Genomic DNA, 144,179 nt, shown 5'->3' with positions numbered 1-144,179 from the left:
CATTATCATCATGAGCCTGAATCAATCCACTGGTGGATGAAGGCCTCTCTAAGTTGTTTGTATTTCTGTCGGTCATATGAATTGCTATATTTATAAAAATTGCTGATATTATATTTAATCATTCATAATATCGTCATTATCATCATCAATCCACTGCTGGATGAAGGTTACCCTAACCTAATTATACTCTTTTTGGTCATATAAACTGCTATATTTTTTTAAATTTGTGATTTTATATACCTACCCATTTATATCGTCATCAACCTGTATCAATCCACTGCTGGATGAAGGCCTCTTTAAGCTGATTCCACATCTTTTGGTCTTATAAATTTCCATTCTTACCAGAATTGGTCTATTCCTCTCTGATATAATGTATTGCTTTATTATTTATCAAAATTTATTTCGATATGAATGTCCCGCACCGGGAAACTATATTGTTTAAGGTTAATTTTTAATTCAACATTTGATTTTTAAATATTCTATGGCTGCAAAAGCATTTATTTTTAATAGGCAATGAAACAAAATCTTTAAATTAATTTTTTACGCTGCTAACCTTTTTCTATTATATAAATGGGAACCGAAAGAGATTAATATTCACGTTATATTGGATCGCTATTTATACTATTCACATATATTTCTGTATATTCGAATGATTGAGATGTATAATTGTTTTTCATATTTAAATGCACATACCTACACGTATATTGTATTAAAATTAAAATGCCATTGGTAGCAATCGGCGATTGCTAGCTGTTCTGCTAGGCCAAGCAGCCTGAGGTGGTGTCAGACGATATTGTGAAGGCCAGACTCCAGAATATACTACGCATATGAGCACAAATTTATATTGGCAGTGACGACATGCAAATCGTAAAACTGACAAATCAGCGAAATGTCAAACTGTCTGAGGTGAATGAAAATCCATTCCGAAGGGAAAACTATGGCGCCGTCTATACATACTTTACAATTATATTAAAATCCAACACCATGTTATGACGAAATGCTGTCTGCAAGACCTAGCGAGACAGACTAGCGAGAGCCAGCTGGCTCAGCTAGTATATATTAATAATAATTGTCTATTTATAATCTCATTTTTAAAAAAATGTTAACTAGAATTGCTTGAAGGAATACTCATGTAGCTGTCATTTTCTAGCCTTCAATCTTCTGAATGTCTTGAAGAGTATACCTAGCTACACCTTTATAATATATGTATTTCTATTATAGACTTTAGCAATAGGTACCAATGCTTTACAAAGTTAACTTAAAAAATAAATAATAAACGAGTTATACCTACTACCAATCAGTGTGGCTTTTTAAGTGATCCTGCATTAACATGTATTTAATATAAATAAATAAAGATAAAAAGTGTACATACCCATCTGTGTTTTTCATTTTTTGTCAGTTCCGCCCATCCTGTGATCAAAATTTCACTAATCTCCAGTACCTATAATTTTGAATTTTTTTTGTACAAGCAGCCACCTCACATTTTTTTAAATGAATGAAGTGATTTCGCAGTGGACCAAATATTAGTATAATATAATCTTGTACTCTATGCTCAATTTGCCTCATTGAACCGAGCAATCCAACATGACTGACATGATAAATGATTTTGGTGAATGTTTTATAAATGCCAAATTCGTAAACTGTGCAAACTTTATTATTTTTCTCCAAAATATATTGAATGGTTAAAGATCTTGTATTATTTACTTACATATGAGGCGTCTAATTCCAAAAAGCGATAAGTCCACATTTGGTCAAAATCGAGAAAAAAATACGCACGTATTCTTTGTATAATTTTACACAATATGTATCGATCTATAAATTCCAAAACGCGACATAACCCTACGAAAAAAAATATTTTAACTCTCGATTTATTACAAAAAGCGCCAAGTCCGTGTTTCATATTATTTAAAGCTTGGTTGATTTTGCGCGTGTTTAAGTCAGCCAATAAGGGAACGTTCAATGTTGGAAATGGCGTCTCCCATATTGTAGCATCCGGTAAACTCATGACAGTGCCACGGAAATATGTGCCTTATGCGGAGTAAATTAAAAAGTGAGCTACAAATAGCGCTACTTCCAATTTTATTTTGGCTATATTTATTACATTAAAGAGTTTATCGGCTGAAACAAATTGGCATTTGGTTCTAATTTCGACATAGAATACAACGGAAAAAATAATCTCACGTTAAAACAAATAATTGAAGCTTGAAACATAAAAACGTTGTTTCCCGAAAATATTGAATTGTGGACTTGTCGCTTTTTGTAATTAGACGCCTCATATCTTTAATATATTGTCAGCATTCAGAAAGTATATTTTTTCCCATAAATTTAGTCATAAGAACCTTTGGTTCTATACGTTTAACCTGGATACAGCGGTAAACGCATTTTGAAAATAGCCGATATACTAGATTATTTGTTAGTTTGGGTTAGGTTAGGTGATCCTAACAAATAATCCATTATATTGGCTATTTTCACAATGTGTTCGCCGCTGTATACTGGATAACCAACTTGTACCGAACCTTTAAATACACCAGCCTATTCTATACACAAGGCTGGTTTCGGCTAACTAGGGTAGGTTTGTATCAAACTATTAGCACTTATTGTAACAATTACAATAAGTTGATTGTAATTGTTGCAATAAGTGCTATATTTTAACAGCACATCTCTTTGCTGTGATAAAATTTAGAGCGAGAGCGAGAGAAAGTCAGTTTTGACGGAGACGACTTAGGTAACAATTATAATACCTCCATACATAATTGTAATAAATACTATCACTTTAGCGGTCGATAGTCGCCTTGATAAGATATATTATAGAAAGCTATGCAAAGATTTTGGGTTATTCCACCCGCTGTAGGTTATCAAAACATTTTTTAAAATGGAAATATAGTTATAGACCAAATTACAGTTGGTTCTTCAATTAATTCTAACAGTTATCATAATAATTAATGTTCTTACCTAAGTAATACTTACATATCGTCGGTCCCTATTAAAAAAGTCGGATCTGCAAAATGCTATTTTTCAGTACGAGCAATCAAAGATGTTTCATCAAATATCCTTTGTGACCTATTGCTTGCCATAATGAATAGAAATACGGGTTATAGAAACTTTTCTAAACGATAATAAAAACATCCGTCTGTCCGGTGAACATAGCAGCAACTATCAGATCCGACGCATCTTGCTCACCCACGCCCAGCCAACAATGTCGGTTGGTAAGAACCGACATTGTTATTCGGACACTCTCGGTAGATCCGTCATTTTTAACTTGAATATATCGAAATTTTTCAAACAAATAAAAAAAACTGTGATTGTGGTATAAATGTTTAAAGTGTTTAAATAACTTTTATGTAATAATCCGAAAATGACAAAATTTCAGATCCGACGATATCCTAATAGGATCATATGGGTCTCCACAGAGTGGAGGTTTGTATTAACAGATTTTTATTTTTACGAGAAATGGATGTCAGCCACTTGCTCAACCTATTAGGTCCATACTCTGACTCACACACAAACAGATATCCACATCAGTACAAAAGAGTCCGTTGAATATATTAGATATACATAAAATATATAATAATAATGGTAAAATATTTTTTGAAAGGCAACAATTTCTATTGTGGTATATTGTTTATTACAATTTGGTTAATTTTAGATTAAAGAAATTAAAATACAAGTTATCATATTTTATTTTATTACAATGACAAATAAAAACAACATGAGAATGGAATTAAGAGCTATCAGATTTTATAATAATTAATACATATGACATGAAAATTAACCCTTAGAATGCTACGCAACGATATATCGTTGTTTTTGATATTGGCCACAACGATCATCGTTTTGCATTTGATGCCTGAAATGTTAAGTTAATTTTGGAACATACTACTGCTTCAGCGGTATGAAACATTTTTGATATATTTAGTTTTATTGTTGTGTAATATAACTTGATTTATATATGTTTTGTGACTGGGTTGGGTTAGAACTTATAACTATTGTATTTTTTTTCATCGCATCAGCATTTTTATAATAAAAGCATTAATTTCAAATACAAATTTCAGTTTACAATATAAACAAATTTCGTTTTTTATTTGTTTACAGTCAAATTCTGGGTGGAATGACAATTTTTTATTTAACACATTATCATGAGCATTATAAGATGCTGAAAAAATGGCAATTTTCAAAACCCGAAAACCTTATCAAAAACATGAAATATTCAAAAGTTTTTAATTGGAAACGTCAGTTGACTATTTGACTCGAAGAATGCGGACAACACGCGCCGCATCTACCGGATGCGTGACTCACAACACGTCGTCAAACAATGATCAAACAAGCAATGTCAAGACGACTAAAGCTGCGTTCACACATTACATATAACTTACGTTTTATTATTTTTTACTTTATGCTGGAAGTGATGGCGTCTCAATGTAGGCTAATCTTATCTTGCATTCACATTGTTTTCACTCATTTTATTACACTTTTTATTTTTATAGGTTTTGGAACATTATCAATGTAATTATTACATTATATAACACTACTTATGTATTAGAAAAATCAATGAAATTACACCATGTTTATATCCAATTAGCTTTATAAAAGTTATTATTCACACTACTTATATTTATGGAACAACCTAAAACATGGGTCAACACAAAATCCGGGATTTCCGGAACAATCTGGGCAGCAATAAATGGAATCGCAGCGTTTATTGAGAGTATCCAAACAATATTTACACCTTTTTCTTTTTGTTTTTCCCTTTTTCTAATAAAATGGGTAAATGTATTTTACATGGTAGAGTAGAACTCAACGGTGTGGTAGAATGCAACAATTTTTTGATAATGGCTAGCCTAAAATCATATAATGTAGCTTTTTTATCACAAGTTTCTCGGTATAAATAATAAGAATTTAGCAACATTGATTGAAAAATATGTATTCCGAGTTTTTTATACCACCGAAGTGTCTTCCGTTGACATGGATAGTATGCCATCATTTGATCATGGTAGTCGATGCCACCCATAAATTTATTGTACTCCACTATCATTTTTGGTTTTGTAACCCGTTTCCCGAAGCGATTTGTTGTTTCTGTAAGTTCGCCGTCAAATTCTGAAGATCGACACCTCCTACGTATACTATTGTAACTAACAAAATGACGTTTTTCACTTTTTTTCATTTTTCGTATCCATAGTATGTATTACATATGATGCCATTTACAGAATTTCAAAATTTGTATTATAAGTGCGATTTTCAAGCATTGCACATTATTGTATCTCAAATATCTTGAATTTTTTCCGACGTGAAGTATGGTAAAGTATTTAGCAATACTATACGCGGGAAACACACGGAGATCTTGCCGCGTGGGTGTATTGTTACTGCTAATTACAATACTTTACTTCGGACGGGAGGTGACACACCGCTACCAGTGTGAACTTTTGGTTATATTGTATTTTTTGTATGATTTGGTAAATATTAAATACCATAATGAAGAGATCTAGACAATGCCAATGAAAATTGCGCAATATGCCCGCCTCTACAGCACTTTAGTGTCAAGAATACAAAAATTGATAGAAAATCTATGCGTTCACAAAAATGTGTGATTAGGCCAGATGGGACAATTAATAGTACAGCGTATAATATTATAGAAACGGATAATAATAGTAAAACAACAATGGACGAAATAAATTCTACCCAGGGAAACTGTGACTTTAGAATTCAAGGTAAGTTAATATTTTTAATTTTTTTCTCGTACGACAACAAAAAGTATCGTAAGTAATACTTACCATTGTCTTCGTCGTTTCTTTGCTTGTAACTATTATTGTATGTACTCGTAATATTTACCATATTTTACGTCGGAAAAAACTGAAAAAAAATATTGTATCTATCACTTATGGTAATTTACGTCGTGCTTATTTTAGTAAAATAAATTGTATGTAGTACTTATCATATTATACGGCGACATACAATTTTAGTTGCAATAGTATACGTGTGATAACTTTTATAAATTCATGTTTATTTAGTTGTTTTGCTTTTTACAGAGTCACCACTGCCTCCAGGTGCTGATTAAAATATGATAATGGAACTTTTAGATATTATTTGTGACGATGATGAGACTAGTGCCAGCGTTGCTGATACAAACAGACTACATTCTCTCGAAAAGATTAATAGTAAAAGTAATTGGATAAATTATATAGAGCTATTATTGTGAAAAATCACCTGAAGAGGTACTGTTACCATAAGGCATGAGATTTATAATCCTTAAAAAAACCCCCCATTTTTAATGGTTAAGGTTTTGGGTGATCGAAATAATGTGGAAATATGTAGCTAAATTAGCGATAAATGAAAAGCAATGCAGAGTTTTTGCTGAAACTCAGTCGTGGCGAAGTTTTACCATTAAATGTCATCTGACGAAATGAAAATAACATAGAATTGGTACTCGTAAAAGTCTGCAAAAAAAGTTTCTAGCTACATTCTCTATTTGTAACCAATTCGTATGCACAGCTTTGGACAAGGTGGATAATGAAACTTGCGTTTTAATAACTGATCAACGAAGTCAACACAAACATTATAATGTTGTATTAACTTATGATATGAAAATCAGTGTTTCCGACCATGTTAAGTCCATCCAACCGGACGAATCATATTATGTTCGACAGCGATCAAGCAAATTTTACTTGGATGGCGACCTGGATTTTATCCCTCTATTTAAACTATATAATGAATGGTATGAACCCACAATATACACACATAAAGCTCAAACAGAAAGGCAGTATCAATTATTCATAATCAATGAAAATTTTAAATTGTGTTGTGTAACTATGTCCTTAAAAAGGACCAGTGTGACCAATGTCACATTTTCAAAAACTTACAAGTAAGAGTAGCATCCACTGAGCAACTCCCAGTTTATGGCAAGAACCTTGATCGTCAGTTCAAATTATTTGATAAACATGATGTTCAATCATCAAATGGCAGAATGCCCTTCACGGGAATTTGAGTATATTTTATTATAAACGTAAATTATCGGTTTTCAATTTCACTGTTTTTCAATTCACACAAATGGTTGCTACATTTTACATGTAGCAGAAGGCTGAAGGCAAACGAGGTGCAAATGAGGACTCAAGTTGCTTACTTAATTTGTAACCAAATATTGTGCCCAATGAGCAAAAGACTTCAGGTTTTGGTCTAACAAACAGAAATCGCATTAATTATGACTTTAACATGACTGTATGCGGTCCATAAATATAATGTTAATGTAAAGTACACATTTTTGGAATGGGGACATACGCAAAATAAAGAGGACTGCGCTCAAGTCCTGATTGAAAGATGTTCAAAAAACAAACAAATTTTTGCACCTCCAGAACGGTACTGTCTAGTTAGATGGGCAACACAAAGAGAAAACCCGAGGATGTGGTAGGGATCAATCACGTAGACATGTTTGATTTCAGAGCTCTATTAAAATATCATATATTATGGACTAATGCAAATTACTATAAATCACAATGATCCGTTTAAGATTAATTACAAGTGCAACTTGTCTAGCACTGTCTACTCGACCATGGTCGTGAAAAGTAACACCTAGCCCACGCAACGAGAAACTTAATTTTCTTTAATCACAAATATTGCCAATTCCAAAAGCTAAGACAGATGATTTACTGAATATGTGCAACAGTGGAATCATTCCTGGAGTTATATCGAGTTTTTCAGTAATTTCATACATGTCAATACCTAGCACTGAAATTTCACCAGCAGATTCTGAGGAAGATTGATTTTATTATTTGTGAATACGAAAACCTATACCAAATTGTGTTCTCGTAGGATGAAAATAAAATAATATGCCAGTGTAAACAATTTCTTTTTGGTTGTATGTTTTAAATTTTGCATGGTTCTTTTGTCACATCATGAAAATTAATTCCAAACTAAAAATATAGTTGCATAATGATTTTTTTTCAGTTTCACGTATATTTTAACCTGAAGTGCACCCTTCCATCTAATCACCCATTGTTATTCCCTTGTCTGATTTTACTTTGATATTATTGATATATTAATTTACCAAGAATTCGTAAGAACGTTGGTTTGAAGTGATTGTAATTTTTATTTTTTGCTTTTAATTTTATTACAATATTTACATACTTCCTTGAATTGGATTTTTGATTGAAATTGTTTCTTCTCTATTTTTGTCTGAATGTTTAATTTTTATCACGTCATGAAAGACTTAAATTTATTTTATGTTTTATTAAGTAATTTTATTTAGATAGTATTTTTTCCAACCTACCTGTCTGACGACCCATACCATAATTTTTAATTATTGTTATTACCGAATTATGATTTAAAATACGCAAAAAATCCTAGGTAACGAAATGTTTTTAGTATATACAATATATTTCAACAAAACTAGGACGACGTAAATTATGATAAGTATCACATACAACTAAATGCATGTAAGAGGTTCCGCCGTAAACTATTGTATGTGCTTGATACAATATTTCGAACAAATTCTTTTCCGCAGTATAATGTTGTAACATCATTTTCTGATAAACCACAAAAAATATTAGATATCCTTAAATGCAAAACAAATCTATTTATAATTGACAATAGACATCCCAAATTTGATGCAAAACATTCAAAAGGTCGACTTACACCAAGCTTTTGTATCTTTAAACCGCTCTCCTGTAAAGTTGCGATTATGAAGTTACAATACTATACGTAGGAGGTGTCGAGATATTGATAGAACTTCTCTTCTATCCTTCCACTTCGTAATACAGACTCCGTGCTCTGTATATTGACTAATCGATTCTCCCGTTTTTAGTTTTTTATTTGCAACATCTACTGAGTTTCCTTTTCTGTTGCTTCTCAGTGTTCCAGTTACAAACATGTCTTCATTTAGCATAGATTCTGTTAGTTCTACGCTATTATAAAAATTGTCCATGAACAATGAATGACCGTATCCAGTTTTCCCATTCATTAGTTTGAAAACCACTTTGTTTGTATGATTTTTTCCACCCAACTCCTTGTCAGCGGCGCCACCATAAACTATCATTTTCAAAGCCAGGCCTTTCGATTCCGCCAGTATGTATAATTTTATCCCGTATTTGGCCTTTTTACCCTTGATGTATTGACGAATAATCAATCTGCCTCTCCACAACATGAGAGATTCATCAATAGATAAATTTTTTTGAGGTGCATAAATAGTGTCCATTCGTTGGTTGAAAAAATCTATCAGCGGCTTTACTTTATCCAATGTAGAACTATTTTCGACATTCTTATTGAAATGTAATGCACGCATTATCAATAAAAACCTATCTCTAGACATATACTTTGAACACATTTTGAGATTGAACAGCTCATCTGTTTTCCAGTAATCATTTATCCTATTTATGCGGATAGTGCCCATATGAAACAAAAGCCCTAGCCAAACACGGAATTCTTCCACAGTAATATCTTACCAATGAGTTATTCTGCTTTTTTCTACTGCGTAAGCGTTTGACTCACTTATAACTAAATTATAAAAGTCATTTTGAATAATACGTTGAAAATATCTATAGGATCCTTGCTTGGGATGTCAATTTTTACACCCGGTATTTCCAAAAATGGTATATTTTTAGCCGGTTTTCGCGTACTCGACCATTGTGTGGATCCAGAAGTTGATGGTCGTAATAATTCAGGTGTTTCACTGATCTGAAAATCATCCTGTCCCGATGTTGAAGTGTGATCGGGTGGCAACCCTGCCAGTCTAATCACCCCATCATCACTTCCTGAGTCTGTTTCCGATTCACTATGTACCTCAAATTCAAAGTCACTATCATCACCAATGTCAATAGATTCACCGTCACTATCGTCATCTTCAACCCTTGCTCTTTTAGAATTTGAAGGACCATCCATTTTGATAATAAAAAAAAACAGTAGCAGATTATGTATAATGATAGAGTAAAAAAAATGTAAAATGTCCATGTTGTTTATGTTTGTAACGAACCGTAAATAAGTTTATAAAAAAGAGCTCTAAATAATATTACGACCGAGAGTGTGAATGCACCTTTATCTAGATTTTTTATGAAGCCGCGCGAAACGCCCGATTTCGTCGACGAAAGGTGTTGGAATGAACGTATATAAAATGCTACATGTGTATGTGTTCATTTGTAACACGCTGACGAATATTTTTTACCATACAAACCCATACTAACGTCTGACGCGCCGGTCGCGTAATCAGCGCCTTACCAATGTATACGATTATGCACCCGGTGCGTCTTCAGCATTCAACGTGTTAATATTATACATTTGAAACAGTGGGAAAAGTATTTTAGAACAGTGTTTCCCTAAAAATACTAAAGATTATACTAACTTACTTATTTCTAATTTACTAAAGTAAAATACATGGATCGTGACTCCCTGAAGGGACCGTAGATTTTCTATTGAATTAAAGTGGATTTATACTATATAAAAACAATTTCATTTATAAAAAAAATAATGAAATAAAAATCATTTGCAATATTTTAAATGTTCCGATAAGCAAACACCATGAAGACCTTTTTCACAACTCAAGCATATTGTACGCGATCTTTTAACTGGGCCACCATTTTTCCTACTGCAAACAATGCAAACTTTTTCTTTTCGGCCGGGTAATTTCCTAATTCCACTATTTTGTATTATCCCTCGTGTGGGATTGTTTCCAATAGCTGTTAAAAATAAAAACTCGATAGTTCGTTTCGCTCGCACACGTGGTCGTCAGTATGATAGAGCGAGAAAGAGAATTTCAATTAATTTTAAAGGCAGACGAAGTGGGGGATATCTAATAGCCTCATTATCTATTCAAAACGATAAACTAATTACAAAACGTGTTTTCATAATATTCCGATTTCGCAGAATCAATTAGAGTGGTAAGGTGTCTAAAAATAATACAATACTTTAATTTATCAACAATTATTTAAACTGTCCTAATTAGTAATATGTATCTGAAAACATTAAAAAGAAAAATATTTTTTATTTTAAGTCGAAGTTAAACGTACAATTTTAGAAAAATGTTATAAAAATGGCTTAGCCTCTTTACTGTCAATTGCAGGGATTTTGTTATGCTTTGGGAAATGTTTACTCAATTTGTGAAAAATATTTTACTGTTTTCTGCTTATTTTATTGAGACATAGACATTATATAAGATAAAGACATAATAAATTGATAAAACCTTGGTTCAAATAATCTTCCATAAAAGAACAATTTTACCGATATCAACTTTAACCCAAACAATCTTCCATAAAAGAACAATTTTACCGATATCAACTTTAACCCAAACAATAACGACATTTAATACCGGTGAAATAAGATATTTATTACGTAAATATTACCAATTGTATTATAATAAGTTGTAGCACAATTATCTGCCTAATCTAATTAGTACCTAAATCTAAAATATCTTCTTCACTGAGGAACTCTTGTGAGTCATCCACTACTTCTACTTCAATCCACGGTTGTTGTGCCGAAAGCGCAGCAACTGGTCGTTGAAGTGAAGCTGGTTTTGTTACAACTGACCTCACAGGTACTCTTTCGCCAACATATGTGTGTTCATAATTTTCTATGAAACCACTAGACGATTGCGGTGATCTGGATGTTGGGGAGCCGTATCGAGGAAAATCATGATAATATGTATTTGAACGATATGACGCAGGAGATGAACGTTGGATTCCTTGACTTTCAATGTCAGTAATAATTTGTAGAACCTGCATCCTTGCTTTTAATTTTTGAGAATAAGTCATTTTCTGGAATGACGGTACTAGTGATAGTAGGTAATGGGTATCCTCATCCATTCCCTCGTTACTTTTGTTTTCGAGGATGTGCAACAGTTTTTCTTCATACATGTTTTTGGTTTTGTTTCTGTGGACTGTCCGCTCCCCATATCTATTAGGAGTATTTGTAGAAGTAGATGGAGCTACTGTGTTTGGCGATTCGACAAAACTCATTGACGGTGAATTTATTTCCAGCTCATCAGTTGGTTGTGAAACATTGCTAGCAGTACTTCTTTCATGGATGGTCGGTATAAGATAAAGTAGATGGTCAAAAAATTCATACTTCTTACGTTTCTTGACAGCTTGCCCAGACTTGACATCTCTTTGTAAATTAAATTCTTTTTTGAATGCAGTTCTCAAATTCTGCCACCGTTTCTGGATTTTTGTGCCTGGAACAAATTGTCAGATTAGTCAATATTTTTTATCATTAGAATGGTATGGTAGGAGCCCGAGCAATGTTATTCTATAAAAGTCTAATTTTTCAGATATTTGGCTACGGGAAACAGCTTTCAGTCTCTACATTTCGAATATCTACTTGGTGCTACTACTATAAGAGAAATAGTAAGAGATACGTACGACAAATTGTGGAAATGTTTTCAACCTATTTACATGAAAGAGAAAACAACAAGACGATTGGTTGAAAATTGAAAACGGAATTTTGTGATTGCATTATAAAAGCTTGTTGTGTGCTCTATAACTTTGTAAGGTATCATGATGGCAAAAAACTAGAAGACAATGAGAACATTGATCGCAATAATCCTTTTTTGAACATCCCCCCAACGAATCAATGTGCTTCTTTATTACATCAAAATAATCGTACATATTTTGCCGAGTATTTCACGTCACCATACGGATCGGTTTCTTGGCAATATAACTATATATAATATATATAACTATGTACTTCTAAAGATATACTCAGGGCTTTTTTTGTAATGTAACGCGGTGGAACGGCATTTTGGCACCTTCTTTCATGGTATTTTTAACGTTTCAAAAGCAATTACACGATATAGTGTTCACACTTAAAAAGTGTTTTCACAATTTATTTTTTTACAACTTTAGTTGTTTATTTGTATATATTTGTTTGTTTAATTTTTTTATGCGCATGGTGGCATAGGAAAAGTTGCTTTAAATGATATTTGAATATAATTTTCGGTACTGTTCGGTTAAAGCGGATACAGCGGAAAACGCATTTTGAAAATAGCCGATAAACTAGATTATTTGTTAGTTTGGGTTAGTTTAGGTTAGGTTAGGTTGGGCTAGGTTAGGTTAGGTTTGGTTGGGTTAACCTAACAAATAATCCGGTTTATCGGCTATTTTCAAAATGCGTTTTCCGCTGTATCCGCTTTAACCGAACAGTACCTAATTTTCTTTAGTAGGTAAGAAGTGAGTACCGGCACCTTTGTTATTTTTTTTAAAAAAAAAGCCTTGAATATTCTAATAATAACAGCTATTATTTGACGCCAATTTGGCGCCGCCCACAGTTGCGAGAAGAGGTAAAAATCGTCTATTTCTACCTAATCACATTTTTAAAACAATGTTAACTAGAATTGCTTGAAGGAATACTCATGTAGCTCTTATTTTATAGCCTTCAAACTTCTGAATGCCTTGAAGAGTATACCTAGCTACACCTTTATATGTATTTCTATTATAGACTTTAGCAATAGGTACCAATGCTTTACAAAGTTAACTTAACCTTTAGAATACTACGCAACGATGTATCGTTGTTTTTGATATTGGCCACAACGATCGTCGTTTTGCATTTGATGCCTGAAATGTTAAGTTAATTTTGCAACATACTACTGCTTCAGCGGTATGAAACATTTTTGATATATTTAGTTTTATTATTGTGTAATATAACTTGATTTATATATGTTTTGTGACTGGGTAGGGTTAGAACTTATAACTATTGTATTTTTTTTCATCGCATCAGCATTTTTATAATAAAAGCATTAATTTCAAATACAAATTTCAGTTTACAATATAAACAAATTTCGTTTTTTATTTGTTTACAGTCAAATTCTGGGTTGAATGACAATTTTTTATTTAATATTATACATTTGAAACAGTGGGAAAAGTATTTTAGAACAGTGTTTCCCTAAAAATACTAAAGATTATACCAACTTAATTAATACTAACTTACTTATTTCTAATTTACTAAAGTAAAATACACGGATCGTGACTCCCTGAAGGGACCGTAGATTTTCTATTAAATTAAAGTGTATTTATACTATATAAAAACTATTTCATTTATAAAAAAAATAATGAAATAAAAATCATTTGCAATATTTTAAATGTTCCGATAAGCAAACACCATGAAGACCTTTTTCACAACTCAAGCATATTGTACGCGATCTTTTAACGGGGCCACCATTTTTCCTACTGCAAACAATGCAAACTTTTTCTTTTCGGCCGGGTAATTTCCTAATTCCACTATTTTGTATTATCCCTCGTGTGGGATTATGTGCATCCGATAAATAATTTTTTTCTACCATCCAACCTTTTTCAATAGTTTATATGATTTGTGATATGAATTGATATTTTGATAATTTTGGATCACTTGCATTATCTTTATATATTATATAAGAATTCAGATTCATCCTTGATATTACGTTAAACGCGACTTTCTTCCAATATTTTACCGAATTATTTTCTCAATAAGATGTTATGGGGAGCACGTGTCGTTAGCTAATGCAATCGAATGGAATTAAAATAATATTTTGAAGAAACCGATTGTTTCCAATAGCTGTTAAAAATAAAAACTCGATAGTTCGTTTTGCTCGCACACGTGGTTGTCAGTATGATAGAGCGAGAAAGAGAATTTCAATTAATTTTAAAGGCAGACGAAGCGGGGGATATCTAATAGCCTCATTATCTATTCAAAACAATAAACTAATTTCAAAATATTCCGATTTCGCAGAATCAATTAGAGTGGTAAGTGAGATCCCCGGGGTTCCAGCGGCTAGCTCAGGTGTCCATCGAACCCCGGATTCACAAAAAAAAGAATTCAAACGATTGGAGTGTAAATAAAACACAGTCCTTCGTGCTCGTAACGTGATATTGTTTATATTTTACATTTTCTTTAAACGTTTACATATTTTGTTTTAACAATAAGTTTCGCAGGTCCTATCCTATCGGAAAGGGGACGCTTACTAATTACTTTTTTCTTTTTCAAACTTCGCGTACCCACGCCATTCCAGCAAAAAGGACTCTCGTGATTGGCCAAATTTTATCGCGTGATCTTTGATTCGGCGAATCACGAGCCTGACCCTGGCACAGGCGCGTCGAAATTTGGACGTTGCCGACAAGCGCGGCAAAATTTATTATATTTAAATACTTATATTTAGTCTTAAAATTATCGCTTTCATCCATCATCATTTATACTTTTTAAATTAAATTAAATTTATCTTAATTACACCTCCGCCCAATATGTCATTTTCACACACCGGACGAAGGCCCTTACTTATAAATAAAAAATACTTACGTGGTTGAGCAAGGAATCAGATTAGATGTTTTATGAAGCCGTTTCTAGAGGTCAGGGTTACGTTTCGACTTGAGCTACTAAATGATTATTTTACACCGGGAGAAGCCCGCCTGTAACAGGGGTGTATCATAAGGTATCTACAAATAATACAATACTTTAATTTATCGACAATTATTGGTAGCAATCTTCGACCGGATTTTGCACAACATCGTAGCAGCCAAAGGGTTAAAATATAAATAATAAACGAGTTAGACCAATCAGTGTGCCTTTTTAAGTGATCCTGCATTAACATGTATTTAATATACTTAAATAAATAAAGATAAAAAGCGTACATACCCATCTGTGTTTTTTCATTTTGTGTCAGTTCCGCCCATCCCGTGATCAAAATACCACTTATCTCCATCCATTATTTTTGTTTAATGTGACGGTCACTGTATGATTTATTTTTTTTGTCATAAAGCGCGGGTCGCACTTCTACCAATGTAATTAATTTCTCCGAATCAATGTCTTCCATTTTGGGAAGTAATAATCTTGTTGAACTCTGCTAGGGCAAACAAAATAATAGAAGGGTCTAGGTTTAAAACGTGGGTGTAGCTAGGTATATAATAACTATAATGAAAGAAACAGAAAAATGGGACAGCCAGTAAGCACGTGCACGGAACGACGAATAATGAATAATGAAATGATGCCGATGCGCGCCGATGAAGCCGTCATGTGCCATGTGGTTTCGTAGCGGTTCGATATAATAGTATGTGTGCGCTTCATACCATACGTGTCACTTGGTGCGCTTGTGTGAGTGCACTCGGCCGGCGAAGCAATAGTCCATGCGCGCGCTCTCATTTGAAAGCATTGCCAATGGGCCACCGGCCGGTTCGAATGGGTGTCAAATTTTGTGTCTGAACACAGATTTTCAACTCGGCCGTTCGCTCGATCGTCCATGCGCGGGGTTTGCATTGCAATACGATGGTTACAACTCCTCGATTGTTGACCGTACAATAGTAAATCGTTCATGCGCGGTAGGCCTTACCCTCGCATTTGGGGTAAGAGCATCTAGTTAAATTATTTCTCATAATTATTACCAGTCGAAAAATATACCAACCTCAGGATAATATAATATTTTGATTGTTTATGGTGGTAAATTGCTTTAGGGAACAGAAGATATTAAATAAACGATGATGACACTGGGCGACTTTACAGGCAGATTGTAAATTCGCCAACAAGCAGCTCGTAAAGTGCCTCAATGTAATTGACGCATAACCGAAAGGTCAGTGGTTCGAACCCACCCGAGCGCGTTATTTTTTCATGTGAAAAAAATATCTAAAATTATGCCATCAATCAACCATACAGAATTTTAGATATATTATAGATAGAAGAATATATTTTATCGTCTAAGCATGTTTTGATGAATTATATCATTGACATAATATGGATAATATAATGTTAAAATGTTATTTTGCATATTACAAAAGCGGTCCTTCATCCAAGTAGTATCCGTGCGCAATGTCGCTTAACTTCGGTAATCGGACGAGAACCTTCAGCCGCTTCGCTGGTTCGCTGGTGTTACATTTTAATTTTGTGCACAGAATTTATTTTAATGCCAATGTCACGGCGAGAGGTAAAACATATGAATACGTGTATTAAATAAGGCTCTAAGTACCAAAAAGTAGTATAGCCTGTAGTTACAAAATACCGAGTCATTGCAGTAAAATTTCATGAAGCAGACCTTTTGAAAAATGTAGTTTTACAGTGTGAAGCAATCACGGCAGCTTCTATAATTTTAGGTATTAAGAACTCGCAAGTGTCAACACACCATCGTCAGCTATTTTATTTGACCGTTGACCACTGCAGTGCTACTTACACCATTATAAATAAAACACGCCAACGGACTTACAACGTCGACAGGTTTAATTATTTTGCTGTATTTTTTTGATTTGCTTGAGGCACTTAGACTATAGTTGAAGTTATTGGCGTTGGTATGTAGAACATTTTTCTATAAAAATGTCAGTTTTTATTATTTTGGTACTTAGCGCCTTAATTAATACACGTATTCATATGTTAAAAATATGAATAAAAGTTAACATGTATATTTTTTACATTTTAAAAATCTATAGTGCTTAAACAACCTTTATAGTTGAACGTACCTGATTTAATGGCCTGTATTGTGAATCGGAGCAGCCAGGTTGTGGATTCTCATTATTGATTTGGTGGATTGCGTTGTAAACAAATTCCTCTTTGATGACGATTCCCTTATTATCGTTCTCAGGCTTTATATCGATCAGACCGTATTCACGCTTCTGAAATTAATATCATTATTAATAAAATGTAACAGTATCATCATCATAATCACGTGATTTTACACGAGAGACATAAGTACAGGCCCAATCAGTGTTGCCAACCGTAATATAATTATAGTATTTGTACTATAGTTTTGGTCCGCGTACTATGTACGATATAAAACAGGTACCTATAGTATTCACAAAATACTATAATTTTGAATATCGGAAAAAATATGTAAAAAGTATTATAATTTCGACATATGCGTTAAATAAATTGTTGCAAAGTACTATAATTTCGCAATATAAGAAAATAAACATTAATTTTTATATAATATATAGATTGATATAAGTATAGATTAATAAAACTCGTCTTTTCCGTGTTACCAGAAAAGTCACAACACTTAAATTCGACACTAAATAAGAAACAATCACACAGCCTTTCAATATCGAAGTCTTTAATCGTTGAAGAAAATAATACTTACCAACTGTCAATCATCGATACGATGCAATGTCACTCAATAACATGTTGTTTTAATAAAGTATTTTGATATCAGTACATAATGTACCTAGGTGTGTGAATAGATACTTACCTACCTATTTATCTTTACAGTTCTGATTTCGTAAACGAAGGGAAAACCACTGTAGTTATAAACTATTTTTGTTTTTGCCCAGCACCAGAATGGTAATTGTTGTTAATTTAGAAATTGTCAACAAAATTATGAATACAGACGCCTAAACAAATTAGGAATCTACTTACATCCTCGATATTCTCCTGTTTGACTGACACTTCAAATCGACCCTTGCTCTTGGAGTGGTTTATGTCAGTCCATTGGTATGCGTTGCCGCTGATTTCCTCCGGCGATATTTCATCGTTTGGTTCGGTTTTTACTTCCATTGTATGCGATATTTATCATCAAAATTTTTCAACACCTCCAAAACACCACGTGATAAAATAATGACCATTGACTAATATCTATGAAAAGTATTGCCAAGTCAAAATTTTAAATTGCAATAGTTTGTGACAAAAAATTCAGTACCTAGATGTCATAAAATATCAGTGTTTTGAAACATGTAGTTTATAATAACTAATAATATTAAATAATTATAACCAATGATAATAGTAATGTGTATAATGGCGCTCTTGGGTTGAGATAATAATTTGAAAGCTTTCTTTGTCAGTTTAGAAGTGTCACACATCAAAAAAGGTCGTTTATATTATAAAATAATCACCCGGAAAACACTAATATCAGTAATAGATTACTACATGAATTTCGAAAAAAAAATAAAAAATTCCATATATTGGCAAAATATATTAGTAGATCTAGGTAGGTACCTAGGTACTGAAATTTCAGTAGACATGGCAACGCTGTATATTATATTATGTACCTACATCTGGACATCGACCAGAATAATAATTAATTATTTCTCATTGTCTTTGCACTTTGTGAAGAAATCTATATTCTTTCGCAGTTAAAATTATACAATATTGTATATCGAAAAGCCCTGGATTGATGGTTATATGAGTAGCTTGATATCAAAGTAGGCCAAACGCCATTTACAAAAGTTTGCAGGAGACGAACAAACATGTGTGAATTGACCGTTTTCATATACCTAACATACCAGCTTTAAACTCGAAAATCTCTATGAAAACTACCGTGTTTGATACTTTTGGTAGATTTTTTTGAAAAGAGAATCACTTGCACTATAATAATCAAATAAAACATATTACATTTCGTTAAAAATGGCGTTTGGCCTACTTTGATATCAAACTACTCATATTATTATCAATGGATATTTATATTATATAGAAAAGCCTTAAAATAATTTACCTACTAAATTTATGTTAAAAATAAAAATCTGTATCATATTTTTTTTTAATTCAACCCTTTGCACTATACGTATTAAATTTAGAATTTTTATTTAAAAATATTAAACCATTCCACTCCCGGGCAGCGCCGGGTGATACTGCAGTATAATAATAATGGTCCATTTTTTGTTCGTTTAATTATAATACATAATATTATTAGTATAAATCGAGGATAAGACAGAAAGCATTATGTCATAAAAACAAGTTCTGAGATAATCGCAAAAAAGGCATTTTATTCAAGGCGTTCTCCCACGTAGATTTTTTTATGATTTAGAAATATTTTTTCTACATTATAAAGAATAACCTTTTTGGCATACAAAACATAAAATTTGATGTCGATAAGTTGTACCTATGTACCTATATTTAAAAAAGATGTAATTTTAATGTGACTTCTAACTTAATGCATTTTGTCAGTAACTGTTTTATAGATCGCTAACATCAACGTACCTAATAAAATTTAATACTGTGTTATTTGGTATAAATAAATTAAAATAATATTTTTTTGTGAAAATAATAACATTACGAATCTTAGGGGTACATTGGTACGACCGCGTTACAAACGCCCGAGTTCATGAGCAGACACAACAGCCTTTGGTGATTGAAGTTATCACGAAGAGCTGATGCTTTACATAGCTGGGACACGTATTCCGGATGCCGCCAAAGAGTGCGGCACTTCGTACCCTTGTGGCACAGCCTCAAGGGTTCCGTCGCCTTGGCTGACCCTCCCTCACCTTGCAGCGGTGCTACAAGAGCGACCTATGTGCTACAGGTCTGACATGGCGAGAGGCGCAAGAGTTGGCGATGGATCGAGGGAAGTGGCGCCAACTTGTGCTTGCCATATGCCCCAATGTTGGGACGTGACAGGGTGGAAGAAGAAGAAGAATAACATTAATGGTGAACATTATGTATTTCAAATCAGAAAAATATCCAAAATAATACTAAAATCACAAGGTCACGTGATACGATATGATGGTCACGATCTCACCCGTACATCATTATACTCGATTATAATCTCACCGTATCATCCATATTATTGTATTCTGTGTTATCTTGTATCAACCAATAAAATGTCATCTCAACAACCAAACAACGACCATCTATTACTTTAACATTATCATAGCTCCAAAGATATTATTACGTAAGTAGGCGGAGTCAAGAATAAATATTGCTCTATTCGATAAATCACCATCCATCGATAAAGCAAACTGCACCAATCATGAAACATGATCAATTATCTCGGTTTAGTAAATTAATGATTAATTATAAATGTATCTATTTAAGTCAGTGACTGACAAGCCGAATAAGTTAATCATAAAATAAAAATAATTGGGCCCTGCAAGTTATAGATTAAAACCATTTTTTTAGAATGCGCAATTGATATTATTAACCAACTAAGTTTTTATCTGTGCATGACGACCTATCTAAAGTTTTTTTGATCTTTCCATGAAAGTAATAGTTCCACACATTTATTTATTTAGAAAAGAGTATTATATGACATTATAGCGATTGACCAATGCGCCATAAAACATAATACAAATGAATTAATTACAAAAAATAACAACCATTATAACAATAAAGTATTTGCTTATGTAGATATTAAAGTAAAGTGATAAATACAATTATAAATTTAACCATTTAACACGCCCACAAACATGATATAGTTAGGTAATAAAAAATAAATTAACCTTTATTGTGCCATCAAATAAATTAGTCGCACAATACACAGCATCATGAAACATCACATCCGTCCTGCGACGAGTTATTATGAAGACCGTTGAGTTACAAGGGATACTGTCAGTGTATATTTGGATGGTAAAGGAACCCACGAAGAAGTAAAAAGAAACGCTTTAAAAGAGCAATCACTCTTCGGATGGACAAGGATTGCATTGATAGCATACTGACATCAACATAAATGTATTGTTCTTCAGTTGATGTGTTAGTAGTGAAATTATGACGAAATAACTGCAAGGTTTTCCGCCTAGTAGTCAATCCTTTTCTTAGTTTAAAATAACGTTAACTTCCCACAACAAAACCGGTACAAAATCCTCATATTAAGTCCCGCAGTTCACCCTGATCGGTCTGCCAACTCCTCAGAGTGAGCTGTGGATGGTAGAAGTCGACCTAAAAGGGTCATGAATAATTATATGTAAGTAATAACAAAAAGGTATCACATAAGTGTGATTTTTGTAATTTCATAAGTGCCACTCGCATGCTGCGAGTCAATATGTATTTGAATTGTTTCTATAATGTTATTAAATTAAAATCACTGATCAAATTTAAAATGTTATTTCCAGCGTATGGGATTACACCGCGAGCCACACGTTAGCGTGAAATGGAATTACCCTTTGTAACTTGTATAAAATGTTATCATGCATCTTCTTTCTCAAGTAAATGCTGTATAACCCTTTATAATAAACAGAGACAGCGCTGTTCACTCACTTGCATTGTGAAGCCTAGTGAGTAAGAAGGAGAACACTTTTTGACTTTTGATATTCCACGGTTTCGGGGCACCCGAGAACTCCCACATCCTCTGCATCTTGTAATGAATATCTGTATTATTGGAATTGTCTGCTTCTACGTGGTGATGATAGTTTTTCCGGGTTCTTGAGGAGGTCCCGGAGAGGCTGTATGCCTCCAAGGTCAAGTGTTGTAGATTCTGGCTGCTTCTACGTGGTGATGCTATGTGGTCCTTCTTGAAGAGGAGGGCCCGAGGCTGCTCGCCTCCAAGGCAGTGTTGTTGTTTCAATTTGAAGTTAAATTTAAGTCTGGGCACCTGCGATCTCGACAATCCATTCGGACCTCGATCTCGACAATCCATTCGGCCACCGCGTTCGCTTCCTTCTTCTTTGCTTCGCGGCCTCTTCATCTATTTTTCATTCTTCTTGGTTCCTTTGTTGCATAGTGTAGATCCGGATCAGTGTCTGTATCTGGATCCGGATCTGGATTGGTGGTCTGTTTCCGTGATCGGTTATGGTTTTAGGCGGAGATCGTGAACTGAGCTTCGTTGTTAGCATTTGGATGACTTGTTGTGGGGTTTTATCGTCGGCGGTTATGATTTTTCCTTCATGGTTTTCTTTTACTGCCCCCCTGTCGGGGGGTCTTTGCTTGTTCTGTGGGGCTGTCCTGGTCTGTGTTTGTCTGGGTTTGCGTGTCTTGTTCTAGTTCGGTTTTGTATTTGAGTATTTTTCTCTGGACGTGCGTCATGCTTTGATGCATTTGTTGTGTCAGGAGGTCACTCTCTTCAATGCCCATGAGTTTGAAGATTTCCTCTGCCGTTGTTGGCATGTCCTCTGTGTTGTCGATCTCTTCGAGGCTGGATAGTGCCTTTCGGACGCCTTCGAGGTATCTTTTGGCAGCGGTGTCGGTTTTTGAAATATTGCATCTTGACATCAATTTTTCCGTGGCATCTGGGCTTTTCATGTCTGCTGCGAGACTGTCGTCTGATTCCGGGGATGTTAGAGGGTTTCCGGTAGGTGACTTGTATGGAGAGCTTGTCGGTGTGAAAAGGCTCTCGTCGTCTTCGCTGCTTAAGTCGGCCTCCGGGATGTCTGTGGCTATTTCCGGTGTTTCCGGTGTCTTGTCGGTATCATGACGTTGAATGGGCGTGGGTGGCGCATTCGTTGCATCGTCTATGTTGTGATTGTTGATGGTGTCATCGGTGGTTGAGGGCTGAAGTGATGTGGTCTTGGGGCTGTCAGGCGGAAGGGCGTCCGTCTGTGTTTCGTTGTTGGTGGTCTGTGGTGATGCTGGTGGCGCCGGGATGTCGGCGTGCTGTGTTTCCTTGTGCTCGCTGGCTTTGTGTGGTCTGGTTGGTGGGTGCGTATCTGGGAAGACTGGGGTGCTCCGTGTGTGGTCCTGTCTGTGATTTCGCGTGGGGAGCTCGGTCTGCGGGAGGCTGTTCCTTCTCGGCAGTTCGACCTTGATCCTGCGGTTGAGTGCGTGTTGTAGGTTGTATATCAGGCTCCCTCTGTCGTTGTCGAGGAGGCTGACTAGGACAAGAGGCATCGGATGCTGGCTCCTGCCCCGAGTCATCCTCCTGACGTTGATGATCGGGAAGCCTTTGCGGAGGAGGTCGTTGGTGATATCCTCGGTCGTTGGTGATAGAGAACACTCTAAGACGGATTCTCTATAGTCAGATTTCGTACGTGTGAGCGAGACAAATTCACAAACTTAAAACATAACCAATCCCTAGGGGAAATCTTTTGTACCAATTTTTTTAGACGAGGTTGTTGATTTATATAACTTAAATGAAAGAATGAATATTATTTATATTATTAGACTGTATTAATTAAGTATTCTTATAAACTTTATTAACAAATTGTAATGGTTTTAGCGGTAAAGACAAAAATTCATACAACATATCGCCTCACGAGATGAATTGTATGAAGAACTAGGAAGGTCGAAATATTCTATTTCGGATTATTCTAGCTTTCTTAAAAATATCCAATTTACTATCTATTCATCAATTATTCTACCTTTTTTTAAATTTTCTGAGCAAATCCTCATGTATTTACCTCCAACCACATATTTTCTTTCTTGCGAGAAAGAGATAGGAGGTTTTTCCCTCTTTGGCAAAACCCCCTCTCCGAGGTCTCTTTGAACCTCTATAAAGAAGGTCCATTTACCTGGAACACCCAATGTTAAAACTCCAACTTTTATTGCGTGCATTTGTTTGTGCATCGTTAGTGCACGTTTGTGCACGATTTTTTTTCGTTTGTGCACCTATAATAACCGAAAAATTCCAATTTCAAATTGGGTGTTCCAGCTAAACGTTGGGTCACCCAATGTTGAAATTTCAACTTTTTTCGAGTGCATTCGTTTGTGCATCGTTAGTGCACGTTTGTGCACGCGTTTTTTTCGTTTGTGCACGCACATTAAGGGGGTTATTCGCATTTCAATTTGGGTGACCCAGCTAAATGCTGGATACTTGTGTCACTAAACATGTGTTTTTCCTTAAATTTAAATTGTAAACACTTGTGCGTTGGTAGTGAACGTTAGTGCACGATTTTGTTTTGCTTTTTCACCTATATTCAGCGCGCTATTTAATTTTAAAGTTTGTATGCAAAACCTGACTGGGTGGGTTTAAAAAAATATTTTGTAGTGAATTCGCTTGTAGCATAGCTAGTGCGCAATTCTGCATACTTTTTTATTTTTTTTTCTCATATAGTGCGTGAGTTATTCTATATGAAATATTTAATGAACGTTAAGTAGAACCACCCAACAAACTATTTTAACTTTTTATTAGGTCATCAATTTGTCTATTATTGGCTTACGTTTGTGCACGTGCTTTTTTTGTTTTATCGATTATATCGTGAGAGATATTATTTTTTAAAATTTAGTGACTTGATACTTGAACCATTAAATTTGCCTTAAATTTTTTTTGTTTAGTGCATCCGATTAAGTTTATTTATGTAAACTTTTAGCACGATTTTTAAAATTTTTATCTCTTATATTAAGCTAGTAATTAGATTTTGAGTGGCCGTCAAGTTTTAAAACCAAACATTTTTTTTCCACATTTTTTAAATGCACACCTTTGAGTAATTTAATTACATGATTTTTCATGAAGTTTTTATTGTTTTTACATTTAAATTACGCGAAAAATTTGCATTTTTCCATTTTCACTAAGTACCCCGTCAAAATGTCCCGAACAAAAACAACCGCATCCGTTTGGAACATCCAGTCAAAAGAGTCTAGTCAGAATAGCCAACACGGTGTAAGGCTCACTAAATATGTCGGTTTATAATAGACTAGGGTAAGAGGTACAATCGTGGGCCACCCTCCAGTGATGGGCCACTCAGCAGTAAAACACAAAAAATAGGTATTCAAAAACCTAAGTTATGAGTGTTTGAGGCTTTCACGGTTGTTTTTTATCGTAGTATATTCTTGGGTTTTCACCGTGTCTCCTTCTTCCTTCTTTACTCGACGTTTCGGGCTCGTTGCAGAGGCCATTATCAAGAGATATGTTTTATGATGAAATGTAGTGTATGTATGTGAATTCACATACATTCCATTCACATACATACACTACATTTCATCATAAAACATATCTCTTGATAATGGCCTCTGCAACGAGCCCGAAACGTCGAGTAAAGAAGGAAGAAGGAGACACGGTGAAAACCCAAGAATATACTACGATAAGTTATGAGTATTTGTTCCTATATGTGACTCACAACGTCATATACTTTGGTTCTAGTACATTATTTCCTGTATAGGTAGCAGGACTGACCCTATAAGTGACCATTTTGTATACCAAGTCACACGTTTTGCATTTTTTCTGAAAATTGCTTAACTTTTTGTTAAGGAAATAACATACTTTGGAAGGTAAGATCTCTTTAACTATATTACTAATTATACTTTTTATTTAATAATCGTTATGCTGGATATTAAAACATATAATTATGTTAAGTCTACGATAATTTTAAATTAAAATGAAACATCTAGCTGGGTGGCCATTTACTGCACTAAATATATATAGCAGTTGTATGATGGGCCGGGCTGGCCCATGACTGAAAAAATGGTTTTTTACTTTTAGTTAACTTTTTTATGCTAAATACAATATTTATAATGCACTATGGTATCTGCCGTTTTTATTTTTATTTTATTTTAATTTTAGACAGTTGTTGGCCACGTGGCCGATCACTGAATTTGTACTGGCCGATCACTGTATTTAGAAACATTTAACTTCCCATTTCTTTCAGAATATCGAATATAGATGATGCTGTTGCATACTTTTATAAAAATGGGGGATCACTATGTGAAGTTGCAAAAAAAAATCGGAGTGCCACAATACATTGGAAATATTTTCTATCCGAATCTGGTTACTCTGTGAATAGAGTTTCCTATATTATTTATCGAAAGGCATAAGTCACGTCTTATCTACCAAGTTAGTGAGTGAGCTTTGTCTAAAATTTTATTTGAAATACATCTTATAACACTATAATCTTAATGCATCTAGGATTCTTCAGCCTATAGATATAACTGTTTTCCCTCCAGTTAAAGCTGCAAAATATCGCAAAATGCTGTTTTCATCCTTAAAGATTTAACGAATGTAGTGGGCAATTAAACAGAAGAAAAGCTTAAAAATATTCAAAATACTAGCAGAGGTAAACAGATAAAACATTTTTTTACCATACCTACCGATTGCGGAAAAATTTAATCAAATTAAGTCATTATCTGACAACAGCAAGAGCATAGAAAATATAACCCACTTAAATGTATCTAACGTGTCAGTGCCGTCAGAGAATGCAACATGTAAATAGATACTGAACGCATGGAAGAAATAAATGAACATATTATGGTTAATATATCTACAGTTCTAATTCAAACATTATCATGGCCTCAGATACCAAAAATAAACGATAAACATGTTTTACAAAGAGTTCCATTCGCCATCACTTCGCAAAAATATGATATTTAAGATCAAAAAATGGAAAACAAGAAAAGTGCAGAGGAAGATAAAAAGAATAAAGGCAAAAACCACACATTTTAATGAGGCAATTCAAAGTACAGGCAATTAAAAATAATAAAGTTTAAAAAACGGCGGCCAAAATCGTTGTGCGATTTGTGAAATAATAATAAAATATCTTATTAAATTAGAATTTTCAGTGTATAAAGATAGCTTCCATTCAAATTGCGTTCCAAAATCTCAGCAGGTCCATGTCCCAATTGAGATTGATGTTTTATTTAGTGACTCAGGTGATGAAGTATTCAACAGATAGGTCGATAATTTTCTAAGACCTTAGAATACACTCTCTGTCACTCTATCCTCTTTCATTACATCAACGGTGAGATAAAGGAGTATGTTTGTTGATTATATCATAAGATTAGACACGTTGATTCATTATTTTATTGAAAAGTATGCCTTAGTTGTTTAATTTATGCAGAAAAAGACGGGTGGCCCATCACTGTCTGGAAAGTGGCCGATCACTATCTGAGCGTGGCCCATCACTGTACTTTTTGCGATTTTTTTTTCATTTATATTTTTTGTAATAACCATGTTTGGTATTATAAAATATGTACACATATATATCAATATACATGCTTTTTAAACACGAAAAAAAATTGCATTTCAATAAAACCGCGTTAATAAGCTTGTTCTGACCGATCAAAGCAAGCCATTCGCTTAACTGGCCCATCATTGTACCTCTTACCCTACCTCAAAATTGACAATTTGATTATACAAAAGTGTCCAAATTACAAAATCATTCAACTTTCTTAACATTTATCTATTTATTTTTGATTTTGAATGGATCAATGTCAGTTTCATAAGGAAAAATGCAGTAAATTATATAATTATACTTACCTACTGTTTTTTAAAATGATCTGTAATAAAAATAAATACCGTTAAGTTATTAGAATACAACTAGGTATGCATACTTTTGAAAAATGCAATAGGTATGTTTTTATGCAACGATATTTTCTTCAAAAGATAATATTGGAATGACATTTATATTTTTTTTATATAAAGGGGTTAACTTGCAGGCACTTAACTCTTCCTAATAATATTTGCATCTTCTTTTTCTCTGTTTCTCCAGGTGGTGCAACGTATGCTTGTAGTTCTGGTAGGTGTTATGTTAGGAGAGAAGTGTTAGTCACTTCATATTATGCTATTCAGAATCGATATCAAATAAAGTTTTGTAGGTTCTTTAAAAAATTATTGCCTCTGACGGCTTCGACAATTGTTTCACGCAAATGGTTTTCTTTTGAATGTGTGTGTTTATTAGTTCTTAAACAACGTACCTACTTACATATCTGTTTACATTTATATTTAAACTCATCACGATTATTAGTTTTTAAATGACATATTTGTTTAGGTACTACTTTCAAAATAAAATTCATCACACGCAAATGGTTTTTCTCCTGTTTCGTTTTATGAGCGTTAAGATAATTTTGTGCCGAGCCTCCGTATAAGTAGTCAATTTATTTAAAAGGTTTTTCACCCTTTTATATCTTTACATATGCTTGAAGATTACTCCGTCGCGAGCATCCAAATGAACATACATTGCATTTATAAGATTTTTCACGAGTATATTCTATATAATATGTACATATTCATTTCATGTCTTTTAAGACAACAAAGTCGTACGCATTTATATGAATATACATCGAATTTTAAAGGTTTTTCACCAGAATTTGTCATTTGCAAGTTTTTAAGATGACTAAGTTGCGAGCATCTATATGAACATACATTGCATTTATAAGGTTTTTCACCATCCACCAAAAATGGCCGCGCGGCTTAAGCGTTGGCATATTGCGTCAAGGTTCCCTAGTTCCAATCCTCGGTCCGGCAAGTACGCATATTATTTGCGAAAATCTATATGAACATACATTGCATTTATTAGATTTTTCATCGGAATGTGTCATTTTGTGTCTTTTAAAACTTTAATTTGCGAGCATCTATATGAACATAAATCGCATTCATTAGTGTGTTCACCAGTATTGTCATTCCACATGTTTTAATACTACTAGGTTTTTTAAATGACATATTTGATTACATTTCAAAGTCATCACTCATTACACGCAACTGGGTTTTCTCCTGAATGTGTAAGTTTATGAGTTCTTAAACAACGTATTCGATACGATGCTGCCAAAAGTTGGTAAGTTGATAGTTTAGGTATTTTGAGTTTACCACGGATAAGATGTCTATACTTATATACGTTTGCCATATAAAAATATCAAGTTCATCCGATTTTTAAAACATAGTTTCTTTAGCAGCTATTCATTATGCTAAAAATACGTAACTCTTGATCGTTCAATTTACCAACATCAGAAGACTGTAAAGATGTTTACAGTTTTAATTTAGATAAGAATCTAACTAATGAAACGCAGTGGTAAAAAGCTTTGTAATACTATTACCTAACAGTTTTATTATTTTTCAATAGTTGAGCTAAAATAATATAGGACTTCCGAAATAAGTTTGTAAATATTATGGTAAAATGGCATAGAAATTACATTATTTTCAACAGAAGGTATATGGAAGAATTATCAGAAACATATTCAAATAACATGAACTTATTCAATGAAAGAAGAGAACAACCATTTGCGTGTGATGAATGTGATTTCCAATATAATCAAATATGTAATTTAAAAATACCTAGTAAACCTAAAACATATGGAATGGCAATACTGATAAAAACCTTATAAATGCGATGAAAGTTCATATAGATGCTCGCAAATTAGTTGTCTTCTCCTCTCTTCTTGGTTGTATACTCATGGCTGTGGATCTTGACCACTTCTAAATTATGTCATCCTTTGAGCGACCGAAATTTTAAAGCCTTCTCGACCTTCAGCTTCTTGCAGAGCAGAATGAATGGTGCCAGCAATACTCGTAAAAAACATGAAATGACACGTTGTGACGAAGAACCTAAATGTGATCAGTGTACATATAGATGCTCGCTAGTTTAAAAATACATAAGATGACAAAAAAGTGTTCAAAAACCTTATAAATGCAAGATGTGGTTATAAGGATGCTCGCAACCAAGAAACCTTAAAATTTATAAAATAAAACATAACGGGGCACACCCTCATAAATGATCCCATATGGGATCTGGGATTATAAGATCTTATAAGTAATGGACATGTCCGAAAACAATATGTGTCATAATTTGTAGGTATTTAAAGACTACCACGTTGCGAGAATCCATATGAACATACATTGAATTTATAAAATTTTTAATCAGAATGTGTCATTGTATGACTTTTAAAACATTAATTCGCGAGCATCTATATAAACACAAATCGCATTTATGAGGGTGTGTCCCGTTATGTTTTATTTTATAGATTTAAGGTTTCTAGGTTGCGAGCATCTTTATGAACATATATTGCATTTATAAGGTTTTTGAACACTTTTTTGTCATCTTATATATTTTTAAACTAGCGAGCATCTATATGTACACTGATAACATTTAGGTTTTTCGTCACAATGTGTTATTTCATGTTTTTTATACGAAGTATTGCTGGCACCATTCATTCTGCTCTGCGAGAAGCGGAAGGTCGAGACGGCTTAAAAGTCTTGGTCGCTCAAAGGATGACAAAATTTAAAAGTGGTCAAGATCCTCAGCCATGAGTATACAACCAAGAAGAGAGGAGAAAACAACTAATTTGCAAGCATCTATAAGAACATTCATCGCATTTATAACGTTTTTCATTAGAATATGCCTTTGTTTGTCTTCAAAAATATTAATTCGCGAGCATCTATATGTACACAAATCGCATTAATGAGGGTGTCCACCGTTATGTTTCATTTTATAGATTTTAATGTTTCTAGGTTGCGAGCATCTTTATAAACAATAATTGGATTTATAAGGTTTTTCAACACTATTTATTATCACTTTTGTATTTTTAAACTACTATGTTGCGAGCAGCTATATGTGCACTGATTAAATTTAGGTTCTACGAAAGAATTTGTCATATCATGTCTTTTACGATTACTGCGGCCACCATTCATTCTGCTTTGCGAGAAACTGAAGATCGAGAAGGCTTGAAAGTCTTAGTCGCTCAAAGGATAACAAAATTTAACAGTGGTCAAGATCCTCAGCCATGAGTATACAACCAAGAAAGGAATCGAAGACAACTAATTTGCGAGTATCTATATGAACTTTCATCGCATTTATAAGGTTTTTATAAGTATTGCCATTCCACATGTTTTAAGTTTACTAGGTATTTTTAAATTACATATTTGATTATATTGGAAATCACATTCATCACACGCAAATGTTTTTTCTCCTGAATGTGTAAGTTCATAAGTTCTTTCACTGAATAAGTTCATGTTATTTGAATATGTTTCTGATAATTCTTCCATATAGGTACCTTCTGTTAAAAATAATGTAATTTCTATGCCATTTTACCATAATATTTACAAACTTATTTCGGAAGTCCTATATTATTAAATTTTAGCTCAACTATTGAAAAATAATAAAACTGTTAGGTAATAGTATTACAAAGGTTTTACCACTGCGTTTCATTAGTTAGATTGTTATCTAAATTAAAACTGTAAACATCTTTACAGTCTTCTGATGTTGGTAAATTGAACGATCAAGAGTTACGTATTTTTAACATAATGAATAGCTGCTAAAGAAACTATGTTTTAAAAATCGGATGAACTTGATATTTTTATATGGCAAACGTATATAAGTATAGACATCTTATCCGTGGTAAACTCAAAATACCTAAACTATCAACTTACCAACTTTTGGCAGCATCGTATCGAATACGTTGTTTAAGAACTCATAAACTTACACATTCAGGAGAAAACCCAGTTGCGTGTAATGAGTGATGACTTTGAAATGTAATCAAATATGTCATTTAAAAAACCTAGTAGTCTTAAAACATGTGGAATGACAATACTGGTGAACACACTAACGAATGCGATTTATGTTCATATAGATGCTCGCAAATTTAAGTTTTAAAAGACACAAAATGACACATTCCGATGAAAAATCTAATAAATGCAATGTATGTTCATATAGATTTTCGCGAATAATATGCGTACTTGCCGGACCGAGGATTGGAACTAGCGACCCTTGACGCAATATGCCAACGCTTTAACCGCGCGGCCATTTTTGGTGGATGGTGAAAAACCTTATAAATGCAATGTATGTTCATATAGATGCTCGCAACTTAGTCATCTTAAAAACTAACAAATGACAAATTCTGGTGAAAAACCTTTAAAATTCGATGTATATTCATATAAATGCGTACGACTTTGTTGTCTTAAAAGACATGAAATGAATATGTACATATTATATAGAACATACTCGTGCAAAATCTTATAAATGCAATGTATGTTCATTTGGATGCTCGCGACGGAGTAATCTTCAAACATATGTAAAGATACAAAATGGTGAAAAACCTTTTAAATAAATTGACTACTTATACGGAGGCTCGGCACAAAATTATCTTAACGCTCATAAAACGAAACAGGAGAAAAACCATTTGCGTGTGATGAATTTTATTTTGAAAGTAGTACCTAAACAAATATGTCATTTAAAAACTAATAATCGTGATGAGTTTAAATATAAATGTAAACAGATATGTAAGTAGGTACGTTGTTTAAGAACTAATAAACACACACATTCAAAAGAAAACCATTTGCGTGAAACAATTGTCGAAGCCGTCAGAGGCAATAATTTTTTAAAGAACCTACAAAACTTTATTTGATATCGATTCTGAATAGCATAATATGAAGTGACTAACACTTCTCTCCTAACATAACACCTACCAGAACTACAAGCATACGTTGCACCTCCTGGAGAAACAGAGAAAAAGAAGATGCAAATATTATTAGGAAGAGTTAAGTGCCTGCAAGTTAACCCCTTTATATAAAAAAAATATAAATGTCATTCCAATATTATCTTTTGAAGAAAATATCGTTGCATAAAAACATACCTATTGCATTTTTCAAAAGTATGCATACCTAGTTGTATTCTAATAACTTAACGGTATTTATTTTTATTACAGATCATTTTAAAAAACAGTAGGTAAGTATAATTATATAATTTACTGCATTTTTCCTTATGAAACTGACATTGATCCATTCAAAATCAAAAATAAATAGATAAATGTTAAGAAAGTTGAATGATTTTGTAATTTTGACACTTTTGTGTAATCAAATTGTCAATTTTGAGGTAGTCTATTATAAACCGACATATTTAGTGAGCCTTACACCGTTTTAGCTATTTTGAGGAGACTATTTTGACTGGATGTTCCAAACGGATGCGGTCGTTTTTGTTCAGGACATTTTGACGGGGTACTTAGTGAAAATGGAAAAATGCGAATTTTTCGCGAAATTTTAATGGAAAAACAATAAAAACTTCATGAAAAATCATGTAATTAAATTACTCAAAGGTGTGCATTTAAAAAATGTGGGAAAAAAATGTTTGGTTTTAAAACTTGACGGCCACTCAAAATCTAATTACTAGCTTAATATAAGAGATAAAAATTTTAAAAATCGTGCTAAAAGTTAACATAAATTAACCTAATCGGATGCACTAAACAAAAAAAATTTTAGGCAAATTTAATGGTTCAAGTATGAAGTCACTAAATTTTAAAAAATAATATCTCTCACGATATAATCGATAAAACAAAAAAAGCACGTGCACAAACGTAAGCCAATAATAGACAAATTGATGACCTAATAAAAAGTTAAAATAGTTTGTTGGGTGGTTCTACTTAACGTTCATTAAATATTTCATATAGAATAACTCACGCACTATATGAGAAAAAAAATAAAAAAGTATGCAGAATTGCGCACTAGCTATGCTACAAGAGATTTACTTACAAAATATTTTTTTAAACCTACCCAGTCAGGTTTTGCATACAAACTTTAAAATTAAATAGCGCGCCGCTGAATATAGGTGAAAAAGAAAAACAAAATCGTGCACTAACGTTCACTACCAACGCACAACTGTTTACAATTTAAATTTAAGGAAAAACACATGTTTAGTGACACAAGTATCCAGCATTTAGCTGGGTCACCCAAATTGAAATGCGAATAACCCCCTTAATGTGCGTGCACAAACGAAAAAAACGCGTGCACAAACGTGCACTAACGATGCACAAACGAATGCACTCGAAAAAAGTTGAAATTTCAACATTGGGTGACCCAACGTTTAGCTGGAACACCCAATTTAAAATGGGAATTTTTCGGTTATTATATGTGCACAAACGAAAAAAAATCGTGCACAAACGTGCACTAACGATGCACAAACAAATGCATGCAAAAAGAGTTGGAGTTTTAACATTGGGTGTTCCAGGTAAATGGACCTTATAAAAGAGCATAATCTCTTTCATCAAATCAGTGTTGCCAACCGTACTATAATTATAGTATTTGTACTATAATTTTGGTCCGCGTACTATGTACGATATAAAATAGGTATAGTACGCCCAAAATACTATAATTTTGAATATCGTACTATAATTTAATATAAAAGTACTATAATTTTGCATTTGCCTTTTTGCAATCGACTCGTCTTCGAAAATTTGGAAATCTGCGGCCCGCGTCTTCTTTTCTCCTAAAAAAAATGAGCTGACCATGAAAAATAGGGAATCAGCGGCTCGCGGCGAAATATTTTTCCTAAAAAAAACCAGCCGACTATGAAAATTGTGGAACTTGCGGCCCGCGGCTAAATATTTTTCCTAAAAAAAACGAGCCGACTATGAAAAATGGGATCCTGCGGCCCGCGGTGAAATATTTTCCCTAACAAAAAACTAATACATTTTCAACAGATGACAACGCGTACTATATTTTATCCCCAAATACTATAATTTTGGAGGCTCTGTACTATAATTCCACTTTCAAAATATGGCTACACTGCATCAAGTACAATAGTTAGTTCCGTTCGGACCCTACTTACAGCCACGACGTTCTCCGTATCCCGCGAGAGGGTTTCGATAATTTTAGACTACGCACACGCGAACAGTTCTCAGCGGAAATCCCGCTCGTGCTAAATTTGACGTCATATGTACATGACGTCACTTTCACAGTAATACGAAACGCGTACTAAATTTTATAAACGTCAGATCTAAACGAACTCAAAGTATATACGCGAATAATCTTCGAACATAATTAAACGTTTACCGCTCGAACTAAATAGTGTTTTAAGATTTAGTTTTGATAATAACTAAATATAAGAATATTTTATAAATTATAAATATGTATTATTAGATACATATTTATTATAATTATTTAGATTTTATATAAATAATTAAACAAATAAATAATAAGTGTCTACTTTTAATTGACAATCTGAATGTGTAACTTAAAGACTATTATGAAAGAAAACATTTATTAAAAATAAATTAGTATTATAAATACTTTAAATATATACTTTAATAACTTTATATTATGAACAATATTCTGTGCCTTGACCCCTGTAAAGGATTGTGCCATAGACAATAAAAAATTATAAATATTTTAAAAATGAGTTATCAATAATACAGTGCCTTTAGTGGAGCACCATTCTCGAGTGCATCCACTTCCCACTCCAAATCCTCACTGGATGAAACTCCTCTTCAAGACTGAGCTAGTCGAATATCAGGGGACCACTTATTGGTGGATACTTCTGAGGGATTGATAACATCCTACTTCTCATCACGAGGCTTGTTATGGTGGTAACACCCCTGTAGGGGGGGTGACAATACCCTGAAGAAAACGAGTCTAAAAATTCATTTTATTATCATTATCATAAGGAAATAATATGTAAGTCCTAAAGTAGAGGAATCTAAAAATACTATTGTGGACTGGATCCTACTTAATTGCGTGGACGGACCTGTTAGGACTTCGAATAATGCTGGCATATTTAAGAAAACTCATCACAACACAAATGATACGTATTTTTGTATTACATACATTACACGTATTTTGTTAGAGCTAGAACTAATGTTAAGAATATACTAACTGACAGTGAACTTTGCATCATATGAATGATTCACGAGCATAGTGAACCAAGTCCATTCTGGTTATTTTGAGTAAGCTATTTTCAAACATAATATTTGAGTATTTCTAATTCTGTAAGGGGATGCTTGCAATTCTCAAGTGTTATTTTAACTACATTAATTTATTATGAAAGGGAAATTTTTGAACCTAGCTTACTCAAAAATATACAGAATGGACTTGGTTCACTATGCTTGTAAAACACTCATACAAAACACCCAAATTCTTTACCTACGTTACCCTGCTCAATATTATACCAGACAATTTATAAAGGTTTTCATTACAATGAGTTATATATAATCTGATCTAAAAGTATTGGTACATTAACATGAGAAAGTAATTCAATCACATATAAAAATCTTTTCAGCAGAAAGAATCATGTGTTACTTTATGCTGCCAGACATGACATTAATTGATTTATAAGTCTTTTCACTAAAATTAGTAAAGTTATATCGTGTCTTTTCATGAAATTGAAACTTGTAAACGAGTATTTGGATCATACTTAAAAGGTTTCTAATTAATGTGAGTCGTTTTGTGTGATTTCATGCTACTAGACTTTGAGCATGAGTAGTTACATTCAAGACATTTCAAAGGTTTTAAACCAGAATGGGTCATCTTATGTCTTTTCATGGAACTAGCGTCTATGCATGATAAAGTACATTCATCACATTAAAAGACTTCACACCAGTACGAGTGAATGAATGTCTCTTCATGTGAGTAGACTTTGTGCATGAATATTTGCATTCACTACATTTAAAAGGCTTTTCACCAGAATGAATTATTTTGTGAAATTTCATGCTACTAGATCTTGCGCACGAGTAATTACATTCATGACACTTAAAAGGCTTTTTACCCGTGTGAGTCAATTTGTGTAAATTCAACGTTTTTAAATTTTCTGTTGAATCATATAAACTTGACTTGAATAGCACGATCAAAAAAATTTGTACTTGATAGAAATAATACTGAAATGTCATTCTGACTTGTCATATTGAATTCCATAGTAATTAGCACGTATAAATTATTAATTTAGTTGCTAGGACACCAGACCCCTAGCAACCAATAATAGTGTTTTACATTTTACGGATTTCTTCCGAAATAACTTTTTATACAAAAGAGAATTAACTGAAAATGAATTCAATTTTACTTAAAGATGGCTAAAAGTATTAAAACAATGCATTGGCATCGTGTTTTGATAATATATTCTAAAAGTTTTAAATGTCTAGCTAGTCGGGAAGTTAGTTAAAAATCGATTGCAAGATTTGTACCGGACAAAGAACCACCGGACAAATAAGAATACGAGCTAATATTTATTTTCATTGAACTATGACTAAATTAATATGTAGATAGTGTTTGTTATGTTTTAAAAAACAATTAAACCCCGTCTCAGCCAAGCTATAGTAGATAATAGTCAAAAAATATTCGATTATCTAAAAAATATCTAAATTTATGCTATTAAACAATTTTAGATATTAATCTATGGATATAAGGATATTTTTTATATAAGTATTATGGTTTGGTTCAGGCAGGGCTTAATGAATTTTACAAAACAAACCAACACCATCAGCTGTAATAATATTTATGTATTCTTAATTCAAAAAAAAACAAATAAGAACGGATCGCCCATTGCATACGTAGGTAAGTAATTAAACCAGTGGCGCACCCAAGATTTAAATTGGGAAGGGGCCAAGGAGGAGAATGTAAATTAGTCCCATAGGCTCTTTTTCTTCTTCACAGCCTAATTTTTCGTTTATCGGCCTTTTGTCTATTGCACTCGGCGTACCTACACCATGGTCCCCACATCCTGAAACGGGCCTTCAGGTTAGGATATTTGGCGGGAATTGTGTTTTAGTTCAAATTAAGGGTACGCATACAGTGAATTATTGGCGATTTTTAATACATCTACTTTAATAATGGAGCTGTCGAGTATCGATACATAATAATCAAAAAGTATATTGCACAATTATATAATTGAAAATGTTCATGGTCATGAAGTATAATAGCGCCTTTTTTACTATTGAAGCTAGTTTATGATGTGTGTTTATCTCACTTATCTGGTCAACCCGACACGCCGGGCCCCCCAAGCGCGGGCCCTCAGGCTAGAGCCCTATCAGCCCTCCCCAGCCATGACCTACACCACTCCGGAATTCGGGTGGACACCGAGAATTTTTTGACAGTTCCATTAGGGATTGGGTTTCTAAAAAAACCCGACATTAGTGTTTCGAAATTTTTGTGTTAGAAATTAAAATCTAAGAAATTTTTCTAAAAAGGGTGCTGGAGAATAATTTCAAATCATTTTTTTTGCAGTGTTTTTATTTGTCTAAGCCCAAGGTATAGTTTATTGCCTTTCAATGTTTAAAATCATTCTGATCATTTTTATTTTTGGGGGGTGCCAGAGCCCCTTGCCCCTCCCCCCTGGGTGCGCCACTGAACTAAACTATTATAGTTTAATTGAATTTGCCATGAATCCACCATCTCAAAACTGTATTCTTAGTTCTTCTTCTTATTGTGCCATCCACTAGCGGAGGTCGGCCACCATCGAGGCGATCTTACCTTTGTCGTCTGTTACCGGAACAGTTCAGCAGTTGGAGGTGTACTCGTACCAATTACGGAGGTTCTTAAGCCACGAAATGCGGCGCCGTCCTCTGCTACGCTTTCTATTGATCTTTCCTTGAATGACAAGTTGGGGAATGCTGTATTTTTGTCCTCTCATAATGTGGCCGAGGTACTGAAGTTTCCTGGTTTTGATACTACGTAGAAATTCTCGGTCCTTCCCCATTCGATTGAAAATTTCAACATTTGTCACCCGGCCAGTCCAAGGAATTTTGAGGATTCGTCTATACAGCCACATCTCGAAAGCTTCAAGTCTCCGTGACATCTCTTAGTTTAGCGTCAATACATTTTTAGTTCAATGAACACAAATATGTTTTACAGACATAGTTTTAAGTGCACTATTAATGTCGAATCTTAACAGCCTACCTCTACCCCTAGCCACTGCTATCTACTATGGTAAAAAAATTGCATATCAGAGGCCAATAAGAAAAAAAATTGATAAGTATAGATAGTATTATTTTATTTTCATTAATAAATTTAAATATTACATAAAATTAATGATATTTAATAATACAGGTGTTGTAAGTTTTAAAAACATTGACAAGATATTATTACATCGTAATATGTTGTAATAAAAACCTTTTTATTAAGTATTAATTTTGCACAGAAAAATTGGCATTCAATTTTCTATTTCAATAAGTTGTACAAATCTTTATTTTTGAAAACCAAAGAGCTAAATACATTCTGCAAGTAGAAGTTTGGGTTATATTATTATAAGTACAAAAATTAAATGCTTTTCTAATAAACACATTTTAGAATATTCTCAGAAACACAGTTTCATAAAACAATTATTCTTATAAAATAAACATTAAACCATGGAATACCAATTCATTTATTCTTGGTGGGTACCTATAAAACGTGTTTCTCAATTATTATGATTAAATGTATACTTAAGTTAATTTAACACATGTCTGAACCCACGGTGGCCACGCGGCTTAAGCGTTGGACTATCACGCCGTGGGTCCCAGGATCGAATCCTAGGTCTGGCAAGTACACATATTGTTTTTCAATTTGTGTCTGTCAGGGTATGGACCTAATAGGTTGAGCAAGTCGCTGACATCCATTTCTCGTATAAAACAAGAGCTGTTAATACAAACCTCTACTCTGTGGAGACTAATATAATCACTGAATAAAAAAGTTAGATCGAGTGGGACTCGCACTCACGTTTTTCACTTTCCATGCGAGTGCTTACAACTCTGAGCCACTAAGATACGTCTTTGATTCATATGAATTATTTCTTATATCTATGTACGTTTTAATATACATATTATATCAAATTCCGCCAATATGGAGGCAATCTGCTTTTTAATCAATTAATTTATTTTATCCTAACAAACGCCTAGCGAGTGCGAAATTTCATTATTCAGTAATATTTCTATATGTATGAGTAATTAACCTATAATTAGTTTTTATTTAAGACCTACCTAATGAATTTCCCTGCAAACCAACCCGCCCCGAACTACATTTGTTTTTAATACAGCGTATCACGAGGGCTTACGTTTGGATTGAAGCATAAGCAGTTGTCTACGTATGAAAATGTTTCATAAGCAGATGCCCAAGACTGAGGTCGCCATGCACTCTTTGATTGAGTTTATAATAAAAGTGCCAATGGGAGAGAGGAGTACGGCAAATTAACAAAGATTGATTCTACTTTATTTACATATATTATGTAAAACAATATAGACATATTGAAATATGTGAATAGATCTTCACGTTTGCAATAAGGCCCAATTTTTTAAAGCATTATAGTTGGCGTTTGTGGCGACCAGGTCGGACGATCCGATAAGCCATCTCTTCCCTTTCGGGGCACATTCTCGGATTTTCAAATAGGATATGGTTTGCATCCTGAAAATATCCTGAGAAACAATAATTCAGAAGAAATATTATTATTATTACGTAGGTCAGCTTGTTAAGATGTGACCATTAAAAAAAATATCATTAGCTGATCAAGCAAAACTGAAACATGTTTTAATTCAATTATCTCGCTAAGTAAATCAACAATCAATAATTATTCATATTAAGTCAGCCTGAATAAGTATATTCCAACGATATAATAACAGCAGTATAGGAAACTTGCATGTCTTACATTAAAATTGTATTTTTACAGAATGCGCATTTGATGTTTAAACCACGTACATTGTACCACATATTATGCATAAAGATCATTTTCATACTTTTTTTTTCAATTATATTAGGTAATTTAAAGACCAGAATGAGTCTTGTGTCTCTTAATACTTTGGACGCTGAAGACGCACATGCGCGTAATGACCAGGCGGCCGATCGATGTAATTAACGTGCATTTTAAAGGTGCTAATTAAAAACTCATTATCTACTCAACAGCGAATGCGTTAATGTTAATATATGTTGTGCAGGAACACATTTGAAAGACTTCACATGAATTTCTCATGCTGTGTCATTTAATGTTACCGTAATACATGAGAAATTGCTGTGTTCATTTATGTTGTTGACGCACTTTGTGTAATTTTAAGCAACTGGACGTTTTACCCGAGTAGTTACATGTGTCACACTTGAATGGCTTTTCATCAGAATGAGTAATTTTGTGTAATTTTAAGATACTAGACGTTTTACATGAGTAATTACATTCTTCACATTTAAATGGCCTTTCGCCAGAATGAGTCATTTTGTGTAATTTTAACGCCTTTGAGGATGTGCATGAATAATTACATTCGGCGCATTTATATGGCTTTTCACCAGAATGAGTCATTTTGTGTACTCTTAAGCGACCAGACACTCTACATGAATAATTACATTCGTCACATTTAAATGGCTTTTCACCAGTATGCCGCATTTTGTGTACTCTTAAGCTATCAAAAGATTTACCTGAATAACTACATTCCTCACATTTAAATGGCCTTTCACCAGAATGACTCATTTTGTGTAATTTAAAGCTAACGGACATTGTACACGAGTAATTACATTCTGCACATTTGAACGGCTTTTCACCAGAATGAGTCAAATTATGTGATTTTAAGCTCCTAGCGGATTTGCAAGTGTAATTACATTCCGCGCATTTGAATGGTTTTTCACCAGAATGATCCATTTTGTGTACTTTTAAGCTATTAGACAATGTACATGAATAACTACATTCGTCACATTTAAATGGCTTTTCGGCGGAATGACTCAATTTATGTAGTTTTAAATTACTAGACGATTTACCCGAGTAATCACATTCATCACATTTAAATGGCTTTTCGCCAGAATGACTCATTTTGTGTAATTTTAAGCAACCCGACGATGTACACGAGTAATCACATTCCGTACATTTGAATGGTTTATCACCAGAATGACTTATTTTGTGTAATTTTAAGCCCTCAGAAGACTTGGATGAGTAATTACAATCTAAGCATTTAAATGGCTTTTCACCAGAATGACTCATTTTGTGCATTTTTAAACTTTTAGAGTATGTGCATGAGTAATTACAATCCGGGCATTTGAATGGCTTTTTACCAGAATGACTCATTTTGTGTACTTTTAAGCTATGAGTTTTTCTGCATGAGTAATCGCATTCGTCACATTTGAATGGTTTCTCACCAGAATGAATCATTTTATGTAATTTTATGTTAATAGGTCTTGTACATGAGAAATTACATTCCTCGCATTTAAAAGGATATTCACCAGAATGCCGCATATTGTGTAATTTTAATTTGTTAGGCGTTGTACAAGAGTAATTACACTCAGCGCATTTAAATGGCTTTTCATCAGAATGAGTCATTTTATGTAATTTTAAGCTACTAGGGGATTTACCCGCGTAATTACATTCATCACATTTAAATGGTTTTTTACTAGGTTGACTAAATTTGTTTGTTTCCAAGTGATCAGAACGAATGTATAAGTAATTAATTTCATTGCTTTTAAACGGCTCTGCAAATGTAAGTGTCATTTTCGTCATTGCTGTTCCATGCAATGATTTGTGAAGCTTTAGCAAGTCGGACGATTCAAAAAAATTATAACAAATAGAGCAAACAAAATTTTCTTTATAAAAAGAAATTGTTTCTATCTTTATAACAGCCTTTAGCAATCCAGAATAGTCTTCGAGTTCTTTCTTGATGTCTTGTTCTTCAATCTGTAGGTCTTCGAAAGGTGCTTGTACCTTAGGCATCTTCAACGATGACCCGAGAATTGGTACGTTGGCTGTTATGGTGCTCGCACTGAAAACCTTAAAAAAATCATAGATAGTATAAACTCGTACTTGATTGTATTTAATATTAAATATCGACTGTCTAATCTGCAATTGAAGGCATTGTTGTTACAAAGCATGTTTTCTATGCTCACACTTAAACGTATAAATAAATCCATTATCGTTCTTTACATAAAACAGCCAACTGCAGGTGTCAAATTTCCATTATCGTAAATGGAACAATTCCGCTCTCCGATCGATCCGTCTATGATTCATGCGAATAATTGCTCTTGTCTATAGATAATGGTTTAAAAATGAATAAATTTATGTGTGAATATCTACTTGACTTACCTCGTTGCGTTCCGTATACGAGCATCCGGGTTGAGGGTCATCATAGTTGAACGGACTTGACGTTTCTTTATCAAACTCGTCCTTCAAGTTAATTGGTTGAAAATCAGTGTCAGATTTTATATTGGCCACATACGGTTCAGGGTTCTGAAAAAAACAAAATACATCACATTTTTAAACATAACGATTATTACTTTATAACATGAACAAAGCGCGCTTTTGTCCGTGTTCTATGGTCCGGTGCAGCAATGTTCATCAAATCTTTGAAACTATCGAAAGTCGGTTCGGACTCTTGACACCTGTAATGTCTTCAGATTAGTGGCGAAGTGTGCCTGTTGAATGATGAAGATAGCAAGAAATTAAATTTAAAAAGTTACAAGACAGCTTTATTTACAGTAAATATTTAATTTGAATTATTTTCGACCATGTCTGATCCTAATAAGATCATATGGGACTCCACAGAGGGATGTTTTTATTAACAGATTTTGTTTTTACGAGAAATGGATGTCAGCCACTTGCTCAACCTATTAGGTCCATACTCTGACTCTACGCAAATTTAAAAACAATATGGGTACTTGCCAGACCCAAGATTCGAACCTGGAACCCACAACGCTATTGGCCGAAGCTTAACGCACGCGGTCATCGTGGGCTATAAAATAGTTTACCTTTTTATATGAGATATTATATGAAAAAAAATACAACAGATATTAAATAGGTACACGAGAGACAAACATTTAGATCATGATACTATTTGATATTGTGTTCAGCGCGCTAAACTGAATGTATATATTTACTAAAAGTACACCCTCATTAGCACTGCTAGGCTTAAATACCTACAGCCTCAGATCACGTGATAGTATGATATTGGTTTTGATATTATGTGTGTATGTGTGTTTACAATACATGTGTAATAATTTGTATGTGTTGTATGCGTGAAATGTCTCAAATTAGTGCCAATTGATGCATTGTCATGTCCGTCTAGTTAACCAAGGCGGCAGTACATTTATAAAACATAGACATATTGCAATGTCGTTGAGAAATTATATTATTTTTGTAGAATATAAAATAATGCAATTAAAAAATATTGTAGGCGCTTTATGTATGGAGTCACAACTTCAGGTGAATCAGAATATAATCAACTTTAAGTAAATATAAATAATTACAAGATAAAAAGAACTTTTTATATACCACGTTTTAAAATTTTCTGTTGAATCATATAAACTTGACAATTATATGTATTAATAATTTTGGACAAATAAGGCAATTGTCAACAAATCATTTTTTTGCTATTTTGCAACAAACAAATATAGAATACTGAAATGTCATTTTGATTTTCATAGTAAGGCACGTATATATTAATAATTTAGTTTCTAGGACCACCCCTTTAGCAACCAATAATAGTCTTTTACTTTTTACGGATTTTTCTGAAATAACTTTCCATACAAAACATAATTAACTGAAAATGAATTCAATTCTACTTAAAGATGGTTTAAAGTATTAAAAGAATGCATTGGCATCGTATTCTGATATATTCTAAAAGTTTCAAATATCTAGCTAGTCGGGAAGTTAGTTAAAAATCGATTGCAAGATTTGTACTGGATAAACAACCACCGTACAAACAAACGAGCTAAGAAAAACGTGGTAAAATACACAAAACAAACAACCTATGTCAGAACTATTTCAAAACACAAACTCGCTAGTTAAGCTAGTCGATATGACAGATATTTTAACACGTTAAATGGTATTAATAAATCCACGTAAGGAATACTTATTTCGTCTAGTTTTACAATAGCAGGCAACACAGATGAGTTGAAACGAAAGTTACCTAAAATGATAGAAGATGTCTTACTATAGATTGCTATGACATAATAATATTTTATATATAAATTAGATAATTAGAGTGACATAATGGTGAAAAATACATTTCAATCTGCTATGTTAATATATCACCAACATCTTTAGATTAATAAAGCCTGAGCATAACTTTTCGCACAAGCAACGAGTGGTCCACTGTTCAGCTGTGAAAATCAGATCCCAGATTGTTTGACATATTGATTCGCCCTTTCTTGTTTCAAATTGAATTATTAAAAATTCTCAAATCAAATATATTAACTATCAGTGTTATTAATAAATAATATACATTCCTGTTATTTATCAGCTGTCAAAGTCAGACTAGTCCTTCACACGAAAACCGATGGTAATATCGATTTCCAAAAAATATGTACCGAACATTGATCTATGCATTACATTTGTAGAAGGTGTGTTAATGCTAGTGTATTATTTATCATGTAACTTATCTATTCATATCAAACAATTCCCTGTGTGAACACGACAGACGCGTCAGTATGAGCACTGACAGAACAATGACAGGCAATTACGGTTCATACATAGACAAAAACGGGAGGGGCGGAAAAAGTATGACCAGTCGTTGTGAATGTATCGGCTTTCTACTTGAGTCGGCAATGTAATATATACATTTGTCTTTATTTAAATTTAAAATTATTCCTTATTTTAAACTAACTGCATTATAATCGGTGTATATTTGCCACACTAAAGCAGTGGCGTACCCAGGGGGGGGGCAAGGGGCCCTGACACCCCCCAAAATTATCAGAATGATTTTAAACATTGAAATTGAAAGCCGATAAACTATAGTTACCTTTGGGCTTAGACAAATAAAAATACGGCAAAAAAATGATTTGTAATTCTCCAGCACCCTTTTTAGAAAAAAATCTTCGATTTCAATTTCTAACACAAAAATTTCGAAACACTAATGTCAGGTTTTTTTAGAAACCCAATCCCTAATGGAACTGTCAAAAAATTCTCGGTGGCCACCCGAATTCCGGAGTAGTGTAGGTCATGGCTGGGGAGGGCTGACAGGACTCTAGCCTGGGGGCCCGGGCTGGGGGGGCACGGCGTGCCGGGTTGACCAGATAAGTGAGATAAACACACATCATAAATTAGCTTTAATAGTAAAAAAAAATATACTTCATGGCCATGAACATTTTCAATTATGTAATTGTGCAATATATTTTTTGATTATTATGTGTCAATTCTCGACAGCTCCATCATTAAAGTAGATGTATTAAAAATCGCCAATAATTCACTGTATGAGTACCCTTAATTTGAACTAAAACACAATTTGAAAAACGTTAATGTAGTGTTTCACACTGCCTTTAATCTTAGCGGTAGGTAGGGGGTCCGCCAAATATCCTAGCCTGAGGGCCCGTTTCAGAATGTGGGGACCATGGTGTAGGTACACCGATAATAGACAAGTGCAAAAGACAAAAGGCCGATAAACGAGAATTTAGGCTATGAAGAAGAAAAAGATCCTATGGGACTAATTTACATTCTCTTCCTTGGGCCCCCCCCCCAATATTAAATCCTGGGTGCGCCACTGCACTATAGTATGCATTTATGCAAAAGTTAAAACAATTTACTTTAGTACTTACCTTATTTAGAGGCTTGTAATCCTTATAAGAACAACTAGGTTGCAGTTCTTCATTGTGTAAAAGTCGCAGTGTCTCTTCGCCGAACTCGCATTTGAAGCCAGTTTCTTTAAAGCCTGTCTCGAATTTAATATTCTGAAAAAAAATCAATGAACATAATCACAAATGTATCATTGTTGTTATATATTTTTTGCATACCTATAGTACATATTATCCATTTATTTATGTATCTATCGAATAAGTGTATGCGAGGTAATCAGGCAGAGCATTGCCCACTAGATAGTCTTCAAAATCGACCAGTTTTCCCATATCTAGTGTGCAATGCTCTGCCTGGTCTGGTCTGGTCGATTTTGAAGACTAAGTATACTTACTACCAGTATAAAAAAATACTTAGTATATAAACTTGTTCCAAAATACTTACTAGTATTTGGAACACTATATACATCGTTTGGCGTGCGTATGCGACAAAAGTTTCATACTCAACTGAAACTAAAACCAACTCCATATTATTAGTAGTAATACGTATCGGTTCAGGGAACTCAGACTGTGCATCGGCTTCAATGGAATCGCCAAAAATACGCTAAGCTCCGCTTGTCGAAAACTCGCATTTATTATAAAAAATTTAATTTATGAGTTGTTTTTCTGTTAGGTTACAATATTATTGTTAACAAAAATGAATAAAAGTATTTTTTTTAAATTTTAAACATGTTTTGAGCGGTATATAACAAGCCTAAGCCTGTGCGTCATCTCACCACTGTGCTGCGACACAAAATTTATAACCTATTATTATTCATACATTCAAACGCAATAGACTAATAAATTAAAATATACCTATATTCAAATGCTATTTCGTTCGTGCGCATTTAATGTCAATAGTGTTGAAAGTCTACCAACTGGCGAGTGCACAGAACAGCGACTCGCGATGATATCATCACAAGTTTTTTGGGCCACAAATACTTAGTATGGGTACTACACAAACTGGTGACAGTATTTCCAACTCACCTCTAGTGCCCACTGAAGAATGTCTAAAGATGGCGGTGGGCAGAGGCGTATCAGTGTAGTAAAAAGTTCACAATTATGAAGCGTATACTCTACCTACCTGTTCGATAGAAAATCCTAACCATTGAATAATGGTGAAATTACATAACAAAACGGAATAATATGACTTTCTGTTAAACGTGATATAGATGGTAGGTATTTAAAAAGCACACGAAATGCTAACTAACCTGACTATTGTATGAAGGTTGAACCAAAAGAGTATTTTCATGACATGGGTTGTTGGCAATTGGTGATGTGTTTAGTTCAAAGAGGAGGTCCACGGGCTCCGGCTTGATGTAAACCGAAGGTTCTATTTTCACCTGTAAATAACGAAAATAATACATAAGATTAGTACTATAAATTTATGACAACGTAATAACTTGTTTACACGTGCACCGATTTACTGCTGACAGTACGTATTACTGCGGCCATAACAAGAAAATGCTCGTGTAAACAGGTATTATCCAGTAGGTTGCAAGATTGCATGCATGAATCAAAAAGATCGGAAGCTTCTGAATTTTCAGACAGTTGGATTTGTTAGATATCTGCGCCTGCGCAGTATAACGACAGTGACGAACTTGCCGTAAAAAACGAAGTACACCGCGCAGACTCATTTTGAGGTTAAACGATTTTTACGACTGTCAAAAAAATATCGGTGTGTGTTAGAAGTTATACTTCTTTGGCGTAACAAAATAAAAAAAACAAAACTTGCGATAACCTAGATTCTTTGATTAGCTCTTAATTATCTTGTTAAATTACACACTCAAGAAAAAGGACCGCTTATTGGAACGCCGTTGGTTTATTTCTATAGACTTTAACTTATATTACTAAATTATAAAATTATTTATCGTTGTTTTTATTTTTAAAGTAACAACTGCCACTATGACGTATAATAGTTTGTTTACGTAAGGAATTGCGAAATAAATTCGCTGCTTAGCCAACGGAACAATTCTAAACTATAATATTATACTGTATAATCGTCACGATTGGAGTATCATACTGTGGCGTAAAGGCAGTGCGTTTGGCTGATAACCGAACAATCGGTGGTTCGAATCCAATCGAGTGCATTTATTTTTGTGTGAAAAAATAAATTATGTGTTATATGTCACACGCCAAAAATACACTCTGATCTAATTTTCCAAACACGCATAAAGAAGTATAACTTCAATAATACCATAAAATGACAACATCGCCTCCCGCTTACTCTTGAAGAATGACATTGGAGAGACCGTCTGCACTTTTACGTGTAAACAGTGATTGGCATGATTGTTTAAAATACTCAATATTAGTGCAAGTAAATCCACGCACGTGTACAGGCGCTGTTATACTTCAGTAAAACCTAATGCCGACAGTTCAACGCGTGCATTTTTTCAATGCATACCTACCTTACATAGGTATTCATAAAAAATCTGGACCACATGGATTAAGAATGTAAACTATATAGATTGATGTATGTACAATTGAGCACTATTACGCCGATAACAAATGAAACTTTACAGAGAACATTTACAATTTCGAGGAACAAGACACATCCAAATAAATGCACAACACTATTGCCCAGTTGTCAAATAAACATAACCTTACTTCATTTTGTCGAAATGTGAAATTGTATTCTTGCTTTAAGTTCGGCATTTCATCCGACAATTTATCGTGGATGCTGTTCTCTGGGTTATTATGACAATCTATGTTATATTTTTCCTCGTCATAATCGACTGGTTCCGTTTTTACGTCCATTTTCAACGCTATAGTCTACGACGCCGACTGACACACGGAAAAGACAGTATTGCCAGTATGGTTATTCATACAGTGTTGCCAAGTCAAAATTTAAAATTTCAGTAGATTTTGACAAAAAATTCAGTAGATTTCATAAAATATCAGTAGATTTTGGAAAATGTAGTATATTAGATATAATTTAAGACTAATAAGGATAAAAATAACTAATAATATTAATTTATTGTAAGCAATGATGATATTAATGGGTAAAATGGCGCTCTTGGGTAGAGTTACAATGCTTTCTTCGTCAATTTAGAAGTGTAACACATTAAAAAAGATCGTGCGTAAATCATTTCAAGTTCATTATTAAAATAATCATCAGTAAACTTACAATTATGGAGAAACACAAATATCAGTAGATTTCTTGAATTTCGAAAAAAAATCAAAAATTCAGTATATTGGCAAAAAATATCAGTAGATCTACTGAAATTTCAGTAGATATGGCAACACTGTATTCATATGTAAAAATATTCTACTTCTACTATGTAACTACATCAGTTTTAGTTTGTCAATTTATGGCTACGGCCGTACGTTATAGCTTAACCACTGGGGAATGCCAATAGAAATGGCGTATTTCAAAAAAACATAACCTTATTCTTAGGTCAATAATTATTATAAAGCAATCATTATTCCTAAGATGTTTATCACATTTGAATGGTCAAAGACAGAGCTTTAATTATTATCTTATAATAAATTAGTATCTTTAGAATGATCTTCAAATGTGTTAATCTTGCCCATTTTTTGAATAATAGAATGCTTAATTCTTGTAAAATTTGGAATCACAGAGATTATTAATATAATATTTTATCGTAAATATTTCACTATAATAATGTCGACATAAATTATACTGATGGTTTCATAAATGCGAAATGAATAAATGTAAAAAATCTTAACACCACTGCACATTTATGTACTGAAATAATATGACTATATTCTAAAACATTAGAGCGAGAGGCTTAAAAGAATACTATTTTATGTAATAAAAATACTTTATGCAGTCATCAAATGTTTAAAATAAATATAAATGATAATAAGGCTTCACAATTATATACCTAAATAGATTATCTACAACGTTTAAGGAATGTCCAGGATCATGCTTTGAAAATAAAATAAAAACTCCATTTTGACCTACGCTGAGCATGTCCCCCCTTAACAACAATTGTATGATTTTACATGACATTATTTATTTTTATAAACTGGAATTAATAGGTGTAAGTACATAATAATACACGCAATAAGACTTTGGACACCACATGTTGGTGATGCATGCCCCCACAAAGAAGGGCTGGCAGGGCTCTAGCCTGGGGGCCCCGGATCAGAAAGGGCCCGGTGTGGCGAGTCGACCAGATAAGTTGTGATTATTTAAAATTATGTGGTTGTACAATTTAATTTTTAATTGTGTATCGAAACTCGACAACTCTATGATTCAAATGGATGTATTAAAATAAACAAAAAAACACTTAATATAGACATTAATTTAATCGCGTACACCGTTTGGTACACCTACTTTAAAGCGTCACACTGCCTTTATCTTTAGCGATATGTAGGGAGGCCTACCAAAGATCCTAACCTAGGGGCCCGCTTCAGAATGTGGGAGCCATGTGGTAATGCTATTATCATTGGCCGCGATGCTTTTGAAACTGTGGACTGTGGATTTGTTTATCTAGGATCCCTTGTCACAAATACCAATAACACGAGCGACGAAATAAATCTTAGGATCACCCTCGCCAACAGGTGCTATTTTGGTCTCCAAGGGCTTCTAAAGAACAAGCCACAATCAAGGAAAACCAAAACAACCTTGTAGGTATAAAACTCTCCATAGCCCAGTATTACCGTATGGTCGAGAATGCTGGGCATTAAACAAACAGGATGACAGAAAAAATATTACCTATAGGTATGGACATGGCCCCCACATCCTGAAGCGGGCCCCCAGGCTAAGATCTTTGAAAAGGCCCCTACCTATCGCTAAAGATAAAACCAGTGTGACGCTCTATAGTAGCGTATTCCAAACGGTGTGGTGACACGGTAAAATTAATGTGTATATTTAGTGTTTTTTGTATATTTGAATTCGTCTATTTGAATTATGGAGTTGTCGAGTATCGGCACACAATACTTAAAAATTGTGTCGTACAACCACATAATTTTAAATAATAACATTATTGAAGATAAATAACACCGCAGGCGACTTTTTTACTATTCGAAAGAATTTATGATGTGTGTTTAAATCACTTATCTGGTTGATTTGCTACGCCGGGCCCTTCCTGGGCATGGACCCCCAGGCTAGAGCCCTGTCAGCCCCCCCTTTGTGGGGACCATGGGTATGGATATAGGTAATATTATTATTTGAGAGGAGAGGTTTGAGAAGAACCATAATTTATTAAGAAATAACCAATATTAAAATTGAGCCTTTGAAAACTAAAGTGGTGTAAGTACTATGTCAAAAAAGGTCGATTTCAAGAAACTGGGGATTAGTAGAAACTTTGTAAAGCTTAGTGTAATTTATGAAGAAACTCTTATGTCCTTTGCACAATCTACTCATTAAAAGCATCTTTAACTAAAATAGTGACCATTTGGTACCCACCTAAATAAATTGGAAAATGTATCATTTTAATTTACCACCGATTTTTTTTCTAAAAGAACTCATTTCAATGACTTACACCATTCTTGTATGTGCCTACCTATCTAAATTCTAAACCTACTTTCATCATTAGCACTTACCATCAGAGATTGAGCATATCAGTCAGTGGGCACGTAGACTCCGATTTCTATAAGCTGGCGTACACTTCATCTCGTCGCTAGCGTCGCATTGACGATGGATTTGGCGGGGGGCGGACGTAGTGCAGTGTTAAGATGCTGAAGCGGGGGGAATTTAGTTCCAATAGTTCATAAAAGAACATATAGCAATTGTATTCTAGTATACCTTTTTCTTTGCAGCAGTCTTCTACATTCCCGAAATCTGAATCATTTTTCATGAAAGGCCCGGAGCCAAGAATTTGTGACCTACTACTGAAATGCTGTTACTTTGATCCATTGCGATTTTCATTCTTGATAAGGCTAATTTATATCTACAATTTTGACCCGTACAGCACTGCGATTTCCTAACTCTCGTCTCGTGTGGCACCAGACGAGATGACGTAATTGTGACGTCACGCTCGAGGCATGCCGACCGCGCACAGAATAACCATAGAAAATTTTATTATGATACACCTATATGTGTATGGTGACAATGAATAGCGCCGCTGTCTGACCACTCGCTATTTTCTCGAATGCTATTATCACTCCGGTAGTACGTCATAATGATGTCATATGACGTCATCTCGACCGGGAAGCTTGCACTCGCAAGTTCTAACATAGAGCCCCAGGTGTCGCTAGATGCTATCAAGTGCATTATTACAACTGCTTCAAATTTGAGATGTTTTAAGAGGCAGGAAGCTATTTCCTGGAACCCTCTTAACTCATTAGTGGCACAGGTGTCCATATGGACACATCAATTTTGTTGATGGTGTGACATGAATTTTTATATGTTTTAAAAATTGTTTATTTACATTTTTTATGTATCTGTAATATAACAGAGAATGAATAGTGAAAATAAAATTTTCATAATGTTTTTAAGTTTTGAGATAATAGCCGTGTCCATATGGACACGCGTGACACTTATGGATAATTTTTTTTGGTGGATTGTATGGTTTATTAGTAGAATTATTATAAAGTATTATAGTTTTCAATACACATTACACACAAGCTAATATTGCATTTTCTTCACTGCGTTCTGATTTCAGATGTTTCTTTTTCTTTCAAAAAATCAGTCACAGCGTCAATTTTTCTATTTTTTTGAATAAAATAATTTAACCCATTAAATCGTATATCTGCTAGAACCATTGATTTTGATGTACATAGTTTTGAATATCCATCCTATCAAGATCCATCAGCGTTCTTATTTACCACTTTTTTCCCGAAAAATTGATATTTTTTGCAGCTAGGTGTAATTGCGTGTAGAATCTCCAGTTGCAGTATAAAATATCAGATTGGTCTATCTATTTTCTTGCATTCCTAGATTTCACTTGTGTATCTGCTTTTAATTGTCTATGATTTAAATTATCGATTGTTCCACCACCATCCTCATCTGTTAAAACCGCAGGATCTGGTCGGTGGTGAGATCCATAAATAATAATATTATATTCGTCGACATTATCATCATCACTAGCTTCATAAAGTGCATTCAATGCATTACTTACCAGCATTTCTCTTTCTTCAATCTTAGACATATCCCAGAAACTAAATAAATTGACAAAATGAGAATATTAAATTTTATAAAAGATATAGTGATAACACTGATAACAAATCATAATTTAAATTTGTAGTGTTAAGTGGCACGCGTGTCCATATGGACACGCATTAATTCATTATGCAATAACACCACATAAACAAAAATAATTCCATTTCGTAATTACATATCATGAAAGTGAACACCTTTATAATGCATTCAATGACAGAAATATTATTCTTTGAAACAATATAATCAGAAAACCACGGTTACCTTTAACATAAGTCCATCATTTTTTAATCAAAATGGCTACTTTGACACTTGATATTAATTTAATATGTCAACTAGATTATTCAAATGACGAACAATTGAAGCAGTGTACTTATTTCAACTGACTAACGTTTATAAACCAAATTATTATTTTAAAATAACAATTAGGCAAAGTAAACTGTACTACAATAATTGCGTGTCCATATGGACACGGGTGACACTAACGTGAGCAATTGGGTCTGGCACTAAAGAGTTAAGGTGACTGTTAGAACGGAAACATGCATCCATACCTAATTTGACGCCAAGTCATGGACTCCCAAATTATAGCAGTACTAGTTACGCTTATAATATGCGACAGACGTGGTCAAAGTAGGAAGAGGTGATGCATTCTATGAGTCAAATAAAATAGCGTGCAGCTCGCTGTACTTTTTGGGGTTAAACTTCTATACCTATAGCTCGTAATCAATATCATTGTCACCAAAGTCTTATTCTAAATCATTGGTATGTACCTATCTAAGAAGAATAATTATTACTAAGTTTAAAGAAACATACACAACAAAGTTGTTGAACTCAACAATAGTGGCATTGAGTGACATACACCACTACTCCAAAAATGCTGTAGGTAGCTGTTTGATTGACCACTTTTAGACTACCTATTACTTACTGCGATATATGGAGAAATAATTGAACAACACTAAAGCCTCAATTACATTGAGCTTCTTTACGAGCTGTTTATTGGCGAATTTGAAAGCGGGCGATTCAGCTACTGCGATTTGATGATTACACACAAAACTTTCCATTCGCTGTGAAGCCACAAGCCAGCGACTATTTTGACAGAACGTAGTTCGTTTTTTTACCGGGAGGTTGCTACTACGCTCTACTGCGCAAACGCAGTAGGCCCTCTCCGGCGTGTAGCGTGTAAAGTTGACCGGCTTTCAACTTTTCTCGGTAGGGTGTTTACAACCAGCTTATTAGCTTATTCGATGATAACACTTGGCGACTTTACAGGCAGATTGTAAATTCGCCAATAAACAGCTCGTAAATAAGCTCAATGTAATTGAGGCTTAACACTGCTTTTGTACAAGACAGAGTGATGCTCAATTCTTCAATTTATGGTGTAAACCACCGCCATCTTCAGATTGAGTCGGCAATGTGTAAACTTAAAATATGCAAAAGGGGACTAACGCCATGGGCTCAACTAAGGTATGTTCAAAAAATAAATAACTTAAGTAATTACTCCATTTATAATGGCTATATTAAAAGAATTGGAAGAAGAAATTATTCTACGAAAACTAATGAACTTAACTAAAGATAGCTTGTTCAGACTTATCTCATATTTAGCGAGGTGGTGGGTGTCGCTACTCGACCGAAAAAATAGAACAAAATGGATTGTCTCGACTAAACAATTTTTCTAAATTACTCGACTAAATTTGTCTATTCATACACGTTTAGTTACTAAATTAATCGCCACTCGACTAATCCGAACTGGACTTAAAGGAGGTGATACTCAGCAGACAAATCTTTATAATAACTGGATTTATTCATTAAAAATCCATAACCATAAAACGTAAGAAGGGTGAAGGCAGGAGAAATAAGTAACATATTGTGAAACAAATTGTACACATATTTATTTTCCTACAAAATAGTAAACATAATCAAGATTTTTTCTATTGGTTATAATATATTCTCTTAGAAAGTGTTTTTCAAAATGATGTATTTTCAATAATTAGAATGATAAATTCTTAAATCTTGTGAATTATTCGTTGAATAAAAGAAATAGTTAATTATAAATTATTAGCAAGTGCAAGTAAGTTACATCTTAAAAAGTATTGGAGAAATCCACGACGTCGGTTAGTAATCGAAGTAATAGTTACCTACTTTGATTTAAGAAACAAAAATCGATTGCCAAAGTAGCTTGATTTGGAAGAGCGCTGATGAGTAGGTTTTAAAATTGACCAATAGTTAAAATTTGTCGCAATTAGTATGTCACTGCGTAGCATAGTGGTAATGCACGGATGGGGCGTAAACCCGGGAGATGCAGGGTTCGATTGCCCGCCGGGGTGGCTTATTTTTCTCAAAAAAAGATTTTTTTCTCTTGGTTATAATATATTTTCTCAGAAAAAGATTTTCAATAATCAAGGTCAATAAGAACCATGTAAAGATTTATATTCATGACGATCCTTTTTCACTAAAATGAGCCGTTTTCTGTGATTTCCTCACACTTGAATGGCCTTTCACCTAAATGAGTCGTTATTGTGATTAAATCGCATAGCTACATGAGAAATTACTTGCCTCACATTTAAATGCCATTTAATCTGAATGAATATTGTTGTGTTTCCATGTTATCAGTTCATTGTAGTTATTTCTTGATTTTTTTTTGCTATAAGATAATTTATTGGCTTGTTTTCCAATATACTTGATATACCTAATCATTCTTTTCATTTTCATAGCTATATTGTGAACTTCTTAAAAATAACAATAAAAAAAAATGAATTGCCGTTCACCAGAAAGATTCATTTCCCTGTTTATTTAATGCACTAAACCTTGTATACGAGTAATTTAAATCAACAGTCAACTTTGTCAATGATTTTCACATAGTTTAAAGTGACTTTTGATAACCAACTATTTTTCTTTATATAATATAAGAGTTAAATTAACCAAGTAATTCTAAAGACTTTCATATATAATATTATATAAAAACCTTTAGAATTACTCGGTTATTTTAACTCAAAAATGACAAAATTGCAAAATGTGATTTATACCTCTAGGCCACTCAATTTCCTTCCTTACATTTAAATTGTTTAAAACCAGAATGAGTCATTTTGTTTCTCGTATGTTATATTGTGAATGAGTATTATTTACATTCAACACAAATGAATGGCCTCCTTTCATCAGAATGTCTCATGTTGTGAAGTTTTATGTTATTGTACGACTTGTATGAGAAATTACAACGTACATTTACTTACGCGCTTTTTCACCAGTATGACGCATTTTGTGTGATTTTAAGCAAGCAGACGATTTACACGAGTATTTACATTCGTCACATTTAAACGGCTTTTCACTAGAATGACGCATTTTGTGTTTTTTCAATTTACTAGAGGTTGTGCATGAGTAATTACACTCCGCGCATTTGAATGGCTTTTCACCAGAATGAGTCATTTTATGTATTTTTAAGGAACTATACGTTGTAGACGAATAATCACATTCCGCACATTTAAAAGGCTTTTCATCAGAATGATTCATCATATGTAATTTTAAGCTACCAGGGGTCGTGCACGAGTAATTACATACTGAGCATTTAAATGGCGTTTCACCAGAATGTCTCCTTTTGTGTACTTTTAAGGCACCAGACGTTGTACATGAGTAATTACATTCTGTACATTTGAATGGCTTTTCACCAGTATGACTCATTATATGTGATTTTAAGTTTCCAGATGTTGTATATGAAAAATTACAATGTTCACATTTAAATGGCTTTTCTTCAGAATGACTTTTTTTGTGTAACTTCATGTTATAGTTTTGTCTGCAAGAGTAATTACATTCATCACATTTGATTGGCTTTTCCCCAGAATGAGTCATTTTGTGTATTTTTAAGCTACCAGACATTGAACATGAGTAATTGCATTCCGCACATTTGAATGGTTTTTCAGCAAAATGTGTCTTTCTGTGTAATTTCATCTTATAAATTTTCTTGCACGAGTAATTGCATTCACCACAATTGAATGTCCTCTCACCAGAATGAGTCATTGTGTGTAGTTTAAACTGACTGAATGGTATACATGAGAAGTCACATCTGCCACATTTAAATGGCTTTTCACCTGAATGAGACATTTTATGTAACTCCATTTGATCAGACTCTGCGCACGAGTATTTGCAAACATCACATTTAAAATGCATATCACCAGAATGACTCAATTTGTCTGATTTAAGTAATGGATTAGTGCGAATGTGTGAGGAATTATTTTCATCACATTTAAACGGCTTTACAAGCGATGGAGTCATTGCTGTTATATGCAATGCTTTGTGAAGTTTCTGCATGTCAGATGATGCAAAAACATCAAAGCATATAGAACAAACAAAATTTTCTTTATAAATGGAAGTTTTTTCTAATTTTATAACAGCCTCTAACAATCCAGAGTTTGTTAATTTTTCATTGCGACAGATGGCTAGATTTTTTGTTAATCTTTCATTGTATTCTTTGGGTTCTCTTTTGACGTTTCGTTCGTCAATATGTAGGTCATCGCGAGGTGCTTGTACCTCAGCCTTTATCCACGATGATCCAAGATTCGGAAAGTGGACTGTTACAGTACTAGCACCAAAAGCCTGAAAATAAACAAATAATCAAATATTAATACTATCGACCGAAGGAATTTGAATTTAAAATCGAATGGATTGTTTAGCTTTTAATTATAGTAAACTATTATGTCAAAATTGCTCTTCAAAGAAATAAAAAAAAATCGGTGTGTGTAACAAAACTTGTGATAAACTAGATTCTTCGACTAGCTCTTAATTACAATACTTAAATACACTTTAACTACTAAATTATATAAGTGTTTATCGTTGTTTTTATTTTTTAAGTAACAACTGCCACTATGACGTTTAATAGTTTGTTTACGTAAGGAATTGCAAATGGCCGACAATAATAAATTCGCTGCCTAGCAACGGAACAATTCTAAACTATAATATTATACTGTATAATCGTCACGATTGCAGTATCATTCTGTGGCGTAATGGTTGTGCGTTCGGTTGATAACCGAACAATCGTTAGTTTGAATCCAATCGAGTGTGTTTTTTTGTGTGAAAAAATAATGTATGTGTTACATGTCACACGTCAAAATACACTCTGATCTAATTTTCCAAACGCGCATAAAGAAGTATAACTTCAAAAAAAATACCCTTTTTATTTGACGACTAATTAACAAGACATTATTATATTAAACAAATACATTTTAAAAACACCTCAAAGAAATGATGTTTCACCTTTAGAAAGAATTCATTTTGAAAAAATACACCAGTTAACCTCGTCGCAATTATAGGTAGAGGGCATAGGTGCGGGTTAATTTTTTCTTTTTTCCAGTGGTTATTTATATATTTCTATGTTAATAAATAATTTATTTTGTCTGTATTTAAACTAAAAAATTCTTGAATTTATTCCTTATTTTAAACTACCTGCAGAAAATCGGTGTATATTTGCCATATCATTGCCCACTGAATAAGGAAGCCGATAAATTACACGACTGGTCTTACTTTTCGCCCCTCCCGTTGTCTATGGATGACCTGTCATTGTCTATAGAGTGCTCATACTGACGCGTCTGTCGTGTTCACTTGTCGGAGTATTCTTAGTTTCAGAGATCTTTCAGATTATTTTAACGTATCTTGGAGACCTTGTGTTATTAATAATTTGAACTGACGATCAAAGTTAGTAAACTTCCTCTGTGTATAATAATATCATAATACACTAGGACGTTTGTCAATGTGACAGTCGATTCTAAACGACAATAACTAATAGCTTATTCATACTCTTCAGTCATTATAGAATACCAAACTCTGCTTGCAAGTACGTTATCAATAAATAGTATGGCAGTGGACCACTCGTTGCTTGTGCAAAATGTTATGCTCAGGTTTTATTAATCTAAAGATGGCGGTGGCCACAATATAGAACCGGTACGCATTTATGCATAAATTTACTCACCTTATTTAGAGGACTGCAATCCTCATAAGAACAACCAGCTCGCGATTCTCCATTGTTTAAAGTCTCTTCGTCGACTTCGCATTTGAAGCCATTTTCTTTAATACCGGTCTCAGACTTAATATTCTGAAAAAACATCGATAATCGGCTTAATTGTCGGCTACGAGGCATCACGTGATGCTGAATTCGCTATCATATTATCTGGAGATATATCTAGGTATCCGTTTCTCTAACGAATGGGTTAGGAAGCAGACAGGAGTACGCGATGTAATAGACATTGCCAAACAGCTGAAATGGAGATGGGCGGGGCACATTGCTCACCGAAAGAACGGCCGCTGGACAAATGCCGTCATCCAGAGGTACCCAAGGGGCACAAAACGGCGACAGGTTCGCCCTAAAAGCCCCTGGATTGACGAACTGGTAAAGTTCGGCGGAAATACGTGGCAGCGAACGACACAGGACCGAGAGAGTTGGAAGAAGCTTGGGGAGGCCTTCGTCTAGCAGTGGATTGACCCGGCTGATGATGATGATATCTAGGTATATTTGACGGACGATTCAAGCTATACACAAGGAGGCATAACCGTCAAGGGTATTTAAGGAATGTGCCAAAATGAAGAAGTGATTCTAGACTCAGTATAAGTGTAAGGTGTGTGATGTTCCCCTGCACAAAGCATATTGGCGCGATCATGGGCCCCACATCGTGAAGCGGGGCCCCACATCGTGAAGCGGGCCCCCAGGCTAGGATCTTTGCCCCCCCCTTACCTATCGCTAATGATAAAGGTAGTGTGACGCTCTACAGTAGCGTTTTATAAATGGTGTATGCGGTAAAATTAATGTGTATGTATAGTGATTTATTGTATATTTTAATACATTCATGTGAATTATGGAGATGTCGAGTATTGATACACAATTAAAAATTGTATCGTACAACCATATAACTTTAAATAATAATATTATTGAAGGAAAAGAGCACCGCAGGCGACTTTTTTTACTTTAAAGCAAATTTCCGTCAGCCCCCCCCCCCCCTTGTGGGGGCCATGGGCGCGATACTATAACTTAGGTGTTTTGAAGATAAGTATGTTACATTCTCAAATCTTGTAAATTATTTTTTGAATAATATAAATGGTATATCATTCTTTTTGTCAGCTCCGAGGAGTCATGTGATGCTGAATTCGCTGTCAGATTATCTGTAGGTAAATATGTTTAGGCACATTTGACAGGCGATTTCAGCGACAGAGAAAAAGGCATACCCGTCAAGGGTATCTAAGGTATGTGCCAAAATAGTATGATGTTCGTTTGCACAACATTAGTTGTTGGCAGAAATATCACACATTCAGTAAGTATTAAACTGTATTATATTGTTCCTGCAAGTTTCATTTAAATAGTACCGACCAAGGCCTGAACAAAAACGATGTAGAAGTGCGAGTGAGAAAGTATTCGGCACCCTTATAATCTTTGCGACACGCGCTAGAGTAAGATAACAGGTTAACAGAAGTGCGAGATGATTTTCTGTGGTGTCGCCGCCAAATCTTAGTTTGTTGCTTAAATATGCGTCGATAACCTGCAAGCGCGTGTTGCTAAAATTGATATTTTTTGTGTTAAACACAAAGTCAGTTGTAAATATCTTTAGTTAATTAAGTAGAAAAGATGGTTCTGTGTGTTGTATTAAAATGTGGTAGCCGCACTGATAAGCAAGAAGATGGTATTACGTTTCATAGGTAAGTTGATACATGTTCGTGACAATTTATTTGTATATTATTATATTTTTTTAATATCAGTGACCTAGTGTTTCTTTAAAATAACGTAAATTATGAATATCTTTACCAAATGGTTGCATTTTGACCGCTTAAAAATACTATATAACGTAAAAAAAATAGAAAATTATATTTTAATTCTGAGCGTCTAGTGCGAGCACTTTGGGCGAGCACTAGCGAAATGGTCTATGGTCTCAAACATTTGTGTACGAATGCGTTTACTCGTCCACAAACCAAACACACGGCACGCAGTTTCATTTAGTAATGCAATGGGTGACGTCTGGATGTATCTATAGTCTAAATTACCGACCATAAATAACCCAATAACCTAAAATCACAAAATGTGTATGTGTAGGTACATAACTTCTAAATTGTCAGTGTTAATGAATTTATCGAGACGAGGCGGTTTAACAATATAATATACATTTCCGATGCTTTTACGAAGCTTTACTAGCCTTTGGCACGCAGAATGATGAACATAATATTATATGTAATTTTTTAGTTTTTCGACACGTGAGCATAAAAACTGTATGCAGTCTATGCATTTTCTAGATATGTCAGTCAATTATTATTGTCTCTTTTTCAAGCAATGTTTCCTGTCCATTATCTATTATCGCAATTACATAGTGGAATCTCAGATATTGCGTTTGAATAATACCTACTGTCAAAATTGACAATTCTTTGGGATCGAACGAACTAGGTACCCAATCGCGATAGTAGGTACCTGTTCGATATTAAGCAAATCCTAACCATTGAATAACGGTGAAATTACATAAAAAACGGAAATCTAATAATATGACTTTCTGTTAAACGTAATATAGATGGTAGGTATTAAAAAAAAATACACGAAATGATAACTAACCATACTGTTGAAACCGATGTGTGTAGGTTGAACCAGGTGACTATCTTCAAAACATGGGCCATTGTCAATTATTGGTGAAGTGTTTAGTTCATATAGGATGTCACTGGGCTCTGGCTTTACGTCAACCGAAGGTTCTATTTTCACCTGTAAATAACGAAAATAATGTATAAGATGTACATTATTTAAATTTATTTGAAATTTAATACTCCAGCAGAACCGAATGCCGACCGTTCAATGTTTACATTTTGACAATGTTTACATATTCACAGATGGGCTAACATGGATTAAGAATGTAAGCTTTTATAGAATATGTAAGAATGTTTGTTTATGTTGTGAATTTGCCGATTACAAATGAAACTTTACAGAGAACATTTACAATTTCAAGAAACAAGACACTAGGTATCCAAATAAATGCACAACATTATTGCCCAGTTGTCAAATAAACATAGCCTTACTTCATTTTGTCGATGAGCGAAATAATTGTATTCTTCCTTTAAGTTTGGCATGTCCGTCGGCATTTTGTCATGGACACTGTTCTCTGGGTTATTATGACAATCTATGTTAGGTTCTTCCTCGTCGTAATCGACCGGTTCCGTTTTTACGTCCATTTTTAACAGTGAGATAACAAAAATGTCGGGTCTATGACGCCAATTGACAGACGGACTCGGCAGTATTGCCAGTATGTTTAATAATTGCATTGTTGCTATATTTTCGAAATGGACGTAAAGTCAATAAGAGACCATTTTTAGACAGAATTCAGATCTAAAGTACCTAGGTACGCTAATGGCCGCTTTTTTTAAACAAAATCCAAATAAAGTAATAAACGAACTATTTTTTTTTATTATTTTAGATATATTATGCCGAGCTACTTTAGCGGTTTTTTTTATCTACCTATTGTTAACTTTTTTTCCGGATTTTCAAATTTATAGTATTTTGGTCTTTTATCAATTATGTAAGCGGTTCAAATACTATAAATTATATAGAGCGGTTGTCATTGCTGAATCATATTATTGTACCTATTTAATCACGACTGTCAGTCGATTCACCGACATACCATAATTATTATTGTTACAAGCAACTGCCTGAGATATTTTTGCGTTAATTAAACTTCGTAATATAGCTACCTATATTGTATTTTTCAGAATCTGTCACTGACATAATATTCTTGTATGTTGTCGCAGTGGCAATGCAGACGTTTTGTCTATGACCAAGAGTTACGTGAATTGTCTATTGTCACACATGTCAATCTACTTTGTGACATTTTGCGCTGACTAAACTTCGTAAAATGGATGTGAAATACGAACTAGATGATTTTGAATCTGACTCAGAAGCACGGCAATGGTTTGATGTTACAACAATGCATCCAAACAATCCGGTTACAAAAATTTGTATAAAGCAGGAGAATGCTTACGATGCCAACAGCACTATTGAGGTTAGGTTTTCCAAACTTATTAAGCGTCATTGACATTGAGCTACTTTACGACCTGCTTGTTGGCGAATTTACAATCTGCCTGTAAAGTCGTCCAGTGTCATCATCGAACAAGCTAACAAGCAGATTGTAAACAATCTACCGAGAAAAGTTGAAAGCCGGTCAACTTTACACGCTACACGCTGGCGTGTGGGCCTACTGCGTCTGCGCAGTAGAGCGTAGTAGCGACCTCCCGGTAAAAAAATGAACTACGTTCTGTCAAAATAGTCGCTAGCTTGTTGGCTTCTCAGCGAATGGATATTTTTGTGTGTTATCATCACAATCGCAGTAGCTGAATCGTCCGGTTTTAAATTCGCCAACAAACTGCTTGTAAAGTAGCTCAATATCATTGACGGATTAATCATTGTAAGATTGTCCTTTTCTACGTTGAACTGGTTTCTTACTAATGCAAATAAAACAGTTGGGTGACATATTGAACTTTACTATCTGAAACAATATGTAATTATTAATAAATTATACATCATTGTATTGACACTTCATAACGATTATTTGACAGTAATCTACCTACCTATAGGTTCTGCGTCTCGGTTGCCGCCGGTTAACTTCTTTCATTCATTTCAAGACAGCTCGCTGCCTGATTTCCAGGTTATTCTATTTCATATTTTAAAAAATTACTTTTTAATGCCATTTTGTTCTATTTCCAGAACTCTGTTTAACCCATTAGGTAGAATATGAAAAATATCAACGCATTTGTCAATAATCTCGAAAATAAATTATTCTTTTATATGCAGTACACAGTTTTTAATACATATAGGTTGTGCCATTATTTCAATATGAACTTTCAAATTGCTCTCCTGAACGTTTTACTGAAAGTGATATAGAATAATAACCTGGAAATCAGGCAGCGCGCTGTTGAACGTTTATTATTAATAGGTAAACAGTATTGACCCGTCGTAATAAGTGACAGGCAGAAACGTGTTTGTGCTCTACTATTGCCGACTCAAGAATTAATTCAATAATTTATTTAAAGATGGCGCTGGGTGAATACCCTACCATCCAGCATGACTTGGCAAGAAACCATTAATTTATAACTACAATGTATATTGCAACATAATATTGTTAAAATTCCAAAACAAGCGATTTATGTGAGTCAATCAAATTTCAACAGAAAGCCAATTTAGAAAAATAACATAATAATTAAATTATTCAATAATATCGCAAATTAATAAATAATGCTATGTAAGTTTACCATGATATGTACAAAAGTTGTTTGTATGAAAATCAATCTTTCTCAATTATTAAAACTGCATCATAATTCTTCAAATTAAAATCAATTGTTTTTAATTTATGAGACGAATCATGCATTGCACAATAAACCTCATAAGCATGATTATCAAAAATATTCAAGTTTTTCTATTCTAAAGCATTTTCTATTGTATCGAATCAATACAAAACACTCAGTAGAAGAAAGCAACATAGTCTTTCAGTTATCAAAGGTTGAACCGTAAGGTTATCGTCACACCTCGCCCGATCAAACATCGCAATTCATCAGAACGCATTCCGGTGATTTCACCCCTCTAAATTGTTATTTGTAAACTTATCTGTAATCATTAAATTAATATTTATTTGGAAGGAGATAATAAAACCAGGGTTCATTTCATTCACGCACCAAATTCTGAGTTATTCCTTGGAGTGAACCAACCCTGCCTGTTCCTTATTCCATCTCACTTCCGAAACTAATATAAGTGTAAACACGTACTATACAATACTTTCTGTCCTGTTTTTCAGAGTCCTGTAACAAGCCTCGCTGGTATAAAGAGTGAGATTATTTCGCTCCGAGTTAATTTCAAAGAAGAATTTGTCAAAGACAGTGATCCGCAACCTGGCTGCTCATCTACAAAATGCGAGCAAATAAATCAGGTGTTTACCTACGTGTACAATATTTTATTACTATTTTAAATATGTACCTACACACATATTGTGTAATACAGAGGCGAAGGGTGGCTGTTTAGATCTGCTATAAATAGTGCACACTAAACTTTGTCAGTTAGGTATGCATATTTGTTTTCATTAAAATCAGACTATAATTTACAAACAGTGTTGGTTAGTTTTTTAAATTCAATTAAACTGCGAAACCAAGCCATAATATATAATAGTAAAAAAATACTCGTCTATCTATAAAATATCTAAAATTATGCAATTAAATCATACATAACTTTGAATATTTGAAAGTTAAAACAATATTTTTTATCTAGTATAGTTTGGTTTAGGCAGGGCTAAATTTATTTTTAAAAACTAACCAATACCATTTGTAAATACTCTATAAAACAAATACTTACATATGATTAACAATGTTTAATGTGCACTATTTATGGCGAATCGTAACAGCCTACCTCCGCCCTTCGCTACTGGTGTATTATACATCGTGTTTGAATGCGATTATATCTATTAGTCACCGTTATTATTATATCATTGGATACAAATTGTATTTTGTAAGAATATGTTTTATATAAATTAAACGTAACGAACAAAAGGGTTGGTATGTTAAATGATGATGATGGATTTTACACTCTTTCGGTTCCTTGTTTTAGGATACTAGGTTTGTAAAAAGAACTGCCGTTTATTTATGAGTATATTGGTATTTTATTATTGACATTCATTAAGTGTCTAATTAAGTAAAATAATTGAAAGAAATGGAGTCCCGGTGAAATACCTAAACCGATAACAGGGTATGCCTCTACAAATAGGGATTTTTTTAAATTATTTTAAAAGATAGCTCATTTCCCAGTGAATTTTTCTACCAAGAAATCAGTCACTAATTTTCAAGAACGACGAGTATGTTCTGACACGAAGTCCGAAGCAAACATGTGAATCCTCAGTCCGATTGCCCTTATTTAGAATGCATGACAGTAAATAAACTAGCTTTATTCACAATAATATTCTATGAATTTTAAACAATATGGCTAGTGTAATTTGCACTCAGAAAGGAGTACCAGCTGCTGCTAAAAATATCAGTGGCGAAGGGCGACTTTTGGAAAGATGTAGATTGTGGAGTAACCACGCTTGTCAGATCTATTTAAGGGAAATAAGAAGATCACCCAATATTACTACTGATGAATAGGTACGCTAAATCGATGAAATTTCAAAAGCTAAATTAATTTATAAATAAGCAATTAGTTTGAATTATGTATTTTCCTAAACATTTATAAACGTAAAATATATTACCTATCATCTTTAAAAATATCCGTTGTTGTGTATAATATGTTCCAAACAATTTATAATTTAACCCGTAAAACTAGACATTTTAAAATACTTCTATATTTAAAACACAGACTTAGGTATAAATAACCGATAAATAAAAATCGTGACATAAATTATTTTATATTTTTACCAACAATCAATATTTATATGTGATTGAATACCATAGAAATTATCTTCTTATTAATTTTTATTTTGAATAAATGTGCTCCAGCGGATGTAAGCGCTAACTAAACAACCTATGATTTCGGAATAAAAAGCCAGATAGTGATCGGCGCCACGATACTGAAGTCATACAAAACAGATCTCGAAAAAGGATCGAATTAATTCATAATATAGTTGAATCCAGGCGGCGCTAGTCATGGTTATTGGTTATAAACCTCACTAAATAAAATAAAACTTCTAAATTCTGATGATAGATGACTCTCAATTGGCTTGGAGTTTTCAGTGTATTTATTTATTATAAATTAAATTATTAACTTGATCTATTTTTCTTAGAAGGTAGGCTTTAAATAATCGCCTACTATAGAGCCTTCGCCACTAAAAAATATAAAGGTCGTCAGCGAATATTTATGCTTAGATTAAGATTCTCTAGTAAACATAGATGGGTGACTGGTGTCTTTTATGTATCCTCACAAAATCAATACAAGTAGTCGGATTCCGATCAATGAAGAATCGTCTAAAATAATTTATTTAACTTCCAAGTGAATTCAAGTACTGAAAATTTATCGACTTACAGTAAAGTTTCTTTCTCTAAATTTTATTCCCCCTACATGTCAAGAGTCTTACATATCTTCAGTGTTTTATTTTTTAAATAATATTCTCTCATATAGGTACTATGTCATTTTACAACGTTTTTATTAGGTCGTATTCTTATTTGTCCGGTGGTTGTTTATCCTGTACAAATCTTGCAAGCGATTTTTAACTAACTTCCCGACTAGCTAGACATTTAAAACTTTTAGAATATATCAAAACACGATGCCAATACATTTTTTTAAAATACTTTTAGTTATCTTTAAGTAGAATTGAATTCATTTTCAGTTAATTCTGTTTTGTATGTAAAGTTATTTTGGAAGAAATCCGTAATCCAATCCACTATTATTGGTTGCTAAGGGTCTGGGGTCCTAGCAACTAAATTATTAATATATACGTGCGTTACTATGGAAATCAATATGAGTGTCAAAATGACATTTCAGTATTATTTCTATCAAATACAATTTTTTTTCATCGTTTAAGCTAGTCAAGTCAAATTTATATGATTCAACAGAAAATTTAAAAACGTATATAAAAAGTTCTTTTTATCTTGTAATTATTTTGTTTTAATATTAATGCAATACTTCGCGTTCTTTTAGTTGATTCCTGCAACCACTGCCATCCCCAATTCCGATTGTCTTGGATTGTCAGAGAAGATATTTGGAGTACAAGAATCATACGATGAAATACAGATTGACGATGAAGACTTTAAAAAAGAATTTGGGGTATATGGAACCTTTACTAATATAGTCAGTCGCAATGCTAAATATAAGCAAATACAGTCTAATTTCGCAGATCCTAAATTATTTGTAGCTGTTATAAAGTTGGAGAAAAAACTGTTTAACAACAAAAATTTTGTTTGCAGTTTTTGTTTTGATTTTTTTGCATCGTTATCTCTATTGAAGTTTCACAAAGCGGGTCATGAAAAATTATTAACCGAAAAGAAGGCTGATTGCTTAAGCATTAAATCTGATATCAAGAATCTAAACAAAAAAGAAAAAACTAATGGTAAAAAACAGTTTAATTGTAATCAGTGTGACTACTTCAGCATTCAATATGCTTCTTTGAAACTACACAAAATGAATCACTCTGGTGAAAGGCCATTTAAATGTGACGAATGTGAATACTCATCTAAACAACCAAGTACCATGAAATTACACAAAATGGCTCATTCTGGTGAAAAACTATTTAAATGTAACCAGTGTAATTACTCTTCTAAAACATCATATGCGATGAAATTACATAAAATGACTCATTCTGGTGAAAAGCCATATATTTGTAATCAATGTGATTACTCTTGTATACAATCTCGTAATATGAAAATACATAAAATGACTCATTCTGGTGAAAAACCATTTAACTGTGACCAATGTAATTACTCTTGTATAACATCTAGTGCGATGAAATTACACAAAGTGAATCATTCTAGTGAAAGGCCATTTAATTGTGACCAGTGTAATTACTCTTGTACAACATTTAGCGCGATGAAATTACACAAAATGACTCATTCTGGTGAAAAGCCATTGAAATGTGACCAGTGTAATTACTCTTGTATAACATCTGGTAACATGAAATTACACAAAATGAATCATTCTGGTGAAAAACGATACAATTGTGACCAATGTAATTACTCGTCTATAACATCTAGTGATATGAAAAAACACAAAATGACTCATTCTAGTGAAAAGCCATTCAAATGTGGTCAATGTAATTACTCGTGTATTGCATCTATTAGGATGAAAAATCACAAAATGACTCATTCTAGAGAAAAACTTTTTAATTGTGACTGATGTTATTTACTCTTTTATTACTTCTCGTAATATGAAATTACACAAAGTGACTCATTCTGGTGAAAAACCGTCACTACGCTTTCGATGTGATTACTCATGTCATCATACAATTTCATTATTATAGATAGACCATACCTCTTTATCGTGTCAAAAATTTTATTTGAGTTTGTTATACATCGCTTTCGAAACTAAAATTAATTCGATTTTATTATGGCTTCAATTGCTTTCCGCTTCATAAATTTTCTTATCCTACATGGTTGAGTTGTTTCTTTTGTGTAAACTAATAAAATTATATCACCAGTCATATTATGTATTTATTACTTAACATATCTATATTATACAATAAAACATGTTTGTTTGTTTGATTTTGAGTTGGCAAGCAATTGTGTTTCTTATTTATTCAATATTCAAATAAAAGATTGTTATTATGGCATTACAGCGATTGGGCAATACGCCATAATACATAATAAAATACAAATTATAAAAATGACCTAATTACACATAATAACCAATATAACAATAAAGTGTGTGCTTATATAGATATTAAAGTAAAATTATAAAAACAATTATAAATTTAACCTATTCAACACGTCCACAAACATGATATTCCTTGTTAATAAAAATAACTCAACCTTTATGGTGCCATCAAATAAGTTAATCGCATAAAAAGAAATGCTTTAGAGGAGCAACCACTCTTCGGGTGACAAGGATTGCATTGATAGTATACCCACAAGACAACTAGTCGTTTTTACATTTTATTGTTCATATTCATTTTATTATCATGAGGAAAGAATCCGCATGTACTATGGTAGAGAAATTCAATAAAATATCTTTTGTGGACTCGATCCAATTATGCGTGTATCCAAGTTTCAGGGGTGGTTCTACCTACTTTAAGTGTTCACAGGGACCATCCCTACATACTTATCATGTCAAAAATACACGTAGGTATGATATTTTTGTATTTTTATTGAAAATTATATTAATTATGTACAATATGATTAATATAAATACTTAATTTATTTCATACATCTCAACTCGTTGGTCGTTTATTGATATATTTATTATTTTTATATACTTAAATAAATTAATCAAATATAATAAATTAAATACGCACAATAACGCGGTGACTCATTAAGAAAACTAGTAAGGGTCAGTCTCTCGATTACCGTGATCACTCTACTCTGTCCAATCCCGTTGCCACGGTACTTACAAATCTCATTCAACACAGGACTTGAATGCATTATCATTAGTTTAAGCATATTAGGGATGGATTCGAAGAACCCTGAGGTGAGTTTATTCCATTTTAATTGCATCAAAATACTGATATTTGTTCTGAAAACAGTATTTAACACATAAAATTACCCTCAATCATCATCAGCCTGAATCTATCCATTGCTGGATGAAGGCCTCTTCAAGCTTCTTCTACTTCTCTCGGTTTTGTGCATTGCGTTGCCACGTACTTCCGCAGAACTTTATCATTTCATCCAGCGGCCTCTAGATCTACCTTGAGGACGTTATCTACTTCTTGGATACCACTGAATAACTAGATTTTTCCAACGATTGTCTCTTCTTCGAGCTATGTGTCCAGCCCATCTCCATTTTAGGCTTTTAATAAACTCTATTACATCGCAAACCCTGCTACCTTATCCACTCATTCATCTTTTTGTCCTTTCGCGTTATGCCCAGCATGCACCTCTCCATACCAGGTTGTGGTACTTTAAGTTTCTGGATCTCTCTTTTACTTAGGGTCCATGTTTCACACGCATATGTGATCACGGGAAGCACACACTGGTTGAACACTTTGTGCTTTAAGCTAAATTACATTCAATACCCATTATTAAAAACCTTATTAATATAAGTGGCTTGGTATATAATGTATTAGTAGGTATATATGTAATTAAAGTGTGTAGGTATATTTTGTTAGTAATAACAAAACCCCACCACCTAAAAATTCGTTAGGCCGCCAATGTCAAGCTTGAAAGTAAACAGGATAAGTATATAACAACTCAATAATTGATCGGTTTCTTCAATTTATAACAATAATAAATACATGAAGAAGTCAAGAAATTAACCACGGAACTTAAGTGGGTAGCATGGCCCCCACAAGGGAGGGGGAGGCTGACAGGGTCCTAGCCTGGGGGCCCGGCTCAGGAGGGGCCCGGTGAGGTGAGTCGACCAGATAAGTGAGATAAACACACATCACAAATTTGCTTTACTAGTAAAAAAAAGTCGCCTGCGCTATTTTCCTATAATACTATTAAGTATTATTTAAAATTATGTGTTTGTACGGTACGATTTTTAATTGTGTATAATACTCGACAACTCCATAATTCAAATGGACGAATTAAAATATACAAAAAACACTAAATATATACATTAATTTTACCGCGTACACCATTTGGCAAACGTTACTGTAAAGCGTCACACAGCCTTTATCCTTAGCGATAGGTAGGTGGGCCCGCCAACGATCCTAGCCTGGGAGCCCGCTTTTGGATGTGGGGGCCATGGTAGGTAGTACCCACCGCTTCCAAGATTTTTAAAAACTAGATGGCATATCATTACTCTGAGGACAGCATAGTTTTATTTATGAGTTTTCTATTTTAGAAAAGGAGCTTTGGTATTCCCTCTCACTGTCTTTGATATTTATGATGACATCGTCTTCTGTTTGTTACTTCGGATGATAAAAACTACGGATGGTTGTATAGAAAAACCATGAGTTTTAATTACTGGAGTTTATTTATTACAGTTGTTTCATTATGACGTTACATTGTGAAAGGTATACTTAAACAAATTTAGGTGGTTTTTACATGTTCGCTTTTTTAATGCAGATGCACTACTTAGCCGACTCTCACATTATAAATACTCGTCTGCCTGCAACGTGTTGAATACGTCGATATAACGTCATCGTTATTTACAAAACACACGTTGCCAAATGGAACTCCCCAGATTAGTCGAATGCGACTTTTTGGTTTGAAAAAAAAAACATAATATCGTCGATAATTTTTTACAAACACGTATCTCAATTTTTGTCAGTTTTGAGTTGTTTGGTGTAATGAATTCAGAATTTGAATACGCACATATTCCACTAACACGTGTCTCAAAACATATTTTATAACATAATAGATTTAAGCAATTACATAAAACTCGTTTCACAATAAAAGACTTTTATTAATATATTATAAACTCGCGTCTTGAGTTACGTGTTTGCAAATATACAGAATACTGAACTCCGACAGATGATTATACTGAAGCTCTTTCTCGTAAGTCAATATACGTGTTTTCTGATCGTTCGAAAGTATAGTGCGATAAATTGAAGAAACATAACACCGTTTTCATGAAAATATATGTAACTATACGAAATGAATATTTCATAGAAGAAAATTTATTTCTAAATTAAAAACTGAGAGAATAAAGTTATTTGCCTCTCCTGAAAAGTTGTGTGTTTTGATATACGTGTATGTAGAAAATTAACGACGATATATTGTTACAACCGACAAATTGCACGCTTCTTAGGCTCAAGTCAAAGACACCAGGCCGCATTCAAACACCTACGAATTAGTCATTATTAAACCGGCTCGCCGATCGTCGCATCCAAATATCTATAGGTAGGCATGCTCCAAAGGTTAGGTGCGATTGTCGCTAGGTAAATGTGCTGGTTCTTCATAATGCGACACTGGATCGACGTTTTTGGATGGTTTGATTTATGGCTGTGCGGAAGTAGGGCGAGTTTAGATGTGAGAGCCGGCCTAATCTTAAAATAGAACAGCGCGTGTCCATCCAGACAATAATAAATGAATTGGCTCTTGCGACCCGTTCTGTCTTTGATAAATTACGGACCATAAATATTATTATTAATAATGAATAATTACATTTTTATTGGGTTAAAAATAACTGCCCCTAATCAATTCTTCTCATATTTCTGTGAGACTGCCCGATGATGATTCCGGCCTATTTGGGGTTCCATGATATTTGATCCTCAAGAAATGACCTTTTGCGGTGTTAATACCTACTGATAAATTTTTGAAATACCTAGGTTCCTTACCATTTCGCCACGTGCGCCAGAAGTTAAGTACATACAACTAAACCATTGCCGACTGAAGAGGAAAGCCGATACATTATACGACTGGTCCTACTTTTCGCCCTTCCTTTGTCTATGGATGACCTATCATTGTCTATAGAGTGCTCATACTGACGCGTCTGTCGTGTTCACTTGTCGGAGTACCTATTCTTAGTTTCAGATTATTTTAACGTATCTTGGACACCTTGGAGTTCATCTGATTTAGTGGTTCTGTCTTATTAATAATTAGAAGTGACGATCAACGTAAGTAAACTTCTTCTGAGTATAATAATATCATAATACACTAGGACGTTTGTCAATATGACAGTCGATTCTAAACGACAATAACTACTAATAACCTATTTATATTCTTCAGTGATTATAGAATACCAAACTCTGCTTGCAAGTTTTTTTTATCAATAAATAGTATGGCAGTGTACCACTTGTTGCTTGTGCAAAAAGTTATGCTCAGGCTTTATTAATCTAAAGATGGCGGTAGCTAGACTCAAGAGGTATGTAGGTAATACATTGTTTGTAGTACGGTTGAAGTCTTATAAAAACTACTTGATTAATTTATTGAAAATCACATAATCTTTTAATAGTATAAATAAAACTTAAGGAGTGTGAAGGCAGGTCAATTAAGTACCATATTGTAAAACAAATTGTATATAATATATTTATTTTCCTACATAATAGAGAACCTAATCAAGTTAAAAACCATGTAAAGATTTCTATGCATGACTATCTTTTTTTACTAAAAGGAACCTTTTTCTGTAATTTGCTCACACTTGAATGGCTCTTCGCCTAAATGAGTCATTTAGTGTGATTACATCGCACATGTTACCAGACATAATGCATGAGAAATTACACTCGACATTATAACAGTATGGTTGAGCTTTTTAAGTGGACTGTAATTATTTTAAGGGATGTTGAGGAGGTCGGATCTAGTGGTGGGGTAGATGGAACAGAATGGCAGGCACTGACCTTTGCGATGATGTATGATGGCTCCGTGGTCTGGTTTCAACTTTCGCTCGAGCGGTATAGTTGTTTTGGGTCACCCGGTTCGTACACTCCATCACTTTATGACACAGTTTTATGGATTATATGTGAGGGTGTATGAATGATGATAGTTTATGAATGAGTCTGTATCTATTGTGTCAATCATTTAAGTGACGGAAAGCTATTGGAAGCCCGCACGCGTCCGCTGTCAAGATGCAACTGAATGTTCTTTGTAACACCGTCTCTCATGACCCATAATTGCTTATTGATTGTCTTGTAACAATAATACTGGGGATTAGGAGGTGGGTGAAGAGATAAGGAGTGGAATGGGACTATTACTGGCCCAACCACAGTATTTTGTTTTTAAAATTCTACTGTTTTTTTTTCTTAAATTATTTTTATTTAGAAAATAGTCAATATAATAGAAAATAAATATATTATATTTATAAATAAATAAATGTCATTTCACCAGAATGATTCATTTTTCTGTTTATTTTAATGATACTAAACCTTGTACATGTGTAATTGAAGTCAACAGTCAACTTTGTCAACGATTTTCACATGGTTTAAAGTGACCTTAAAGTGCCAACTATTTTTCTTTATAGAGATTTAATTAATACAGAGCTCGAAATGGACCGGAACGCACCGGAGCGCCGTTCCGGTTCGTAAAATCACCAAAATTATCGCTCCGTCTCGTGGACATATTAATTTGAAAGTGAGCTAGATTTGCCATTTAACGTAACAATCTAAAAGTTTGTCCACACTGGTAACCTCATTAAATTACACGATAATTATCAAAATTTGTTTTACCAAAATTATTTTAATCCAAATTTAATGAGGTTGTTAGCAACTTGTTGCCAATGTGAACATGGCATAACACACTTATTTTTATAAAATACACAAGCAATTAGATATCTATGTTAACATTTTCATAAAATATTGTGCGCTCCGGTTCGTAAAATATTCCATTTCGAGCACTGAATTAATACCTTTAGAATCACTTGGTATATTTAATTAAAGACAAAATTGCAAAATGTGCTAGGAGACTCCATTACTTTCCTCACATTAAAATTATTTGATACCAGAATGAATCGTTTTATATCTTGTTATGTTAATATATAATATTATGCACGAGTATTTACATTTAACACAAATGAATGGCTTTTCACCAAAATGACTCATGATGTGAAGTTTCATGTTACTGTACGTAATGTATGAACAATTACAATCGTACATTTACTTAAGCACTTTTTCACCAGAATGACGCATTTTGTGTGATTTTAAGCAACCTGACGATTTACATGAATATTTGCATTCGTCACATTTAAATGGCTTTTCACCAGAATGACGCACTTTATGTAATCTTAAGCGAGCAGTCGATTTACATGAGTAATTGCATACGTCACAATTAAATGGCTTTTCACCAGAGTGACGCATCTTGTGAAATTTTAAGGAACCATACGTCGTACACGAATAATTACATTGCGTACATTTGAATGGCTTTTCACCAGAATGTTTCATTACATGTAATTTTAAGCTACCAGGGGTTGTGCATGAGTAATTACATTCCGAGCATTTAAATGGTTTTTCACCAGAATGACTTCTTTTGTGTACCTTTAAGGCACCAGAAGTTGCACATGAGTAATTACATTCTGTACATTTGAATGGCTTTTCACCAGAATGACTCATTTTGTGTAATTTTAAACTAAACGACGTTGTACATGAGTAATTACACTCTGTACATTTGAATGGCTTTTCACCAGAATGACTCATTTTATGTAATTTTAAGTTGGCAGATGTTGTATAAGAATAATTACATTGCTCACATTTGTATGGCTTTTCTTCAGAATGACTCTTTTTGTGTAACTTCATGTTATAATTTTGTCTGCAAGTGTAGTTACATACATCACATTTGATTGGCTTTTCCCCAGAATGAGTCATTTTGTGTATTTTTAAGCTACCAGGCGTTGTACACGAGTAATTACACTCTGTACATGTGAATGGTTTTTCACCAGAATGAGTCATTTTGTGTAATTTCATGTTATATTTTTTTTTACAGGAGTAATCGCATTCGGCACATTTGAATGGGTTCTCAACAGAATGAGTCATTTTGTGTAATCTAATTTGACTGAATGATAAACATGAGAAATCACATTTGTCACATTTAAATGGCATTTCACCATAATGAGTAATTTTATGTAACTCCATGTTATCAGAATTTGAGCACGAGTATTTGCATTCACTACATTTTAAATGCCTTTCACCAGAATGACTCAATTTGTCTGATTCCAAGTGATCAGAGCGAATGTACGAAGAATTATTTTTATCACATTTAAACGGTCTTACAACCGAATGAGTCACTTCTGTTTTATGCAATGCTTTGTGAAGCTGCAGCAAATCACAAGATGCATAAAAATCATAACAAATAGAGCAAACAAAATTTTGTTTATAAAAGGAAGTTTTTTCTAATTTTATAACAGCCTCTAACAATCTACAGTTTGTCACTTTGAGTTGAAAAATATCGACTTTTTCAATGCGATAGGTGGCGAGTTTCTTTGTTATCCTTTCACTATACTCTTTGGTTTCTTTTTTGATGTCTTCTTCGTCAATCTGTAGGTCTTCGACAGGCGCTTGTAACTCAGCCTTTATTCGCGCTGATCCAAGATTCAGAACGTCGGCTGTTACAGTCTTTGCACCGAAAAACTGAAAAAGAAGTAGACAAGTACAAACTGATGTACCAATGCATTATTGAATAGTGATTTTAAATAAACATTCAAGTGCCAAGTTACACTACTGAAAACGTCCATCGTCGGATTTGCTGTTGGTTTTTTATGGTTTCATTTTTCTTCTGCAATACGTAGCACATTTTTTCGCCGTAGTCTCGATCATTGAGCTACTGATTGTGCTCAGTGAAATGCTCAATTACAATAAGCTCCATATAGACGGCTCAGTAGATAATTGAATTAGTCTTGTTAATACGTGTTTCATTGGGATTTTTTATGCGAAGTATTCGAAAATTGAATACATCAATCCTCTGTGCTTTTAGGACCACATTTTTGTATTGCGCACAGCCCAGAATAATACAGCGCATGCGCTCTTAAATAAAACTAGACAAATAGACTTAATGATAAATGTCTCTGAGCATTGCCGACTCAAGTAGAAAGCCGATACATTCACAACGACTGCTCCTACTTTTTCCGCCCCTCCCGTTGTTGTCTATGGATGACCTGTCACTGTTCTATAGAGTGCTTATACTGACGCGTCTGTCGTATTCACACAGGGAATGGTTTGATTTGGATAGATGAGTTACATGATAAATAATACACTAGCATTAACACACCTTCTACAAATGTAATGCATAGATCAATGCTACATATTTTTTGGAAATCGATATTACCACCGGTTTTTGTGTGAAGGACTAGTCTGACTTTGACAGCTGATGAATAACATGAATGTTGGTATGCTATTTATAAATTACACTGATAGTTAATATAATTGATTTGAGAATTGTTTATAATTCAATTTGAAACGAGAAAGGGCGAATCAATATGTCAAGCAATCTGGGATCTGATTTTGACAGCTGAACAGTGGACCACTCGTTGTTTGTGCAAAAAGATATGCTCAGGCTTTATTAATCTAGAGATGGCTCTGCTCAGAGGCAAAAATAATGATAAACTGCTTTTCTGAACCAAAAGCGATCCACATCAATGGCACTGAAATCAATAACTACGCCTATTTACTCACTGTATCTCATTAACGGTCGTATGTATGATGAGATTGCTCGCAAAATGAAGCATTAGGGCGCCTGAATAGTATGTTTAAAAGTGACGTAGCATTGTGTATTAAGCGTAAAGTATTCAACCTACGTATGCCACAAGCACTCACGAATGTACGTGAAACATATACTCAAGTATAAGAGAAATCAAAAAAAAAAACTGCCAATGCTCGGAAATGTTGTAGTATTTGTATTATTGTGTGCCGCTAATATACATCGCATAGCCTGCCCACCGCTCAAGATGTCGTTGAACATATTATCGCACCATGAGTGTAAAACCAAGGCATCTGCAAAAGACATATTTTGGATATATTAGGGTTTGAAGTCTTCGTTTTGTTAGGAGAAATAGAGTTTCTAAAAAAAACCATAATATTTGGTTTATATCTACATTATATTGCATGATCTTTCAGTTACTTCACCTTAACAATACCTATCAAGTTCACGACTTTTGCAGTTGTTTTGCATTTAATCTCGAAATTGAAAAATTTGCAGATGCCTTGGTTTTACACTCACGGTGCGATTATTATGCGATAAAAATAAAATAAAATAAAAAAGCCTTTTTACTTCTTACAAACAAAATCAGTAAATGACAGTGAATTGACTATATCTAATGTATATATTATGACCTATGATTATATCTATTATGTATATATATCTATCTATCTATGATTTTTTAATATTTTATCTATGATATATATATTATATATATATTTTTTTTATAATGCATAAATATTATATATTAAGATTTTTATTTTGTACATAATACTAATAAATAATGTTTATATATTAAACAGTGCTATGTAACGTTTATAATATCAGTATATATTTTTGTATTTGTAACTTAAATAGTATTTTTAACGCTAAGATACTAGTTTGTTTGGTTTGTAAGAACCCCTCATCGGATGAAAGCCTCCTCCAAAGAAAGAAGTCCCACTGGACTCTGTCTTTGGCTTAAAAAGCTTTGGATAACAAGTCTCAATTTCTTCTTCTTTCGCTATTTCTGTGGGTACGTATACTTGTATGAGAGATAATTCGTTTCCTTGTATTTTTCAATTCAATAGTGCTACTCTATATGTTATACCTATGACGTTTTCTATGTTATTCTTGTGCTTTTTATGTATTAAGAATCCGACGCCATACTTTCCAGGTGTAAGTCATATGTGACATAGAATATGATTGTCATATTCCTCTTACTTTGTTCCTTGACGTCTCACGTCTCAGGTATATCAACAAAAAATAAATAAACACACGCGACGAAATACATCGTCTATAGACAATGGTTTAAAAATAAATAAATTTATGTGTGAATATCTACTTGATTTACCTCGTTCCGTTCCGTATACGAGCAACCGGGTTGAGGGTCATCATAGTTAAACGGTTGTCTTGATGTTTCCTTATCAAACTCGTCCTTCAAGTAAACTGTTTGAAAATCAGTTTCAGATTTTATATTGCCCACATATAGCTCAGGGTTCTGAAAAATCAAAATTCTATTCTACAAAATAAACCACATTTTAAGCATAATCATGATTACTTTATATGAGGCGTCTAATTCCAAAAAGCGATAAGTCCACATTTGGTCAAAATCGAGAAAAAAATACGCACGTATTCTTTGTATAATTTTACACAATATGTATTGATCTATAAATTCTAAAACGCGACATAACCCTACGAAAAAAAATATTTTAAGTCTCGATTTATTACAAAAAGCGCCAAGTCCGTTTTTCATATTATTTAAAGCTTGGTTGATTTCGCGCGTGTTTAAGTCAACCAATAAGGGAACGTTCAATATTGAAAAGGGCGTCTCCCATGCTGTAGCATCTGGTAAACTTATGACAGTGCCACGGAAATATGTGCCTTATGCGGGATACATTAAAAAGTGAGGTACAAGTAGCGCTAAGTCCAATTTTATTTTGCCTATATTTATTACATTTAAGAGTTTATTGGCTGAAACAAATTGCCATTTGGTTTTAATTTCGACATAGAATACAACGGAAAAAATCTCACGTTAAAACAAATAATTGAAGCTAGAAACATAAAAACGTTGTATCCAGAAAATATTGAATTGTAGACTTGTCACTTTTTGTAATTAGACGCCTCATATATCGCATGTGGTTCACTCTGCTCTGAGAATATCAGAGGACTACGGTGGTGCAGAGTGTTGGTCGCTAAGAAGATGGTGGAATTTCAAGCTGGTTATAATCCTCAGCTATAAGTGAACGGGAAGAAGAGAGAGGCACAAGAAAAATGGCTTGGCGAATCTCAGGTACCGATTTGAGCAAACTCTGTTTCGATCAGCGATATGCCTAGTCCAGTGGGTCTATTCTATACTTATCTTTATCGACCGCTAAATTGATAAAGTGATAAATATTAACAAACTTAGGGTAGGTTTGTATCAAACTATGAGCGCGTATTGTAACGATGGCAATAAATTGGTTGTAATTGTTGCAATAAGTACTATATTTTAACAGCATTTCTCTTGGCTGTGATGTCTTTTGCCTGTTAATTCGAGGGATGGTTTCCAACCCTGGTGTCTTAAAGAATTTGAATTTAGATGCGTCTTTCAATTAATTACCTACGTGGTCGCAGCCATGATTTATTCTGGATTGGGACCGATTCCTCGTGTCAAGCCTATCAGGCACCATTAGCGAGGGAAGCAAGATAAGTAAATGCGCTCCATTAAGACATAGACATTTTCAATTATGAACACGACAAAACAGAACATGACAAAACAAAAGAGTGACAAAACAGAACAATTATAAATATAAGTATGAACTTTCAGGAAAAATGTAAATTTAATATTGAAGCAGAGATTTTCAATACGCCATAATAAATCAAATTATATACGAGGGTGGGTCAATAAGTCCTTAGAAAAGCCGACAGGTGGCGCGACTAGTACTGTAAGCGGTTTGTTTTCATGCAGCGGCACTACCGATTCAGTATGCTGCGAAGTTTCAATCAGATTGGTCGGGTTGTTGTGTGTTTCTCGTATATTTAAAAAAAAAATTTGCTTGTGGAAAATGGAAAAATGGAAAATGGAGAAAATTGAGTTTAGAGCTGTTATTAAACATTTTAATATAAAAGGGTTAACAGCAAACGAAATAAAAAATGAGTTGGATTTAGTTCACGGCATATCTGATCCTTCACTTGCAACTATTTATAACTGGTTAAATGAATTTAAACGTGGTCGTACATCAACAAAGGATGAACCACGCTCAGGACGTCCTGTAGAGGTGACTACACCAGAAATGATCAATAAAATCCACGATATGGTGTTAAGTGACCGAAGATTAAAGTTGAGTGAGATAATTGAGGTTACAGGGATCTCAAAAGGTAGAGTCATTTTTATTTTACATGACAAATTGGGCATGAAAAATATTTCTGCAAGATGGGTGCCGCGTTTGCTCACAGTCGACAATAAACGCAATAGGGTGGTGGCCTCTAAAGCCCTGTTGTCGCTCATGCAACGCAATCCGGATGAATTTTTTCGTCGCTTTGTGACTGTAGATGAAACATGGATACACCACTATACTCCCGAGACGAAAGAACAGTCAAAGCAGTGGATTGCGAAGGCAAACCATGTCCAAAGAAGGCGAAAACCGTAAAATCAGCTGGTAAGGTTATGGCTACTGTATTTTGGGATGCACGTGAAATTATTTTCGTTGACTATTTGGAAAAAGGAAAAACAATAACAGGGGATTATTATGCATCTTTATTGGACCAGCTAAAAAACAAAATTGAAGAAAAACGGCCTCATTTAAACAGGAAAAAAATCCTCTTTCATCAGGACAATGCCCGTGTTCACACATGTTTACGATCAATGGCTAAAATTGAAGAATTGAAGTTCGAATTGGTCGACCACCCACCGTATTCGCCAGATTTAGCCCCCAGTGACTTTTTCCTTTTCCCAAACTTAAAAAAATGGCTAAGTGGACAACGTTTTTTTTCAAATGAAGAAGTCATCGATCGGACAAATGCTTATTTTGAGGACCTTCCGAAATCTTATTTTTCTGACGGTTTAAAAAAAATTGAGAAACGTCTAACCAAGTGTATTGAGCTCCAAGGAGATTATGTTGAGAAATAAAAAAAAAATACAAAAATAAATACTGTTTTAATGCTTTTTTCTAAGGAATTATTGACCCACCCTCGTACCTAATTTCTGCATTAATAATCGCTAGAAAGTCTCAAATAAACTTAACTCGGTGTTGCCGGCAAGCTTAGGATGGGTTTGGGTCGAAATCCCGAAAAATAATTAAGAGAGATAAAAAAATGCTTTTTTGTCTCCAGTAAAAAAAAATGCGCAAATTTTACAAAATGTATGATTTTTGTCTCTCTTGTAAAATTTGCGCAAATCAAGATAAGTGTTACGATTGCGCAATTTTTTGCAGGAGACAAAAAAGCATTTTTTTCGTGATTTTTAATTTCGTCCGGCACCCCGATTATTATTAGCTAGTGCCTATTCGCCTTGAAGTTATAAATAAAAAGTATGAGATATAATACAGGCAATAGTGTGCATGGTTACCAAAATCAAACAGATAAATTGAGGTATTTACGCCAAATGGCCAACATGCAGTAATTAGATTATACAATTTTATATACTCTATATATAAAAAAATGCATTATTTTCAAAATAACGGTATTGTAAAAAAAATGAAAGTATATAAATTATACCTTGATGATTTCACATAAAAATTGTTTTTTTTTTAATATTAAATATTTATATTATGTAAGTATATGTATTTCGTTTAAAATTTAATTTATAAATAGATTCCACATAAAATAATGTTTCATTTTTCCCTTGGCTGTTCTGTTTTGTCTTGTTTTGTTTTGTCTTGTTGTGTTTTGTCCGGTCACCATAGAATAGACCCGCTGACCGTGATAAATCGTTTTGGTGTATCTTGTTCGAAGCTTATATTTAATATTTTTTACGTCAAATAACCTTTTATTATAATATTCCTATAGCCTAGAGTCTAGACGAGGCAGAGAAATGATCTAAACTAAAAACAGGGTGGTTGACAATTTAATGCATACTCTTTATCTCACATCGATTAAATTTGTTTAAATGCACTACAAATCAAATAGGTAAGTAAATATAATTTAAAAACCTAACCTCAAAAGCGCAACTGTCATCGTTGGTATTCTCTGTTTTAATTCCTTTTGCGTCGGTGTCCAGATTGTCTGAATGGATTATTGGCACATCAGGCCAATTCTGACATTCCGCATCAGATTCATATTCTTCTGGTTCGCATTTGACGTCCATTTTTTTGGATTTTATAGTAGGTAAACAAACTATCGAATTATAAGGTAGCAGCCACGACAAATCGAGTGCTTAAAGTCAGACAACGTTATCTACAAAAAAGTGTTTTTTTTTTATTTAGATAACGTTATTTTACATTTACGGCTACATGATAGTCAAACAACGTTATGTCAATCTTTTCGAATTTCTTATTAAATCGTCAGTAAAGTTTAACGCTAATTACATAAGTTACCCTTGTTTTCACATTTTTTAAAAACTATCCCTATAAATTTTAACATCATCATAAGCAAGATAAATGTACAATACACAATAAATTATAAAATATTAACATTAGGTTTTAAATAAACATTTCCCTTGTTAAGTTACAAGAATCTAAAATAACGATTTTTGGCTCTTCTGTAAAGTTGCACTTTTTAGATAGTGTTGTTTGACACTAAGCACTCGAAATGCCATAGACAATTCTGCTAGGTAGTGTAGAATATAGGACAGGCTCAGTGTTGCCCTATTTTCAAAGAGGAATTATTGAAGTACACGGCCTCCATAATACAATTATAGTATTTCGGCAAAAAATATAGTACGCGTTGAATTTTCAAAAAAAATCCACGTAAAGTTATGAACGTCTCGTTATTTTAAGACAAAATTCAAATGTAAAGTAGGTAATTAACGTTTCGGTTTTTTAGACTAAAATCATAAGCAAAGTAATAATTTATACCAATTCTATATTTTTCATCTATTAATTGCCAACCTTATTCCAGAATTTTCAAAATCATAATATTTTGGGCGTACTTTAATAGGTACCTGTTTTTATATCGTACATAGTACGCGGACCAAGATTATAATACGAATACTATAACAATTAATTATAGTACTTTAGCATCGCTAATCACAGTGTAATGCAGTGTTGCCAAGTCAAAAATTAAAAATTTCAGTAGATTTTGAAAACTGCAATACACCTACCGATTAAATTAAATTTAGAACAATAGAGAGAACTCATATTGTGCAGATAACGACTTTCATGCACTTCAGAAAATGGTCCTATCGTCACTGTTCTGCCAGAAGTCACTAATTCAAAAAAATGACATATTGAGTTAGTTATACTAAAATGTTCCTTTTTCAAATTTTACCGTCTGGAACCTTCTTAATAAATAAACAGTCTATATTTAAAGTCATCTTTTTTACGATTACTTAATAAACTCACATGATAGACCATTATTCACACATTTTAACAACTTCAAAGTCAAATTACTCAAAACTAGTATTCTCCAGTTAGTGTGTTCTGCCAGAACAAAGACGGTATATTCCATATCAAAAATAATTAATAATACACCTATTCAGTAGACAGGAGCCCCTTTGTAAAACTGATTGAAATTTTCGAATAATTCCACTTGTTGTAATATTGTTCAACTTCATTAAATTTTATTTGTTGGTTACACACATCACCGCATAGATTATAATTATTGTTATACGAAAAACAATACCTTATAATTAATAATCTTAACAATAATTTATTAAAAAAATTGATGATGTCAGTAAGTAAAAAAATGGCACTCTTAAGTAGGGTTATAATGTTTTTTTGTCCATTTACAAGCGTTACACATACAAAGGCGTTCGTTAATCATTTCAAATTTATTGTTAAAATAATCACCAGTTAACTTATAAATATAGGAAAACTCAAGTATCAGTAGAATATTTCTTGAATATCAAATTTTTTTTAAAAAAAATCAGTATATTGGCATAAAATACAGAGCGTTGGAGCGGAGCTCTGAGCAGGAGCACGGAACACTGGATCAATAGGATTTTACCCGGAGCAGAAGCGGACCCAGAGCACTAAACATTTGTAGTGCTCCACTGCTCCGGATATATTTTTTTATATTAAATTTTCGTGCTAAAATCCAATATATTGACACGTTTCAGCACTGGAATTATTTGAAATAAGGCAACACTGTGGAGTGATAAATAACCTCACTTTTTTAGAGTCAAATCGCACCCCCAGTAAAATACTGTAGTAAGCCAAATATGGCATTTTGCAGGAGAGCCATTTGAAGTTTCAAATATTCTTTGTAAATACAGGAAAAGTCTTAATGTAAAAATTATTACTCATTTTTATGGAAAAACATGATCTATTTTCAACTGTATTCATCATTTTTCTCTAAAACATATACAAACGGAGATATTTGAATATTTCTGAGTTACGACTGTATTTTATTAGGATATTTGACAATTTCATGGTAAAATTTGAATCAACTCAATACTTTCTATGTAAATTTCCCTACCATCACTCTAATAATTTCAACTAATTTGTTGGGCACTGTAAAGGAAGGTTTTCAAAATATTAAGTTATGGTACAATCTTTAAAGATTTATTGAAAAAAAAAGAAAAATACAATAATTAGTTCAAAACAACAAAAAAATACTTAATTATTTAATTTAATGGGAAAATAAATTTTTTACATACGATTTTTAATTTTTAAACATCACTTGGAAGAGAAGCAAAAAATAATAATAAAATTCACGATGTTTAGCGGTGCAGAGGAAAGCAAATCCTTCTTTTTAATTGTCGTTATTTTTGGCCACTCTTGATATGCTTCGGATATATTGAGACCATCCATTGGTAACGGTTTGCCTATTTGCTGTTGTCGAACATTCAATTTCCTACATTCTTCATGATAACTGGTTTAAAAAAAAAATGTATGGATAGTCTCTGTCTACTTTTATAACTTTAATCTTCTGCCACAAAACTTGTTCTCCATTTTCATCCGTGTTGTAATTTTTACCGATTTCATCTGCTAGTTTTTTCATGTTGAGAAAATTATTTGTCGTCATGGGTTTAACTATGTATGGTTGTCCTGTTTTCTTACTTGTTTGTACAATGGTAATCATTTGGCTGGGCACAAATATTGGTCCACTTTTTAGAGCCCTGGTCTTCTGCTGCTCAATTGTAGAATGGACGATATCGCCTTCATTTTGTTTATGCCCGGTGACCAAAAACTTATGAGAGATCGTTGTATTTTTTTTGTGAATTCCCGGTGACATATAAATACATTGCAGCAATGTATTTATTTTTATTCTGCCCGGCACAATTGTCACTGTAAAAAATAAAATGCTCATTGTGGTGATATTTTTTACATGCATTGTAATCGAGTACACAGCTACCAATTTTATTGGATCCTCATGCAGCTTGACTCTCGTCCCACATGTATCAGTTTGCAATATTTTCAGTGATATTGTAGACTGTACGATTGTACATTGCCAAACTTTCGTTTATAATAGAAAGTTGACACATTTCCGCAAGGAAGCGGTAAAACAGCCTGCAAATCATATACAGCTACATTAATGACGCTATTTTGGCCATTAGTTCGGGACTCTGCTACGTCTTTGATCTTTTCATCCCTTGCCTCTTTTTTCCAGGTTGATGTGTCTCATATTTTTCTTGAAGTTGTTTTTTTTCATCTGGTGGTGAAGAATTATTGTATAGGTCGCATTCAACGCACAAATCTTTTTTTAGGCTTAAAGAAGCCAATATTAAATTCGTCATTAAATATGGATGCGTATAATAGTGTTCTTTTCCAAATGGCATATTGCTGTCAGCTTGTTGTTTTTTGTATAACCGATACATTTCAGCAATTGTTAATTTACCATCTAAATACAATTTGGACGTCTGTGCACGCAAATAATGTTACTCGATCACTGGGAAAGACTTAATGTGAGCCCTTATATCATTTTTTTAAACATCACTAATTTTTTTGTGATTTTTGTGATCTCTTTGTTCTGGAATTGGCGTTCCGGAAAGAAGATCTCTTGTTTTCCATGCAGTGGAGCAGTACCTTTCACTCACCCCAAATGTGTTGATAAAGTATTTTTTGCATACTTCTTGTATTTTACTTCCATTTAATTGTTGATAACAAAAATTTTTGCCTCCGCTGCTTCCAGTTTTTTTTTGTTTGAATACTTTGGAACGATAATATCCATGCAATTAGTGAGAAAATTACGCTGTATCTCAAGATTCTCCTGTAGTAACAGAGTTACAACAGTATTTTTTTGAAAAGTATTGTTTTAGTTTTTTAGAAAGCTTCTTGTAAAATACTGTCGTAACTTAGTTACAACACTATTTTATTATCTATTCAACAGTTTTCGGAAAGTAATGTACTGTATTAAGTGGTTTCTCTCCGACACTATTTGAGTTTGAGATACGATAGTATTTTATTAAAATAGCAAAAAAAAATACGAATCCAACCACATCCATAACTCGAAAACGCCCATTTCAGACTTACGACAGTATTTTACTGGGGGTGCGAAATAATGAAAGACGATTTACTGGCGGTAAATTTGTTTACCTAATAGAATTAATAGGTAATGAAAATGACGATTATTATTTAATTTTTTTTTTTTTTTTAATTTTAACATTTATATTATAAGTATCTACATACTCGTATAATATTTAATAAAACTTTTACCCGGAGTGGAGCTGGAGCAAGTATTAGGTCCCGGAGCGGAGCAACTCAAAAAAGGGTCTGCTCCAACGCTTTGAAAAAATAAATAAATCTACTGAAATTTCAGTAGACATGGCAACGTTGGCAACACTGGTGTAATGTCACAATCAGTGTTGCCATGTCTACTGAAATTTCACTAGATCTACTGATATTTTTTGCCAATATACTGAATTTTTGAATTTTTTTTCAAAATTCAAGAAATCTACTGATATTTGTGTTTCTCCATAATTGTAAGTTTAATTATAAACTTGAAATGATTTACGCACGATCTTTTTTAATATGTTACACTTCTAAATTGACGAAGAAAGCATTGTGACTCTACCCAAGAGCGCCATTTTACCCATTAATATCATCATTGTTTACAATAAATTAATATTATTAGTTATTTTTATCCTTATTAGTCTTAAATTATATCTAATCTACTACATTTTCCAAAATCTACTGATATTTTATGAAATCTACTGAATTTTTTGTCAAAATCTACTGAAATTTTAAATTTTGACTAGGCAACACTGGTCACAATCACGACAGTCAGTCAACCCACCGACAACTTAATTGTTACAAACGTCTGCTATTTCTGATATTTCTGCGTTAATTAAACTGTGTAAAATGGATGTAAAACGTGAACTAGATGATTTTGAATCCGACTCAGAAGTGCAACAATGGTGTGATGTGCCAATAATTCATCCAAATCCGGTTACAATCATTTGTATAAAGCAGGAGAATGCTTACGATGCCAACAGCACTATTGAGGTTAGGTTTTCCAAACTTATTAATCATTGTTAGATTCTGCTTATTCTACGCTCAAGTGATTTCTTACTAATGCAAATAAAACAGTTGTGTGACATATTGAACTTTACTAACTGAAACATGTAATAATTAATAAATTATACATCATTGTATTGACACTTCATAACGATTTTTTGACTAGTAACCTACATACCTAAAGGTTCTGCGTCTCGGTTGCCGCTGGTTAACTTCTTTCATTCATTTCAAGCAGCTCTTGAACGTTTATTAATAATAGGTGGACAGTATCGACCCGTGATAATAGGTCACATGCAAAAACGTGTACCTATATGTTACGTCGAATATGCGTAAAAAGCAAGCCCGTTGCCTTATTCATGAATTAGACAAATCATCTGCCGAGTGCGTGGATTTGTCAGTAATTTTTCTCCCTAGTTTATGCATTTGGCTAATTGGATAGTGGCGCTCCGGTGGTATTTTTTGCAACTAAACCAAATGTGTCAAATGCTCATGCATTGGTCAAAATAGATAGCGCTCCGGTGGTGTTTTTTGCAACTAATCAAACTAACCAAATTTGTCAAATGTCATCGATTACCTATATAAAAATATACTAATCAATAACTACAATGACGTTCATTTCCATTTACTATGCCCAAAAAAATGTAGAACTATAATATATTATGATAACGGAAGAATTTTATTAAAAGGTATTTTCGCGATTTGATTCGTGCTTGGGTATCAATCGTGCAATGGTCTATCGTTTGTTTGTGATAGTATGATTTGATAGTTTGTTGACACTTGTTAGCTGACCTCAAAATGGACATTCAGTTGAATTCAGAATTACGAAACCTAACCTAACATATCCTAATCTAATCTAACCTCAAAATTGTATATCACAATTAGTGCATATTTACTTGCAGAAAATTTACTAAAACTGTTACATGTCCAATTATTAATTATATTGTACTATTAATAATAATAATATTAATATTATATTAGGTATGTTCAATTATAACTAACAAAACCATCTGTATTAAATTTACTTTTTCTACTGTCATGTTGACAGTTCAAGAACTCCATACCGTGGCGAATTCACGCACTCGGCAAATAATTTACCTAATTCATGAATAGGGCAATGGGCTTGACTATTACACGAATTAGGCAAAAATTTGCACATTTCATGTAATAGTCAATGTCGCACATTCGGCGTAACATATATACCAATATAGATGTAAACACGTGTTATAAAATACCTTCTCTCCTGTTTTTCAGAGCCCTGTAACCAGCCTTGCTTGTATTAAAACTGAGACTGATTCTCTCCGAGTTGATTTCAAAGAAGAATTTGTCGAAGACAGTGATCCGCAACCTGGCTGCTCATCTACAAAATGCGATCCAATAAATCAGGTGCTTACCTACTTATACAATATTTTATTATTATTTTAAACAGGTAGGTACATATTGTGTAATACATGGGCGAACGGTGGAGGTAGGCTGTTAAGATCCGCCATAAATACTGCACACTAAACATTGTCAGTTAAGGCCGGTACGGACTGGGCGAGTGATATAGTAGAGTGGCGAGTGAATTAGTGAATTAGTAACTGAAAAGTGTCCGAACACAGTTCATTAGTGAGTGAGCGTCAAAATGAACAGAGCGTCGAGAGCGACGGATATTTCAAACGGACACCATTCGCGCGACACGAGAGTGCTGCCGTCTGTCGTAACTTCAAAAATAATTCAAATTACACTATGCAAAAACGGCGTTGTTGAATTAAATCGATTTATGCTCCAAATTCCTATTGATACTAATGATGAATACTTATTTACATAGGATACCTACCTATTATATTTTTGTGGTTGCATAAATTTTTGTATGCTTACCTATGTATTTTTTCAGTTTGTTTAGGTAATAAATAGGTACTTTATGCACAATATTAAAACCACACCAGACATCTATCGAACCGCCAAAGAAATGTCTTACACATTCCCAAATGTAGAAATATTTTTTTAACAATCCCCTTATCTAATGCATCAGGTGAAAGATCGTTTCTGTTTTAAAGCGTTCAAAAAATATTATTTGAGAAGTACTATGGGAGAAAAAGATTTAATTTTGTATATAGAGCAAGAAATTTTAAACCGAATTGACACTGCCAAAATAATTGACGAATTTGCCAAGACGAAAATTTATTGAAAACATGTTTTTTTTTATTTCAATTCTATTACCTTTGTTATATTTTATGTTAATAAATTAATGAGTGTTTCTACGTATAAAACTTTTTTTTTAACTTGAATTTGGGGGCCCCGAAATTTTTACCGCTCAGAGCGTCCGCTTGACTTGATCCGCCCCTGATTGTATGCTCCATTTTCCTTATTGACTATAAAATATAAACAGAATGATAAATGAATAGTTATAAATTATAATTATTCTAATGAACACTAGGATAATGTGTACCTACCTACCTACGTCTTTACCTACTTTCAATAACAACAAGTTTTCTGTGAAATATTTCCATTATTTATCAAAGTTTTAATCAACAAATTATCCACACTACCTACTGACATGACATAATATCCTTCATACTGAGTGTACAATGTACCTAAACGGAATAATAAATGAATATAATAATTATATATAATAATCATAAGATAATGTGTGCCTCTTTACCTATCCTCAATAACAACAAGCTTTCTGTGAAATATCGCCATTTATCTACGGATCTATCAACACACGTTTGCGACTTTTTGTCGCATTGAAGTATAATAATATAAGTTATGTTTTTTCGAGTAGTAATCTTTGTTTCAACGCTGTGCCCATAGATGTTATAAATATAGCTGTGCCATTCCTACGGCAGCCGACAACTAATGCACTCGCCTGTTCAGACTTGGTTTGTGGCTTGTTTAGTATACAGTGAGAGGTGGTGGGGGTCGCTACTCGCCAGAAATAATAGAATAAAATGGATCGGATTGACTGACCATTTTACTAAACTACTGGACTAAATTTGTCTGTTCAGACACGGTTTTTTACGAAATCACTCGCTACTTCACTAAATCACTGGCTCAGTCCGAACAAGGCATTAGGTATGCCAGGTATGCGAACTTGTTTGTTTTCTTTAGTGATTATTTTCATTAGGTATTGATAACGTTGGTTTGTTTTTAAATTCAATTAAACCCTGCGAAACCAAGCCATAATAGATAATAGTCAAAAATAGTCGTCTATCTATAAAATATCTAAAAGTATGCAATTAAACCATACATAACTTTAAATATTTTATAGTTAGAATAATATTTTTTCATCTATTATAGTTTGGTTAAGGGAGGGGTTAATGAATTTTAAAAAAATTAACCAATAATATGTGTAATATTTATTCTTAATCCAACGAAAACAAATAAGTATGAATGAAAAAGTGTGCACAATTTTGTCGTATCGCCCAAAATATACCAAAACTATTATGGTTTGATTCAATAAAAACAAATAAATACGATTAACAATGATTAATGTGCACTATTTATAGCGGATCTTAACAGCCTACCTCCGCCCTTCGCTACTGGTGTAATAGGTATACATCGTGTTTGAATGCGATCATGTCTATTAGTCACCGTTATTATTATATCGTTGGATACAAATTCTACTTTGTAAGAATATGTTTAATATAAATCTAAGTCGGCTCGCACATTGGAACTCGTCTCGCCTAAAAACGTGTCGAATACGTCGATGTGACTTCATCGATATTTAACGAAACAACATAACACGTGTTGCCAAATGGAGCTTCGCAGATTGATCGAATGCAACTGTTTCGTCTGAAAAAAACATCTGGCTGTTGCATTCGACATGTTGCATCCTTCTCGGGCTCCGAGTCGAAGGGTCCAAGTCACAAAGAAACACCTACGAATTGGTCATTCCTATACCGGCTCGCCGAACACCGCATTGAAATATACATACGTTTCGAAGGCTACGCGCGACTGTCGCTAGATAGATGTGCGAGTTTGTGTCATGCAACACCGGCCGCCCGTTCCCGGAAGTTTTGATTTATGGCTGTCAGGCACGCGTAACGAACTTACGCGTAGGTACGTACCTACGCGTACGTAAACCGGAAACTGTTTGAGATTTGACGTTAGCATGATAATATATCTGTGTTTTGTTGGACAATCATCCCAACACAGTCTCTATGGGGACTATTTTGTCATAGCCTTTCTTGTAATACATTTTATTCTTCGCTTATTTTGGGATCAATAATTAGTTCTTTCATTCAAGCCATCAAAAAGCGAAGTAGGTTGAATATTATATAAAAACTGCCTTCGATTATTATTACGAGAATATATTTGAAATGTTCTGATACAAATGTACATGTCTTTTGTTCACGTGCAGATGTCCTTTGTCTGGACTGGGCATATTAGAGTCAAATAAAGGTTCTAAACTACATTCCTCCTCATTACACTCTTTGGAATGTCGTATGTACAGGTTTCCTACGTTTGTAGATAACAAGCATTTCTAGACAAAATAATATCTCTAAAGAAAATCTAAAAAAAACTATTACAATTGAACATCTACTCTATATCAGTGGTTTCCAAACTTTACGTTACAACGCCTCCCTTTCAGAACAATCTAATCTTGGCGCCTCCCCCCTTTATTTCATTAAATACATTTTTACACAAAGTGCTTTTTTCTACTAAACGGGCTCGATATATGGATTTCATTGCATCTAATGCAGAAAATTCCGTTTCGCATAAATATGATGTTACGAATGGTAGCAGTATCTACTGAAAAGGAAGGGAGACTCGGGTGGTCGAAATGAAACGCTCGATCGTCTCAACAGAGATCCATTTAATGCGGTAGACGACAGAAATATTGGGTTACAATGTTATTTATAGCAAATACAGGTTTAGTCATAAAGTTACATATAAACAAGAACATTCAATCAATTATTATATTAGGAATTCGCATCGCCAATCGTAGTGACCTGAAGGGGTTAATCGATCATGCAGGTACAGCACACCTTATATTGTCATAGGAACACGTCAAATCACAAGTATCAAATCGAAAATCTTACTATCATAAAAAAAAAGAAAATTATACACTAGTCTATCCATATAATATAATACGACCGATACAGGGCTTCACTTGAGGGCACGGCGCCAAAGATACCCAGTTTGGCAACCACAGTTCGAACCTGTGAGGACTCGACTACACGAAGCTACTTGCCAATCTTTGATCCTGACTCTCTCCAGGGACTTGGAAGCTTTTTGGTTTTCTGAGAGGATGTATTTCTTGTATTAAAGATTATTATGTCTTATGATTGGCCCACAGATGGCAGTGATATTTCCGAATAGAATTATATTAATTCAAGACCAAAGATAGGAAGCCTTCCAACACCTGCTAGTCATGCCGGTCTGGTTATGTTAGCCGTTGAAACAGCCAGAGACAAGCAGAGCCCTATATCTATTCGCATTTAATGAAAGATTGCGCCATAAACTCTTAGGTTACATAACAATTGCTTCCGACGAAATCCCCTTTTTGCAGACGGGAGGAGGGGCTCGGTTTGCGTTCAATAAGGTTAATTTATTTATTAAGATGAAAATCTCCGCGTATGGCAACGGAATAGAACACAAAAAAAAAAACAAAACTATAAAACGAAAAGCCCAATACGCGGATCGATCCACTTACGCGGGATGGTTCGCGCCTTAGACAAGTAAGCCTCTATCTTCTTTTTGTAGATGGCAGTGCGCTTACGGATAATAGCGGCAGTCACGAATCAGACAAATGCCACACTATAAAACTGAATACGGTAATTATTCCATTTGGACATTATTTAACATATCATGGCACAATCTGACATATCGTAATATTACATGTCTTAATTATACCTCGGGCTACCCGAACAATCTTAATTTCTACACACGTGTATGGCAATATTCGAATTAATAGAGCGGGAATTAAATTTAAATACAACCACGGAATAATTTAACACACACGTAAATCGACAATACAAAACCTTTAAACATTATGGGATCCTATACACTACGAAACAATTACACTATGACAATTAAAACAATATCAATAACACCTAGAATTAATTTTTCACTGACAGGGCATGGCTTTAATATTATATAATCGCAAAGGGAAGCAAGCTTGAAATAAATTTACGTAAATTAGACACGAAATAAAAAAAGGGAAGACAAATGTTATTAACAAACAAAGTTATACTCTAAGGAGAAATTAACGAAAAATATTGATACAGGGTACTCAGGGTTTGGCGGCGTGCTGGTGGATGGCGCCTTCGGATGAAGGTGCTGTGGAGACCCAGGTAGGGTCTTCAAGGCGTCGGAGAAGAAAAGAGGCCTCTTCGAGTTGCGCAAGCTTCTTTTAAAAGCTTCTTTGCCCGCGTGGAGGGGGCACTTCTGCGGCCGTCGTTAGTTCCGCTACCCGCCGCTGAGGTAGATCCCGGCCCTTTTTTACTATGTCACGGTATGTCGGCGGGATTTTTAAACTGGCCGAAGGCCTTACGGGATGCCGTTCACCCCGCCCTCCTGGTTCTGGGGTTCTTGGCGATCGCCTTCCTTCGCATAGGTGTAGAACGTCTTATCCGTTCGGCGATGCCTCGCGCAGGTGACCAAGTTTGCCGCTACTCGCGGCGAGATGTCGCTAGGATGCCCGTTTTTGATATCCGATAGCTGCGGCGGGAAAATTTCGATCTTTTGAAGATACCGGCCTAACCACTATTGCCGGCTTATCTGAACATCAGTCATTTACAATTTTAAGTCAACTGGAGTGGATATTCGAGCGGTAATGTCTATTTCCCGGGATTTGAGAGCGTCAGGTTTTGCGCCGTTACGTACGTCGATTTTTGCATCGGATGCCTTATTATCCATTTGCTCTGCGTAAGACAGCAGGTAGTATGGTAAGGGTCGCATTGCTGACCTTGGAACGTCCGCGATCCGCCGCTTTCTTAAAAGAACCGTTATCCCTTCGCCCTGTCCAGTGCAGGGATAGACAACCTTAGCGCGACGGGGGTCGCACGTATTGATTTGGTGACACTACTTGCATTGCTTTTCTTGACAAAGTATTATATTATTCTTCAGTTTGATTTAGCCATAATTGAATAAATATTTTTGTTTCCATGTAGCCATTTTTATTAGTCAGGAAATACACTACAAATAATTATAAAATAAAATTCTACATGTGAATTATCATCAATCACACACACCACACAATCACATCAAATTGTATCACACAGACCCATATATTATAAAATGTTAATATTCTGTAACCGAAACAGCGCCTTTTTCAGACTTTTTACTAATATAATGAATTTGTGGTGTTTGTTTATCTCACTTAACTGGTCGATCTGCAACACCGGCCCCCCCAGGCTGGAGCGCTGTCAGTCCCCCTCTTGTGGGGACCATGCACAATACTATAGAAATGAGGCATAATATTAGTCTCCATATCTTGATACAGGTTTTCAAACAATCTAACTTTTATAGGGCTGTTTTTTATGTAGTTTATAACTAGCTGACGTTTTATAAACTATGCACTTGCAAACCTGTGGCTGAATAATTGTGTTAAACTTTTTGCGCCTCCCTTTGCGTCAGTCTGCGCCCCCCAGTTTTGAAATCGATGCTGTATATAGAGTTTGCATCATTGGATATGGCTTACTATGTGGAAAAACGGATATTGCCGAAATTATTATTGCAGTCAGCTATATACTGAGAACACTGAGGTTGCTATAATTGGACAATAATTAAAACTCTTTTTAATGACATGTTTTAGGTTATCGCTGAAAACACCGTTACGGACAAGAATGCGATTCTCAAATCATCGTGGGAGATGTCTGATGTACAACCTACATGCGAAAACCCACATATCAACGAACAATATATTAAGAAAGAACCCTTAGAATATATTAAAAGCTTGACAGATTTGAATATCATTTGTCGCTCTGCTAAACGTGATATTTATCCGACGGATGTGCCAAACCTGGAACTATTAGTGGCTGTTATAAAATTGGAAAAAAAAAGTTTTTATAAAAAAAATTTCGTGTGTGGTATCTGTTTTGAACTTTTTGTATCATTCGACGCGATGAAATTTCACAAAGCGTTGCATAAAAACACAATAGTAAAAATGAGTAATTCCGTTGGAAGGCCATTTGAGTGCGATGATGTCAATAACTCATGCAGAACGTCTCAAAACATTAAATCGTATAAAACGATTCATTCTAGTGAAAAGCCATATAAATGTGATGAATGCAATTACTCATGCTCAACATTTCAACACATTAAATCACATAGAATGACTCATTCTAGTGAAAAGCCATTTAAATGTGATATTTGTAATTACTCATGCAAACATCCTTGGAACTTGAAGGTACACAAAAAGTTTCATTCTGGTGAAAAGCCATTTAAATGTGATGAATGCAATTACTCATGCTTAACGTTTCAATACATTAAATTGCATAAAATGACTCATTCTAGTGAAAAACCATTCAAATGTGATAAGTGCAATTACTCATGCAAACTGCCTATGGGCTTGAAGGTACACAAAATGACTCATTCTGGTGAAAAGCCATTTAAATGTGTTGAATGTAAATACTCATGTAACACGTCTTGTAGTTTAAAACGACACAAAATGACTCATTCTGGGGAAAAACCATTTAAATGTGATAAATGTGATTACTCTTGCAGACAAAGTTTTAACTTGAAATTACACAAAAAAGGTCATTCTGAAGAAAATTCATACAAATGTTAGCAACGTCTCAAAACATTAAATCGCTTAAATGATCCATTCTGGTGAAAACCCGTTTAAATGTGATTACTCATGAATACTGCCTAGTAACATGAAGAGAGACATTGTAACCGATTTCGTGATCAAAACCCATTTAAGTATGATGTTGCAATTCCTCGTGTAATTGGTCTGGTCTAATGAAACTGCGCCTAATAACTCATTCTGTTCAATAGGTCTTCAAATGTGATTAATTTTTACTTATAATTTGGTGACACTAAATGAAATTCTGCTCATGGCAAATGAGCTGACTTAAAATGACAGTTCTTATCCTTTCCTCTTGAATATCAATTTTTGTTTTAATATAATATTATATTATATAACTGACTGTATTAAATATCTTCATCAAAACAAATGCCATTTTTTACACACTTTCGAGTTGTTTTTGTGACTGAACCACCCGACCCTGCATCCAACTCACCACCAACTGAATTCATACAAAGGCCCTTTCAGACTATCACAACTGGAGCGCATTGTCAATAATTATTGATCGTGAAATGCTCAGCGTATAGTTAATTTCCGGTCGGAATACTTACACCTGTGTACCACGAGTTGGATAACCCTGTATATTACGAGGGTGGGTCAATAATTCCTTAGAAAAAAGCATTAAAACAGTTTTTATTTTTGTATTTTTTTTTTATTTCTCAACATAATCTCCTTGGAGCTCAATACACTTGGTTAGACGTTTCTCATTTTTTTTTAAACCGTCAGAAAAATAAGTTTTCGGAAGGTCCTCAAAATAAGCATTTGTCCGATCGATGACTTCTTCATTTGAAAAAAAACGTTGTCCACTTAGCCATTTTTTTAAGTTTGGGAAAAGGAAAAAGTCACTGGGGGCGAAATCTGGCGAATACGGTGGGTGGTCGACCAATTCGAACTTCAATTCTTCAATTTTAGCCATTGATCGTAAACATGTGTGAACACGGGCATTGTCCTGATGAAAGAGGATTTTTTTCCTGTTTAAATGAGGCCGTTTTTCTTCAATTTTGTTTTTTAGCTGGTCCAATAAAGATGCATAATAATCCCCTGTTATTGTTTTTCCTTTTTCCAAATAGTCAACGAAAATAATTCCACGTGCATCCCAAAATACAGTAGCCATAACCTTACCAGCTGATTTTACGGTTTTCGCCTTCTTTGGACATGGTTCGCCTTTCGCAATCCACTGCTTTGACTGTTCTTTCGTCTCGGGAGTATAGTGGTGTATCCATGTTTCATCTACAGTCAGAAAGCGACGAAAAAATTCATCCGGATTGCGTTAAATGAGCGACAACAGGGCTTTAGAGGCCACCACCCTATTGCGTTTATTGTCGACTGTGAGCAAACGCGGCACCCATCTTGCAGAAATATTTTTCATGCCCAATTTGTCATGTAAAATAGAAATGACGCTACCTTTTGAGATCCTTGTAACCTCAATTATCTCACTCAACTTTAATCTTCGGTCACTTAACACCATATCGTGGATTTTATTGATCATTTCTGGTGTAGTCACCTCTACAGGACGTCCTGAGCGTGGTTCATCCTTTGTTGATGTACGACCACGTTTAAATTCATTTAACCAGTTATAAATAGTTGCAAGTGAAGGAGCAGATATGCCGTGAACTAAATCCAACTCATTTTTTATTTCCTTTGCTGTTAACCCTTTTATATTAAAATGTTTAATAACACCTCTAAACTCAATTGTCTCCATTTTCCACAAGCAAATTTTTTTTTTAAATGTACGAGAAACACACAACAACCCGACCAATCTGATTGAAACTTCGCAGCATACTGAATCGGTAGTGCCGCTGCATGAAAACAAACCGCTTACAGTACTAGTCGTGCCACCTGTCGGCTTTTCTAAGGACTTATTGACCCACCCTCGTATTATTAATTTGACGTAGTTATGCAGAAAGTAGCCAATCCACAAAAAAATAGATAGGTATGATATAGATCAGACGCAAGAAGGTTTTCTCTACGTTCTGCTGAAAATAGCTAAGCCGCAAAAAAAATATTCTAGAAATAAAATACTTTTTACAATTTTACATAAATTTAAATATCATGTTCTTGCTAAAGTGCCATTATCTCAGCTAGACATTTTAATGGACTGGCTACATTCTGCATAACTACGTGCAAACAACAATAACTAACCAACGGTTAGTTATTTTTGTCCTAAGGAATAACGGAAGCTTTTTCCTTGGAACATAGTGGTATGTATTATGGAAATTCTAGTTTTATGATGTGAAAATGAAACATAACTTGAATTATAAATCATTTTTATTAGCTAGATAAGAAATATAAATACGTTACATTTTTTATTGCATCTAGCTTATTTTAATATTGCTATCATAAATGCGTAGGTACAGCCACGGTGGTCGCGCGGCTTGAGCGTTGGACTATCACGCCGTGGGTCTCGGGTTCGAATCCTGGGTCTGGCAAGTGCACATATTGTTTTTCAATTGGTGTGTGAGTCAGGGTTTGGACCTAATAGGTTGAGCAAGTAGCTGACATCCATTTCTCGTAAAAAACAAAATTTGTTAATACAAACCTCTACTCTGTGGAGGCCCATATGATCCCATTAGGATCGGACATGGTCGAAAAAAAAAGCGTAGGTACATCACTACACACCGTTGAACCAGTTGGTTATTTTTGTCCCAAAGACAATAGTGGTTCTATCTTGGAACATAGTGGTACATATATATATGGATATTGAATTTTTTATGATTTGGAAATAAACTAGAATTTGAGTAATAAATGTTATTAGGTAGATAATATGTTAATAGCTTCTAGTTTATTTTAAAATAAGCTATGTGGGAATACAATATCGAAGGAATCAAACCCGCGACGTAGGTATTATTAGAGTTGGCAACACTTTTACTGTGACTATACCACTGCGAACAACGATGATATCGACGCCATTGATGAATACGTACAAAATAAGTCTTTTGCTTTCTTAGGAATTTTACAGTACATTGGGACATGTTCCAAGGTAAAAGAGAATAGCGTCTTAAGGTACAACCATGCATACCTTTGACAAAGTAATTTTTTTAGCAATATAGATATATTTTTTTTAACAAATTATTTGATACCTAGATTGCTTAGGTACTTAAACAATGCTACGACAGTACTACATACGAAAATATCTGTAAAAATAATAATTGCGCTTATCTTCTTTTTATACGTTTCGGAAATGATAGCTAAATTTTACTTTGAAGGTAGCACAAAAGTAAATTGATACTTGACGCTTCAAAGAATAACTGAAACTAAAATGACTTAGTGAACAAAATAATTTCTACAGTCACCGCTATAGTGGTTTAAATTCTAGAGCAAGTGTCCCAAGGTACAACCCTTTCCCCTAAATAGTATGAAATTATCGAATTCCTCTGTTCGTAATCCTAGGTTATTTATCTCTCCTTCTTCGAAAAGTCATTAGGATTTAGCCAAGTGACAGCCATTTCCACAGCATGGCGCCGTTTCTCTCAAGATTTCGCGGTACATAGGTCTTTCATCAACGTGAAACCGCGGCACTCTTGATTTAGTTTTTACATCTGGAGGAAGCTTTTCTTCAACCTCAACGACACAATATCGCAAGTTTTTTCATATTGTCATATTTTCTGTTGGCTATAACCACCACCAACACCAGCAGACCCAACCAGATTCAACGATCGTCATGAGCAATCGTCGACTTTAAATAGCAATTACACGGAACGATTAAGCTACCAAATGAATCGCTAACGCTTGTTAACCTGGCATGGTCAACCAGGTGCTAGCATCCTGGAAGGATGGAAAGATTATTATCTATATAGTGTAGACGGAAGAGCTACTAAGCGACATGTATTGTTGGTGACATCGGGTGATATCCATATGATCCAGCTACAGGCAGAGTTCACTAAGATGATTTTTCTCCACTATGAAGCATTGTATGTGTCACCAGTCTACTGGATTTCTTACATTTGTAATTACAAAATGTGCATTTGAAAGGATTTTCGCCACTATGAACCATTTTATATAACTTTATGTTACTAGATTGTCTACATTTGTAACCCCATTAGTCGCATTGAAACGGGTTTTCACCACTATGGATCATTTTGTTTTTTTTGGTTACGGGAATTTTTACATTTCTACTCACATAAATCAATCATGAAAGGAAGTTCACCGCTGTGAAGCATTTTATGTGTATTCAATTGACTTAATCGTTTACATTTGTAATCACATGAATTACATTCAAATGGGGTAAATCCAGTGTGGATCATCGTGTGTCTCTTCAAGCTACTGGCAGCTTTACATTTGTAATCACAAATTCCACACTCAAAGGGTTTTTCGCTACTATGAAACAGTTTATGTCTCCTTAAGTCACTAGCCGATTTACACTTGTAATCACACAAATTGCACTCAAACGGATAGTCTCCAGTGTGAATAATTTGATGGGTCTTTAAGTTACCCAGTTGTTTACATTTGAAATCACAAACATTACATGTGTAAGGGTTTTCTCCACTATGTACCATTTTATGTCTCCTCAAATGATTGTCTCTTTTACATTTGTAATCGCATTGATCGCACATAAACGGTTTCTCATCTATATGAATCAATTCATGTCTCTTCAAATGGGTGGCTCTTTTACATTTGTAGTCGCATTGATTGCACATAAACGGTTTCTCATCTCCATGAATCAATTTATGTGAGTTCAATCGAGAAGGACGTGTCGTTTGAAAGTTGCATTCATCACATACGAAACGTTTTATGACACATTTATTATTAGAAGAAATGTCGTGTGCTATTTTGTGGTTCTTAAGAATGTCATCAGAAGAGAAAAAGCTAAAGCACACGTCACATACAAAATTCTTTTCATAAAATGACACACTATTCAATTTCAGACGGACCTCTTTTTTGGATATAGGTGTTATAACCTTTGTAATAACATGTTCGTAAATCTGTGTTTCATTATTTGACGACGTGGTGTAACTCTCCGGCTTATCGGGTGATCTTTGCGGATATTGAGGCAATTCCGTTTCGATCTTGATTTTAGTGGATAATATAGATTGTTTCAAATTTGATGAATAATGTTGAATGTCATTAGATTCGGTTTCTTGTTCGCAGTTCGAGATTAGTGGCGTCTTCTGAAAAGGATACGACATTATAGTTAGCGCTGTAATCAAAGATAATTTAGAGAAGTGCTGTGGATGTACATAAGTCCATATGACAAAATATTAACATAACACCACAACGTTTTTAAGAAGATAAAGAATTTCGTATACCTGTCATTCATTAACAGTGAGAGTGGCCTATAAATCTTAATTCAAAAAAAGAATTGTGCTAAGTAACAAGATGTAGCTTAGATCTAATGAAGGTGCTAACGCTCCACGTCGATACAGCTATCATGCGGTGCCCAGGCCATTGATATTTTTGTCCAGTTGATGAGAGTGATGTGTTAAAATTTATTAAAAAAACTAAAAAATTCTCATTCTTTGAGACCTGATAACGTCCCTACATTATTTTAAAGGGGTGTGTTGATTTTGTCAAAGGCCCACTTGCACATATATATAATCTTAAAATGGAGACAGGTATCTTTCCGGAAACGTGGAAGATGTCGAAGGTTACTCCTATCCATGAGTGGTGCAGAGTCGTCAGTGGAGAATAACAGGCCGGTAGCTGTTCTCTCTGCACCAGCAAAAGTTCTTGAGATGATCATGCACAACATGATTTCTCCAAAAATTGAGTCATTTATAATAAATGAACAGCATGGATTTAGAGCAGGCCGATCAACGGAAACTAACCTGATGGTATTTACCAATTATGTGTCATCGGCCCTGGATAGAGGCCACCAGGTTGACTGTTCTTACAATGACTTCTCGAAACCATTTGACAAAGTCGATCATGATGTCCTGATGGAAAAACTCCAATTTATTGGATTGTCTGATCGATTTTTGAAGCTATTCGGGAGTTATTTTAGGAACCGTCAACAATACGTATCGTACGGCCTTTATCAGTCACAGACCTTTTACACATTTTCTGGTGTCCCTCAGGGCTCAAAGTTGGGGCCGTTGCTGTTCACAATAAAACAATAAAAACTGCTTTATTTTTGTTGTTCGCTGATGACTTGAAACTCTTTTTGGAAGTTGTCATCTTGGACGATTGTCGTCAGCTCCAACTTGATATAGATAATATATTAGATTGGGGCAGGCGTAACAAACTAGAATTCAATATTGATAAATGCAATCTTTTGTCGATTACCAGAGCCTCAAAAGTGTTGTTTTTCCAATACTCGATGCATGACAGAGTGCTGTCACGAATATCATCTGTAAGGGATCTTGGCATTACGTTTGAGAGTAAACTAACATTTATTAGTCATATAGTTACCATTTGTAACAAGGCACTTAAAATGTTGGGCTTCGTCATGCGTACTTCCCGGGTCTTTTCGGATGTTACGGTATTAAAACTTTTATTTAATTCTTTAGTTCGAAGCAGACTTGAGAGTGGGAATATTGTTTGGGCACCGCATCAGTTGAAGTATGGCTTTATGGTGGAGAAGGTTCAGAAGAAATTTTTGAGACTCCTTTATTTGAGGTTGTACGGATACTATCCGTCGCTTTATCTAACTGACTTTCTCTTAGGCATGCTTACATACTGCAGTTTGCAATTTAGAAGAAATCTTTATTTAGCTACGTATTTTTTTCGACTTATACGAGGTATAAATAAGAACTCTGCCATTCTGGGCAGTGTTGACCTGTGTGTCCCTGATAACTATCTTAGAAATAGAGAACATCAGTTGATTATTCTCCCAAGGTGCAGAACCAACCTGCCAGTGGTAATGCCAATTGGGAGGGCGATAACTATGTTCAACGAAATTGCTTCGGTTGTTGATATATTCCACCTACTTGAGGATGAGTGTAGGTGGACGTTGTTTTATAAGTTCTTAAAATAGGTTCTGCTTAACTCATCCGGTGTACTTTCTGGTACCTATCTAATTAATATTTTTGTATGTACATATTTCTACTGTTTAATAACATACTATCTATCTCTTCTTTTATGTAATACTTACTGTTTTATATTTCATTGTTTCTAAATGTCGTGTTGTGAACGTCTTAAACTTATAATTTGTAATGTCCACAATATGTTAAAAATAAATAAATTGAAATTGAAAGTAGTGAACCAACAACTAAAATGCATTTTCTACAAAATACTAATAGGACCAGTTCTCATGTAAAACACGGAGACCTGTTGAGTGTTTGGCTCATTTGAGGATAGCGTGCTGCATGTTATCTTTGGATCCATCAATGGCACACAGTTGGGATGGGCCGAAGATACAATTGCGAGTTGTACGCTATGTACGGGGACCAAAACAGAACAAGACGAAACATAACACGACAAAACAGAACATGACAAAACATAACAGTGACAAAACAGAACAACGATAAATATAACTATGACATTTCAGGAAAAATATAAATTTAATATTGAAATTGTCCTATCTCTATTATGTTGATAGATTTTTAATAGCACAGATTTTCAATATGCCATAATAAATCAAATTATATACCTAATTTCTGCATTACTAATCGCTAGAAAGCCTCAAAAAAACTTAACTCGGTGTTGCCGGCAAGCTTAGAATGGGTATGAGTCGAAATCCCGAAGGCCGGAATCCCGAATGCTGAAATCCCGATTGGCAGGAATCCCGAAGGCCGAAATCCCGAAAAATAATTAAGAAAGATAAAAAAATGCTTTTTTGTCTCTCCTGAAAAAAATTGCGCAATCGAAACTCTTATCTTGAATTGCGCAATTTTTACAAAATGTATGTTTTTTTTACTCTCTTTTAAAGTATATGCGCAATTCAAAATAAGTGTTAAGGTTGCGCAATTTTTCACAGGAGAGACAAAAACCATTTTTTTTTTACTGATTTTTGATTTCGTCCGGCACCCCGATTATTATTAGCTAGTGCTCATACAGGTCACCTTGAAATTATAAAGAAAAAGTATGAAACACTTAGTAATCGAGTGGCAATAGTTGTGCATGATTATGGAAATCAAACAGATAAATTGAGGTATTTCCGCCAAATGGCCAACATGCAGTGATTACATTATACAATTTTATATATATATAAGTATATGTATTTCGTTTAAAATTTAATTAATAAATAGATTCCACAAAAATTAATGTTTCATTTTTCCCCTGGCTGTTCTGTTTTGTCATGTTCTGCTTTGTCCGGTCACCGTACGGTGACATGCACATCGTACAGTCTATTGGTGGCTAGGAAATGCACACAGGCTGGACGAGTCACGCATGATGAAGAAACCGACATTCCGGAAGCCTCAAAGTGAACGAAGACTTGGTCGAACTAAAAAGTACAACATGGATGGAAAGCGTCTAGTTGGATTTAAAGACATTAGGCTTTTAAGATGTTCACAACATGACATTTAAAAGCAAATAAATGGTATTCAAACAGCGTGAAGAAGAAATAAATATATGCAGTATAACAAAAACAGTAATTATAAAAGGTAAATAGGTAAAAAAATTATAGAATATGGAAGCGCACCAGATGAGCAAATTGGACGCTATCAAGGACAAACAGTTCAATACTACCTAGAATAGGGCTATAGTGCCATTTCCAAAAAACCTCTGAATTATACATATTAGAATTTAAAAGTTTAACCGAGTGGGAGTCAAACTCAAGTCTTTCACGTTTCATGTGAACACTGTCGCGTCTAAGCTATCCATCCATCTATAATTTAAACAAATTATTTGTACCTATATTAGGCGAAACAACCCCTCCGACATTAACCCCTCTACAAAACTATTGATAGAATTAACAGAAATCGGAGTACCTACCTGACTAAGTGGACTACATTCTGTATATGAACATCCAGGTTCCGGACCTTCATAATTTAATAGAAAATCAGGCTCACACTTTATATTCAGCAGGTCAGGTTTCTGAAAAAAAAACCCAGATTTATTTTACTACAAAAATAGCTGGCCGACAAAAGTGTCCAACTACAAAATTTTGGCTGGCAGTGAATTATACGTTGAATCATTGCCGAGTCAAGTAGAAAACCGATACATTCACAACGACTAGTCCTACTTTTTCCGCACATCCCATTGTTGTCTATGTATGACCTGTTATTGTTCAATAGAGTGCTCATACTGACGCGTCTGTCGTATTCATATATAAAAATATATACATAAATTTAAATAATACACTAGCGTTAACACACCTTCTACAAATGTAATGCATAGATCAATGCTACATATTTTTTGGAAATCAATATTACTACCTACCGGTTTTTATGTGAAGGACTAGTCTGACTTTGACAGATGATGAATAGCATGAATGTATGTTATTTATAAATAACACATAGTTAATATTATATTTGATTTGAGAATTTTTTATAATTCAATAATTTGAAACGAGAAAAGGCGAATCGATATGTCAAGCAATCTGGGATCTGATTTTGACAGCTGAAAAGTGGACCACTCGTTGCTTGTGCAAAAAGTTATCCTCGGGCTTCATCAATCTAAAGATGGCGGTGGTAGAATACAAGAAGAAAATTGTGTCGCCAGATTTCAAAATCAGCCAAGTCCATAATAGATGAATAGGAGGAAAACAGCTTTTTGTTTTATCAAATACACAGTCACAAGGGTGAAAGTCTATATTATTTCGAGTATAGAATATTTAAAATTAATAAATTCCATATTTCGATAATGCAAAAATGTTAGAAAGCAGTAGTTCTTCAGCAATTCACAAAAGAGTCAAAAATACCTTACGGTGGACTTGGCTGATTTTGAAATGTAGCGACACAAATAGTTTATTAAATACTCACTTCACTGTTGCAGCCAATGGCGGTGTGTTCGCTCAAATTTTCATTTGTATTAAAGGGTATAGCATAATGGTCGCCGCCCTCACATGGATCGTCGATTTCTTTCTTAATATGGACACCAGATTCAACTGTAACCTACAAAAGAACGAAAAAATGTATCGCATACCTATCCACACGAGATGTGAAAGACAACTGTGTGGTAATAAACCATTAAATACTACAGCTTATATTTGCAATTAAGCACCATTTAATGAAAGTTTCGTCCCAGAGTGAAACATCAAAATAAATTATTAATGTCAAAAAACATAACCCTACTTCGTATTGTCGAGTTGTGAATTCATTTTCCTGCTTTAGATATGGCGTATCTCTGAGCATTTTATCATGGACACTGTTCCCTGAGTGAAAATGATAATCACTATTAGATTCTTTCTCGTAATTATCGTCTGGTTCCGTTTTCACATCCATTTTAAAACTCGGCCGTATGGATCTGTCACTAGAGCCGTGGAATATTACGTACCTATTGATGAAACAGAAACAGTGTTGCTAAGCAGTGTCGCGGTCCAAGAAATTATAGTATTTCGGCAAACTAACATTATAGTACCTACGCATTGTCACAGGTTGAAAATTTATAGGATTTTTGCTTCTCACAAAAAGATAACGGAGAATTTGAGAAATTCCTCGAACCACTTTTATTTAGTTAGGTACCTCTTCCAATAAAAAACGCTTACCGACAATTTCAATATATTTCATTTTAAGCCATAGTCAAGGGATTTTTTTACCAGGTTCTTCAAATTTTCTTATATTGCGAAATTATAGTAAGTATAAATACTTTGCACCAATTGAGCGTAGTTATGCAGAAAGCAGACAGTCCACACAAGCCACAAACTGAGATATAAGCACTTTTATGTTACATGAGATTATTTAATTCTACTTGAATTCTACACAATTTCAATGGACTATTTTTTGTTTTTGAATAATATAATATTATATACCAATGATTTTATACCAAGTTTTTTCAAAGATATAAAATGAATTATTACAAAAATATTGGTATTTAAATGGCTGGCTGCTTTCTAAAAAATATGAAAATTCAATGGTCTTCATTCTGCAGAAAGCAGCCATGTCTGGTTTTGTTTGAAGAAACTCCATGTTTTTATGTAATTATTTAAAAAATTGCTTCCTTCACAATAAACAAGTTGAGATTCGCAGATGATACCACGCTAATCGCTGCTAATGAAAGAGAATTGTGTCGCTGAGTTTCAAAACCGGATATAACACCTTTTTGAAATAATTGAGATATATATATCAATGGATTCGTTATTAAAATCTCTACATGAAAATTTTATTGTCTCTTTCAAAGTCCGCTACGATTGACTGTCATTTATGAAAGAAAATCAATGTGTCAATCAATTCACGCTATAACACTATGTGTTACATTCAAAATCCCCTATAACACAACTGACCAATAAGAAGCGAGAATCAGACGAAATGCAACATGGCCGCCAGTACATTTAAGTTGTAAGTTGCGGTAGGAGTGCTGTTTTGTTGATTTGTTATTCTTACGATTTATAGTCTTAAAATTTGTGACGAACTTATAAATATGGTTAAATCTCCAGTTAATAAAGCTAGGAAGAGGTTGAGCCAACCAAAAACTTGGAAAGTCAACAGTATACGCCGTAAACGGTAAGTTAAATTAGACATAAATGTGTTAAAAATGCACGGGTCATCACCTGAATTTCCAGTGGCGTGTAACTCAATTATGAACTGGTTAAAACTGTCCTTTTCTCTAATATATTTTTATAATTTATAATAAAAAGTTTATTTTTCTGTATAAAACTCTATAAAAACCTTTTGATGGTTAAACGTTATCACCTTATCACTTATCACATATTCAGCAGTGGCAGTGTTATGTTATTTAGAATATTTTCAGTATGATTTTGTGAAAAAAACAGTTTGTTTGTCAAGCACACCACTGTTTTAAAGAAAATATTTAGCTCTACAGTATTTATTATTCAAATGGTTGTTCTGATATAAAATTTGATACTTTTCATAACATGTGAGCACCAAACCCCATAAAACGGATTTATTGGTCAGGCACTAATGCGCGACGATAAACCATGTAAATTATTATATTTTGGAGCATTTTTCAATGGCGCCATTCACAAACCGCACTTGTATGTTATCAATGTGTAGGTACTGTGAAATGTTTTATAATTTATTACATATAATAACTTAGTTACTTCTTATAAGTATAACAAATACCTTTCGCATTCAAGTTCAAGTGGTGATGCTCTGGCTCAGTGTGGTGACAGATTATTTGACTCACTTATTTACATATATTACTCAAGTAAAATATAAAATAAATGAATGAAACATGTTTGCAGTCAAATTATGAAAGTACCGCGTCACTCATATTTTTTAAAACCAATGTACCTATATATTTTATTGTATATTGTTTTTGTGAGAACGATAACATATGCTTTACATACAGTGTTTTTATGTAAATTGCATTGTATTTTTAATTGAATTATTTTTACTGAACAATGAAAAATTTTTATTAATTTTTAATGATTCCTAATTTTTAATTACCTATGTCTTTATATTAAAGTTTTCCTTAAATTTGTGTTTATGTAATATAGGAACAAAATGACAATGTGTTTTTTCATTTTAAACTGCTATTTTAGAATATGTACCTACGTAGAATACTAATTTTAAATGAATAAAACGTTTATTAAATAAAAATATATAACTCTTTTTCATCCTACCACGCGCCACCAATGGAAGATTCCGACTTTAAGTTGTCAAAAGTTTCTCTAACAAAATACGCTATAACCTTCAATGGGTATTTCAAAAACCGCTATAACACTATGTTACTTACAAAACCCGCTATAACCAAACATTTAAGTCTTTTATTTAATCAGTGGACTAGAATACAATATAAATAGATATGCAAAATATTTCCAAAAATGATCTATCATTGGGCAAAAAAAGAAAAACATCGATAATCCCTTAATCCATAAACTGAGAAGTTTTTATTGATTTTCTCAACGAAATGAAAAGGTGTTATAGGGGGTTTTGAAGCACAGCGACACAATTCACGGAGCTGCTACACTAGGTAGAGGAAAGGAGTTGCAAATACGGAATAGGAATATTACCAAGTTAATGGTTGTCGATCAGGCTAACCTTCTACCAGCAGCAAGTGTACTCCATAACCTAGAAACAGTGGTTGAGTTTGTATATCTGGGAACGACCATAAGTGGAAATGGCGGATGTGAAGCAGGAATATGACGGTACACACAGATTGCGAAAAATACTATGACACGTCTTACCACTATATGGAAGGATCGGGGAATTTCAATTTCCACGTAAATGATGCATGAGTAAACTGTAAAGATTAGTGTTGTTCATATTTTTGTACAGTGTCGAGTCATGGACCCTGAAGGCAAAAAAGCGGAAGACAATTATTGGTGCCTTCAAAATATTGTGGTGTTGGCGCCGAAAGCTTCTTATTTCCTGGACAGACCACACACGGCATTATCCACGGACTTTATCTTCTGGTTATAACCTATGTTAATATATTTTTATAACAAATAGGTTGATAAATAATAGCGAAATGAAGGTCCTGTTCCCGATGAAGGACGAAAAAAGTCTCTGAATATGGTGCCAGGAGGTGCGGCAATTTCCGTCGACTCCAAGACCAACACGGAGATCAAGGCCATACACGACGTGTTACGTCGCTCTATTGGAAGTATACAGTTTTTTGGACATATTGTTCGGCGTGGACCGACAACTTGGAGAAACTGGTGATTTTGGGTAGCTTCCGGGGAAGGCAAAGAAGAGGAAGAGCGTCGGCGAGCTGAACCAACCAAGTGAAGAAACTGACATGGGGCAGCCTACTCTGAGAGAAGCAGATGATTGAGAAGGGTGAAAAGTCTCGGTTGCTTAAAAGATGATAATATTTTAAGTTGATCACGATCCTCAGCCATGAGAAAACGACCAAGAAGAAGTTTTACTATTTATTCCGAAAAAACGTCATGTCAAGAGTGATTTTTGCAAAATTAGGAGTCCAACTATTTGTGAACATAATTAAATGCAGAAATAGGTCAAAGTGATTGTGGCTGCTTTCTGCAAATCAATGGAAGCTTGATTTTCATTATGTGAAATTTGTATGCTGGTTGCCTGGTTGATTTATGCAGAAGGTAGAAAAAACATGTCAGTTTGTATTAAACACGATAACTCATTTTTTCCGAATTTGTGGACTGTCTGCTTTCTGCATAACTGCGCTCAATTTATAGTATGGAAATATCGAAATTTTAGTACTTTTTACGTATTTTTTTCCAATATTCAAAATTATAGAAGTTTGGGCATACTATACCTGTTTTATATCGTACATAGTACGCAGACGAAAATTATAGTACAAATACTATAAATAAAGTACGGTTGGCAACACTGTTGCCAAGTCAAAATTTGACGTAGTTAAGCAGAAGCCATCCAACCTACATTTTTGCAAAAATGAGATATTCATATATTCAAGATAGTCTACACTCAAATTTCAATTTGAGCACTTTCAGCTCTTTTTGACTTTAAATTAAAAACCATACAAATTCATTTGTAGAATAAATCCATGTGGGTTGAATGTCTACATTTGAATAAATGATACAACTTTTGTTTTGCTGACAAAGTTCAAGTGGGTTGAATGTTTTCTACAATTCAAAAATGATACATTGAATGTGGCTTTCGAATTTTGCTGAACACATCCACACCACATGGATGTATGCTGCAAAATTGTCTATGCTCGATTATTTTTTTGTTTGTTGTTCAAGCGTTTTAAAAGTGAGGCTATGTTTTCTAAACTGTCATTTTCATTACGGCGCCGTTCTCGTCCAGTCTTGTTTGTGTTTGTTTAATTGACTTATTTAATATGTATAGCAGATGAAAGTACATCTGTAGTTTAGTGTATAATAATAAAACACATAGTAATAGAACAAATGATAATAATGACTGTGAATAATTCTATTGCAATAATTGACATTGATCAGATTCAAGGGCTGGATGAAAACACCGGAGAATTGATTTGTATAGGTACCTACCGATGACATTGGAAATCTTGTAAATATATTTATAAATACTTATGCTTAACACATAACTTGTACTTAACAATAAATATATAATGTTAATACTATCGACCGAAGGTACTTGATGGAATTTGAATTTAAATTATTCATTAGTTAACTCCATTAATTATTTTTCTTAGAATTGACGATTTACACCTCTTGAGTGTAGTATTTTTATTGTTTATAAAGAATAATGATCTATTATTAGGCTTTAACGATTTAATATAATAATATACTATTGAGTGTATTGAGATTAATAAGATAGGGTTTTTACTAATTAGGTTTTTTACTGACACCTTAACTATTCATAATTTGTTTATTGTATTTTTTGTGACCTCTTGACTAGATAGGTAGGTAATGGAGTTTTTACCTACTTTATTGTATTGATTTACTATATAATGGTTCAAATGGACTCTATGACAATCGGTCATATAAAATGGTCATAAAAAAACCCGTTTCTTATGTTGGCGTCCTGTGTCACAGGGTGTCACAGAGTGTAAATACGATGGCATAGCTGTCATACAATATGTATGTATATGTCGGAATGGCATAGATATGATCATAGACACTAAATTGCTATTAACATATTATATGTGCCCGATCGTCATAATATAGTCTATTTGAACCTTAAGGTAGAGTTAAGAGTATTCGTTGTCAGTGTGTGTTTACCTTTGGTGAGTGTACACGTCGCCTGAAGATGCCGAAAGGCGAAACCCGGTTCGCAAAAAACGACTTAAATGGAATAGTACAGAGTTTGAATCCATTAGAATAAATATATAAATATTTATTATTATTTTTTTCAGAGCAACATTACGTCTCAGAGTGTCGTTGATACAGTTGACGAAATAAATTCTATGGACAGCATAGAATATCAGGTAAATATGTTAATTGTTTGTAATATTACATAATTGCCAATAGACGTGCCATAATTAGTAGATATTTTATCCGCAATGAATAATTTCAGAATATATATGCAAGCGACGTTGATGCAGATTCCGATGTTGATTATATACCTAGCTACGGTTCGCATGCATCGTCATCAGCAGCTGATGATGCTGACATACGTTTGGATCAAATGAATTTACCAATGACATCCGAAGACATCCAAATGAGTCGAAATTGTTTTGATACTGGTCGTCCTAAAACGAGACGAAAGAAGAAATTTTTGCAAAGCCGTTCTGAAGGAAAAAGAAATCGAAATCGTAACGAAGCATATTATGTCGATTATAAGGATGTTTTGAAAGATGCTAAAAAAATTAATGATGTGATCACATTATCAGGGAATAAGAAAGGTGTCTTAAATTCGAGCATTTTTGGAACCTGGGTTCATATAATTTACAGACACCTTATATTGCCCGTCAGGTAACTGAGCAGCCCAACAAACGCCTATACGGAAGAAACACGGAGAAAAGGAAATGTACGAGAATGTATTCACTTGCAAATAAAAGAATATGCCGAATGATGTACTGCAAGACTTTAAGTATTAGCCCGTATAGAATAACCACAGAACTGCCCTAAAACAGAACAATTACCGTTTCATTATTAGATCAGAGGGGTTGAAAACAAGGTATAATGAATAAAATCCCCGAAGAGGATTTTCAAAAAGTTGTCCATCAAATTGAAAAACTACCGAAGTATGTCTCGCATTATTGCCAAAGCGAGACAAATGCCAATTTTCTACCTCCAGATATGACATTATCAAAAATGTATGATGTGTATAAATCGGAAGAAGTACGACCGGTAACTTTTGCAATTTACAAAAGTATTTTTTACAAAAAATTCAATTTGCGTACCAAAACATTAAAAAAGGATACTTGCCAGATTTGTGACGCATTTTAAGTAAAAATTAAGAATGAAGTTGACCATTTGAAAAGACAATATATCGAATCTGAACGTAATGCACGCATGGACTTGGCGAAAAATGCCCAAAATCTTATGCGAGAAGATTTAATGATCGCAAAAATTAATCCAGAAACTGAATGCATAACATTCGATCTGCAAAAAACACTTCCACTACCCCGGATTCCCACTAATATATTTTTTTACAAACGCTTACTGTGGCTGTACAATTTGGGTGTTCACAGCGGCAAAATAATAAAAGTTTTTGCTATCTTTGGCTAGAATAAATTGCTGGAAGAGTTGCTCTAGAGGTGGGATATTGCCTCCTCAAACAGCAGCAGTTTCTCCCAATGTGAAGAACTTAATATTGCGGTCTAAACGGCAATGTAAAGTTAACTCTAATGCTGATGGCAATATTACAATCGATTCCATCATTGGAGAAAATATCATTTAAGTTTTTATACTCTGGGCATAGTAACCTGCCAAATGATAAAGATTTTGGTGACATAGAATGTCACTTAAAAACGTGTCAAAGACTGTACACTCCTGGATAATATATAACCATAATGGAGTTGTGCAGGAAAAAAAATCCTCTCACTGTAACCATGCTGAAAGAACAAGACTTCAAATCAACGGTTGAAGTGGAAAAGCATATCATAAACAGGAAATATGATATCAACAAAACAAAAATCAACTGGCTTAAAATAAGAAATATTTATTATATTAAGTATTTAAAGAAAACCCTTATTGCTTCAATGTTAAAACGGAGTTGAATAGCGAAGAGGCGATTGTGGATGTACATCGTAGAGGAAAACCTTCACATCGCTTTATTGATCTTTTGACACCGCTTTGGCCTATCACTGCTGAAAAATTAAAAGACACAAACAGTATGATGCATTTGATTCCTGCGGATGCCGTAGATTTTTACAAAAATCTAACACCATTACAAACACCCATTATAGAATACATCGACGGTTTTAATGGCGATTTAGATTTTGATTTGGAGCTATATAAACCTGATATTGATTAGTATAAAAATACTGTGGATAGCCCTAAGATTCTCGGTTTTATATATTTTTTGCTTTCTTCTGATTGTATCCTTTCTTCTTTTGATGATAGGCTATGTAATGTACCTGTGACCTCAATCTATTACTTACTGAATCACGTAGATAAAACACGTGTGGTTTACATATCAATAACAAATCGAAAGCTAAACACTTTCTTGCACAAACAAAAGTAATGGGTTACGTGCTAACGAAGCATGACTATCGTCAACTTAATTGACTTATGATCGTAATATTATATAAAGCCCCTCGATTATACAAATTATCAGGGGCCTTATGTTAGAACTTGCGAGTTGAAGTCGCCCGGTCGACATGACGTCATATGACATCATTGTGACGTACTACCGGAGTGATAATAGCATTCGAGAAATTAACGCTACTAAAATACTGGCGTTATCCATTGTCCCCATACACAAATATGTGTTTCAGCATAATAATATATATGGTGAGCAGTGTGCGTTGGGCGGCTTGCCTCGAGCGTGTATTGGCTTGCGTCACAATTACGTCATGTCGTCGGGTGACTTCATATCACCAGTTATAAAATAGGCCTGCAGAGCGAGTTCAGTTGCGAATCCTTATACATCACGTATGCGTAGGTTTTCGGTTGTCAAATCAGTGTCCTCCCGTTGTTCGAATTTAAATAATTATTTTATTCTATTTTGATTTAATATTGTATTCTAAATTGATAGTTAATTACGAATAAAGAAAATAAGTCGCCCAATCGATAACTGAGAACAGTCGTCGATTGTGCGGCCCTTTTTAAAAACAAACACCTTCTTCAATACGTAACAGCTACATGATAATTGCTAATTCAATTTCTATTTTTATGTATAATCGACATTGCACACCTATTGTTTACCAAAAAGTGGATGTAATTTTGTTGTGTATGTCTAAAGTTTAATAAACTGTAATATTTTGGTGAACATGTTGTTTTTTGTTACCCCTTTTGTTTTACTGAAGTAAACAGTTAATGCTATAAATTTATTTTGTTTTTTTTTTATGTATAGCAACAAGAACACATTAACTAATATAACGTTCACAGATATCATAATCTATTATTCACACAGACTAAAAAATCCTTCTCAATTTTGCAGAACCCATCCAACCCTAAAAAATCCTTATTGTGGCTTTATTGAAACCTTTTTGAATATTTTGACAATTTCGGGGTTAGATGGCTTCTGCTTAACTACGTCCAATTTTAAATTTCAGTAGATTTTGACAAAAAAATTAAGTAGATTCTTTATACTATCAGTAGTTTTTTGAAAATGCAATATGCCTAATATGAGATATGATTTTTAAATATAGAGGGAACTCACATTGTGGAGATTATGACTTTCATGCACTTCATAATATTATTATGCTCGTATAATAATTATTATGAAAAATAATAATAATGAAACTATTCACTAGACATGAGCCCTTTGTAAACCTTTGAATAATGCCTATTGTTATTGAACATATATAATTTAGAAAAATACTTTCTGAGAGCATATTATATTATTATAACCAATAGAAAAAATCTTTTTTGAAAAAAAGTAAGCCAACCCGACGGGGAATCGAACTCCGTATCTCCCAGGTTTACGCCCTTATCCGCTGCATTACCATTATGCTAGGAGCTGACATACTAATAGCGACAAATTTTAACTATTGGTCAATTTTAATACCTACTCATCAGTGCTCTTCCAAATCAAGCTACTTTGGCAATCGATTTTTGTTTCTTAAATCAAAGTAGGTAACTATTTACTTATTACTTTGATTACTAACCGACGTCGTGGAATTTCTCCAATATTTTTTAGATGTAACTACTTGCACTTGCTAATAATTTATAATTAACTATTTCTTTTATTCAACGAATAATTCACAAGATTTAAGAATATATCATTCTGATTATTGAACATATTATATAATTTAGAAAAACACTTTCTGAGTTCGATTCCCCGTCGGGTTGGTTTACTTTTTTTCAAAAAAGATTTTTTCTATTGGTTACAATATATGCTCTCAGAAAGTGTTTTTCTAAATTATATATGTTCAATAATCAGAATGATATATTCTTAAATCTTGTGAATTATTCGTTGAATAAAAGAAATAGTTAATTACATATTGTTATTATTATTCTTTAACCTCGTTAAATTGTATTTGTTGATATGTTATATTATGTAAAAGATTACCTAATAAATAACACTATTTTATTATAAACAATGATGATGTCAATGGGTAAAATGGCACTCTTGAGTATTGTTACATTGCTTTTTTGTCAATTTGGAAGAATCATAAATAAAAAAGGCGTGCGTTATTCATTTTTCATGTGTATTATTTAATAATCATCAGTTAAATTACAAATACGGAAAAAACACAAAATATCAGTAGATTTCTTGAATTTCGAAAAAAGTTCAAAAATTCAGTAGGTATCCATAAGTGCGAGTGAGGAAGCATTAGGAATGCTTATTATCCGCAATATGCGTAGATGTCAATATAATATGTACCAAATGCCTACTGTCACCGCTATAGTGGTTTAATTTCTAGAGCAAGTGTCCCACAAGGTACAACCCTTTCCCCTAAATAGTACGAAATTACATTAATAAGTTACATAAATTTAAGCATTATTATTAATATTATTCCTTTGTGCGTAATCCTAAGTTATTTATCTCTCTTTCTTCGGAAAGTCTTGACGATTTAGCCACGTGACAGCCATTTCCACAGCATGGCGCCGTCCCTCTCGACATTTCGCGGCACGTAGGTCTTTCATCAACGTGAAACTGTGGAACTCTTGATTTAGTTCTTTCATCTGGAGGAATCTTTTCTTCGCCCTCAACGACACAATATCACAAGTTTTTTCATGTTGTCATATTTTATGTTGGCTATATGATCAAAAGGTGTCCAGTGAAAGCAAATCGGTATCGAATCTGGAGTTCAACGGTTATGGAGTTGTTGGTATGTTTGGCCATCCACGAGACGCTTAGAAGCCCCTTCAAGCACATTTAAAAAAAGTATAGCCTTTGCCCTTGTCTTTTCTTTAACGTTTAAGTTGTAAAGGCAAACCTACCAACAGACCCAACCAGATTCAACGATCGTCATGAGCAATCGTCGACTTTAAATAGTAACTACACGGAACGATTAAGCTACCAAATGAATCACTAACGCTTGTGAACCTGGCTCGGTCAACCAGGTTCCGGCATCCTGGAAGGATGGAAAGATTATTACCTATATAGTATATACGGAGGAGCTTCCGAGCGACAGGTATTGTTGGTGGCATCGGGTGATGTCCATATAATCCAGTTAAACGGCAGCAAAGGCAGAGTTCACATAGATGATTTTTCTCCACTATGAAGCATTGTATGTGTCACCAATCTACAGGATTTCTTACATTTGTAATCACAAAATGTGCATTTGAAAGGATTTTCTCCACTATGAACCATTTCATGTAACTTTAAGTTAGTAGATTGTCTAAATTTGTGATCGAATTAGTCGCATTGAAACGTGTTTTCACCACTATGGATCATTTTATGTTTTTTTAGGTTACACGATTCCTTACATTTGTACTCACATAAATCACACGTGAAAGGAAGTTCACCGCTGTGAAGCAATTTATGTGTATTCAATTGACTTAATCGTTTACATTTGTAATCACATGAATTACATTCAAATGGGGTAAATCCAGTGTGGATCATCGTGTGTCTCTTCAAGCTACTGGCGACTTTACATTTGTAATCACAAATTCCACACTCAAATGGTTTTTCGCTACTGTGAAACAGTTGATGTCTCCTTAAGTCACTAGCCGTTTTACACTTGTAATCACACAAATTGCACCCAAACGGATAGTCTCCAGTGTGAATAATTTGATGGGTCTTTAAGTTACACAATTGTGTGCATTTCAAACCACATACATTACATGTGTAAGGGTTTTCTCCACTATGTACCAATTTATGTCTCTTCAAATGACTGTCTCTTTTACATTTGTAATCGCATTGATCGCACATAAACGGTTTCTCATCTCTATGAGTCAATTCATGTCTCTGCAAATGAGTGGCTCTTTTACATTTGTAATCGCATTGATTGCACATAAACGGTTTCTCATCTCCATGAATCAATTTATGTGTGTTCAATCGAGAGGGAGATGTCGTTTTAAAGTTGCATTCATCACATAAGAAACGTTTTAAGACACATTTATTTTTAGAAGAAATGTCGTGTGTTATTTTGTGGTTCTTAAGAATGTCATCAGAAGAGAAAACGCTAAAGCACACGTCACATACTAAATTCTTTTCATAAAATGCTACTTTATTAAATTTCAGACAGACCTCTTTTTTGGAGATAGGTGTTATAACCTTTGTAATAACATGTTCGTAAATCTGTGTTTCATTATTTGACGACGTGGCGTAACTCTCCTGCTTATCGGGTGATCTTTGCGGATATTGAGGCAATTCCGTTTCGATCTTGATTTTAGTGGATAATATAGATTGTTTCAAATTCGATGAATGATGTTGAATGTCATTAGAGTCGGTTTCTTGCTCATAGTTCGAGATTAGCGGAGTCTTCTGAAAAGGATACGACATTATAGTTAGCGCTGTAATCAAAGATAATTTAGAGAAGTGCTGTGGATGTACATAAGTCCATATGAGAAAATATTAACATAACACAACAACGCTTTTTAGTGGATAAAGAATTTCGTGTAGATGTCCTTCATTAACAGCGAGAGTGGCCTATAAATCTTAATTCAAATAATTACAAGATAAAAAGAATTTTTTATTTACAACATTTTTAAATTTTCTGTTGAATCATATAAACTTGATTTGACTAACTTAAACGATCAAAAAAAATGTACTTGATAGAAATAATACTGTAATGTCATATTGATTTCTATATTAACGCATGTATATATTAATAATTTAGTTGCTATGACCCCAGAACCCTAGCAAACAATAATGGTGTCGAAATAAATTTTCATACAAAACAGAATTAATTGAAAATGAATTCTACTTAATTCTACTTAAAGATGGCAAATAGTATTAAAAATGCATTGGCATCGTGTTCCGATATATCCTAAAAGTTTCAAATGTCTAGCTAGTCGGGAAGTTAGCTAAAAATCGATTGCAAGATTTGTACTGGACAAAGAACTGCTGGGCAAATAAGAATACGAGCTAAGAAAAACGTTGTAAAAAAGAATTGTGCCAAGTAACAAAATGTAGCTTCGATCTAATGACGGTGCTAATTGTCCAAAGTATTGAAACAACAAGTAAAATGCATTTTCTACAAAACACTAATAAGACCAGTTCTCATGTAAAACACGGAGACCTGTTGTGTGTTTGGCTCATTTGAGGGTAGCGTGCTGCGTGGTATCTTTGGACCCATCAATGGCACACAGTTGGGGTGGGCAGAAGCTACAATTGCGAGTTGTATGCTATGTACGGGGACCTGCACATCGCACAGTCTATTGGTGGCTGGGAAATACACACAGGATGGACAAGTCACGCATGATGAAAAAACCGACATTCCGGAAGCCAGAAAGTGAACGAAGACTTGGTCGAACTAGAAGGTAGAAGATGGATGGAAAGCGTCGAGTTGCATTTAAAGACATTAGGCATTCTAAACGGGAAACAGACTTGTATGTAAGCAAATGCTGGAGGAGGCCATGTACCTTATTCAAATTTAATTCTATTTTTACATACAGTGAACATTATAAATTCAAGACGTTCACAAAATGACATTTAAGAGCAAATAAATGGTAATCAAACAGTGTAAAGAAGAAATAAATATATGCAGTATAAGAAAAACAGTAAGTATAAAAAGTAAATAAGTAAAAAATTATAGAATATGGAAGCGCAGCCAATGAGCTATTTAAAAAAAACTAAAACAAAGCCAATACTCATTTTCACGTAGGTGGAATAAATCAACATCCGAAGCGATTTGGTTGAACAGAGTTATTGCTCTCCCAATTGGAATCACCAATTGCAGGTTATTTCTGCACCTTGGGAGGACAAACAACCGATGCTCCCGACGTATAATATAGTTATCAGGGACACACAGGTCAAATCTACCAAGAATAGGGCTATAGTGCCAGAAAGAAGAAGCAGAATGTAACATTAGGAACAGTTTTCAAAGCTTAATCGGCGTTCCTGAACTTATGAATAATGAATTTTTTTTTTATCCAATACTGTATATACTTATGGTTTAAGAATGTTAGATTCTTTATTATAGAATAAAACACAATTTCCAAAAACTGCTGAATTATACATTTATTAGAATTTCAAAGTTTAACCGAGTGGGAGTCGAACTTAAATCTTTCATCTTTCATGTAAATACGTTCGCGTCAAAGCTATCGACCAATCCATAATTCACGCAAATTATTTGTTATAATTACGTTTAATATGAAGTACATCTAATTCCACCGAACGTGATTGTTTTCTAATAATTTTAATTAGGTATATTATACGAAACAACCCCTCCGATATTAACCCCTCTACAAAACTATTAATAGAATTAACAGAAATCAGAGAAACCTACCTGACTAAGTGGACTACATTCTGTATATGAACATCCAGGTTCCGGACCTTCATAATTTAATAGAAAATCAGGCTCAGACTTTATATTCATCAGGTCAGGTTTCTGAAAAAAAAAATTCAGATTTATTTTATTCCAAAAATATCTGGCCGACAAGGCACCCAGGTGGGGGGCAAGGGGCCCTAGCACCCCCCAAACATGAAAATTATCAGAATGATTTTAAACATTGAAATTGAAAGCCAATAAACTATACCTTGGGCTTAGACAAATAAAAACACGATAAAAAAATGATTTGTAATTCTCCAGCATTGTTTTTAGACAAAATTGTTAGATTTTAATTTCTAACACAAAAATTTCGAACAAAAACACTAAAACTAATGGAACTGTCTAAAAATTTTCGGTGTCCAACCGAATTCCGGAGTGGTGTACGTCATGGCTGGGGAGGGCTGACAGGGCTTTAACCTGGAGGCCCGGCGTGTAGGGTTGACCAGATAAGTGAGATAAACACACATAATAAATGAGCTTTAAATGTAAAAAAAAGTCGCCTGCGGGGCTTATATATTTCGTCACCATCTACATTTTAAATTATATAATTGTGCAACATAATATTTTCTGATTATTATGTGTCGATACTCCATTAGCTCCATTATTAAAGTGGATGTATTAAAAATCGCCAATAATTCACTGTATAAGTACCCTTAATTTGAACTAAAACACAATTTAAAAAACGGTAATGTAGTGTTTCACACTGCCTTTAATCTTAGCGGTAGGTAGGGGGCCCACCAAATATCCTAGCCTGAGGGCCCGTTTCAGAATGTGGGGGCCATGGTGTAGGTACACCGAGTGCAATACACAAAAGACTGATAAACGAGAAATTAAGCTGTGTTGTGTTGAGTAGGTTGTGTATAAGTTAAATGCAATAATACTTTTTTTGTCCATTTTCAATTAATATTTTGGAACCTCAATATAATTTTGTAATTAACGTGTTAATTTGCATTTGAAAAGTAATTAGCAAAAACACAATTTTGTGCGGCCCGTAAGCATTGGGTTAAAAAACTAAAAATCGACGATAAACATTCGGCGAAAAGAACGACTATACCCACTACAGTCGGTAGTGGTGTATATCAAAAGAACATTTTTTTTCAGTGGAATTCGGCATAAATATTGTAGCTCTCTAGACCAAGCGGGTAGCACAGCCGATATTATTTGAGTAATGTTTTAGCATACTAGGCGCACATGTCCAGCATGGTCGCTGTTAGTCACTTCCAATCCGCCAGTCACTGATGACACTCTCAACGATCACCGCCACTATGCCTCTAATTTAATAAAAACTAGGAGAAACTGTAGGTACAAATATGCCGCCGTGTATTGTAAAATATGTAAAAATAATTATATGAAGAAGAAAAAGAGCCTATGGGAGTAATTTACATTCTCCTCCTTGGGCCCCTCCAATATTAAATCCCGAGTGCGCCACTGCAAATGTCCAACTAGTAAAATTTGACTGGCAAAGAAAACAATGGTGAATTATATGTTGAATCATTGCTGACTCAAGTCGAAACATTAATCTAAAGATGGCACTGGTTTGATTACAATAAGAAATAGTTTATTAAATACTCACTTCACGGTTGCAGCCAATGGCGGAGTGTTCACTCAAATTTTCATTTGTATTAAAGGGTATAGCATAATGGTCGCTGCCCTCACAAGGATCGTCGATTTCTTTCTTAATATGGACACTAGGTTCAACTGTAACCTACAAAAGAAAGAAAACAATGATTGCACAATTATTACCTACATGTATAGATTAAACGATATAATATTAAAATACTACATATGATGTGAAAGACGACTGTTTGGGGTAATAAACCATTAAATTCTACAGCTTATATTTTCAATTGAGCACCATTTAATGAAAGTTTCGTCCAATTGACGGAGTGAAACATCAAACTAAATTATTAATGTCATAAAACATAACCCTACTTCGTATTGTCGAGTTGTGAATTCATTTTCCTGTTTTATATATGGCGTATCTGTGCGCATTTTATCATGGACACTGTTCCCTGTGTGAAAATGATAATCAATATTAGATTTTTCCTCGTAATTATCGTCTGGCTCCGTTTTCACATCCATTTTAAAACTCGGCCGTATGGATCGTCACTAGAGCCGTGAAAAATTAATACGTATTGATGAAACAGTGTTGCTAAGCAGTGTTGCTAAGCAGCAGTATTGCCATCTTTTCAGAGTGGAATTATAGTACAGAGCCTCAAAATTATAGCATTTGGTGAAAAAATATAGTAAGCGCTGTTATCTGCTGTAAATGTATACGTTTTTTGTTTCTCAGAAAAAAAAATGAGAATTTGAGAAACTCCGAGACCGCTTTTTATTTAGGTATCTCTTCCGACCAAAAATGCTTACCGAAGAATTCAAGAAATTTCATTTTAAACCAGCCAATGGATTTTTTATGTCTTTCGAGGATTTTTTTACCAGGTTCTCCAAAATGTTCTTATATTGCGAAATTATAGTATGTACTTTGCACCAATTTATAGTAGGTACGGAAATGTCGAAATTTTAGTACTTTTTAGCTATTTTTTCCGATATTCAAAATTATGGAATTTCGGGCGTACTATACCTGTTTTATATCGTACATAGTACGCAGACGAAAATTATATTACAAAATACTATAACTATAGTACGGTTGGCAACACTGTTGCCAAGTCTAAAATATTAGTACCTATATTGCTATATGTAAAACAATACTTAATAAATAACATTATTTTATTATAAGCAATGATGATGACAATGGGTAAAATGGCACTCTCGAGTAGTGTTACAATGCTTTTTGTCAATTTCGAAGCGTCAATCATTTTTCATGTTTATTTTTAAAATAATCATCCTTACAACAATGGGAAAACGCAAAATATCAGTAGATTTCTTGAATTTCGAAAAAAGATCAAAAATTCAGTGGGCATATTGGCAAAAAATATCAATAGATCAAGGTACTGAAATTTCAGTAGACATGCAGTGACGTCCCATGGGGGCAGACAGATTGAGCGTCGCTTGGGGGCGGCAGTTTTTCGAAGGTTGGCAAAGCGAGGAGAATCATTAGATATATATAGGAATAGGTACCTAAACTTAGTAATAACAGAAATATCTTTCTATTAAAAAATCAGTTCACCGGTTGGAAACAAAATGTATTAATTTAGATAAAAGGTTCCACAGCACTGTAATTTTTTTGTCGAGTTCGCGATGTCTAGTTTACTTCCATTGTCTTTGGACGTCATGTCTTTGATGACCAGTAATGACACGTGCATATTTGTGAATTATATTTGAATTATAGGTAGGTAAATAGGTACTTAGGTACCTAATTAATTTATCCAAATATTTTTGTCAGTTATTCGCGAGTTTTGAAAGTTGTCAGGTGTATTTTTAAATGTACCTATCTGAAACCGTGGACTATTGTCTATTGAAGTGGAGATGACATTTAAATTAGATATTGTGGTAAGTATATATTTTGTTCGTAATGGAGCCATAGAACACATTTCTTCGATTTTGGCGTCATTAAAGGATGATAAAAAAATACTGTATAAAAATGGGGTGGCATTTTGGTGCTGCCTAGGGCGGCATTTAGTTAAGGGACGTCGCTGTAGACATGGCAACGCTGACTGTAAACCTGTATTGAATCAATACTTCGATACTGTTCATCCGGAACGATCGAATATAGATATTTTGTTTACAGCATCGGCGATCACTTTTCCCGAGATGAAAATATTCGATTTATACCTATACAATAAAATATTTTTTACGAGCAAGGCCAGAACAAAAACGAACCATAAGTGCGAGTGAGGAAGCGTTAGGAACGCTTATTATCCGCAATATGCGTTAGAGTAAGATAGAATTTTCTACGGCTGAAGTAAAAAATTTTTGTACACGTCGCTGTTAAAAAAAATTTGTTTGAATGACTCCAATCCTTCAAAAACTGCGAGCACATATTGCTGAAATTTATTGTTTTTTGTTTTAAATATAAGGCGTAAAACCCACTTAACGCAGCAAGTGTGGCTCTCGCGCAAAATTTCACAAGTGGCGCGTAAATCAACGAAAATACAACGTAATCAAATACGCCAGCGCCCACTGGTTTTGACGACGCATTATGCGCACCCGCCCTATGAGTCATCGTTTTTTGGCTTCTCGGCGATACGAATGAACGAAAATACAATGCAGTCCATTCATTGAACGCGGCGAGCAAAATCACGCTCTGGAAGCGTCGTCGATCGACGGGCGAAAAGGCATCATTTAATAACAGAGAACTCATTGTTTAATTTTATTGCGTGTCCGATTTTAATTACAAGCTCCGAGAAATTTAATAATATTTTTATTGCTTTGTTATGACTGTTATGAGAGACGCTGATAATAATAATTATTTTGTGCTGCTTGAGTCCCTTATTACATAGGTGAAGGGTAATGCGCGGGTGGGAGGGGGCCTACTCAGTAGTGAGCGCGTCGAGCGCTTTTTTGGTGGGCTTTATGCCTTAAGTTACTTGTAAATTATTATTTTTAGTTAATTTAGTAGAAAATAATGTAAACTATGTTGTGTTTAAATTTGGTAGCTGTACTGAGAAGCTACATGATGGTAAGTATAACGCTTTGTTAAGTTAATATTAATAAAATTGTGGTTCTACTGTGAGTTATTCGCAAGAATCGCGGCTTCAAAGAATTATAGCTGAAAAAAACACACTCTCTTTGTAATATGATTACTCTGAGGTTATACCTAAGTGATTTTTTAGCCTAGTTTCTACGATATAATATAGGAGGCGTTTGTATTCGAAGAAAGGGGCCTTTGTATTATGTATATGAACGCCCTAGAGCTAATGAGGCAACGCGTCCCCGGTACACTTTTGCCGCTACATTCTCAAGCCGCCGATACACTTGTTTTTATTACCGAAGCCACTTTTATGTTCCAATTTATAACGCGAAATTATGCGTTGACTCATTAGCTCTGGGGCGTTCATAAACATGATACAATGGCCCCTTTATTTGAATACAAAGGCCTCCTAAATTATATACGAGCGCGACACTTGTGTCCCGTCTGAAACGGGTCTTAGAGCACACATCACATTTACAATAATTGTTTAACTAATTAAAAATGTATGATCGTTTATTTAGTTGGGATTGTCCCAAAAATTGAAGTCATTGTTGCTCCTGGTTGCGTCTAATAACTTGCAAAACCCAACACAGGTATTAGAATATAAGAGAGGGGCAATTTTCGCACAAAAGGGCGGAAAACTAGGGGCGGCAGGTTATATGAAAGTATGGTGAAGCAGGCAAGTATGATGAAAAGGTATGGTGAGGCAGGCTGGTAATCAATTTGCGGCAAAATTTCCACGTTAACATTATATTATAAAGGTACTTATATGTAATAACCAATGACATCAATATGGACGAAGCATCTGGGAAAAAAAATGACACTCACTTTTTTGACGGGTCTGCCAAATGGCATAATCTGTTCTAACGCCATTACAATAAAGGTGATATTGCTATAAATTCCCGATGAATTTTGTCGGGTCTGCCGAATGGTTCGGTTCGAACGGATTCGATCAAATGATCATTGACACTAGAAGCACTGCTCTAACGCCATTGCAATAAAGGTGATATTGCTATAAATTCCCGATGCGTGATTCGCATAATGGAAATTGCGTGACGTCTACCTATACATGTGCGAATGTCGTATGCGCGAATTTACTTGCTAACTACTGTATTGAGTGCGTTGTCCATTAATAATGTCATTAGTAATAACCAAAGTAAATCCTCCGTGATGCCCTGCCTTTTTTTTATCGTGTCGCTATTTCTCGTTAGTTGTTGGTCATTGTTGGCCTGCTTCATTCAGTTGTATAGCCGATTCCTTTCCCCTCCCTTTATTTAATACCTCTATGGCGAAAAATAAAAGAATGGACACTAAAATATAAAATCTTTTGACAGCAGTGGCAGTTTACATACCTTAAAGCAAACAATACGGTCGATTTATTATTAGCTATTAGAGAGAATCGAACGATTATCAGTTAACAATAAAAAACAATCCCAGCATATGAAAGCATAACTATTAATTATTATTGTTGTATTGTACAACCTCAGCTGTCGAGCCCATTGGACCCGTCCGACCTGGTCGCCACAAACGTCAACATAATAAGCATATAAAAAGACGTGAAAACTTATTCACATAGATTTTGTTTGTCCGTATTCTTTCAGCTTTGATTTTTGTGTTGTATAATATCCTACCTACCAATAAATTCATTTGTTTCATGGCAATTTTATTAACTTACGGTAATCAGTAAACTCAATCAAAGCTCACTTTAGAGTTTGGGGACGTCAGTCTTGTGTATCTGCTCCTGAGACCTGGCGTAAAAACTGCTGATGCTTCACACCAAATCTCCTCGTGAAACCTTCGATTAAGATCAAGTTCGGTGCGGTGCGTGATGGTTTGGAGGGGTAGGTATTTATTTGTGTTGCACAACTCATTGCAATACAAGTTGTAATGGTGGTTTACTACATCGCGAGTGGAGAACTACAAGGTTCTAAGTGTTTGTCCTTGACGAAACAAAAGTAACAATGTGGCAGCTTAGAATACTACTTCATTGTTGAGTTTGTTTTTTCAAGGACGAACACTTAGAACCTTGTAGTATTAGTCTCGCGACATAAGTATATTTTTCACAAGGGTGCCTCCAAACTTGTCAGCGCCACAAATATACGTTTACTTATGATCACCACTGTTTGAGAGTAGTTGTCGTGGAAATGGTCTAATTCTCAAGAGTGAATGCGGCTAGTATATACCTAGTTATAAAATTCATTTAAATTATTAATATACTTTAAAGAGGCTTTTATACTATGAAGAGACTTCTAACCCGTCAACTGTTTGAGAAGGAAAAAATAATATACTACCTAAGAGACTCATGCACACTTTACAATGGCCACCACACCATGAAACGGGCCCTCAGACCAGGGTTTTGGCAACCCCACTACCTATTGCTACGTGTTAAGACATTGTGGCACTCTGCTTTAGATTCCAAATAGTATTCGAGGTAAAATTAGGTGTATTTAGTATATCTTTTATTGATGTTATATATTTTTCATACAATCACTTGAATTATGGAGATATCAAGTACCTAACAATCATGCTGACAGGGCTCTAGCCTAGGGACCCGGGCGCAGGGGGGGGGGGCGGCGTGACGGGTCGACCAGATAAAATCACATCTTAAATTAATTGTTCTAAAACCTGTTTTACTTCGCAGTTATTACCATTTAAAAATATATGGTTGCTGTGACGTGTTGAGTGATACTCGAAAACATCATCCATAATTCGATGTGTTAAAAATTCGCTATAATACACTGAATTTTATTTGAACTCGAACACCATTTGAAAAACAATACTGGAGAGCATCAGACTGCCTATAACTATAGCGATAGGTAGGGGGCCCACCCAAGATTCTGGTCTGGGGGCCCGCTTCAAGATGTGGGGGCCATGCTAACAATACACAATAATCAATATTTTTTTACTATTCGACTCGCCTCGCTGGGCCTCCAGGCTGAGGCCCTGTCACCCCCCCAACCTTGGAGGGGTCATGCATACTCCAATCAGGCATCTGACTTGCTAGGACTGGTCTAGTAAATAACAATTATTATTGAAACCTCTAAATAATAATCACCTTTATGATAAAGCAGGCATAGAAGGAATTAAATATTGATATTTGTATTTATTATATAAATTCATATGGATAGCAGTAAATAATAGAATACATTGTTAATCAATTGGCAATATTTAATTGAAAATATTTTTTATAATTTCATACAGAAAAAAATATGTGATGATACAAAATAGCAATTTTAGACTTATCCAATTCTGAATATAGTTATCTAGATAGCATAATATGTGTGTGACATATATAGGAAAAAAAAACAATTCTTACACAAGAGCTTAATATAAGATATAGGTAAGTATATTGTATTACTTATACAAATTATGTCTCCGCCGAATCTTAGGGGTACATTGGTACGACCGCGTTACAAACACCCGAGTTCGTGAGCAGCCACAGCAGCCTTCGGTGATTGAAGTTATCACGTAGAGACGATTTACGTGGCTGGGACACGTATTCCGGATGCCGCCAAAGAGTGCGGCACTTCGTACCCTTGTGGCATAGCCTCAAGGGTTCCGCCGCCGTGGCCGGCCCTCCCTCACCCTGCAGTGGTGCTACAAAAGCGACCTACGTGCTGCAGGTCTGACATAGCGGGAGACGCAGGACTTGGCGATGGACCGAGGGAAGTGGCGCCAACTTGTGCTTGCCCTATGCCCCAATGTTGGGACGTGACAGGGTGGAAGAAGAATATTGTATTACGAATTTAAAAATTCAGAAAAGGGAAAAGGCGTCAGTTGAAAATGTCTCTATGGGGCGGACAAAACCGGTCCAGTTATTAAATAAACATGGAATGGTACGAAAAAAGTTGCTTGTATTAAAAGTCGCGTCTAAAATTCATTCCTTATAATTTAAAACACTACAAACACACAATTAAAATATTATACATAATTAATTACTAATTAATGTTATGTCCAGTAAATAAATACGTACTTAAGGGCCCACATGCTCAGCGTAGGTCAAAATGGAGCTTTTATGGTATTTTCAGAGCATAACCCTGGACATTCCTTAAACTTTGTAGATAATCTATTAATATAATTTTGAAGCCTTATTATCCTTAATATTTATTTTAAACATTTGATGACTGCATAAAGTATTTTTATTATATAAAATAGTATTCTTTTAAACCTCTCGCTCTAATGTTATAGAATATAGTCATATTTCAGTACATCCATTTGCAAGATATTTTGGATTTATTAATTTTTAAACACATTTACAAAACCATTAGTAAAATTAGTGTTACCATTATATATAGTGACATATTTACGATAAATCATAATCTTTGTGATCCCAAATTTGTCAAGAATTAGGCATTTTATTATTCAAAAAATGGGTACGATTAACAAATTTGAAGATAATTCTAAAGATACTGATTATAAGCTGCCTTTGACCATTAAAATATGATAAACATCCTACGAATAATGTTTTAACATTAATTTTACTAATGGTTTGTAAATGCGTTTAAAAATTAAGAAATCTAAAAAATCTTAATACCAATACATGGACGTACTGAAATATGACTATATTTTTAAACATTAGAGCGAGAGGTTTAAAAGAATACTATTTTATGTAATAAAAATACTTTATGCATTCATCAAATGTTTAAAATAAATATAAAGGATAATAAGGCTTCAAAATTATATGAATAGATTATCTACAACGTTTAAGGAATGTCCAGGGTTATGCTGGAACTTTGAATAAGATTGGATCATTTCATTTGTAATTTTTGCAAACATATATAAGGCAGGCGCACACGCAATATGGTTTGAGGGGTCATTTTAAAAAAATAGCCATAGCGTTTGAGGATGGAGTTTAGAAAATCTAGCAGATCGCACTGATTTACACAACACTTCGCACTGAAATCATAGAATTTTATGGGACTGCATTCTGTTTTTATTTAAAGACAAATATTTTACGTCCCTTTACTATCCAATTAGATAGAAAAAAATTACAAAAAAAGGATTTTCTTTCTATGGTATGTTACGTCAGGAAAGTTATGACATATTATTATGTTATTTGTTCATGTGTGAAAAAAATGTAGTCTACACATTTAAATGGTTTTTTTTACTAAAATGAGACATTTTGTGTATTTTTATATTATCCGATCGAGCACAAGAAAAATTACACTCGTCACATTGAAACGGCTTTTCACCAGAATGCGTCAATTTATGCCTTTTCATCTTGTAAGACTGTGTGCATGAATAATTGCATACATCACAGTTAAATGGCTTTTCACCAGAATGACTCATTTTATGTCTTTTCATATGACCAGAATCTATACAACTGAAACTACACTCGGCACATTTAAATGGCTTTTCACCGGAATGCGTCATTTTATGTTTTTTCATTCTACTAGATTCAGTACACGAGTAATTGCACTCGTCGCATTTATAAGGTTTTTCGCCAGAATGGGTCATTTTGTGTGATTTCATATTGCCAGATGTTGTACATGAAAAAGTACATTCGCCACATTTAAATGGCCTTTCACCAGAATGAGTCATTTTGTGTACTCTCATACTGCCTGTTTGAATGCAGGCAAAATCGCATTCGTCACATTTAATTGGTTTTTCACCTGAATGTGTCATTTTGTGTAATTTCATCCGAGAAGATTGTGTGCACGAGTAATTACAGTCTTTACATTTTAATGGCTCAACATTTGTATTATTCGTTTTCGCAGGTAATTTATGATCGAATTCTTTATGAAGCTTCAGTATATCTAATGACACAAAAGAATTAGAGCAAATACAGCACATAAAATGTTTTTTACTGATGAGAGATTTATCTAAAGATTGATAAACGTCTGGATTACCAGTATGACATGTGTCATTTATATTTATTGGATGACTATCATCTTCTTCTTCTTTAATGTCTTTCACCCTAATCTGCAGATCTTCACCATAGGCGTGTTCTTCTGTCATAATCCTTGCCGACTTGAGATTCGGGACATTCTCCATCACAGTGTCTGTACTGATAATCTAAAAGCAAACAAACAATAATGAATACTTGGTTAATATATAAATATATATATATATGTTACGCCGAATGTGCGAAATTGACTATTACATGAAATGGGCAAAATTTTGCCTAATTCATGTAATAGTCAAGCCCGTTGCCATATTCACGAATTAGGTAAATTATCTGCCGAGTGCGTGAATTTGCCAGGGTATGGAATTCTTAAACTGTCAACATGACAGTAGAAAAAGTAAATTTAATACGGATGGGTTTTTTTTTATTTTTTAGAATTATTAATAACCATGCCCTTGCTTTTTCGTACAAGGTGGTTGTTAGTAATTTTGAACAATCACAAATACCCAGGCTTTGAGAAAAACACATAAATGTTTTTTTGTCATGACCGGGAATCGAACCCAGAACTCTCGGGTGGAAGGCCAGCGCCTTACCCACTGCACCACGAGAGCCGCCTGGGTTTATTAGTTATAATTGGACATAATAAGGACATAATTATGGACATAATGATGGACATATTATTATTATTAGGTTAGGTTAGGTCTTTTAATTCTGAATTCAACTGAATGTCCATTTTGAGGTTAGCTAACAAGTGTCAACAAACTATCAAATCATACTATCACAAACAAACAATCGAACATTGCATGAGACCCAAGCACAAATCAAATCGCGAAAATACCTTCGAATAAAATTCTTCCGTTATCATATTATAGTAAAGTTCTAGATTTTTTTTGTGCATAGTAAATGGATATAAACGTCATTGTAGTTATTGATTGGTATATGACATTTGACACATTTGGTTAGTTTGATTAGTTGCAAAAAACACCACCGTAGCGCTAATTTGCCTAATTCATGAACTAGGCAGAAAAATTACTGCCGAATTCATGCACTTGGCAGATATTTTGCCTAATTCATGAATAAGCCAACGGGCTTGCATTTTTCATGATTTAGGCAAAATTTTGCACATTTCATGTGAAAGTCAATTTCGCACATTCGGCGTAACATATATATATATATAGGTATATATATATTAAAGTCTCAGCTAAGGCTTATTAACTACACATTTATACCAGAACTAATGGAAGGGGATACTACTATATGTACTATACTACAGCTTGCAGTAACGCGTAGGCGGACACCCGTGAAACCTGCAGGCCAGCGGGTTTATTTTTTACAGTTATCATTTTAGCACGTTTTCATTATTTTCATTGGTTTAAATTAACACGGAAAGCATTCCATACACAAAGCAGCGGTGGCTGTCTCAAATTCGTAAGACGGTGAAAATTTAGGTTGGTAGACATGAAGGTCAAATACGGCTAGGTATGTTTGTGCTGGCCGTTACGACCGAATCCAAGCGAGTACGCTGGACACAAGAATTTTATATTGGCACGTCAGAGATATCAACATAACCAACAATTTTATTAGTCATGCCATTGCGATCTCAGCACAAAATGTAAATGCAGTAAAACTAATATTAAGTTACTACTAGCTGCTACTAGCCATTCGATATTTGACAGCTCGCGGGGAACTATAAATTAACGTAATCATATTTCAAAACAGTCGGATCTTGTATCTCAATACTTAGTATGTGAAATTGACGTTCTCTGTCTCGCTCTACAAGTTAACGCAGTCAAGAGAGGCGCTGTAGTACTTTTTGACAGTTCATACGGTTAACTTATTTACATAATTAAACGTCTGAATACATAAAGTGATACAGGTGATATAGTTTGTACAATAAGCTCTTTTTTATATTAAATATATGTCATAATAGGTCTGTTTTGTCTGGATATCTAGAATGTACATGGGAAACTGCGGTACTCCGGTAGGCGTAAATTTCAGTAGCATCCGCTAGATTTTCTTAACCCGCCTACCCGGAACATCCCAAGCCATGTATTTGCGTGCGCACTTGAATCCATACAATATTGCAAGAACACAACAGTGAACCATATATACTCTCAGACATGGCCCCCACATCCTGAAGCGGGCACCCCTACCTATCACTTAAGTTAAAGGCAGTGTGACTATCAACAGTTGTGTATTCCAAATAGTGTTCGAGGTAAAAATTAGGGTATTTGTATTATTAATACACCCACTTGAAATATAGAGTTATCGAATATTGACAAACAATAATCAAAAATTGCATCGCACAACCATATAATTAAAATTTAAAAAAAATGCTTCAAGTAAAATAGCGCCGCAGGCGACATTTTTTTAATATAAGTGCAATTTTTTGATGTGTATATATCTAACTTGGCTCGTCAACTCGCCAGGCTGGGCCCCCAGGCTAGAGCCCTGTCAGCCTCTCCCTTGTGAGGGCCATGCTCTCAGATTTAGACATAACTAAAAACTAATTAAATATTATGCAGCTAGTTCGGTACCTGATCCACTGGCTTGCTTTCCGAATATGAGCAACTAGGTTGTGGATATTCATAATTGATTTCCAGCACTGTGTCTCCAAGATATCCGTCCTTGAAATCAACTTTCTGATCATCAATCTCGGATTTAACATTTGCAAGGATCGTTAGAGGGCTCTGAAAAAACAATACATTATTGTAAGAAAGAGTACATAATGTCATAGAACATTCATATCCAGCGCATGTATTCTATACACAATACTGCTATCAGCCGCTATCGGCAGCAGGGTGGTTTATCATAATTATGTATTCAATTGTCAATTCAATTTATTTATTTTTAACATATTGTAGACATTACAAATTACAAGTTTAAGACGTTCACAACATGAAATTTAGAAACAAAGGAGTATAAAACACTAATACATAAAAAAGAGATAGAATGATAATAAGTTATTAAACAGTAGAAATGTATACATATAAAAATATAAATTAGATAGGTACAAGGAAGTACACCGGATGAGTTAAGCAGACCCTATTTTAAGAATTTATAAAACAACTGCAAATCGAAAACAAATCGAAAAGTAGCTTTATTATAGTTACCAAACACCCAGAATTCATAGTGTCATACAAATACTTCAGACGACCCGTAATTCACATTTTTCGTTGTAAAAACAAATTCAACGTACCTACCTTATTTTATTTTACATCAATAATGAGCAAGACAAATATTATTAGGCACTTTATTAATTTTTCATAAAAAAACTAAACACGATGACAGCTGTATAAAGTGGCCGGCGGCAGTATGTGAAGAATGTTACATTCTTAAATCGTGTCTTATTCGTTTAATAAAAGAATTGAAAAATATGTGAATTTCCCTATAAAAATTATTTTGCTCCATTGTCCTAACACAGTCTAATAAAAAAACCCAGACCGATTAATTAAAAGCTCAATACAAGCGGCGGGGCGATTCGTTTGTTTCTGTGTTACCAGGGAACTCAGAAATAATGTGAACTGAAATACACAACGGGTAAGGCGATAGCAGGTAACCGACTCGAGTAAGGAAGAATCCGCGTTAAACTTACACACGTGTCTAGAATACGTTTTACGTCGAATACTGAAAACTGCTCTCGGTTTATGCATTTACGTTCATTTAATGTTGGTATAGTACACACACTATTGCACGTGCATAATGCGTGGTTCATTTTCGTAGGACACTCACACATTCAAAATCCTGCTTAGCAATGCGGCATATTGAATATAGCCTATCGGTATTCTATTTATTATCTGTTCTGTGTGTGTTACAGTAGATCGCGTATATAATGTATTAGATTTCATTTACAAGATGTCAAATGATAAATTCCGGCGACCGCCATTATTAAATTTTACCATCGAAAGCTCGAATTGAATAGTGTCTATTATTGGTAGGTACCTTGTAGGTCTCTTATGATTTTATATTGCATACACTGGTATTGTATATTATTTTCATTGTAGTTTGTCTGCGCCATCTTTAGATTAATAAAGTCTGAGCATATCTTTTTGCAGATGCATAACGAGTGGTCCACTGTTCAGCTGTCAAAATCAGATCGCAGATTGATTGACATATTGATTCGCCCTTTTTCGTTTCAAATGGAATTATAAATCTCAAATCAAATATATTATTGACTATCAGTGTTATTTATAAATAATATACATTCCTGTTATTCATCAGCTGTCAAAGTCAGACCAGTCTTTCACACAAAAACCGGTGGTAATATCGATTTTCAAAAGTTATGTACACATTTGTAGAAAGTGGTATAATGAATGTTAGTCAATGCTAGCTAATGTTAATCTGAAAGAGATCTGAAACTAAGAATACTCCGACAAGTGAACACGACAGACGCGTCAGTGTGAGCACTCTATAAAACAATGACAGGTCATCCATAGACAACGGGAGGGGCGGAAAAGGTAGGATCAGTCGTGAAAGTTTCGGCTTTCTACTTGAGTCGACAATGAGTTTGTTCATTTAAAAACGTGAATTAGTGCGTGTTTTTCAAATGTGTGTTTTGACAAAAAAAATTGGGTTCGTTCGACGAATGATTTTAATTACTTTTAACCACACTCATGTATGTCTACGTGTTTCTGCTGTAATGCGTCAATTACATTGAGCTATTTTACGAGCTGTTTGTTGGCGAATTAAAAAGCAGGCGATACAGCTACTGCGATTGTAATGATGACACACAAAACTTTCCATTCCCTGAGAAGCCAACAAGCTAGCGACTATTTTGACAGAACGTAGTTCGTTTTTTACCGGGAGGTCGCTACTACGCAGACGCAGTAGGCCCACACGCCCGCGTGTAGCGTGTAAAGTTAACCGGCTTTCAACTTTTCTCGGTACATTGTTTACAATCTGCTTATTAGCTTGTTCAATGATGACGCTGGGCGACTTCACAGGCAGATTGTAAATTCGCCAACTAGCAGCTCGTAAAGTAGCTCAATGTCAATGACGCATTAGTAGGTAAAAAAAACCAACCTCAAAATTGCAACTTGCATCATCGGCGTTTTCTTGCTTTATATTATATATCGTGTTCACGTTCGGACTGTTTGGATGCAATATTGGAACTTCAAACCATTGCTGGTCTTTAGCATCATCTTCAAATTCATATTCTTCTCGTTTTACACTCATTTTATGGTTTTTAAAGTAAAAATGTGACACGGAGTGCCGTTGGGTAACAAGTTAATTGTCAGCGTTGACAGGCGAACTGTTGACCATAGAGAAAACTCTCCTCAGATATCGCATTGCAATAAAATGATGTCCTTGATTCTGTAATATTTAATTGATCTCTGTTGAATATAAATATTTGGAGCCATTATTTTGCATAATATTATATCGTAAAAATATACGACTTAGGTTCCTACGTCAAAATAAAACAGTTTTATTAAATTTTAATAAACCTATCTCATTCAACTTTTCTACATGAACTCAGAACTACAATTAATTTCTGGTCTTACTAATCATTTTGTATACCTATTGTCATACATATATAATATTATTATTATATGCGTAGGTAGTAGGTACCACAGAACAGATTAATAAATATAATTCAGATTGGCTACAGGTACCCCAATATACTTATTACATTTTTTAAAAACACATTTAACAGTGCAATAGTTTATCGACGTCGATCTGACAATAATATCTATCTGCAGTTTTGGCGAATTTTGGTTTATTGGTGTATTTTGAATAAAATTTGGTGATAGATCGAATAAAAATATTATTGTTCTACAAAAAAATCCTAAAGTCCTCAAATTGGACGCGGAAAATAGTGTATCTTATCTGCATCGACTCATTTATGAGGTGTCTAGAATCTAAAGAGAAATACTATCTGGATGATTTATTTTATTATATGACATTACAATTTCCCTACCCCGTTCATTCATTTCACTTGAAAAATAAAAATAATACTAATTCCGACAAAAACAGTTTTTTGTACCCCCTGAAAAATTGATTATTTATGTCAGATCACCGTTGATATTATGTTGCTACCTACCTTCAAATAGGTACCTAGGTACACCAATATGAAATGAACGTCAGTGCATAAACCGAAAGCAGTAGTTGTCAGAACGAAGACATGCTTAGAATGACGTATTCTTGACACGTTTATCCCATATTCTCCCACACTCAAGATCGGTTGTCTGTTACTACCACACCCGTGTGGTATTTCAGTTCCCATTAATTATTCTATGTTCCTTGGGATAGGTAGCTAAATTATTCATATAGGTAGATTTTATTTAGGTACTGTGTATTTACTCAGTACCTACTGTCATTTCCCTCCATTTTCGAAAGTGAAAACATGCTGTCACTGCTTCGTTGCATGGATTTTCGTCTGGATTCGGGACTTGGAGGTGAACAAATAACACAACCGAATTGTGTTGGAAACGGCAAGGTATATTTACGGTCATGTATTCTAAAGGTTACATTTTTATACAAATTCTTTTCAATTTATGGTTTTGTCGGATAACGAGGTTAACACTGCTTACTGCATTGCTGTCAAAAATTCGGCATTCAGACAATGTTGCCGGTAAGATATTTAACATTATTTAATTATTTTCACAATCAACCCTTACTATTTGTTGGATTTGATACCGACTCGGGCCTCTCCAGATACACAGAGACATCCCCAAATGGGGACCATTCGGGTGTGTAAAATACTACCTTACTATTAAAATATTTTATATTAATTCAAAGAGCATTCGGAACCATATTTCATTGGTCGTCGTAGTGGTGTTACAACAATGTTGCCAATGATGTATCGACTTATTATCATATAGTGTGGTTATCAGCCAATAATTTTATAACGAGTTTGCCTGAGCTGAATGTGAGCAATGCAGTTAAGATTTTCATTAGGTAATAAAAGTAAGTACTTCTCCTAGAGCACAGCAAAAAAATCAAACTCCATTGGTGACAACAGTAATGCTATAAGATTAAAAATATGAAGTAAGCACATACATTGATTTTTGTCGATTCAGATCGAGTCTTTACTTACATATTTCTGCATATATAATCTTTATTTTCATAAAAGCCATCATAATGCAGTCATTTCCCGTGGGGGTAGGCAGATTGAGCGTCGCTTGGGGGCGGCAGTTTCATAAAGGGCGGCAAATCGAGGAGAATCATAAAAATAGCTACATACACTTAGTAATAATGGAAATATCTTTACATTAAAAAAATCAGCTCACTGGTTGGAAACAAAATGTATTAATTAGGTAAGTACTATAAAATTTTAACAAGATTTTTTTTCTCGGGTTCGCGACGTCTAGTTTACTTCCGTTGTCTTTGGATGTCACGTTCTTGGTGAACAACAATGACTCGTGCATACCTAATTTAAAATTTATCCAAATATATTTACCAGTCACTCGTGAGTTTTGGAAGTTGTCAATTGTATTTTTAAATGTAGGTACCTATCTGAAACTGTAGACTCACAATTTCTATTGAATCAAAGATGACATTTAAATTAGATTTAGTGGTATATATCTTGTTAGTAATGTATCCATACAACACATTTCTTAGATATTGGAGTTATAAAAGGATGATAAAAAGTACTGTACTTATAAAAAACGTGGCAGCATTTTGGCACTGCCTAGGGGCGGCATTTTGTCTAGGGACGTCACTATTATAATGTAAATACCTATGTACATTAATCATATTCAAATTAATGAAATAATGTAAACACTTAAATGTTTTCCCCGTTTGAATAAATTATTCGTTAAAAATTGTATTTTTATTATTCATTTGAAAAATACTTTTGTATGTAATAATTTCATGTTTATATTCAAATTACCAACGGTTTATATTTTACAAAATGATTAAGGGGGGACATGCTCAGCGTAGGTCAAAATGGAGCTTTTGTTCTATTTTCAAAGCATGATCCTGGACATACCTTAACGTTGTAGATAATCTATTTATTCAATTTTAAAGCCTTATTATCCTTTATATTTCTTTTAGACATTTGATGACTGCATTAAGTATTTTTATTACATAAAATAGTATTCTTTTAAACCTTTCGCTCTAATGTTTTAGAATATAGTCATGTTTCAGTACATACATGTGCAGTGGTGTTAAGATTATTTACATTCAAGAATTCAGGTGGCATGTTTAGGCCGTTCAAATATTCTAGAGGGACGTCAGTAGAGGACCAACGTCCTAGGAGTGTATTAATACCTACATATATATAAACAATGTCACCTCCGAAAGGAGGGGGGGCGTAGGTTGCGCTGGACCCAACCCCCGTGATGAAGTAAGGTCAAGGTTATCGTCTGCTGGCTTCTTCTTTTGGGGACATGCTATGCTTGATTGACAACGCGGATTTCAAGAATAACGGCGTATTTTATTTGACGAAATTCATTACAGTTTACAGTACAGCGAACAAAACATTTATAAAATAAATAAATTTAAATTGGCGGAGACGCCGGAGAGCGCGGTGCTGCGGCCGACGTCTCGCTCGAGAGTCCGAAACCCGAATGAATCTTCTATGGGCTGGGGTCGTCTCCGAAAATCAAAGTAGGTAACAAATAATTCACAATTCTATCACAGAAAAATGACAAAAAGACAGCTTTCATACCCTCTGGCATATGTACCTACCTGACTTGTAGGTACCTTGGGTCTCATATTTCTAAGAAATTCTGCTCACAGAAACAGACAACCACACCTTTTCTAGGAACATGCTTTGAAAGGGGCTGTGTATTTCTCGGAATGATTATTACTTGGCTGAAGCACTTCTTTGCTAGGTAAAATCGATCATACATAATATCGTCAATGTTCTGGCAGAAAACACTAATTCGAAAAAATGACATATTGAGTTAGTACCAAAATGTTCCTTAATTCAAACTTTACCGTCTGGAAACCTTCTTAATGAATAAACAGTCTTTATTTTAAAGTCATCCTTTTTACGATTACTTAATAAACTCACATGATAGACCATTATTTCAAACATTTTAACAACTTCAAACTCAAATTACTCAAAACTAGTATTCTCCAGTTAGTGTGTTCTGCCAGAACAGAGACGATATTATATTTACAAAATCTTAAATAAATAATTTTAGCTAATATCATACATGTATGGCTGGTAACTAAGTTTGCTTCTAATATTTATATAAGTAGGTATACGAATTTTATTATTGGTCAAAATTGAATGACGCAACTATAAATAACTTTCTAACGCATAATACACATATATTTTACTTAAATAAAATTTATTCGCATATTTTGTGTAATTTTAATACACTCAAAAAACCACTACATATTCTGATAATTTGGTAGTTTTAATAATACCATAATACTTCAATTTTCATGTTATGTTGATGCCATGCGTACAGAATTTAAATTGACTCATTCGGCTGATATATGGTAAAGTTCTGCACTAATAATATAATATACACAAATAATACAGTTTCTATATATAAGACGCACATGTTTTTTTTTATATAAACCTAATGAAACTGTGATAATATGTTATATTAGCCAATATGAGTAAACACGTGTGCTTTCATCCAACACTTGATATAAATGTGTAATTACATTCGTTACATTTAAACCTTTCGCCCGAATGTGTAAATTTGTGTGATTTCATGTTACCGGACGTTATCCACGAGAAGCAAATAATAATATCACATTTAAACTGATTTTAACCAATGAGTCATTTTTCACAATCACAATGATCACAAATAAATGGCATTTCAAAAAAAATGTCATTTTCTGATTACATCAAATCGGAAAATATACATGATCAATTACATTGGCCATATTTAAGTAGCTATTTACCAGAAATAGTCATTTTATCTAATTTCATCTTACCAGATGTTATACGCAAGTAAGCACACCGATCACATTTATAATACTTTTCATCTAAATGAGTCATTTCGTGTAAATTCATAATTCGAGATATTATACTAGAGTAATTAAAGTCATCACATTTAGAAAGCTTTTTATCAGAATGTGTTAATTTGTGTACTTGATAATGTACAAAATACAGGAGTCATTAGATTGGACATTTTAAAAAGGCCTTTCACCATAATGACTCATTTTGTGTAATTAAAAATTATCAGATAGTACCTAGTCAAGTTGGTCACATTTAAGTTGCTTTTCACCTGAATGTGTTATTTTGTGTTTTTTCATGTTAGCAGATGCTATACAAGCGTAAGGACATTGGTCGCATTTAAATGGCTTTTCACCAGAGTGAGTCATTTTGTGTTTTTTCATGTTACCAGATGCTATACAAGAGTAATTACATTGGTCACATTTAAATACCTTTTTACCAGAATGAGCTATTTTGTGTAATTTCATATCGCCAGATCGGAAACAACAATAATTACATTGGTCACAATTAAATGGCTTTTCACCAGAATGTCTCATTTTATGTTTTTTCATATTGCGAGATGTAATGCAAGAGTAAATACATAGGTCACATTTAAATGGTTTTTCACCAGAATGAGTCATTTTGTGTAATTTCATTTTACGAGATGTTGTACAAGAATAATTGCATTGGTCACATTTAAATGGCTTTTCACCAGAATGAGTCATTTTGTGTATTTTCATATCACCAGATGTTTTAGACGAGTAATTGCATTCGACACATTTGAATGGCTTTTCACCAGAATGAGTCATTTTGTGTATTTTCATATCGCTAGATCGGATACAACAGTAATTACATTGGTCACAATTAAATGGCTTTTCACCAGAATGGGTCATTTTATGCCTTTTCAGCGTACTGGATTTAATAAAGGAGTAGTCACATTGATCACATTTAAATAGCTTTTCACCAGAATGAGTCATTTTGTGTATTTTCATATCACCAGATGTTTTAGATGAGTATTTGCATTGGTCACATTTATATGGCTTTTCACCAGAATGAGTCATTTTGTGTATTTTCATATCACCAGATGTTTTAGATGAATAATTGCAATGGACACATTTAAATGGCTTTTCACCAGAATGAGTCATTTTGTGTAATTTCATTGAACCAGATTGTATGCAAGAGTAATCACATTGGTCACATTTAAGTGGCTTTTCACCAGAATGAGTCATTTTATGTAATTTCATGCTACTAAATCGTTTACAGGAATAGTCACATTGGTCGCATTCAAAAGCCTTTTTAATGGAATACTTTATTATCTTTAGATTCTTAAAATTAGATCGAATACTTTTGTAATTTTCAATTCTATGCGTTAATGATTTTTCATGACATGCTTTGTGAAGCTTCAATTGAGATAAAGATGGAAAAAAATTAAAACAATAACTGCACGCAAAATTTTCATTAGTAAACGATTTTTTCTCTAACTTAATTACGGCTACTAATAATTTGAGATCTGTGACGTTAGATTGTATATTATGCTGACCGTTTGTAGTGTGACTGACCATATAAGTAATCGTTTCATAAACCCCCAATTCTTTTTTAATGTTTTGATTGTCAATCTGTACTTCATTACATGACTCTTGTGCTCCTAATATCTTCTCTGATAATCCAAGAATAGCGGAAGAGGCCATGGCAGTGGTTGCAGGAATCAACTAAAAGAATGTAGAGTATTTCATATTAACATGAAGACAAACAACATTGGCATATCAAAGAATAATATTTGAAATATGAGACACCTTTGAAAATAGGTAGAATTCTTAACATTCAGTGGGAATAAAATTAAGGTAAAAAAATTGTTATTTGAATTGATATTTCACTGGGACTTTTCAATAATTGTACTAATCTTCGTATTGATCATGAGACGAGATATTGTTTTGTAATTCACTGCTTTCCACACATTTTAATTAATTTATTTTTAACATATTGTGGACATTACAAATTATAAGTTTAAGATGTTCACAATATGACATATAGAAACAACGAAATATAAAAAAATATTACATAAAAAAGAGATAGATCAGTATAGAGATAGATAGTAAGTTATTAAACAGTAGAAATGTGTAAACACAAAAAAATATAAATTAGATAGCTACAAGGCAGTACACCGGCTGAGTTAATCAGACCCTATTTTAAGAATTTATAAAACAACGTCCACCTATACTCATCCTCACGTAGCAT

General features: G+C 34.0%; 4 protein-coding genes and 6 long non-coding RNA genes across 10 annotated transcripts in view; 3 read left to right on the top strand and 7 right to left on the bottom strand.

The window, feature by feature from the left end:
- Window positions 1-11,248: 11,248 nt before the first annotated feature.
- On the bottom strand, window positions 11,249-15,778 carry LOC147076792 (uncharacterized). The gene is made up of 2 exons (XM_085940466.1): window positions 15,574-15,778; window positions 11,249-12,145 (listed from the first exon to the last, which is right to left on the bottom strand). The coding sequence occupies exons 1-2, from the start codon at window positions 15,638-15,640 to the stop codon at window positions 11,361-11,363; spliced, it is 852 nt and encodes a 283-aa protein (XP_085796592.1). The 5' UTR covers window positions 15,641-15,778; the 3' UTR covers window positions 11,249-11,360.
- Window positions 15,779-17,351: 1,573 nt separating this feature from the next.
- On the bottom strand, window positions 17,352-18,477 carry LOC147076791 (uncharacterized). Its single transcript, XM_085940921.1, has 2 exons — window positions 18,271-18,477; window positions 17,352-17,531 (listed from the first exon to the last, which is right to left on the bottom strand). Exons 1-2 carry the CDS (start codon window positions 18,406-18,408, stop codon window positions 17,352-17,354), a joined length of 318 nt encoding a protein of 105 aa, XP_085797047.1. The 5' UTR covers window positions 18,409-18,477.
- Window positions 18,478-55,304: 36,827 nt separating this feature from the next.
- Window positions 55,305-62,673, bottom strand: LOC147076790 (uncharacterized). The gene is made up of 4 exons (XR_015069364.1): window positions 62,460-62,673; window positions 62,005-62,148; window positions 59,392-59,514; window positions 55,305-58,022 (listed from the first exon to the last, which is right to left on the bottom strand). It is a non-coding gene; the product is annotated as an uncharacterized LOC147076790 (long non-coding RNA).
- A 462-nt stretch (window positions 62,674-63,135) lies between these two features.
- LOC147076789 (uncharacterized) lies at window positions 63,136-69,615 on the top strand. The gene is made up of 3 exons (XR_015069365.1): window positions 63,136-63,436; window positions 65,222-65,353; window positions 68,044-69,615. It is a non-coding gene; the product is annotated as an uncharacterized LOC147076789 (long non-coding RNA).
- Window positions 69,616-88,341: 18,726 nt separating this feature from the next.
- LOC147076788 (uncharacterized) lies at window positions 88,342-97,692 on the top strand. Its single transcript, XR_015069366.1, has 3 exons — window positions 88,342-88,561; window positions 89,825-89,956; window positions 96,315-97,692. It is a non-coding gene; the product is annotated as an uncharacterized LOC147076788 (long non-coding RNA).
- A 1,867-nt stretch (window positions 97,693-99,559) lies between these two features.
- LOC147076787 (uncharacterized) lies at window positions 99,560-107,631 on the bottom strand. The gene is made up of 4 exons (XM_085940465.1): window positions 107,423-107,631; window positions 107,111-107,242; window positions 106,122-106,223; window positions 99,560-102,415 (listed from the first exon to the last, which is right to left on the bottom strand). Exons 1-4 carry the CDS (start codon window positions 107,570-107,572, stop codon window positions 101,420-101,422), a joined length of 1,380 nt encoding a protein of 459 aa, XP_085796591.1. The 5' UTR covers window positions 107,573-107,631; the 3' UTR covers window positions 99,560-101,419.
- Window positions 107,632-112,072: 4,441 nt separating this feature from the next.
- Window positions 112,073-115,655, top strand: LOC147076786 (uncharacterized). The gene is made up of 3 exons (XR_015069708.1): window positions 112,073-112,216; window positions 113,025-113,096; window positions 113,186-115,655. It is a non-coding gene; the product is annotated as an uncharacterized LOC147076786 (long non-coding RNA).
- Window positions 115,656-117,426: 1,771 nt separating this feature from the next.
- Window positions 117,427-123,751, bottom strand: LOC147076785 (uncharacterized). The gene is made up of 4 exons (XM_085941359.1): window positions 123,597-123,751; window positions 123,238-123,369; window positions 121,623-121,724; window positions 117,427-119,656 (listed from the first exon to the last, which is right to left on the bottom strand). The coding sequence occupies exons 1-4, from the start codon at window positions 123,744-123,746 to the stop codon at window positions 118,586-118,588; spliced, it is 1,455 nt and encodes a 484-aa protein (XP_085797485.1). The 5' UTR covers window positions 123,747-123,751; the 3' UTR covers window positions 117,427-118,585.
- Window positions 123,752-129,415: 5,664 nt separating this feature from the next.
- LOC147076784 (uncharacterized) lies at window positions 129,416-137,356 on the bottom strand. The gene is made up of 3 exons (XR_015069707.1): window positions 137,123-137,356; window positions 134,638-134,790; window positions 129,416-132,270 (listed from the first exon to the last, which is right to left on the bottom strand). It is a non-coding gene; the product is annotated as an uncharacterized LOC147076784 (long non-coding RNA).
- A 5,634-nt stretch (window positions 137,357-142,990) lies between these two features.
- The window catches only part of LOC147076783 (uncharacterized), a 4,142-nt gene continuing 2,953 nt past the window's right edge, over window positions 142,991-144,179 (bottom strand). The window contains exon 3 of the long non-coding RNA XR_015069706.1: window positions 142,991-143,653. This is a non-coding gene — a long non-coding RNA (uncharacterized LOC147076783). The remainder of the gene's footprint in view (window positions 143,654-144,179) is intronic.

This window comes from Rhyacophila brunnea, unplaced genomic scaffold (genome assembly GCF_057557595.1).
Source record: "Rhyacophila brunnea isolate RB1 unplaced genomic scaffold, BYU_Rbru_1.0 scaffold_13, whole genome shotgun sequence".
Taxonomy (NCBI): domain Eukaryota; kingdom Metazoa; phylum Arthropoda; class Insecta; order Trichoptera; family Rhyacophilidae; genus Rhyacophila; species Rhyacophila brunnea.
This window is presented reverse-complemented; position numbering and strand designations above follow the sequence as displayed.

What these genes read in the sequence shown, in the direction of transcription:
- LOC147076792 (XM_085940466.1), bottom strand. Translation starts at nt 15,640, where the DNA reads ATGGAGATAAGTGGTATTTTGATCACGGGATGGGCGGAACTGACACAA. An exon ending in AAATGAAAAAACACAGATGG is followed by an intron (nt 12,146 to 15,573) that starts GTATGTACGCTT and finishes AATTTGTTCCAG; the next exon opens with GCACAAAAATCCAGAAACGG.
- LOC147076787 (XM_085940465.1), bottom strand. Translation starts at nt 107,572, where the DNA reads ATGGATGTGAAAACGGAACCAGACGATAATTACGAGAAAGAATCTAAT. An exon ending in TCACAACTCGACAATACGAA is followed by an intron (nt 107,243 to 107,422) that starts GTAGGGTTATGT and finishes GTTCTTTTGTAG; the next exon opens with GTTACAGTTGAATCTGGTGT. An exon ending in CCATTGGCTGCAACAGTGAA is followed by an intron (nt 106,224 to 107,110) that starts GTGAGTATTTAA and finishes TTTTTTTTTCAG; the next exon opens with AAACCTGACCTGCTGAATAT.
- LOC147076785 (XM_085941359.1), bottom strand. Translation starts at nt 123,746, where the DNA reads ATGGATGTGAAAACGGAGCCAGACGATAATTACGAGGAAAAATCTAAT. An exon ending in TCACAACTCGACAATACGAA is followed by an intron (nt 123,370 to 123,596) that starts GTAGGGTTATGT and finishes TTTCTTTTGTAG; the next exon opens with GTTACAGTTGAACCTAGTGT. An exon ending in CCATTGGCTGCAACCGTGAA is followed by an intron (nt 121,725 to 123,237) that starts GTGAGTATTTAA and finishes TTTTTTTTTCAG; the next exon opens with AAACCTGACCTGATGAATAT.
- LOC147076791 (XM_085940921.1), bottom strand. Translation starts at nt 18,408, where the DNA reads ATGGAAGTAAAAACCGAACCAAACGATGAAATATCGCCGGAGGAAATC. An exon ending in AACAGGAGAATATCGAGGAT is followed by an intron (nt 17,532 to 18,270) that starts GTAAGTAGATTC and finishes TATTAATTTCAG; the next exon opens with AAGCGTGAATACGGTCTGAT.